This window comes from Phaseolus vulgaris, chromosome 8, assembly GCF_051622355.1.
Source record: "Phaseolus vulgaris cultivar YP4 chromosome 8, ASM5162235v1, whole genome shotgun sequence".
NCBI lineage: Eukaryota > Viridiplantae > Streptophyta > Magnoliopsida > Fabales > Fabaceae > Phaseolus > Phaseolus vulgaris.
Window position 1 is genome coordinate 45,244,100 of NC_143505.1, and position 144,179 is coordinate 45,388,278.

Below are 144,179 nucleotides of genomic sequence, written 5' to 3' on the forward strand. Positions count from 1 at the left end.
GGACCTGAACCAAATATAGATATAAATTGTTCCTCCACAGAAAATATAGGTGAATGTTTGATTAAAAAAGAAGAAGAAGAGGAAACTCACAAAGAAGAAGATTCTCTTATGACACCCCTTGCAAGCATAGTTGAGAATGAATCCTTAAAGGGGGATTGCAATACTTTGAACTCTTCTTTTCAATTATATAATGTTCATTCTTCTTCACAAAAATCTCAAAAACAACACCTTGTGATGTTGTTGCCTAGCTTGGGCAATAAACAACACAAAGTGAATAAAAATATTTTTGAAAAAGGTCTTATGTTTTTCTTTCAACTTTGTACTAAAACACGAAGATCAAAAGTTTCGAAAAATTCATGAGGTACAAACTCAAAATAACAATAACAATACTCCTTGGATCTATTATTACAACCTATCAGGTAAGGGGTACATTAACCTTCAACCAAACGACCTATTTCATCTTCAAACACACCATTTTGCATGTTTGTATCACCTGATCGAGGTAATTCTTCTTGCTATTCAATTTCTTCTTATCCTACATTGTTTTCCCCATTACTTGTGGTGTTTCATTTACCTATTTTAGTAAATAAGAACCACAATAAAGGTCCCATACAAACTACCTTGTTTGTTTTAGGTTTGCATATCCATCAACCTTTACACTTTTGCATTCTACTTGTTTGTTGTTTTTGTCAGGTGGGTTAATGAACCAGGAGGATCTTAAAGTCATTCATTTCACATAAGGTGACACTTTCAACCAGGCCTAAGGACAGATCCTTTTGAAGAGAGGGAGCTTGATGGAGGACCATCCAAGCCACCATACACAAGAATAAAAGACAAATGAACTGTCTGTATCAATAATAGAATAAACTTATATAGGATTTGTATTTTAATTTTCCTTAGAGTATTTTATAGATTAAACAAAGATAGTCTAAAAACCCTAACTTGTCATACAAGTAAGGGTTTCTAAAGCACCTTAGAAGAGTACACACAACCTTCTTAAGCCACCAGACTCACCATAGTTAAGTCTACTTAACTAGAGTTATGGTAGCTTAAGGAGAGGGCTACCTTCATCTATAAATATCGTAAATCTCAATCCAGTGCGTTCTCCTCACATTAATTCTGCTGCCAATCCACTCCTTCCATCAACCAAGAACTTAGATTGCATCAAGAAGTTTTAGGATCTAAATAAGAAGTTCTTCTTTGTAAAGGAGAGTTATTATTGGTTTAAAGGCTTCATAAAAGTCATCCAATTGCACTACTATAGTCACAACGAGAGAACCTCTTCCACACATGATGTAATTCTTTTTTAAAACACTTGTCTTTAAAAAATCTAAAAAATAACACTCTATTTTGTCATTGTATAGCACAAGACAATGGTTAAAACAAAGTGAAGAAAAACATGGTTTTGAAATAAAGGCCTATAATATTAATTTTTTTTACAAAACTCATAATACGTCCTATTTCTTTATCCTTTTTAGAAATATTTGTCTCATCATAAAAAACTCATTCAAATTTTATTTGTTCGTTGTTTTATGTAGATAAATCATTGATCCTACTCAATTTCATTAAGGAAGTCACCTTAATTCGAGATGCATGGAGAGTGAAACAGAGCCCACAACACAGCCACATGGCTAAGAAACAGGTGGAGGAGCATTGAAGCTTATAAACATGCAAAATCAAAGAATGGAGCAATGTGAGACTTGCATTACATAGAATTACGAAAATTAATGTGTAGTTGAACTTTGCACAATTAATCTCATACATCGCCTAAACATTATATATTAGGAGCTCCTCTAGCAAAAAAATAAAAGTCTACTCCCCTTGTAACTCACTTTGAATTTGAGAATGAGAACTCTTACGCATTTTACTAATTGTTTTATTCCTTCAAAGTCTTTATAAATGAGAATATTTTTCTTGGTTTTCAGACCAAGTGATCTTCTTGGGAGAGTACCCATTGATTTTCAATATGCTATACTCAAAGATGCTTCCATAAGAAAGTGTCCTCTTTTTAACTCATTTTTTTTCTTCTATTTCTTAAAGTATTACTTTATTACTTTTGTTTATTACTTAAATAAGAGAGTCATTTGCATGTACATTTTCTTATAGTGCTAGGTCAATTTCATTGAAAGTGTCCTCCTCGTTGGATCAACTTACTAGGCCTACAAAACACTAAGTTCTTACTTCCTTAATAATTTGCCCCAAAAAAATGCAATTTAGGAATGTCTTAACTTTATATATAAAAAAGAATAATAGAGTTCAACCCTCTACAAGTTACCAAAGGTAATTTCACCAGAATCTGAAACTAATATATATACATCTTCACCTTCCAAAACTGCCGCCTCCATATGAATTGCTCTGGTTTTCAAGCAGCTCTCAATTTGGCTTTAATCAGCAAAGTTAGTGTGTTGACCAACTAAGTATTTTAGTTGTTTTATAAACGGTGTTAAATTATAAAAATAATGAGTCCAAAAATAATATTTTTAAATTAAATAATAATACAAATTTAATAAATTTAAAAAATAGGATATTTTGATTTCAGTAATTAAAATTAACATAATTATTTGTGAGAGAGAAAAAGGGAACGTAGTCATACAGTAGATTCCAAAAGTAATGCCCATTACATAGCTCAACACTTAAGATCAGACAGCAAAACAGGGAAAAAGTAGCACCATGAATGAAATGATCAAATCAGAGAAAAGAAAAGAAAAAAGAAAGCAAAAAGGACAATTAAAAATAATGGGAGGAACGTCGTGAAGAATAGGAAGAGTTTAATAGGAGTCCCATTCGATATAAACAACAATGCAAATAGAAGTATACAAACGTAACAGTGATATTCTATCTTCTTGGAAAATGAATACAACTTCACTAATGTGTTGTATTATTGTGGTCCATTCATTTGGTCAAGAAAATTCAATTAATTTATTAATTGATTCTTTTAAGCTTCTTCAAAAGTTCTTCTTTTCTTTTAATATCTATTAACTATTCTTGTCCCTTTTCAGTGACACAAAAGAAACCCTACAACAAATCTTTGGGGTCTCTATGCTTGCAACTAGAAGAGTTTCCAGGGATATAGTGGACAAGTAAAAGAAGTAATCCAATTTTAATAAAAATAAAAACTAGAAAAAATAAAATTGTAGGAGTAACTGCAAATATGGGTTAATTCATTAACTGAATTTGAATCAATTCAAACTGAAAAACTCGTATTGATTATTATAAATGGATATCCTAAGAAATTTGGTTAGGATCTCAAATTCTGATTTTGAGTGCTTTTGAATTATCTGAGACATAATATCTTTTATATTTTATATCTTTATATTTTTTATCTTTTATATTTTATATATTTCATTAACCTTTTAGAGATTAGAATTCTAGTCTAGTCGATTTAATTTAATCTAGTGTTAAATAGTGTTAAATGTGTTTTTGGTCTTTGTATTTTTACGTAAAATTTTTAAACTGTAAACATTCTAAGTATATTTTTTAATGTAACTATTAGAATGAATCCTTACCATTGTTTTTAAAGTCTATATATTTTATTATGTAATTTCCAATATTTTCTTACTATAAATATCTGAATATTTAAACTTTAAATTAAAAATTAAAATTAAAATTTAGAATAGAAAAGAAAATCAATTTCACGTAAAATTACACATAAAAAAATATATTTAACTTTTTTTTATTATTTACTCAGTCGACAAACTTTTTACTTCACTAGAGAATTTCTATTTTTTAATATTTAATAGTAAATATGAGATCCAATTGGTGACCATCCAGTCATAATCAAATTGGTTTAGGATTTAGGTTTGATTCATGTTAAAGTATGAAAATCCAATCCCAATCAAACTGATTAAAGTTAAACCTGGTTTGGATAAAAATATTCCATAACAATCGGAAAAGACTTGTATCCGTCCAAAAAAAGTGGACACAAAAACGTTCAAAATGTCTAATTTTTGGACAATTTCTTTTAACTATAGACCTATAATTAATAAATAAATAAAAAATCTATTTCAGGGCATTGATTATGAAGTGAACACACGAAAATAATGGTTACACATTATTAAAAGGTTGAACAAAGACATTTCACGTTTGATTGATTCACTAAGCAAGGATACTAGTTATAAAGGGAAATGAGAAATAGAAATATAGCATGCACATTAATTATATATATATGTTCGTGCTGGTTGACTCGCTTCGCCGGTTGACTCGAACGGCAGCATTTGGCCCTTTTATCTCTGTCTGAGAATCGTACTTTCTCGATCAAAACTCTCACCTGCAAAAGACAAAGGGGCGTCTTGACGGCCGTTTGCACTCCGACGTTGAAGTCAGTATAAGGGCAAAGAAACACCAAGAGTGTATATTAGCTTCAATCTTAGAAACTGTGTACCTTGCTAGGGTTCTTGACACCCTTTATATAGGTTGAAACTAGGGTTTACCTTTGTGTTTTACCCTTGTCTAGGGTTCCTTGGGGAACGTCCTTGCGCCGCTATTTAAATAATCTTAGCGTATCTAGCACATAGAACTTCTCTTAACTGGAGTGCAACGACTAACAGAGTGACCGCTTGGGTACCAACTTCTGCACCCAATCTCTATCGTCATCTGCCTTGTGGGTGCCCTAAGCCTTGTGGGTGCCCTAACCCTAATGGGCCTTAGCGCCTCCCAGGATTATTCTCTCGTGTCGCGTCTGCATGCGTTATACACACCACGTGCATGGATCCTTTGTGACTTAGGTTTCCCACATATCTCATGTCTTAACTGTTTACTTGGCATAACTCTAGGACCCACATTTCGTGGCCCACTACATCGTTCAGTGCACCAATGTCCTATGTCGATTTCTAACATCGGGGTCTATGATTCCAATCCAAAGATTAACCAATCTCCTGGTAGGTGCGTTTGGAGCCCACCTTACGTGGCCCTTTTCATTACTAGACACTGGAGTGCGATGTTTGAAGTTAGTTAATGGATCGATAACCGAGAACTGGTCGGGACTATATATATATATGTTTAACATAATGTGAAAACAATATATATTGTGGTGGAATCCCTTTTTATGAATGTTTTTGACCAATATGCATCATTGGTCCTTATCTATTCCTAATGTAATAAAAATAACTTATCAAACATTAAAGTATGGATAAGTTTAGAAAAAGACAAGAAAATAAAATGAATTAATTTTTTATTTAAAAGTTAACGTACATAAATTATTTTTAGATTGTAGAAAATATAATTTATTTTATCTTTTTAACTTTTTGGACATAACTTTAGTATAAAAAATCTATTGGTCTAATTTTGACTAATCAAATCGTGAAAGAGACCTATGTCCACGTAAGCAAATGTGCATGCATGCCTTTCTACTTTGAAAATGGTCAACAAGCTGACGATGCTAGTTATAGATATTAGTTTCATGAGTTGGAGTCTTTTCATAGATATTATTGTTACCTTTATTTTTATTATTCTTTTAGACTCACGGACTTTTGTTTTAAAGTGCCTAATTCACGATATAAAAAAAAAAAAAGTGATGGAGTAGTAATATCTGTGATCATTGGCTTTTTATGACATATATCAAATTAAATATATGCTACAATTTATGTACCTCGTATAAGTATACGTTTCATGATGGCTAAATTATGTTTTGATCTTTCTACCATGGTTAAACTAAAATCGAAATCTCATTTATTTGTTTGAACATAATCATCAAATCTTTTTGCCAGTTATTTTTTCAACATGAAATCCTCAATTCCATATTGATTTTCTACTTTAACATATAGGATTGAGACCGATCTGGTCAAGAAATAAATTGAAAGCGTTAGAAAATTAAAAAAAAAAATAGAAAAATTTAAGACATTTTATTGTATAAGTTAGAGTTTCAAATATAAAATGAATTATTATTTACTAGTAGACAAAAACTGTAACGACAATTGGTCTTTTTTCTTCTGTCAACTTTTGTACAAATAGAATATATACATGGTCCCACTTTTTGTTTTACATCTTCCAATTTTACTTTATTTAAGACACTCAAATAAATGGAAATATATTGTAGATTAATGAACTCACTGGAAAGAGTAATAATAAAACAATGAAAGTATAATTAATTTGTTTTCTAATTAAAAAAATTCAAGCACTAATCATTAATCACTAACTATTAAGCACTAACTACAGAGTTAGGCTTATTTAATGATATCATCTAATTTGAGTTGGATAATCTAACATTGTTTAGACCATCTAACATGGGTTATATAATCTAACATGTGGAGTATAGTTGGTGGTTAGTTTATTTAGACTATCTAACCCATGTTAATTTTTAACCCATAATTGTCTAACCCATATTAATTTTTAACCCATAACTGTCTAACTCATATTAATTTTTAACCCATAACTGTCTAACCCATGTTAGACAGTCTAATCATGGGTCTGGAGTTTTACTGTAAGTGTCCAAAATTTGTTCAGGTAATCCTTCAACGACTCTCCCTCCCTTTATCTCACGTTGAAAAGGTCATACAACATTGGAGGCTTGACCTGATTGACAAAGAACTGTTCTTTAAACAGTTTGGAGAACGGCTCAAAAGAGGTGATGTGGCCATCGGGATCATATTTAGGATCATAGGGATCATGATAAAAGAAGTAATAGAACAAGTAATAATAACGCATGAAATGGAATAACTTAACTTAATAAATGAATAAGAAATATTGTATTGGAAAAAACTGAAAGAAGATTGTAAAAGACTTACGAAAACCATAAAGACAGCTGCTCAAAAACAAGTTATTTCATAAAAGTTTCACACAAGCTTCAGATAGTACTCACAACTCAACTCTGCCCTTCTTATCTGGAAGGGCTTCCTTATATAGACACACTATATTATATACAACAACGAGTGCTACATACATACGCGCGCACACACACACACACACACATATATATATATGTGTGTGTGTGTGTGTGTGTGTGTTCATATCGGCTGACCTGGTCGGTCGACTTCAATCCCAAGTTCTGGCTCTGTCTATCTCTGGCGGAATTTGTGCTTCCCTTTGGATGCTGGAATGCGGCTCTGCTGAGACAGAGGGGACCTTACCTGTTGATTGCACTTCGACGATCAAGTCAGTACTGGCTTATAGAAACAAGAAGTAACTAGTTTTAATCTTAGAAACAACGTACCTTTACCTCGGATCTTAAGTCCCTTTTGTAGCCTACCTCTTGCGGCAACTTTCCATCACGAGAGTCTCTCAAAACTGAAAGCCTGCGTAATTAAAGATATTTTGTTTTAGGGCACATTCTCTTAGCGCTGCTACTGAACATAATCTCTCCTTTTTCGAGTGCATTAAATCTTAACAGAATAACCACCAAGGTACCAACTCATGTACCAACATCAAGGGTCTAATTTGTTTCACGTAGGGACCTTCGGCGAGGCGCTACGTACCACACATGCAACCTACCCCTCGTGCCCTAGCACACATGGGCTTAGGTTTGGAGCAAGCGTCTTGCTCGAGCTAGACCCATACGCACTAAGCGTACCCTTAGGTCCATTACTACCCTTTGTTGACCGCCTGAGCCTTGCGCAAAGGGGGTTACGTTAAGTATAGAGAAAAGAGTTAACACATACCTTGAGTCCAACCACATGGCCCATCAGTTTGGCCTTGAAGCCGAGCTGACCTAACTGAGGCAAATGCTGAGCTCTGATCAGCGACCACTGAGCTTTGAGCGCTCTGGCCAGTACAATAAGTAAGTAAGCAGTTTCAGTCTTAGAAAGTGTACCTCTACCAGGGATCTCAACTCCCTTTTATAAACTGCTTTTTTAGGTTACGTTATCTCGAGTGAAAGTGGGCTTGATGGGAAAGCATTATGTTACGTTGTTACACAATCTTAGTGTAACAACCGCAAAGAATCTTCCTCCTTGGAGTGCACAATCTTAACAGCATGGTCACCAGAGTACCAACTCATGTACCAGCATTATGGGGCCCATCTGTCACTGTAGGCGCCCTAGTCCTTTACGTATCGTGCATGCAGCCTTCCCCTGAAACCCTAGCGCTCTTGGGCCTTGGCATCTTCAGGGGATATTTGCTTGTGCTAGACCCAAATGTACTATACACACCACATGCACCTTCTTGATGACTAGGCCTTTCATATAAACGGGTTTCAACACACGCATCTTAGGGGGTCTACTTACATGGCCCATTATCTCGACTAGACAACCGAGCCGACCTGCTCCACACATATGTCGATGCCGATGTTCGATGTCGATGTTTGGTCCAGTACACAAGCCCCCCAGGCTCGAGCTGGAACTTGTTCCAATTAAGAGACTAACTGCTCGCCTATGGCGACCTACGTGTCTAGTAAGTGACAGGATGTGCACAATGCTTCGAAGTGACGTTTCACCACACTCCCTCACCAGCGTACACGTGGCCAGATCAATGGTTGGGAAGCGTTGCCGCTTGCGCTTCCCTTTATATGTTAACCCTTCAAATTTTACGCTCCCTTCACTGTTTCATTCCCTCAAACGCCCTGCTTTCTTCTCCCCAAACACCTCGTCTCCTCTCGATAATCATTCCAAGGTACTTTTTTACCCCATAACTGTCTTTGGCCTATCATTTCGATGCTCTTAATCTACTTAACTGCGTTGGGACTATTTATCTTCCTCGCACCTACGATCGTTGTTCTTTGTTTTTCTTCTTGCTTGCTTCGTTTTTCCAAAGCGCATGCATTTCTTCTTCTGAGTATTGCATTTTTTTTTCTTCTATGTTTTAGATTTTCCTCTGTAAGATGGATCAACTAACCCCGAACTACAAAACCCTATACCTATGGGCTTCTAGTGACCTGTTAGGGAAGACCTCAAATTTTACAACCCATGCGAGTATAGTGTTCTATAGGAAGAGCGAACACCCCAAAAAGCACTATCTTTTTGGCAAAGAGCACGGCAGGTTCGTCAAAGTTGTGCCTTGCTGGGTGGGTGAACCGGTCTGTTGTGATGAGTCGTCGGACTCAGAGGGATCGTTCGGCTTCATTTACTCTACCATCTTTAAAAACTTCTCCTTCGCCTACCCTTCGTCAGTTTTAAGAAAGCCCATCTCACAGAGATTAATGTCGCCCCTGCCTAGCTACACCCAAATAGTTGGGCGTTTGTTCGAGCATTCTCCATTTTATGTCACCACTTTGGCCATCTGCCATCAGTGGACGTATTCCTCTATTTTTTCGAAGCCAAAAGTCTAGGTCGAAAGTTGTGGGTGAGCTTCAACGGGGTTTCTGGGAGAGTCTTGTTAACCCTCTTCTAGTAATCATACAAAGGCTTCAAGAGTAAGTTCTTCAAGATTCGCTGGAGAGCTAATGATCCAAATCTTTTGGATGAGTTCCCTCTGTATTGAACACAGAAACCTAGGCTCAAAAAACCCATATGCCTTGAAGACTTACCCCCACGAGAACGAGAGGTGTGTGACTTCCTCTCCAACTTCCAAGTAGTGTTTAACACTGCTAAGCTGATTACACACGAGTACAACCCTTCGTGCTTGAAGGCGTACATTAGTATCCCCCTTCCCCTTACTCCTATTAGCACTATCTTGCATGTGTGTGTTTGCTGAATTCTTATATGCTTTTCCTTCTCATGCAGGCCTGGTGTTGGACGCTCAGAAAAGGAAAACCTTGTTGCTTTGGCTATGTAGAAGAAAACCGCTCTAACTCCTTCTGCCAAAGAAGAAGCTAAAAGCGGTGGCTGAAGTTGCCCCTTCTGAGGACGAAGAGACCTGCACAAGTCTTGTCTTCAAGAGGAAGCGAAAAGCTGACGCTGCTACCCTTGTGCCTTCAAACTCGGATGACCGAGCTCCCTCTTACCGGGAATGTCCCCCAGCGCCTACTCTCCTCACGACATCGTGGTGCAAAAGGGCAGAGGTGAAAGTGCTTCAGAGGGAGACCAGTGAGACTCTTCTTATGACCTATCTTCCTTCCTACAACAGATGTTGTGCTCTACCAGAGTTAAAGGGAGGTGAGAGAATTTGGAGGAGGATCCCCTGGTGGAGCACATGTCGAGGCAACAAGGGGAAGCCCTAGTTGAGACCAGTCTTCTCCTTTCCAATATGCGAAAGGCAAAGGAACTGGCAAACCAAGAAGTCCTCCAGACCACTGAGCTCAAACGCCAAATCACTAGACTTACCCTGGAGGTGGAGGAGTGATAAGTGTTTAATTTCAGTAATATTTCATATTAAAATATAGGCACTTATGAGGATTTATTGCTAATATACATATAAAATAATCCCTAATTTATTAATTTATACCTTTTTACATTTTTATGAGCTTTATTTGAATAAGAGCATTTTATTCCTAAATTTGGTGTTAATTGCAGATTTCTAAGGAGGATTGAAGATTTGGAGTAAAGGAGAATAATTTGAGCTAAAAAGAGAAAGTTGGAAGGAACCAGAATGAAAAAAGATGCAAAGAAAGATTGAGCCTTTTTTATGTTTTATCATTTAGCCCATTAACGCGACACAGGAAGCAACCTAACCCTAGAAAACTAGGATAAATAGAGGGCTAGAGGCTCAACCCTAGGGTGCCAGATTGAGGAAAATACCATAGAGTGAATTGTAACCCAATTGGGAGAATGGAAGGTGCTAGAAGTATACGTGGCTAATTCTACCATTTGGGATTGGGAGTAATTTGCTCAAACTCTTATGTATTGAGGTGATATCTTATATATTAATATTTAGTTCTTGATTGATTATTGGTATTGTTGTTTTACTTTTAACTTTCCGTGACAAATTGAGAATCCTAAATCTGACCGAGAGGTATTTTTAGGGTTTGGACCTAAACAACAATACTTAACATATTTGAGTGCTAGGAATAGACTTGAAATGTTAATTTCTATTAACGTCTGAGCTTCATTCTAAGTTGTTCTTATAATTATGCGAGGGATTAATAGTTAGGGAACATTCTTAAGGATTTTATATGCGAGGAATCGATATAAATGATTTTTATACGGGCATCAATTTCAATCAAAGAACTTAATACTGACATGCTAATCAAAATACATGAGAGTGAGAGAGATGAAACCTAATCCCTATTTTTCCAACTTGAAGCAACCAACTCTTTGTCTGTTTTCTTATTGATCGTCGCCAACACAACCACTTTCAATACACTTTTAATTGTTTTGTTTTATATTTAGCGATTATTGTACTTGATAATTCAATGTTCCTTGTTGGATCGATATTCGTCCTTAGGGACAATTATTACTTCTGACAAACGCGGTGCACTTGCCGTAAAAAGTCATCAAGGAGCTTCGAAGGACTCACCAAGAGACCAAGGCTCTCTTGTTTGGGAAATTCCAAGAGGCCTTGGGATTATATGCCAGGAATAACTACCTTCGCACTGAGGTGGAGAAGCTGAAAGGGGAGCTGGCCAGCAGAGACGAGGAGATGGCTAAGCAAAAAGAGGAGTTGTCCAAAAGGATGAACTCTTTTAACAGACCAAGGATGAGTTTACAAGCGATGTCGCCGACTCTTATGCGGCGGGCTTCGAGGATGTCATAACTCAGGTTGCCTGTGTGCATCCTGAGGTAAACAGGCTTAAACAAAACTATTGTAGATGGGCAGTTAGTGGATGTGGAATAGGGGTGTTGAACTTCCCTGCTATTGCCCTTATTTTTTAACTTAACGAACAATTGTTATTCTCTACATGTATATATGTATGAACGTTTTTCTTTCTCCAAGCTTACCCCTCTATGTATGACTTCGGCTAACTTGTATGTCTTGAAATGATTTTGACAACTAATAGCACGCCATTGATCACCCATACCTAAGTAACACGATCCTCCATGAGCCTTACTTTTCCCAAAGAGGGAGATTTTGCTTCTACTATTGGAATCTCAAAAGGGGAAGACTTAACTTCTACTCTTGGTATTTTACCAAGGGGGGAGGCTTACTAGGAATCCTTCATGTTCCCGACCTTGATGTATTCACCCAAGGGGAAGGTTCGCTAGAAACCATGCTTGTTCCCGATCTTGGCGTATTTACCCAAGGGGGAGGTTCACTAGGAACCCTGTTGTTCCCGACCTTGGCGTATTTACCCAAGGGGGAGGTTCACTAGGAACCCTATTTCACAATATATCGCTAGCATATTTTTCAAATAACTTTGTATTGGGTGACCTCATTAAAAAACCCCAATAGGGGAAAAAGAGTGTCCCATTGAACATTCAAACTATGTACAATACTATGATTAACTGAAATAAAATTTGAGATTGGCCTCATTCCATGTTCGGTGAATAATCCCGCCTTCCAAGGTCTCGAGTTTATACGCTCTGTTCCCGAGCACCTCTATCACGCGGAATGGACCAATCCACTTGGGCGACAACTTGTTCTCCAACTGGTAGGGGTGAGCCTTTCGCATTACCAAGTCGACGACTTGGAACTGCCGAGGTTTCAACTTGGACTTGTGCTTATACTCCACCTTTCTCTTCAAGGCCTCGGCCTTGATGCGCGCTTCCTCCCTGACCTCGCCGAGCAGGTCTAAGTTTACCTTCCTTTCCTCATTAGACTCCTCGGCCACGAAGTTCTGGAATCGAGGTGAACTCTCTTGGATCTCGACAGGAATCATGACATTCGACCCATTCACCTTGGTAGTGGTATGGTAAGCCCACACAATTCTAGGGACCTCGTTTGCCCAAGTTCCCTTGGCTTTCTCCAACCTTCTCTTTTGGCCCCTGAGCAAGACTCGGTTGGAAAATTCGACCTGTCCATTCGTTTGGGGGTGTTCAACTGATGCAAACACCTGCTTGATGCCGAGCTTCGTGCACAATTTGCCTTGCTGCTAACTTGCGAATTGTGTGTCATTGTCAGGCATTAAATGTTTTGGGATTCCAAAATGACAAACAATGTTCTTCCACATAAAGTGTTGAACCTTGTGAGTTGTGATCTGTGAAATAGGCTCAGCCTCTACCCACTTGGTGAAGTACTCGATGGCGACCACCAAGTACTTTATTTGATGAACTGCTAGAGGAAACGAACCCAAGATGTCAATCCCCCAGGTGTGAAAAGGCCATGCGCTTTGGATCGACCGCAATTCTTCCAGGGGCGCATGATGCCAATTGGCGTGTTGTTGGCACTGCTTGTATCGCTGCGTGTACCTCATGCAGTCCTCCCTCATGGTTGGCCAGTAGTACCTTGCTCGAACAGCCTTTGACGAGAGAGCTCGCCCGTCGATGTGACTCCCACAAATACCTTCATGGAGTTCAGCCATGATACATGGCAACTGCTCACCACTCACACAGGACAGGATAGGGTGAGTGTAGCCATGCCTGAATAAATTTCTGTCGACCATAGTATACCTACCTGCGTTTTTCTTGACAACCTTGGCTTCCGCTAGCTCCAGTGGGAGTAGACCATTAGCCAAGTAATGCCTATAGGGTGTCATCCAGGTTTCACCTTCGTCGACTAGGAAAACGTGCATTGACTCTCCCACTGACAAGTCGTATGCGATTACCCTAGGTACCCTCAACGTTTCATGGGTCAACGATCAGTGACCTCTTCTTTCTCCTTCCAAGACACTTACCTGTTGGACCTCTTTCGTGCGGCCTATGGTAATTTTGGGCGTCTTTAAGGTTTCTTGAATAACTTTCCTCTGTCTACACCCCCTGCCTGAGCTGGCGAGCTTTGCTAGCAAGTCAGTTTAGGCATTTTGTTCCCTGGGGATACCAACTCGAACACAACAAAAGCCTCTCTTAAGAGCCTCGCATACTCTAGGTATGCAGCCATCTAGGGGTTGTTGGCCTGGTACTCGCCCGTAACCTGTCGAGTTATCAGTAGTGAGTCATTCTTCACTAACAAACTTTGAGCACCCATTTCCTTGGCTAGCAACATTCCTGCCACCAAGGCTTCATATTCAGCTTGGTTGTTACTATCCTTGAAGACAAATCGTAGAGCCTTTTCGATCAGTAGCCCATTTGGCCTTCCAAGATGATGCTAACCTGCCCTACTGGTTAGAGGACCCGTCCACGGAGAGGACCCACTAGAAATCTACCTCTTCTTGATGTACGGTCGCCGAGGAGAGTTCTACGACGAAGTCAGCATAAACTTGACCCTTGATAAGTCCTCTCGGCTCATACTGCACATCGAACTCGGACAACTCGACCGCCCATTGCACCATACGCCCCGCCACGTCAGGCTTCTGTAAGACCTTACGAATGGGAAGGTCGGTCATCACGATCACAATGAAACTCAGGAAGTAGTGGCAGAGCCTTCGTGCTGCAAATACTACTGCTAAAGTCGCCTTTTCAATGGCCTGATAGCGCACCTCAAACCCTTGCAGTACTTTGCTGACAAAGTATATAGGTCTCTGGACACGGTCTTGCTCCTGGACAATGACCGAACTGATCGTTCGGTCTGTGATGGCGAAATACAAGCGAAGGGGGGGGGGGGGGTACCTGGCAACGACTTGCACAACATCGAAGGGTTGGCCAGGTACTCTTTCAGCTTGAGAAACGATTCTTCACACTCGTTTGTTCACACAAACCTATTGTTCCTCTTCAAACACTGGAAATAGGGATGTCTCCTATCTCTTCCTGCTGATACAAACCGGGACAGGGCGGCCATTCATCCTTTCAACTGTTGAACCTCCTTCACCGAGGTCGGACTCCTCATAGCTATAATCGCCGCACACTTCTTGGGGTTTGCCTCTATCCCCCGCTCGATGAGGAGGAACCCTAAGAACTGTCCTGCCTTTAGCCCGAATACGCACTTTTCGGGGTTTAATTTCAACTTATACTTGACTATTGTAGTGAATAACTCCTCTAGGTCGGCGATGTGTTGGTCCTTCTCCTGGAAGGTGACGACCATATCGTCCACATACACCTGCACATTTCGTCCTATCATAGGGGAAAGCACCTTGTCCATCAACCTCTGATAAGTCACGCCAACGTTCTTGCGCCCAAAGGGTGTCACCTTATAGAAATAGCTGAAGAGCTCTATCATGAATGTTGTTTTGCATTAGTCTCTAGAATGCATCCGGATCTGGTTATATTTGGAGAAGGCATCTTGAAAACTGAGGAGTCTGCAGCCTGACGCGTTATCCACTAGGGCGTCGATGCTAAGCAACAGATATGAGTCCTTCGGGCAAACTTTGTTCAGATCTGTGAAGTCGACACACATCCTCCACTTTCCGTTGTTCTTCTTGACCAACACCACGTTTGCTAGTCACTCAGGGTAGTGGATCTCCCTTATGTAGCCAGCATTCAGCAGCTTTTGGGTCTCTTGCTTGATGACTAGGCGTCTTTCGTCATTAAACTTCTTCTACCTCTGGCGGATGGGTCGGACCTTTGGATCCATGGTGAGACGATGACACAAGAAATCAAGGTCAATGTCAGACATGTCTGAGGTAGACCACGCGAAGGTGTCCAGATGTCGTGCTATCACTTCGGCGATCTGGTCCTGTGTTTCCTGGCCTAGAGACTTGCCAAGTTTGAAATTCTTTCCCTCGATCTCCCTTTCCAACACCTCACCTGCAGGCTCGAGTCGCCTCTCCCGGGCCATCTCAGCTCGGGCGACCCCTTCTCCCCTTTGAGGCTGGCTGGTGACCGAGTAGACCCCTCTCTTCGTCTTTAGGCTATTCTCATAGCACTTTTTTGTCGCCTTCTGGTCGGACATAATGGTAATCACTCCTCTCTCGATGGAAGGCAGCTTCATCTTCATATCCCTATTCTATTTAGGGCAGGTCTGCCTAAAAGGATGTTGTAAGCTGAAGAAGCGTTGACGGCGAGGTACCTTATATTGACGATACGAGATTTGGTGCCGTCTGTGAAAGTCGTCCTTAGCTCCACATGCCCTCTCACTTCCACCTGGTCTCAAACAAAACCGTATAGGCAGCCGTCGTAAGGTCTCAGCTGGTTAGGCGACAGCTGCAACTTGTTGAAGGTTGCCCAACAACATTATATCTGCCGAGCTCCCTTAGTCGATAAGGACTCAGTGCACCCTTCTCCCTACTGTCACCACTGAGATCACCATCGGGTCATTATCATGTGAGACCACATCTTGTAAATCGGCCTTTGTGAAGTAAAGATTGGGCTCAGGTGACTGGTTAGGTTCCCGTGCCTCTACTGCCATCACCTCTTTAAGGTACTTCTTTCGCTGGGAGGCGGTACATCCTCCTCCCGAAAAATCCCTAGAGAGCGTGTTGACCTTGCCATGGACTAGTACCTTGTGCCCTTGATTCCCTGTTGGAGCTACTGCTGTTGGGGCTTCCTGATTTTCCTCCAGGTATTCCTTACCAACTCATTCAATTGGTGTCCGAGCGCCAAGCAATTATGCAAGTCGTGCCCAAAGGCTTGGTGGAACTCGCACCAAGTGTTCTTGCTCGGCCCCAACCGTCCACCAATCTTTGGGGGTGGCTTTAGCTTGTCAGCCACGTCGGGGATAGCGATCGGCTCTTTGAAGTTCACTTTGAACTTGTGCCTAGTGGGCACACCTTCCCTCGCCCGTGCCCTGGTCTAATTCCTTTTCCGCTCATAGGGTGCCTGCCTGGCCGGGGATTTCTTCTCCGTCGTAGCCTCATGTACCCTCATGGGTTGAGGCCAGTCGTTTCCCTGAGGTCTTGTTGGTCCAACGCTTCCGTGTTTTTCCATCACCTCTTCCTTTGCGCTGATGTGGGCCACAGCTCGGCGACAGATCTCACTAAACATCTTTGGACGACACCTTATCAAGGAATCGCTGAAGGATCTTGATAGCATTCCTCTCCTAAAGGCGTGCACCATCATGGCTTCGTCCTTGGTGTGCAGCTTTACCACTAGTGCCCCGAACCAATTCAGGAAGTCTTTCAAGGGCTCTCCCTGGTATTGCTTCACATCAAAGAGGTCGAAAGAGATAGGGGGTGGAGCCCGGTTGACAATGAACTGTTTCCTGAACAATGTTGAGAACTAATCAAATGAAGTGATGTGTTCATCAGGGAGACTGATGAACCAATCCAATGTTGTTCCTGAGAATGTTCCCATAAACAATTTGCAGTGCATAGCGTTAGTTCCTCCCAAGATCATCATCTGAGTGTGGAAGGTCGTGATGTGGGCCTCCGGGTCTTCGATACCTGTGAAGGTGATTTTTTGAGTCATGAAATTAGTGGGTATCACGACATTCATGATCGCATGGAAGAATGGCATGGGGCGAGCCCAACTGTTATGGGCGGGGTTTGCTCCCCTGTTGTAAGCTCCCCCATGCGTTGCAGTTCTCTGCGTAGTTCCTCATTGGCCTTGTGCAATTCTTCGATGTCTGTTCATGATGCGTCCAAATCGACCTGGAATCGATGTCTGTTTGCTCAACCTGAACCTCATCCAGAATCATGTCTTGATCAAGCTTGGACACCGCCACCGTTTGCTGAAGAGCGCAGATAATCTCCATGAGTTGTTGAATTGTGATGTTGTCGCCTTCCTCAGGTGCATATGTACCTTGTCTTGTATTTCTCATGTTGCCATATAGCTCTAATCACAACTGTGGATGAGACCTAGTTTTATTGGGTCCCACGGTGGGCGCCAAATGTTCTTGCTAGTTGACCTAGTCGCCGGTTGGCTTCAAAGGCAAGCGGTGGCTCCTCCTATTTCTGGTGAATTTTGTGCTTCCCTTGGATGTTGAAAGCAACTCCGTTGAAACAGAGGGGGTTTTATCTGTTGATTGTACTCTGACGATCAAGTCAGTTCAGGGCTTATAGAAACAATAAGTAAGTAAGCAGTTTCAGTCTTAGAAACCGTGTACCTTTACCATGGATCTCAACTCCCTTTTATAGATTGCTTTTAGGTTACCTCATTGTAACAACCCCTCTCTCACGAGAACCCTATCTCGAGTGAAAGTGGGCTTGATGGGAAAGCATTCTGTTACGTTGTTACACAATCTTCGTGTAACAACCGCAAAGAATCTTCCTCCTTGGAGTGCACAATCTTAACAGCATGGTCACCAAGGTACCAACTCATGTACCAGCATTATGGGGCCCATCTGTCACTGTAGGCGCCCTAGTCCTTTACGTATCGTGCATGCAACCTTCCCCTAAAACCCTAGTGCTCTTGGGCCTTGGCGTCTTCAGGGGATATTTATTTGTGCTAGACCCAAATGTATTATACACACCACATACACCTTCTTGTTGACTAGGCATTTCATATATACGGGTTTCAACACACGCATCTTAGGGGCCCACTTACGTCGCCCATTATCTCGACCAGAACACCAAACCGACCTGCTCCACACAGATGTCGATACTGATGTCTGGTCCAATATATATATATATATATATATATATATATATATATATATATATATATATATATATATATATATATATATATATATATATATATATATATATATATATATATATATATATATATATATATATATATATATATATATATATATATATACCATAATCATTATAGAAATGCTCCTATTCCACGTCAGCTATACAAAATTATGTTTAAAAAATGACGTAAAATGATTTTTTTTACTTCTCGTATCTATGTGATCAAAACAAATACCTAAGTTGATCAAAATAATCATCATTAAAAGATAATTTGTACTAATGATTCTATAAAAGCTAATCTAAACTTTTTTTATTATAAAAGATTAAATTAAATTAAAATTTATATTTTATATCAATCTCCTAGAATCGCTCAGATAAGGAACAAAGTGGCCTCCTATAAATCCATTACTAAAAGTTGCTTTGGATGCATCTTTAATCTCTTTGATTTGGATTAAGTTTTATTAGTTCCTTAAATTTTTTAGAATCAATTAATTTGGATTAATTTTTGCATGCATCTATAGTTTTTTTTTTTTCTCTAGCTTACTGGATGGAGGCAGAGGGGGTGTCAACTTCATCATTTGAGTTTTTTGACTTAGTTTGATAGGGAGACAAAAATTGATAATAATTGTTCTCAAATTTTTTTTATAAGGGTTGAAATATTTTTTTATTATATTTATTATTAGCTGATAAAAAACTAATTTTTATAATTAAAATATAAAAAAAATTGTGGTCCTTCATTATTATTTTTAGTAAAAATAAAAAATTTTCTAATTTTCCACTCAAACTTTTCATAAAATAAATAGATTAAATAGTCTTTTATTCAGTAATCAAAACATCAAGATAAAACAAATTTTAATATCTTCTCTCTTCAAACCCTAACAGACATATTTTGAATTCCCTCAAATTCCATTGAGAGTGTTTAACTTCAATAAAAAAAATTATCAAAATTTCCCTATATTTTTAAAATTATCACATGTCCCAATTCTAATATAAACCCCCAAATATTGGAATAGAAAAATAATACATTACGAGGTTTAAGTAAGTAAAGTAGATTAAAAATGAAAATTGGTTAATTTCAAACTCAGAAAAACTTAAAGTAAATTAAAAAAAAAAAACAGTTGAGGGACCCGCTTAATCCAAACTAAAAGGAACAAAAGAACACAATTATTCCCTAAAAGTTTGCACGCATCAGCGTATGAAATCAAAGTGAACATAATGAATATAATCCAAGTGGAAGTGGAGTGACCAATTATGAAAAAAGAAAAAGTGCGTAAAACAAACTACTTCAATATGGCATAACCTTTATTTGACCGTTGAACATATCCCTAACTTAAGAAAGGTTCAATAATTACAATAAAGCAAGCACACGTACATTTTTTTATATAAAAAAAAACAAGAACAAATCAATCAATCATTCATGTGGATGATGAAAATAAACAACCCTAGCTAGGATTTGGACCCATGATTAACTAATGGAACTCAATTTGCCTAGAACTCATGACTAATGTATCTCTGACGTCGCTCACAGTCCTTTCAAGAGACAATTCAAGAGACAAACACTCCCTTAATTCTAGGGCTATGTGCCCTATGTCAGGCCTGTGAATTGGAACTTGAGGGAGACATGACATGGCTATCCCTATAAATTTCCATGCTGAAGCACCATTGTACTTTCCATGTAACCTTGGATCAACTATTTCATGGATATTTCCTGTTCTCAGTTTATTGTTAACCCAAGGAAGTATGTAACTCAGATTTTCTGGAGTTCCTCTTAGTGCTGGTTGACCAGTGATTAATTCTAGTAGGATTATCCCGAAACTATAAACATCACTCTTTTTGTTCAGAGTCCCTGAGCAATAAAATCTGTAAAGGTACAACATGATTTTATATCACATTTTAGTCATAAATGTATTCATAAAGATATTTATTTATGCAGTCGATTAATAAAAATTATCTTGGAAATAACTTTTAAAGTGTTAATGATAAAGCTTAACGATTTTATTATATTCATCATGAATTGTGATTATTAAAATGTTATACGTTGAGAAGAGGACTTAATTTTTAGATGTTTATATTTAGATGACACTTTATTTTAGGATTGAGATTTTAGGAATTTATGGTAATTATTTTAGAAAAAATTCCGCAAAACACTAACTTAATTAATTACTTAAGTAAGTGGGAAGGTATATTTACAAGATAAAAATAAAAATGTCTGAAATTGTATAATGACATGTATACAAAATGAAAAAAAAATAAAAAAATAAACTAGGAGCCATGGATACAAAATTTGCTTGCCCATGCAATAAATACAGCAACAATCAAATTTTTTCCGTTCTTATAAATTAATGACATTTAAATCTTACTGGTTAAATTTAGCTTATAGTTTTTCTCATTCTTTTTTTATCTCGTTTGATAGTGTTGGATTATTACTCGGAAAAGTCCCGGAGATTTTGATACTAATGAGTCATAAAAATTTATAATAAAATACCAATTTAACTCAAACATTAAAGTAATGAGTTTGTTAAATTTTTTTATATTATTTAAGTTGTTTATTCCTGTTAAATATAGATCACAAAATTACACTTAAAATTTAATAAACTTAAATCATTTTGTATATAATAAATAACATAAATAGTCACTTCAATATAACAAATGACAAGTATTTACATATTTTGTTTTTGGTATAATAAAAAAATTACAATTTAAGTACAACTTTTAATTATATTAATTTTGTTTGCACTCTTGTTAATGTTAATATAATTAAGCATGTATTTGGTCTTTGGTAATAGTCACATTTTTTAAATAAAAATTTAATATTAATATGAAATTAACCTTTCAGAAGAGTCTTTTACCTTTTTTTTTCATTTTTTTAAAATCCTATCTTATCTAATATCTGTACTCATCCAAACCAATCTTATCTAAGCTATAGAATGTTTATACTCTAGTTAACATTTTACTAACCATTGCCACTTATTATACCTTATTATATACACTTGCCATTTTCAGATTGATCATTATTAGAGCTTCAATTCCACCACAAAAACACTGAAGAATTGAATGCTACTTACTCAGGATCAAGGTAACCTGGTGTGCCTGCTGGGTAAGTAGTGACATAAGTGTCACTGTCATTGGCAAAAGTTTTAGACACTCCAAAATCAGAAATCTTGGCACGCATATTTTCGTCTAGTAAGATGTTGGATGTTTTTAAATCTCTGTGAATTACTGGTGGCTTACATCCATTATGCAAATAGTCCAACCCTGTAATTCCAATTATCAGTCACATACTTGTTCACCACAATAGTTCTATTGGAAATAAGAAAGGAAAATAATTTTGAACATCCATGAAATTAGAGTTACCATTTGCTGCATCCATAGCAATTTTAAGTCTTTGCGTCCATTCCAAAAAACTTGGGTTCTTATCTGCATAAGAAGCTAATATATTCAGAAAAGTCTTACGAGAAAGATCATGTATATATCTTGCAAGAAAATTGTCATCGGAAGCATATTATCATCATATTCAGCATAGATCACTGGCAAAGCTTATAAGGGGCCACGGTAGCCTCAGCACCCAACTCTATGGCCAGATCCTTCACTTCCGAAACTTTTTCTCTAAGAATAGAGTTAGAAAGTCAGTGTTGTTTGTAATTAAGAAACCGTTGTAGGAATGCTACAAAAGGACACTGCTAGGGATGCAACAAAAGGTTCTTCTTAGATGACAACGTTTTTACGTATGCTTGTTGATTCTATTCGTTATCTTTTGAATATACTATTATAAGCTATTATAGTTTTTCTTACCAGGAAGCAGAGTTTTTGCTTTCAAATGTGAGCATAATCAGAAAACTCCAAACATGCAATAGTATAAATTAATCACTGATAAGATGTATTGATTGTCTCTGTTATCTTGTCACTATTAGAGAAGTGAAAGGAACTAGTGACCTTTCTCAAGAAAAATTAGAAACATAAGTTATGATTCATTTCTCATAATAAGTTTGTTTTCACCAACTTTAAATGCACATGCCAATATGGAGTGAAGTGGAAACCTGATAATTTTTGTAGGAGGTTCCCTTCTGGTAGATATTCATAGATAAGTGCTCTAGTGTCACCTTCATCACAGTATCCCACAAGAGAAACCACGTTTCTGTGATGAACATGCATCAATAGTTTTGCCTGCATTTCCAAGTTTAGAAATAAAATATGTTGGTATTATGACTGAATGAAAAATACATTGTCTTAAGAATAAAAAACAACAAAGTTGATTGATGCATCTAATTACCTCTGATTGAAATTCCTTATACCCTTGTGCTGATGGTGAAGAAAGTATCTTCACAGCAACTCTTTTCTCACACTCTAAAGTACCTAGGTAAACCTTACCAAATCCACCTTTCCCAATAATTGTTGTGAAATTATTAGTGATTCTAACAATCTCTGAGTAAGAAAATACTTGATTTGTTGATTTCAGTAGCTCATCTTTGGCAGAAATTGAAGAAATCACTGGACCAACGTAAATAACAACAATCATTTTCCACATCATATATACATATATGTTTGAAAAATGTGGCTTCAGTTCTAACTATAATCGGTATCCCTAATGCAAATAAGAAAAGAATCTCTTGGAAAATTAAATTTGATTATACTAGATGGAAATCATCAAGGAAAAGATCATCGAATCCTTAAGCGAACAATTAAATACTTCCAACCATTTATCCATGGTCTTTTAAATTTTCAAAAACAAGTTCGGCCTTGGGAAAAGAGCAGTATATGAAATTTATACAGTTAGCAAAATGCAGGTAACTCTCTATGAGTTATGTGTGGAGTGTGTCTGTGAAAATAAAGCTTGTATAGATATGCAATTGATGGAAAATTATAATACAGTGTAGAAGTTATGCTGGTGGTGATCATCTTAGTACTAATTCCATGAGTCAGTACCATAAGGTTGTTGTACAGATTTAATAGTGCACAGTGACATACTCTATGGTTATATTGGTTATTAATTTGATGGAATATAGTAGATTTGATTCTCCATTCACCATTACTTGTACAATAATAAGCACACACAAATATGACAACTATAGCTAATAATTCACATGGATGGTCAGAAATTAACTTAGAGTGCAAACTACTAATGAATTGATCTCTGATTTACGAATTCATTAACAATGGAACTTCCAAAACTGTGGTAATGATTGCAAAGATTAATACAATGCAAATATTTAAAAATGATAATATATTTGAATATAAAAATGAGCTTGGGTAAAGATATGGAGCATTATAAAACTTATTCTATAGATTACCTTTTCCCTTTTTTCTAAGTCTCCAGATCACCATAACTACGGTAGATATTGTGAGGACCAAAACAACAAATGCTGTCATAGATGCAACTAATGGAATGATAAACTTGTGGCTTCTCTTGCATGACCCTGTCTGATAGAGACAGAGATTTCCATCCAAACTGCATTGTATGCATGTGTCAATTATCATAAGATTGAGAAGAATTGTGATATGGAATTATATAATCATGAAGACTATTAGTACTTTTTAAATAGAATAAAGGCTACAGAAGAAAGAGTGGCAAATTCTAAAATTCTCATAATTTTGGTATTGGTAGTTGCAGCTTATTGTTTCTGAATACTATTCACTTAATAAAGGGTTTTTTACAAAAATGAAGGAATAGAGGGTGAAAAACAAGGATTACGAAGGAGTTAGAAAAGATTTATTTGCGTCTTTAGAAATGTTTATTTTATTAAAGAAAGTTATGTGTAGCTATAGGCTAGGAGCAAACCTCAATTGCAAAGAGTTGTTAGAGGACTTTGCCTTTAGACTCTCAGGAACTGAACCTGTGAGCATATTCCTTGACAAGTTACTGCAAAGATGATATGATATGATGTGTTAAATATTTTGAAAATTGTGTGAGATTGAAAATTTAATGTAGCAATGCACAACTTACAGGAACTGCAATTGTGGCAGTTTTCCAAAAGATTCTGGCACCTCCCCTGTCAATTCATTGTTTGACAAATCCCTGCAACATAATAGTTATTTGTTTTGGTTCCTTTATGTTGCAACAGCAGAGTGCTCAGGTATTAATATTGGAAACAGATTTCTGCTAAAATTATAACAAGAAAAACTTACAAAGTCTCCAAACATGTGAGGTTGGAGAAGGAGGAATCTATTTCTCCTGACAACTTGCTTGAGCTCAAGTTTCTGCTTGAATTTTGTGAAGAATTTTGCCATTAAAAAGAATAAAAGTGGAGATATGAAGTATTGCATTCATCAAAATTATTTAATGTTTATCAATGAATTTGTTCCACATTTCCCAGATAAGTAAAATAGAGTATATAAATATGTATACTCACCTTAAAAAAAAAATTAAGGTTGAGTTGAGTTGGACTTAAGTCCAATTTCCTTATAATTTCTTGGTATGTCATATTTAGATTAGATTATGACCAAAATCCAGTACATAGCAAATTAACAGATAAAATTTCTACAAAGCAGCCTTGGATATTATGAGAATATCCATACTTACAATGAAATGATTCTTGGAGTGTTCCCATTGCTGCATTTCACACCTTCCCATGTAAAATTCTTTGGTCCACAGGGGTCTCCTTGCCAATTCATTTTATTGATCATATAAACATCTTTGATGTGCCAGATAGCATCAACTGTTGTTAATATCCAGTATTAACCAGAATATCATGTAAAGATTGAGATTATGAACTTTAGAAGTAAGCTAATTTTCAATAGGTCAGCATATAATGAATGAGATTTTATATGCTACCTGCTAATTTGAGGATCCAAATTATGTGAGTTTTGAGCAATATAGAATTAAAAGGTAACAATTGAAGAAAGATTAAATTAAAGAAACCTACCATCTTCTTGTTGTGTGGAAGAATCTGACTGTGGTACTACTCTGTAAATCTCAAGAGCATTAAGCATTGCAGGTAACTCATAATCAGTGTCGGCTTCAATCAATATCTTCCGAAGACCCATCCCGTGTTTTATAGGCAGAATAATGCTATGGGGCTTCCAGTATGAAAGAGTAAGAATTTGTTTCACATTATTATCATCAAAATCATTAATAACAATATTCAATCTTCGTTTTTGTTTATTTGTCCGATCCTTGAAGTCAAAAAAATGAAGATAAACGTAATATTCAGAATCCATGGCATAATTGAGTGTGAATTCCAAGGACTTTGCCTCCACTGCAGAACTCAAAACTTCTGCTGGCAGTTTGTAAGGATCAACAAGTTTATCCAAATCAATAGCTGATGAGGTTTTCAATGAATTCTTGGTATAACTGTTTGGAACTTCCCATGACCTTCCATATATATCATCTGTGTACCTAACTTAAACACAAATTATTCCAACAAACAATATTGGTTAGTTTTCACATACTGATAGTGTCTCATTGCAGTGAAAACAAAGTACATTGCAATTGAAACTAAAACAATGGCATAATTTCATTTGAGTACGAGGTAGATTATGCTAGCGTTTTTTTTGTTTAATTCATAAAATTATATTGGCTTGTCATGAAATTTTAAATATTATGGTAAATGGTTTTCTCGAATTAACTCAGTTAGTTAAACTGTGAGCATTTTCATTCACTATAACTTTCTCTGTCCTTTTCTCAGTAAGGCTTTATTATAATAAGTATACGCATATGATAGACATTGCAATAACATTTCATATTTAGAAATTTTAGAAAAATAATAAATTTGATGAAAAAAAAGTATTAAAAATAGTTATTAAGAAGATCATTCACTTGGGTTCAATTTATTTCTAACTTCTTTCCGTACCACAACAAAGATTCAAACACTTCATTTATTGTTATTAAATTGTTTTCAATTGCTTATTTTTCAAGAAAATTTGCCACTAGCGTAAGTCAAAAATCAATATAAATGGAAAAAAATTAACACTAAGTTGTGATTACCATTGGCTTTATGTTGGTAAGAAAATCTACTCTCCCGTACTATAAGTTATGATGTCTCGAAGCTATGATATCATCGCCAATTCCAAATAGGGACACTCCTAGCATCGGCTAAACTCATACTCAATTAGACGATGTATATTGTGTATTAATTAATTATTTGAAAATTTTAATTATTTATTAATAAATAGTGTCAATCAAATATATTTTCAATATTAATTTAATTTGCATTGATTTGGCCGATGATAATGAGAGTGATTTAAAAAAAAGTTTCTCGTACAACACTTCTATCTTCAACAAAATACGACACAAAAAAATAGAAAAAAATTACAATAGACAAAGGAGATGAGTGTGGATGAATGAGATGAGAAGAAAGATGTGGATGAAGGAGATGTGCGTAGATAGATGATATAAATGTGCATGAATGAGATGATTGGGGATGAAGAAGATGTGCGTAGATAGATGATATAAATGTGTATGAATGAGATGAATGGGGATCAAGGAGATGAGTGTGGATCAATGTGAAGGAGAAAAGTGTGGGGTGAAGGGAGATGAGTGTTGACAAAAATTTTATAGAAACCGAAAGAAGAAAATTGGGAGTGAGGAGATTTGTCACCTATAACTTTGGGTCTTTTGGTGAAAATAATAAGTATCAATTAGTTGTCACATGAACACACGAATTCATAACATATAAATTAACTTTGGTTAAGCCGATGCTAACATAAATACATATTAAAGATGACCATAAATGTAATAGTATCCTCTTCATTGACCCTAACACGTTTTTAAAAAATAAAAAAATAAAATATATTTAATATTATTAGATTAAGCCAGATCTAATATTGTTTTAACATATTTATAATTATTAAAAATATTTAATATTATTAGAGTTGTAAACTCTAATATTTTTTAATATTAAAATATATTTAATATTATTAGAGTATCACTACAAGAAAATCATCAAATAGAAATCAATTTTTAGAGACCAAAATAATTAGTTGCAATAGTAACTAAAATAGAGACCATTTTAGAAACTAAAAAAAAATGGTTTCTAAATTAGTTTCTATTACTATTAAATAGTTTATAAATTGGTATCTAATTAGCTACGAAGGTTTTAACTACCAATTATTTATATTCTATTGGATACCTTGGTTGCTAATTAGATACCAATTTAGAAATCTTTAACAATAATAGAAACTAATTTAGAAACCAAAAATTTATTTAGTTCTTAAAATGATATTTAATTTAGTCACTATAACAACTAATTATTTTTTGTCTCTAAAATTGATTTCTATTTCATGATTTTCTTGTAGTGTATCTAAACCCGAATTTTATATCTTTCTCTTAAAATATTTGTATATATTATTAAAATTTATAATAATTTTATGAATCATATATTATTGAAAAAATTATAAGTATTTTTTGTTCACCTTAAAGTCACTTTAACTAATTCTAGTAATATTCTAAATTGGTTGATATTAAATTTTAGAAGCTATATACCTGTTTGCATCTAGTGAAAGCCTAATTATCATCCGTGCAGTCTTGGCCCATCTATGACAGCAAGGTAGAGGTTTGGGTGTGCTTTGTAAGGTTACGTATAGGTGTTAGTTTAATCTTTTTTTGGAATCGTAAACTAGTTGGCACACTTGTTTTTGGAATTTGTAAAAAGATTGAGACACGTGTTCCATTAATTCAATTCTTTTTTTTAAATAAAATTTAAATAAAAAGGTTAAAATTTTATTTAAAAGTTAAAATTAGTTTACGTGTGAACTGATTTATAGAATTTATTTTTCTAAAAAAATTCTAAATTTTTATTATTAATTTGAGCCTAGGTTAATTTTAGTTTAATAAAAAAATAATTCAATTTTTATTTATTCTTTCTTTTAAAAACAATTTATTGAAAGACTTACTCAAAAGAGGTAGAAAACGCACTTAACATCATCATGATCTATCACATAATGAATTTCTTGAACTCACTAGCTAGCTAGAATAGATTTATCACAGTAAACAAAACATATAGTTTAAGCCAAGTCACCTGATAAAGTTATCTTCAGAGGCACCAAGGTTAAGTCGTGTGAGGAGATCTAGTGTCAACAAAGTGGAAGAACTTTGATAAATGGAATTGTCCAATGGCCATAGCTCCAACAATGAAATGAAGGGCACCCCTTGATCGGTGTTCACGAGGCATAAATCGATTGTTTCTGTTGAGGCAAAATGAACAGCTTCGATTCGAATTACCTCAGCCTCAGTAGAGTTTATTGTCTTGAAGAAATTGACTCCAAGATGCAAATCAAAAACTGGTGCTTCATTTTTGTTGTCGTAGTTGCCATATGCAAAGTGAGCCCTGATTATGTATTTCTTATTCTTTCCCTGTTTGGGTGTCAAGGTATAGCAATTTCTCTTCCCATAGGGGAAACTTCTCAGAGTGTTCAACTGCTTATGTATTTGACTTACATTCATGTTGCAAATTGAGAATGTATTATAGATTTCACCAAATTGGATATCATCTGCTTGATACTGTAAGTTGGTTGTTTTGTCAGTGTAGCCCTCGTTTACCCCACAGTCAATGCTTATAACACCTGCAAAATATGAATACATCAAAGAAAGTTGTTAAGAGTAATGTTAAGCTCACATGATAAGGCTCAGTTTTTATTATATACTTGTTATTATCATCTAATACTTGGTAAAACATTGCTTTTTATATTCCTTCTGCAGTTGTAGAATTACATAGTCAAGGAAGAGTCTATGGGATTTAAGACTAATTTAATTGAAAAGTTAGTTTAAGATTGATCTTTGTTGGGGAGGTTTTACTGCTCCAATAGTGATGCTAAGCTTTACAATCTGTTTTGGCAATAGAAATTTTATTTACTTTAGGACTATAACATGTGTCTAACGAGTCCTTTTTAATAAGATTGAAACATTTTTTAAATGTTTCAATTAATTATTATTTTTTTTGATAAAAAGAAGTTGATATGATTTTATTTAGTGATTACATGTAAACTTCTTGAGATTTGAGCGAATTTATAAAGGTTTGTATTATATATTAAGGGTGATAAGGTAAAAGGTTAAGCTGGAATAAATGAATTAAAATAATATAAGCATGTTGATTAATTAGTTTAATAAACTTAAATTTAGCAGTAAGTTATTTTGACTTGATTTGTATATTGATTTAAATCTAAGATGGATTTTTAAACGGTTGAATTAGAAAATTATAAAAAGGTGGAGAAGTAATGTTTGGTGCAGATTCATACCTGAATAATCAATGGCAAGGTTCCTGTAAGTGAGTTGAGTGTTCTGAGCAAGTATATTAAAGAATGATGAAGCACAAATTGCTAAAACTAGGGTCCATTGCAATTCTCTGTCCATAGTACTAATAAAAAAGAGAGAGTAAGTTCATATATGAACCCTTTTGTGTACAAAAACCAGACTCTTTTAGAAGGAAGAGTAGTTCTTATCGAAAGCCAGAACTTGAGTATAAACTATAAATACTACAAACAATATTTTTTTTTCTTTTTTTTAAGACGACGATGGCTAATTAAAGAGGTAGGTAGGGAAACTAAATAACATCCCCGAAAGAGATGGTAGGCCATATTAATTTATTAAGATGCTATCTCATAGTCTTCTGAGCTGTATTTTTTTAATAATTGTATAATTATTTTTTATAAGAGACAAAGTAAAAAAGTAGTTTATAAATATTTTTTTCTCTTATATATGGTTGATTATTAATTCTGATTTTATTACTCTTAAACTATTCTACCGTTATTATTGCATTAATGGTCAGCTTACATGTCCATTAGTATTACTATTTTATAGCTTCCAGTAATTGTAATTTTATTATATATATTATTGAGTAAATCAAAATATTTGAGATCAGTTCAACAGTTTTGCAATTTTGTGCAATTACGTTGAATCAATTGCTATAATCTTTTGCCTTATGTTATTTCCTTCAATTAGTACTTGCAACTGGTATCAAGAGCTAGTCTGTTATCATGAACTCTACCTAATTATCAGTCCCTATCCTTGATGGAAAAAATTACAATCGGTGGTGTGTGCAAATGAGAGTTTTGTTTGATTATCATGAGTTATGGGATGTCGTTGAGAGTGGAGTGTCTGCATTAGCTGCTAATGCTACTGAGGCGCAACGAGTAGCGCATCGTGATCAAAAGAAGAATGACAATAAGGCTTTCTATCTCATTTATCAAGGGATGAATGACGAGACGTTTGAGCAGATAGAAGGAGCAACAACTGCCAGTGAGGCTTGGACAATTTTATCAACCAATTATAAAGGTGATGACAAGATGAACTGCGTCTTCAAACCCTAAGACGCCAATATGAACTGCTACAGATGGAAATCACAGAGACTATTGATGTCTATATAAATAAATTTCTTGCCTTAACAAATCAGATAAAGACCAATGGTGAAACACATTCGGAGAAGGCAAAGGTGGAGAAGATTTTGAGATCTTTAACTCCCAGATTTGAACATGTTGTTGCCGCAATTGAAGAGGCCAATGACATTTCAAAAATGGCAGTAAGGTTATTGTCTGGTTCCCTACGAGCGCATGAGCAGCGTATGAATGACAATAAGATTGAAAAACCAATTGAATAGGCTTTACATGCACAAGCCCCAATTGGTAGCTCCTATCATAAACATGGTACTTGTTGTAGTAAAGGTCGTGGTGGCCAGAATCATGGAGGCGCTGAGCAAAACAACACTGGTTCCAATCACAATCCAAGTTCAAATAACTCTTGGCGCGGGGAACGTGGTCGCGGAGGACGAGGAGGCATTTATAATAAATCAAATATTGAGTGTTATAATTGTCATAAACGCGACCATTATGCAAATGACTGCATATCAAAAGATAGTAATCACGAACAAGATAAAGAGGATCATGCAGTACTAATGACAGCCACATCAAATGAACTCCAAACAATCAGACTTGGTATTTGGATACAGGTTGCACGAATCATATGTGTGTTCAGAAGGAGTTGTTTGTAGATTTGGATGACTCATTTCGCACAAAAGTGAAATTCGGTGATGACAGGTTTGTTCCGGTGACCGGAAAATGGCGAATTCTTATCACATTGAAGAATGGTGATCACAGGTACATCTATGATGTTTTCTATGTACCTGATATGAAAAGTAATATGTTGAGTATGGGACAGCTGACCGAAAAGGGTTATGTGATGCACGTAGTTAAAAATCAATTCTCAATTTTTGATAAAAAATGTAGTTTGATTCTTAAAACCTTTTTATCAAAAAACCGCATGTTTCCAGTAGATATTCATATGGGTGATTTCAAGTGCTTGAATGCAATAGTGAATAATGAATCATGGTTGTGACATTTACGCTTTGGACACTTAAATTTTCAGAGTTTGGAAAATCTCTCTAAACGAAATTTAGTGAATGGTTTACCCCATATTCATCACTTTGATCAATTGTGTGAGGCTTGCATTTTTTGAAAGAATCACAAGATACCATTTGTTAAGGAGCTTTGGCGTGCAAAATTTCCTTTGGATCTTGTTCACACAAATGTTTGTGGGTCGATGAACATATCATCAGTTAGAGGTAATAAGTATTTTTTAACCTTTATTGATGATTTTTCAAGGAAAACCTGGATTTATCTATTGAAAAGCAAGGATGAGGTATTCCACTACTTTAAAATATTTAAAGCATTTGTTGAAAGAGAGAGTGACAGACTAGTTAAGATGGTGCATAGTGATGGAGGGGGTGAGTACAAGTCTAATGAGTTCAAGAGGCACTGTGAAGAACTTGGGTTGCAGCATAACATAATTTGTCCCTACACGCCTCAACACAACAGAGTTGTCGAGAGAAACAATAGAACAAACACGGATATGGCGAGGAGCATGCTTAAAGTGAAAGGTATGCCAAATTATTTTTGGGTTGAGGCCGTAACATGTGCAGTATATTTGATAAACAGATCACCCACTCAGAGTTTTCCTAACACAACTCCGATTGAGGCATGAAGCGGATTCAAACCCAATGTGCAACACTTGAAGGTATTTGAGTCAATTACTTATGCTCATGTCCCCAAGGCAGCAAGATCGAAGTTGGATGATAAGGCAGAGAAAACCATTTTCATTGGATATAAGCATGGGGATACAAACTGTACAATCCAATGGCAAAGAAGGTGATTATCAATCGTGATGTTACATTTGTCGAAGATGAGGAATGACAATGGAATGCAGCAGCTGAAATGGATTCGAAAAACGATATATTTACGTTTTGAACGATGATGTGGAAGATGGAGTCACTCTTGAAGCACCTGCAGTTCAACCTGAAGGTGTAATTCAATCTGAAGTTGCAACTCCAATTGCAACTATGATGGAACAACCAAGAAGGCAACAACGACAACCTGTACAGTTTTAAGATTGTGAAGTAAATCTTGATGATGAAGTTGATGACAATGGAGATTTGGTTCACTTTGCTTTTCTTGTAGATTCAGAACCCGTGAGACTTGCATATGGCGATTGAGAAAAACAATATCATGACTCAAATTGATTTTAATCTAGATGTTCCAATTAAGATTTATGTTGACAATGTTTCTGCAATTAATCTTGCATAGAATCTGGTTTTTCATCAAAGAAGTAAACACATTGATATTTGATATCACTTCCTGCGAGACCAAATTGGGAAGAACATGATCAAATTAGAATACTGTAGATCAGAAGGTCAAATTGCAGATATTTTCACTAAGCCTTTGAAGATCGATGCTTTCATCAAGTTAAGAGATATGTTGGGCATGAAGGTTGTTCCAAATCAGAATTAAGGGAGGAAGTTGATTATTAATTCTGATTTTATTATTATTAATTCTGATTTTATTACCCTTAAACTATTCTACCATTATTATTGCATTAATGGTAAGTTTACAGACCTATTAGTATTCCTATTTTATAGCTTCTAGTAATTGTAATTTTATTATATATATTATTTAGTAAATCAAAATATTTAAGATCAATTCAGCAGTTTTGTAATTTTGTACAATTACGTTCAATCAGTTGCTACAACTTTGTGCCTCCTGTTATTTTTTTCAATTAGTTCCTAAATCTATTGTTGTCTTTATGAAACTATGTACACTCTTGAATACTTTTCTTTTAATCGTTTTTAGTTATTGTAATACTTCATGATGACTGCTTTATTATGATTTTGTTAACTTTCATTCTTCTTGTTTTAAAGTTTTAAAAGACACACACTTTATACTAATAACATACTAATACTATCTTATTTGTTATTATTACATTTTGGGTATGAAATAACAAGATATTTAAGAATTTAATCTTATATAAACCAAACTCTAACATTAATTAAGAAATTATAAATAAATGTTATGAAAATATGATATTTAATGTTATAACTGTGATGGTAGTATGATTTATATAATATTAGTGGCATTTGAAAGCAAAATAAAAAACTATATATTGCAAGAGAGAAAATATTCTCATTATGACTAATCAAATCAACCATCTTTTTTTCTTCACCAATCATTATGAGCATAACTGCTGTAAACTGACTTATACAAACACTAGGACCCAAAATTTTAGTTTTGTGGTAGCCATTTGTTCATGACAATTTGACTCAATCTTTGGTTTGAAACTTTCAATATCATACTACCGTACTCTTTTAAAACTTTCATTAATATAGATTATATCGTATAAGGGGTTTTCTTCTTTACTCTTAAAAAAAATATTCTTTTCTTTAGAGTGTACTTTGAAGAGAGGAATATTAGATTGTTATTTTTTATTTACAACTAGTTCTAATTATCTGTGTGATTTATTATTATTATTTATTCATATCCATTGTTATTTATTAGGGAACTACACATACTTTGTAATGTAAAGATGTTTCTTGAGTTGTTTATATATTTTGTTTTCGTATATTTCACATTTTATACACTTAATTTTTCGGTTATTTTTTTTCTCAAATGATAAGAAACAATTTTATTGTTTAAAATTGTTTAAAGAATATAATATAATTAATCTGTTTTAATGATAAAAATGCGATTAAGAAAAAAAAAAGCTCTTAGTTATCTACTTATACGATATTGTCTTTAAATCCTTAAATAGTGTCCATGAAAATATATAGAAGAAAAACTGTTTCTGTGAAGTATAAATTAAAACAATAAAAGATTAATTAAAATGTCCATATCTTTAATAAAATAAACGGATATAACTTTAAAGATACTTCATATCAAGACAGTGATATAATTAATTATTCATGACATATCATGGTAGCAAAGAAAGAAAAAGTCATATGAAGACTTGAGTTGACAAGTATCATCTAATAAATGGCCAACATGGCCAACAGAGAGATAATGAAACAAAATGAGTTATAAGATTTTGTCAAATTTGTAAGAATGGTAATTTGTACTTTTTATTAATGCCAAGTAATTTAAGTGAAGTTATGAGTTTGGTTTTGTTGACTTGAATGTTCTTGTTGTTTATAGTAAAGGGTTGGACACTCCTGAAGTGTTTCTCTTAATTTTATTTCATTCTTTACTTATAATTTTTTTTTAATAAAAAAAAATATACAATGTTTTACTAAATTAACCAAACTAACCACAAAAGTGGCACTTATGTAGTACAAACACTGACACTGACACAGACACTAATACGATACGGACACGGATGCGGAAATACGTAAAATTTCTAAAATGTAGGATACAGGGACACAAATATATATATTATATAATTATAAATTATATAAATTGACAATAAAGATTTATGTGCACAAGTATGTTCCAGATTATTTTTTAAAGCAGATAAATGTTTTTCTTGACTGGTTCACAAGGATTTGTTTCTTATTTTTATAATCATAATAACAATTTATACAATAAAATTTAAATTTTTGAAAATTAATGTATTTTTCCTTTTTAAAATTGTGTTAGAACCGTACTAGAATTGTCAGAAATCTAACAAATACTTTTTGAATTGAACACTTCACGGATACGTGTTTTACAGGTGTCATACGAGTGTCGGTGTCTTATAAATATCGGACACCGATATATCATTTAAGAGGAGTGTCCGAGTTTAATAGGTGACAACAGTATAATTCATAAAATCAACACATGCAAATAATATAATTTTACAGTATTGCCGCACGAAGCAATAAATAGTTGGGAGGTAAGATTTTGTTAATTGACTTTAAATTTATTATATTTTTAGAGATTTTACTCTATTTTCTTTTTATCGTAAAGAATAAAATGAAAAAAAGAAAATAGTTCAAGAATACCTATAGGCTTAGAGTTCTTTTTCATTCCTTCCTCACTTTTACCAAAACAAAATTCAGCACAATATAAACCAATACAACACCAAGAACTGCACAAGCAGCAATGATGCCATGACAGAACAGACAAACCAGAATGACAACCTTACAAACCTAGCCCCCATCCAAATTATTCTAACCATAGCATCAACCCCCTTACTATTGTTTCATTTTGCTAGATCATCTGCAACTTGTTATAGCTACAGCTAAACCAAAAAATAAAAAACAAAAAACATACAGAATTGTCACAAACTTTGCACGCATAGTTGTGATAAAAGCTGCTGGAAAATGTCACACCATTAACTCATAAGAATGGAGGATCTGAGTAGATGGTGATGAGAATATTGCATTGAGTCTGGCGCACCACACAAAGCGAAACCAATGAATGTTTGAGTGTGCATATGAAGACAGATCCTACACCTGAGCCCCCTCTACCAATTCTGCTTTTCTGTTTCTTACCGTATAACCAAATTGGTGCATATAGCTAAGATATTAGCTGCTGAAAGCTGTCACAGCAGTAACACATAAGAATGGAGAACCTAAGCAGATGATGATGGAAACACTGCATTCTTTTTCATTTTGTTACACCTACCCCCTAGAGTCCTCCTATAACACCAGCTAAACTTTCAACCAGAGAAAAGCATGTAACCACACCTGCACAAACAAACTTGCGTTCCCAGAATCATCATCATCGCATAATTTGTAGCCTTTTCTCCACATACAAATCAGGATAGTTGTTGATGAAGGGGAATTTGGTTTAGGCACACCCCATCCCACACATTATCTATTACTGAAATTTGCTTGAGACAAGCTTTCGTACTAGTTTTTTTTTTCATCAAACTTAGAATCAGAAAATAAGTAGTTAGAATTGGTTAAAAATTGTAGTTAAATTGTAAAAGTTAACACTAATTAACTATAGCATCAGTTTTTAAAGGTAGACGTTGATAATGTTACTTAAGCTTACACTAAAATTATAAAGCTAATGTATTTATGAACCATTATTATTTTCTTTAGAATAATAGATACCAAAAGAATGTAAGATTAGGAGAAAATATAGCATTGCATTTAAGATTATAATCATTATATATTGTAAACAACAAAAAGATAGATACACTACATGAGTATAAGTTGATTCAGCTAATAAATATAAGATTCAAGGTTATGAATAACAAGTCATTTAACAATATGATAACAAACCCAATAACATATTTAACAATCAGATTAGAATGAAATAAAATCCACATTCATATCCACACACATGTATATGAAGAACGCCCTCAATCCATAGTTCTTTTGAACATGAAACAATTAAGATCATCATAATGGCCAATGGTATGAAGAACCCGAAGTGGTTAGAAGAGAGGCAAAGGATAACTTTAGAATAGGTTGAAAGGAACTTTTCGTTGGGGGTGTTAGACTATGAGGTGTAGAGAACGATTTTTTTTTCTTAACCTCAACTTTGACAATGGAGGAGGTAAAGGAAGGAGTTTGACATTGTGAAGGGTCCAAAAGTATTGAACGTGATAGATTCAATTTTAATTTCATAAAAAGCAATTGGGAAACATTAAAGGGAGATATTATGTTTGTTGTATCATGTTTTCAAAATTTAGGGATTATTCCTAGAGGTTGTAATGAATCATTCATCGCTCTAGTACCAAAGATATATACGTGAACCCACTAAGTTAGGTCATTATAGACCTATATCTTTGGCAGGGGAAATTTACAAGATCATATTCAAGGTGTTATCATGTAGAATAAAGAAAGTGTTGCCCTTATTTTGTTGATGAATGTCAATCAGCCTTCTTAAAGGGAAGGGGGTTGTTAGACACAGTCTTGGTAGCTAATGAAGTGGTTGAAGATATTATAAGGTTGAGGAAAAGGGGGATTTTTATCAAGGTTGATTATGAAAAGGCATATGACTCTGTTAGATGAGAATTTTTGTATCATATGTTGAATAGATAAGGGTTCAATGAAAAATGGATCTGTTGGATTAAAGGTTGTGTGGAATCTACATCGATTTTTGTGTTGGTTAATGGAAGTCTTACGTCAGAGTTTAAGTCATCTAGGGGGTTAAGACAAGGGGAACCACTGGCTCCGTTTCTCTTCCTTATTGTTGTAGAGGGTTTAAATGGGTTAGTGAGGCAAGCTATTAAGGAAAATGTACTACAAGGACTTAAAATATGATGACTAGATGTTGAAACTTGTATACTACATTTTGCAAATGATACACTCCTTATGTGTGATGCTACCTTTCAAAATGTATTTACTATTAAAGTTATACTCAAATGTCATGAGCTTGCTTTAGGGATTAAGATTAACTTTCATAAATCACAGACAACTACCATAGGGGTCGACAAGAGGTTGTCGACTACCTTTGCTAATACATTGAACTGCAACCAAATGGGTATTCCTTTCAAATACTTAGGCTTACAAGTGGGTGGAAATCTTAGGAGAAAACTTTTCTGGTTGCCAGTGTTGGAGAAAATAAGATCAAAATTAAATGTTTGGAAAGAGAGACATTTGTCTATGGCAGGGAGAATATGTCTCATAAAGGTGGTGTTTACTGCTCTCCCTCGTTCTTCAAAGCCCCTAAGTTTGTGTGCCAAACAATTACAAGTATTCGTAGAAGATTCTTATGGAATTGGGGGAGAGAAAACAAAACTATAGCATGGGTAAGTTGGGAAAATTTATTCAAGACTAGGGAAGAAGGGAGTTTGGATATTAAAATTGTATAAATCTTTAATATTTCACTTTTAGCAAAATGGAAGTGGTGTTTGGGATAGAGTCTGGTTAGCAATGGAATTAAGTTGGAGAAGGAATAGGTTTGAGTGGTAATATATGCAATAAACATATGTTTTAGAGGTTTAAAATAATATAGAAATGCATAGGGAGGCAGGTGACACAAGGGTGTGGGTAGTAGATGAGTCGAGTTTGTTTTTGATCTTGCAGGTGACTTGATCGTTGAAGGTCTCGCCACGTCAAACTTCGTCTTCCGCAAATACGTTCCAATTAGTCCGAGCGAACCTGCGAAAACACTACAAACGGCGCCTCTAGCGGCCGATTGCACTCTGACGCTCAAGTCAGTCAAACAAGACCACCAAAGAATCGTGTACTCTGAATCTCAGTGAGACTCGTGCACTCTGTGATTCTCTCTCTCCTCTCTGTGCGAAAACTAGTCACTTGTCAGTATGAAAACGTACCCTCGTAATGAGCGTGGAATGCCTTTATATACCCTGCCGCGCGCCCAAGTTATTCGTGTACGAAGTAACTTAGCGTGTTTCATTCATTGGGCGTCTTAGGCAGCCTCAGCGTGAGTACCAGGTGCGACTCGGACAAGCGCGCATACTAGGCATCACCTAACGCGTGAACGATCACCCCTGTTTTGCCCCATGCACGTTATGGGCTAAGAGAGCACCAATCACCGACCGACTGCTAGCTCCCTTAGACCACTCTCATGCATGGTACTGCAAAGCGCCTAACCTCTCTGATCTCTGATACTCTGCCACACAAGACTCGTATGCAACGCTATTGCCGGGAATCTCTTCTCATTCCTAGCTTAACTGCGTGTGATACGACGACCGATCGCCCTTTGATCACCGATCTCCGCCTGATCATTGATCACCCTCCCAGGTGACCCTCTTCAAGGCACATCAGCTTCCCCGGCTCACATGGCCCACTAAGAACGGCCCACGTGGCCATCAGTCGTTGACGTCACCCTAGACCGATGACTGACCGGATCAGTTTTCAATCAAAACAGCTTATGAGTTGCTTTGTAATACCTTGTGGTCCATCAAAGCGGTCCCTAGAGCCTTGATCCTAGCATGGAGGACTCTCTTGAGTAAAATAGCCACCAGAGAACTTAATTAGAAGAGGGGTTGCTTTAAGTTCAACTTTATGCCCTCTTTGTCAAGCAGACACTACAAGAAAATAACAATATAATCACTGAATTTGGCAACCGAAATACAATCATTGTAAATTGCGACTAAAATAGCCACAGAATGTTCTCAATATCAAATATGCGACTGAAATAACAACTAAATAAAGTGTTAATGATGTTAGTTAGTTTTGCAACTGAAACTGTGACCGATAATGAAATTAACAACAAATTCAGTCACTAAATCAATGGATGTTTTGAATAAATTAAAAATAGTTAAATTGACGATCGAATTAGTGACCAAATTTGTTTATTTTTCAGCGACCACATTTATTTTGGTCGCTAAATGGAAGTTTTAATTTTTGACACCGAATTAGCAACCAAATCTATTTATCTTTCAACAACCACTTTTTTTTGTCACTAAATAGAATTGTTAATATTTGTCACTGAATTAGAGACCAAATTAATATTTATATATTTTTTTAATTAATTGTTCACATATAAAAATATACAATAATAATTATATTTTAAACATATAATTATATTTTAAATATATAATTATAATTATAATTGAATTATATAATTAATATTAAACAAAGAATTATATTCCCCCTTTTCTCTTTTGGTTTTTCCAGCTTCTCTGATTTTACTCTTCTTCAAGTTTTCATTTCTCGCATTGTTAGGTTTTAGATTACTGTTTGGTAATAAATCTTAACCTATTTTGATAAGTTCTCAGAAATACACATAGTCATTGGAGGAGGAGGAGGAGGAGGAGTAGACGACGACATTAGAGGAGGAGGAAGTGACGATAGTGGTTTAGGAGGTGGTGGTGGCATTGGAGGGGAGCGGGTGATGGACTTTGTCGTGGTGCTAGTGGAGGCATTGAAGGAGGAGCACGTGGCGGTGTAGGAGTAGAAGTTGGTGCGAGCGGGGGAGGTGGGTTTTGCGGTGGTTGTGGAGCTAGAGGATGAGGGTTTGGAGGTGGAAGTGGAGGTGAAGTTGGAGGATTAGGAGACAACGAATTTGGTGGTGGCGGTGGCATTGGTGTTAGTGGTGGTTTTGGTGGTGGTAATGATGTTGGATTTGGTGATGGAGTAGGTGGTGGCCACTGAGGCACTACTTGGATTCGGGTGACTATTGTTCTCCTGAAAAGAAAAGTAGAGAAAGTTTTTGTTTGTATCTATAAAATATTGCTTAAAGGAAGACAAAGAAAGTTGAAAAATTACAACTTTTGTTTCTTCAATCCAATGCCATGAGTAGCCATGAATAGGAGAGAAAGTTAGAATTAGTATGTGATTTTACATTTTTGCCCTTACTTTTTCAATGACATTGAATAATGTCATAAAAAAGGCAGGGAAATGTATGTGGTGGAGGGAAGTTAATAATAATATTTTTTAGGTTGAGTGAGGATGAAGTTAATAATAATACACCTCTTTCAAAACATTTATAATTCACAAAAAATCAATCAAATTATATTTTCAACAATTTTTAAATATAAGGGAAAATATGTAAACTTACAATTTTATAAATTAAAAAAATACAATTTCAATCACATCCATCACATCACTCACAAACTTTTATAAACTTTTCACTTTATTTACCTTAATCCAAACACTCTACCTTTTTTCACACTTTCCCTTAAAATTATCTTAAATCCACTCTCTCAATTTTCCTCCCTAATCCAAACAATGCATAAATGCAAGGTAAGAGTGTTAATTCAGTTTTATGTTGACGAAAAACAATAAGAGAGAAAGAAAAAGGAAAATTTTGAAATGGAGTTGAAGCTATAACTACCGTAAAATGTGTGATTAAATAGCTTCATAAGAAGAATGTCAGTCAAAATTATTCATAGTCAAATTATCAATATTCAATTTTAAAGTGAACACTCTTTGAGCTGAGGTTTGCTTTCTATATGAGAATACATACATATTTGGCTGCTTCCACATGACTAGTATAGTTTTTATTTATTTTTATAATACTAATACTTCAAGCATTGCTGTAGGAAGCTCGTAAGCGTTTTGATAAATCCCCCCTTGTATATATGATGGTCATCATTTTCTTAATAAGGTTACAGTGTTGTGAACTCTGCATCCATAGATTTTGTGTAAAATGTGCTTTAAGTCCCTTAAGTTTTGGTCAAAACTAGTTTTAGACCCAAACATTAAAATCTGATGGTTTTGGTCCTTATATTTTCTAAAATTTGGAATATTTGGTCCCGAAATCCTCAGTATCTCAGGAAAAAAAAGGGACTAAAACCGTTTATTTGAAAATGGAAGGACTAAAACCAAATCTTGATGGATCTTAAATACATTTTACCATAATCTTTTTTTCTGCTACATGTTTATCTCTGTGATATATATATAATATACTAAATAAGAAACATAATTGCTTCTCTTTTTAACTGATCCAGGAGTATGATAATATATAAATATAATTCATTTTTCACAATTCACAAAATATTTGTATTGTCTAGGGGTTTTCTAATAAATGGCCATCATGGATTTATACTTTTAAATTCTTTTTTACTTGTTGAAATTTTATGTTGATGGTCAATTTCCATTTTCCTTTGCATCATTTATGTATGTAGTCGGTGGTCGCCAAAGTTATACAAGGTCAATAGAATTGCCGCTCGATGAAACGGCGATCTCAATGCGTGCGTAGTCGGAGGATGTCGAAGTGATGCAAAGGCTAACATGATCGTCGGTCAGTGGCCGTCGAAGTTATGCAAAGATTATCGCCGGTCGAGGAAGTGGCGTGCTCTTTATGGGCGTAGTCGGTGGTCGCCGAAGGCAATGTGCATGGGTAACTCGTCGCGTGGCGAGGTGAATGTAGAGGGCATCAGTTGTGGGCGTCTCGAGTTGTATGTTGCTTAAGGTAACCTGTTGGCAGTTTTTTGGGTATGATTGTCTCACTTTAAGGTTGCTCTGCCACAACCATAAAGGAGAGTCTTTTGTGTGGATGATGTAGGAAGTCCACTTCTGGGCTACTGTATATGGGTTGGGTACCCCTGAAGTATCCCCTTAATTTTATTTATTCATTGCTTATAAAAAAAATCTTAATTATTATACCAATTAAAATATAAAAACTTCAACATTTGATTATTGAGAGAGTAAGCGTTCATATTTTAATTGGTATAATAATTAAATGATATAATGGAAATTAACCTTGCAGTTTCATATTAGAAAGTTGTCAAATTTTTCTTAACTCAGATAGCCATTATCTCAAGTGTTATCTTTTAGTTATTTTTCATTTCATAGAATCTTGAAGTGCTTACATTTTTTTTTTTTGCACAATCAATTGCTCACATTTTTCTACAATGACATCAAATTTGGTACAGAAATCTATTAATGAGGAATAAATTAGTATACTTAAAATTTTATTATAATATTTTTTTCATTTATTTTTAAAAAATTGAAAATTAACTTTAAATATTACCGAATCAAGTGAAAGACTAAGACTTGACTTGTAATATGGTCAAATATGAAACAATTGATATTTTGACAATTTAATGTTATCATTTTTGATTTACTTGTAGTTTGGATTACTTTGACATTATCAACTTTGTTCTCTCAATGAATGACTAAAGTGATATTTTAATTATAAATTTGTTTATATTTTTCAATTATTAATATTTATCAAGTTTAATTATATTATGAAATTAGTTTATGTTATGATTTAATTATATTATGAAATTTAATTGTGTACTAAAATTTAATTATAATATGAAATTAAATTATAAAACAGAATTGAATAAAATATTAAAAATTATAAAAATAAAATTAAATATTTAATACTCGAATTACTATAGTCGTAATGACTATTATAAACGTCTTACTATACCATATTAAGTGATATTTAAAAACGTCGTTATTTACACTGAAATTGATTTACCTAGTTTCAAAATTATGACATTTATAACTGATATAAATTATACACTTAAAACTCTTAAAACCACCACTTTATACAATGTATTATATGGCGTGTGCTACGATGATTCACAGTAGACACACGTATATTGTGGCAGTTATAAACACCACGTTATACGAAAATAACCGTCACCACAACATTTTTTTGTAGTGAATGAACTTAGTAATGAACTAATATCAAGTAGAGATACTCAATAATGTGAAAAGGTAAAAGTCACCAACGCATATACTTAGAAATACATAAGAAACTTTTATCAAACCGTCTATGTGCACTAGAACATTTGATCACTTCGCATACAACAACAAAACTTGAATGATTTTGGAAAAATTAAGCAAGATTTCAACGTGACAATTGACATGCAAGGATTAGAAACAAAAGACAACACCTAAATGCACTCATACACTGAATTAAACACAAAAAAGAACAAGAAACACATGGAATTAAGAGAAAACAATAAGAACAACCACTATTTACAGGTTTGTATGCAGAAGGTCTTTGATTAATTTTGAATGAATTTAGACCGTAAGAAAAACTCAAGATTAACTGATTAATTGGAAGGCAACACATATTAGACAGTGAAACATGCAAGAGTTATGAAAAATAGTCAATCAAATGGAAGAAAACAACAAGAACACTCAAAACATTGATGAAAAATGGAGGTTGTGCAGTGGAAAAAGCAACAAGGTGTTTGATGAATGACTCAATGAAAATAAACAGTGGATTTGTTGTTTTAATCGGTGGAAATGATTTGTAAACGGTGCAAAATGATTATAAACAATGGAAATCAAAGAAAACTTGAAGAACATGTAAGAACAAAGGAGAAAATCGAGAAATACTCAAGCTAAAACAAAAAAAAAACAATTGAAAAAAAGACTTAGTTGGATGAAGACTTTCCATTGGATCTTGATGAGCTCTTATCCACCTATTAAAATCCAAGGAGATGGATTGGAAAATTTATGGAGTGGCAGCGAAATGATTGAATGTTTGCATCGAGTTTGAGAGTGAATTGGTGAGGTTTGAGAGTGATTTAGGTGTTAGGAGGTAGAAAGAGATGAGGCCAACTTTCTAGGGTTTTTACTAGGCCTAGAAGGTTGTCTTGAAAAGGAGGATTAGGGAAAAAATAAGCTTCAATTCTGAATACTTCTCAATTGCATTGGTTGCTCATAATATTGCTAAAAATATGATATACACCCAAAGAGTGGCTTCAACCGTGTTATATTTGAACAAGTAAAATACCCAACTTTTTTTTCTATTCTCTCTCCTATTTTCAACGTGAAAAATGAATGGATCATGGAAGGGGAACATCTTTCTTCTTTTCAAATTTTCCTCCTGATTTCATGGAGGCAGACATGTGGAAGGTTTTTCAGCGATGGGGAAGGGTAAGCGATATTTTTATTTCTAGGAGGTTAAATATAAAAAGGCAAAGGTTCAGGTTTGTTAGATTCATGGGCGTTCAGAATGTTAGAGAGTTAGAGAAAAGTTTAAGTTCGGTTTGGATCGAGACGCGGAAAGTGATTGTTAATAGACCAAAGTACAATAAAACTGTCGAAACAAGTAAGGAATGGAATGTCAAGCAAAAAGCGAAGGCAAAGGTGGAGGAAAAGGTAGGTAAAAAAGTATGACAGGTAAAATCTACAAACCTTTCATATGCACAGGCGGCTGCGAGTGGCAATAGAGCGCAACCAGTTAAGAAGGCAAGTTTAAATGTTATTCATTTAACGACATAGCAAACACCCAAAGAGTGGCTTAAACAATGTTATATTGGAAGAGTATCAGACTTACGTAAGGTTGGAGACTTGAATGAAAGTTTTATTTTAGGTGGCTACAACTTTATAAAGATTAAATATTTGGATGGATTTCATGTGCTCCTTTTGGGTGAGTATGAATTGAAGGTTAAAGAAGTTGTTGAGGAGAAAAAAGAATGGTTTGATGATCTATTTGATACCATTGTTCCATGGGAAGACCAATTTGTAGTTGTCGATAAATTGGTGTGGGTTCGGTGCAGGGGCTTACCACTAATATTATGGAATGTGGATTGTTTTGGAAAAAATGCTGCTTTGCTGGGAAATTTGGTTGAGGTGGATAAAGCCACTCAGGAGTTGGAAGAGCTTGAATATGTCAGGTTTATGATTAGAGTCCATGTGGGTTGCGAAGTAAAGTTGTCATCTTATTTCAAGATAAACAGAATTTTGTATCAAGTGTCTTTGGTGGAAGAGTGCACGGTCTCAAAGCACCATCTTTATCAAGGCCATTGGGATGGAAAATCTGTTGAACAATTCTCTTATATCGAATCTCAAGCGTCTTTCGTCTCTGGGGAATGTGGGATTGATGATGGTGAATATGTGTATTCTTGTGGTCGTGAAGAGCTTGGTGGGAGCATCGTTGGGTGGTGCTCATAGCAACGGTAGGACGGCGGTGTTGGTGGGTGCACTGCTAGGATGTGCTCACGGTATGGTAGGGCGGGTTCATCTCTAGTGGCGTCTCGGTGTAAGCACAAGGAAGATGAAAAGACAGTATTAAATGCAGTAATTGTATTTGTGGTTGTAATCCTAATTGGAATGGGGTTTTCATGCCTACTCCAATGACTATTTTTGCAGCGGAGCAGTCTGCACGTCTTGGGCATGGGTTGGCCAAATTTGAGGGCATTTTTGGGATTTTTTGGAAACTAACAGGGGTGTTGGTAGCAAATTCTTTTCCGCACCTCCTGCAACCAAGCCCGCTAGGCCCACCTCTGGGCAAGGTTTCCTAACTGAAGGGGCGCCTCCTCTACAGTGCATCGTGACTGTGACGACGGAGTGCGGCGTCGACGGCGAGAACAACAACCTGCACTGTCCAGAGGTGATTGGTGCGGTGGTGGCTGGCCCTCTTCGTGCGACAGTGATCGCTCGTGTTGGCAACGACAGTGGGAGTTGCGCCACAGGCGCAGCGGTGGCTGGCTGATGCAAACCAAGCCAACAAGGAGATGACCAAGGATGCACACTATGAGAAGTCATCTCAACAATCAAGTGAAGACCTCACCAAGGATTTAACAGACCTCGCCAGAGGAAGAAATGGACACAAACCAGAGCATCTAATGTTCTTCCTGTTGGTCTTCTTTAAGAAAACAAGTTGTAAATAATTTGGGCTCGCTTTAGGGGTCCAAATAGCAAAGATAGGCTAGAATAAGGTGTCTTTAGCATAATAGGGGGTGTATGTATCATTTTAGCTTGTTCCTAGCCTTTTAGGAAGACAATTTGACCTGGTTTCTAAAAGGACAAGCCTAGGATGCGGGTTTGACTTAGTCAAACCCTAAGACTGCCCATTATTTCCATTTTCCCATCATACCCCTCTTGCTTGTTTTCCAAGGCTCTTTCACCTATAAATAAGAGGCCTACCCATTTTATTTGATAAGTTGAATTTGAATGAAGTAAAGAAACTCTGCACAAATTATGTGAACTCTTAGTAAGGCTTATGTCCTCTTAGGTTTGAGGTCTTATCTTGAGTGATTTTGGAAGCTCTCAGGTGGCAGTCAACACACTCATCTTGGAGCAAAACCACCCTCCAAGTGGCATGACATTTCTCACCCACCACCATAAGTTTTTTCATTCCATTTTCTCCATTCCATTTTATGTTTTTGTCTCTTAGTTCTCTTATTTGTTGTTCTTGGGTTTCACTCATAATCATGAGTATGGTGCACCATTTGGGAGGCATGTCCACCATTGATGTTTACCTTGTGCCCATTTCAATTCCGCAATTGCATCTCATCCTCACTATATCTTGTTTTTCATCTTTGCCTTTGTGAAGTGAACCTTCACACTTACTTAACCACTTGGTTAAGTTCGTGTCCAATGGGAATCTTCCTTAGGTCCTCACCATAAATTGCTAAAATCTCAACCTTAAGTAAAAGTGTCACCATAATTGAAAACATCTAAAAAACAATTCACATCAAGTGGTATTCAGAGCTTTGGTTTTTGAGCTTATTTTGTTTAGAGTTTATTGGCACTTTACTTCCTTGCATCTTTAATTCCTTGTCTTTACATTCAAGTACCTTTAAATTCTTGTCTTTATATTCTTGCAATTTAATTTTCAGCCCTTTATTTTTCTTGCAATTTCATTCGGCCATTTTACTTTTCCATAACTTTGTTTTGCTTTTAGATTGTTATTTTGTATCTTATTGTGTTCATGCCTTTTGCTTTGAGTCATATGTTCATTAGTTTTCTAAGAGTCTTTACTTTGATTCTATTTACTTTCCTTTTAATTTTGAAAGTTTAAGAAGTAATTAGAAACTTGTTTTAGTAGAAGTAGATTTAAGTTCCAAACAAAAGATTTCAAGTGATCAATTATTTTGAATCCCAATTTTTTTTTGAAAATTGGAGCTATTGGAAAATATGCATGATCAAAACTATGGACATTTCATTTCCATAATTCAAAAACTAGTATAAAAAAAAAGTGTGAAGCATAAATTTGGGGTTCCATTTTCTTAAAGAAAAAGATTTCAAAATTTTGGGTTCATCTTGATTGGCAAATTGATTTTAGCTTTTCTTGATTGTCTTTTGTATTTCTTCCTTAAGTTTTTTTTTTGCGGTTTCCATTAAGATCAAGTGTTTAAGGCTTTGACCTTTTTCATTTGATAGTTTTCAACCTCGAGAAAGACCTTTGTGAGATGATAAAATTCTTTTTTAGTGTTTTGAGTGTGCTCCTCTTGATTTTCTTTTCACCAAATGTGACGCAAACTTGATAGTGTATTTTCTAACTTATATTTCACTAATTGTTTGTTCACTTGTGAATTATGGCTCATGTTTCTTCAGGGGAGTCATCAAAACCCCAATCTCCCCAAAAGGCATTCCTTATGGGTGAGTTGGCGGGGCAAAAAGGTCCCTAACACAAAAGGATGAAGAAATGAGACAAATGGAGGAGAGACTCGAAAGGCTTGAATCGGTTCATGGAAGACAACCAAGGACATGGGAGCATAGAAGAGCTACAAGGAGTTTCACTCAATATGGTAGCCATGAGGAAGAAGAAGATTGGAGGTTGAACCACTTTGAGGAGAGGCACCAACATCCACACCATGCTCCGAAAATTTCTTTTCCTTATGTAAAAATTCCTAGTTTTAGTGGGGAAGGTGATCCCAACATTTACCTAGGATGGGAGGCTAAAGTTGAACAAATTTTTATGAGGTCCAAGAAGACCAAAAAGTCAAGTTAGCCTCCTTAGAATTTTTAGACTATGTCATGCAGTGGTGGCACAAAACTGTAATGGACATTGGACTTAACAAGAGGCCAGCCGTGGGTTTGTTTTTTGTGTATTGTGTGGACTAAAGACTGGTTGTTAGAACTCGATCAGGGTAGCAGGGATTTTTTTTGGTATGGGCTGCCATGCATTTCTTTAAAGGTTTAGTTTGGAGATATTTTGAGCATGATTGGTTAGGTGTTGAGCATGTTGGCTTTTGCCACTTTGTTTATAAGGGTTGGGACTCCTGAAGTGTCTGTATAAGGGTTGGGACACCCCTGAAGTGTCTCATTTTATTTTATTTATTCTTTCCTGAGCAAAAAAAATAATACTTCATTCAATTAATGCAAATTTGAATACATTGTGTGAGTTTCAACTATTTATGGGTGAAGAGGATGGAGGTAGTTTCCTCCTTAATTCTAGTTAAGCAAGCTTAACTATGGTGAGCTTTATGGCTTAAGAAGGTACCGTGTAGGTCCTGTTAAGATGCTCTAGAGATCCTTGCTTGTATGAGAAGTGAGAGTTTCTAGAATGTCTTTGATTTATTACAAAATACTCTTAAAACTAGTTAAAAATACAAGTCCTTAGCATGACTATTTCCTATTTTTATAGACAATTATTCTGTCTTTATTCTTGTATATAGTGGCTTGAATGGTCTTCCATCACTAGGCCTCATCCCTCTCTTACTAGGCCAATAAAAGGACTCAACCGTTAGTGGGCTTACATGTACAGTGACTGAACCACTTCTTCCTACAACTCCATATGTTCTTGTGCCACCTTCATAAGTTTCTGTATTCCAAAAATGCCCTTCTGTAAAAAGTTAAAGTGTAGTTTATGTTTCGGATTACATAAACTAAAAGTCTTTTTCCAAATTCATTATTAGCTTCTGGATTATGTAATCCAAATTTTTTTTTCATATTCATAATTAGCTTCTAGATTACATAATTTAAAAGTTTTTTTATATATACAAGATTAACTTATGGATTATGTAATCTGAAATGTATCATAATTCACAGGTTAGTCTAATGAGAGAAGACTTATAGATTATGTATAACAAAATGTCATTTTTTTGAAAATATATTTTATATTATATAATTCGAAAATTATTTTTATATTCAAAATTAACTTCGTAATATATTTTTTAAAATTAATTCAGGATTTCATAAATTCAGAATGAGTGAGAAACCAATGCAAAGAGGGGAGGTAATGTCTCTCTCTTCCATATTGGTGCTTCTCTGGGCCATCTGGGCACTATCACGGTCACCAAGCGTGCAGGCCTCCTTAAAAAAATACATCTCTGAGCACCGTACTTATGGTATTGGTATCTCGCACCGGTGCGCCCAAAAATCTCAGTGAAAATCATTGACGCCCAAAAGTCTATAAATTATTTTTTTTTAAATTGATTTTTAATGAATAATTTTCTAATAACAACTGTTTACTATATATATAATTTGAAAGCGAAAATTACAAATTAAAAATAAAATTTAATGTATATCCTTACCAAAAACTAGTTACAATAATATTACAAAGAAAAACATTGTTTATAGAAATAAATCAATTTATGTTGAGGTAATTTAGGTGGGAGAAATTCTACCTAGGATATGGACCTATATCAGATTCATTGAAATCAATGAGCATAGAATCCATGAGGAATGAATGTATGTTGTTGTTGGTGACAGTCCTTTGAAGGGATAGTTCCAAAGACAAACAATCCTTGAGTTCTGAGGTTATGTGGCTTATGTCAGGCCTTTGAATGGCAACATCAGGAAGGCAAGACATGGCTATATCCAAAAATTTCCAAGCTGAAGCAACATTGTAATTTCCTTCTAATCTTGGATCAACTATTGCTTGGATATCTCCAGCTTCAAGTTTGGGTTTAACCCAAGAATGTATGTGACTAGGTTTCTCAGGAGTTCCTCTTATTGCTGCTTGACCTGTAATTAGCTCTAACAAAATTACCCCAAAACTGTACACATCACTTCTTTTATTAAGAGTCCCAGAGGAGTGATACCTAAAGATATCAACAAGTTAAACACAAGGTTTCAGTTTCAATCACAGTGATTACCATGAATAAACTAATAATAAACAAGAAAAATCAACACATAACCACAATCATCTATTTTTTTTTCTTTCAATTTCTACAACATTTTCTCCATTTTGAGTTAACTGTTTTAAAAAGTGGTAAAAGCTAATTGTTTACATATTTCAAGGAAAACAATTCAACTAAATACAAAGACTAAAATAAAATAAGTATGTTTCGACAAAAAATTTCTATAAGAACTTTTACACTTTAAATTAACTTTTATATAACTTAAAATTAGTTTATATATAAGTTAAAAATATTTTTTTTACAGTATTTATTCAAGACTTTATGCATAAACTATAATTTATGAAGATTTTAAGTATTTAGAGAAAATTTTATTGAAAAGTATCCAAATAGGACAAAAATCAAAGAAAAGTAACATATGAAGCCAAAATTATGTATACAATCCTTAGAATTATTAAGAACTAAATTTTGTTATACTTACTCAGGATCAATGTAACCTGGTGTGCCACCTAGATAATTAGTTAAGACACGAGTGTCACTATCATTTGCAAAAGTTCTAGACAATCCAAAGTCTGAAATCTTGGCATGCATGTTTTCATCTACTAGGATGTTGGAACCTTTCAAATCTCTATGAATAATAGGTGGCTTACATCCATTATGCAGATAATCCAATCCTGTGCAATTGTAATTGGTATAACTGTAACTGGTTGTTGCAAGAAAATAAATAACTTCAAGAGAATGAACGTTTAGGAAGTTAATTGGTTTTGTTCATTTACCACTTGCTGCATCTAAGGCAATTTGAACTCTCTCTTTCCATCCCAAGACACTTGAGCTTTTATCTACAAAATAAGCTTTACTGCTATCAATATATACATAAACTGTTTTTAATTTATAGAGAGATTTATTTTTATTATCTTTTAATAAAAATGTGCGTGCAAAAATTAATTCGAACAAACATATAAAGTTATAATTATAAGTAAAAAAATAACAAAGTTACAATTACAAATATTATTCAAACATAGTTCCTAGATTTATGACTCCTTCGTAATATAGAATAATATAAAATGTATGTCCTGTACATTTTATTATACTTAAATATGTTTTTAATCTTTTAAGTATGTTAAGAGTTTTCTTTTTACTTTTTACCCCTAAAATTATTTTTATTTTTTATTTTATTTATAAAATGATTTGACAATTAAGTGATTTTTAAAATATTTTTTAGATTTTTCTTTTGATCTTTAAAATGATGTTAACTTTTTATTGCTAAAAGCTTTTATTATACTCTTTTTTTCATTTGATAGTAACGTTATAAAGTTAACATGGCAATTTTATCTATAAAGTATGAAAAGGTTTGTTAGTGAAAAAAAGAAAAATCCAAACTTCATTTTACAGGAGGACAAATGCTTAACCTCTTTTTTAAATAGATGTTGGTAAAATGGGTTGGTTTATTTGAGTTTTTTTTTTTTTATAGTAAACCATTTTTCTTTCTGACAACTTCAAAACTATCGATTAAGAGAATGATGAAATTAAGTCTTATTGAAGAGATTCTAAAGTTTTTTTTTTCTTTACCTTTATAAAAATTGTATAAAGTAGTTAGGAAGTAAATAGAAAAGAAAGTATAGTGTAAAATAGTAAAATAGGGGTGCAAATAAATGACATAAGAGTTTATATGTCCTCTCCTCAATGGAGGTATGTCACTTGTCACTCTCTGAATGGAGAGGATTTCCACCAATAAGGTGGTGACACTTGTCATACTCTCATTTGAGAGGTTTTGATTTCTTCTATAAATGAGTCTTTTATACATTATTTTTAACTTTGATTTGAGAAACAAAATCTTGTCCAATTTGTTAAACACTTTTACTTTTTAAAGTTCTCTTTAGAGTTGTTTTCTTCCTAGACAGTTTTCTAAACTTCTCCTAGTAGGTCTAATCTCATACTAGAAACTAAAGGTTAACATAATAACCTCACTTAAATTTACTGTCATAATTTTCATCTCTTCTAAAATTTCTATAATTCTTCAAACTTTCGCTATCATTATTGAAGAAATTCAAATAATAAACAATAAAGAAGATTTAGAAATGAAAATGCAAGTTTTAATGGAATGAAACTTTCTTTGTTTTTAAATGTGATTGAAAATTTGAAAACTAGAAATAATTAAATAATTACAAGATAGGTTTTGATGAGAATTATTAAACTGCACAAGTGAAAGTAAACAGTGATCAAATTATGATCAATTCTCCTTAGTTAACTACTTGCATTGCATCTTAGTCATTTGCATGCGATTCTATTTGTTTGAGAGCAAAATGGAAAGGTCTTATCATGTTAATTAACATGTTATGATAAAGAAAATATAATTTAACAAACCTGACAATTGTTCTTGGAGATTTCCCTTTGAAAGATATTCGTAAATAAGTGCTTTAGCATCTTCTTCATCACAATACCCCACAAGAGAAACCACATTTCTATGATGAACAAGCGTTAGAAATTTTGCCTGCATTTTAGAAATGTTTAATATCTTGACTTAATGAAAAATATTTGTTCTGCAAATTCAAGAAAAAAAAAAGAAAAATAACTATAATCAATTGTTGCATCTAACCTCTGATTTAAACTCCTTATAACCTTGATTTGATGACAGAGAGAGTTTCTTCACGGCAACTCTTTCACCACTTTGCAAAGTTCCAAGGTAAACTTCACCAAATCCACCTTTTCCAATCATTGTTTCGAAACCATTGGTAATATTGTGAAGCTCTGAGTAAGAAAATGTTTGATTTTTTAATTTTAGTTGCTCTTTTTTTGAAGTCGAAGATATCCCTGAAACAATGTAAAAAAAAATCACATATATACCATTTATAGTGCATAATATATAGGAGCAAAGTGAAATACAAAAAAATTCCTAAAACTGGAATTACATAACATTAAAAAAAGGTATTTGAATCCTTCAACAAAAGTATCATTGTTTGAGTCACTTGCAAAGGATTAAAAGTCTAGTTAAAAATATAATAAGGTGCTTTTGTGATCCTTCATTAAGAATTTCAAATTAAAACAAATTGCAATAATAAGACTAGTAATTTGAAATTATATAGCAAAATGTGTTGTGAAGAAAGCTTGCGTAAAAAAGATAGACTACAGAAGATATATGTTGTTGCTGATGTATATATTTAATAGTTACATTCTTTTAAAAGACAAAAGTTCTTAGGTTTGCACAAATAATTAAAAGAATTAATAAAAAATTAAGAATAAAAAAGTTTAATTTAATTTAAGAGTTTAATTTTCATACATCTAATAAAATTTCATAAAAAGTATTCCTTTTAAGTTAGTTTTTTTACAATTAATAAAAAAATTACTCTCTAACAATTTTTGATTGAATGACACAATAAAAAAAACCACATTGCCAAGTTGACATAAGGTCTATTCACAGAAAAAATATCAACAAAGAATTTAGAAAAAAAAATGTAATTAACTTATCTACAAGTTAAAATTGACTTAAATATAAATTAATTTGTGAAAGTTTTGATATAACCTTTTCACAAATTCATACTTAAAACGTGAAAATTTAAAACTACGTTGATTGTGAAGATTATTGTCAAATGGAAAGTAAACAACGGACACCAATTTTTCTTTATCATGTATTTAAATAACGGAAGAGAGAAAACATAGATGTGACATTTTTATCTATCAAGAATAAAAATAGATATTAATAAAATGTTTTTTATAGAACTTATTTTATATTTTTATTAATATGGATTTGATTTGATCTCTATGTTTTTATTTCATTTTTAATAAAAATATATTCTTTTATGTGGTGACATATAGTTGTTAAATTCAGGAAATGTCACTAATATATACTTCAAAATGATGTATAACATGAATTTTATAAAAACATCATATGAAATTATGAGTATACCTCCATTTTTTCTGAGTGATCTCCGAATCGCCATAACTATGCCCACTATTATTATAGACACAACAATTGATGCTATGATAGTTGCAACTAATGCAACAATATTCTTCTTCTTCTTGCATGAGCCTATCTGACAGATACCAATGTTCCCATCCAAACTGGAACAGTGTATGCAAGCGTCAGTTATCATGCAATATATAAAAAACGAAGAAATAATTTTAATTCAATCAGACTATATAAGTTTTTCTTAACATTTTAACTCCTAATTTTTAATTTATAAGCTTTCAATTTATTTATAAATTTTCACTTAATTTTAGAGTTAGTTTTACAAGACACGCCATCAATCAATTTATGAAGAATTATTATTAACTGTCACACATTTATGCAGATATATGTTTATCTATGAGGGCCTTTTTCTTTCTTTTTATGCCTATTATTTTTTGCAGCACAAGCCAATTTTGTATACTTATGTGAAGTAGTAGTAGCTATATCGCTTGGTGTAGGTGGTTCTGTTAACCATGGAGAGGGGGATGTGATAATTAGTTAGAATTGTCAGGAAGAGGGAGCTAGGAATGTAAAGCTATGATGTTCGTAAGTTCTACACTACAAGAAAATCATGAAATAGAAACTAATTTTTAGAGACCAAAATAATTAGTTACAATAGTAACTAAATTATAGACCATTTTAGAAACTAAATAAAAAATTGGTTTCTAAATTAGTTTATGTAAGGATCGAGAAAAATAGTCTTATAGTAGAAATGGTAAAATTAAAATGACACCTGAATATTTTATTATTAAAGTGAAAAAGCTATATAAATAGAAAATTAGTTATTCTGGTTTCATTTTAAAATAAGCAGAATCTCTCTATAAGTTTTCTTTTCCTTTTCTCTCCCTTCTCTCTAAGATTCTGACCTCCTCGCTCATCTGTTTGACGATCGGAGTCCACCATTAGACTCCTAGCAGCGAGATCTATAAGACTGCCCGATCAGAATCTTTCATAGAGTAAGTTCGTTTTTGTTCCCTTTTTCCTTTCCTCTCCCTTCTCTCTAAGATTTTGACTTGCTCGCTCATCAGTTTAATGATCAGAGTCTGCCATTGGACTCCTCGCAGTGAACTCTACAAGATTGACCGATCAAAATCTTAGATAGAGTAAGTTCATTCTTGGCTCATTTTCCTTTGAGTTAGATTTGCCATCAGGACTTTGTGGTGCACGTTAGACTATCCTTTAGGCTTTTGGTAGATTTGGAGCTCTTAGTGAGCATTGACTAAAGTTCAGGTAAGGGAAGCTAGTCTTATTTTTTTCAATAGAACCCTAAGTTAGAAGATCTTGATATGAGGGTGACGTGGTCACCAATTCCAATATTTACTTACAGGATTGTCTCTTTTGAAATGTAAAATAATATATTGACTGGAATGGTTGATTTTGAATCTTTTATATTTATTTTAAGGTGAATAATTTGTTGAAAGTATTTGTGATTGAAAATTGAAAGTGTTTGAATGATAATATAAATGAGTTGATCTGTTCTTTTTTTAATATTTTATTGAATTACTTATGTGAGATGTTTGATGAGAAGTGGTTGTTTGATTTTAGATGATGATTGATTTAAAGAGCATATATTTGGAATTAATTATGTGTTTAAGTAAAGATTGAGATATATTTGGATTGTTTAGAAAGTTTAAATATGATGTGATTGAGTGGTGCATTGATATGTTAAATGATGTATGTAATGAGGGTAAATTGTGATCAAGACATGGTATTTTCAGGAAAGGAAATATCGTGTTGAGATTGTTATTAGGGTGTATTGATTTGTGAGTGTCCTGTGAATGAGATGATCTTGACTCTACTGATATAATGGAATCACATAGATGAAGTTGTTCAGTTGTTGAGAGTCGAAGGAGGTCCATTTGGCTGAGTCTGAGGTTTGAAAGAACTTATCAGAGCATATCAAATGGATTTACCCTGTCATATGAAGATGATGAGATGATGAGATATTGAGATAATTATGCGCATGGCTGTGTGGGTTTCACAGCAGTAGTATGACAGGTACAGGTCTTTGGATGTTAATTTCAATACACGAGTCTTCCGGAAGTAGAGTCAAGTGTCTAAGTATGTGAGTAAGTAGAAATCTGACAGGAGTAATGTGGATGATGATCGTGATAGACACTTGATGGTTATGTGAAATGTTTGAGAAATTGTATGAGAATTTATGAATTTTGTGTATCAACTTGAAATTTAAATTATATAGAAAATTTTGTTATAGTTAGCTTACCCTGTTATTTGTTTATGTTTGTTTCTTTATTTGTGATGATCGTGTTGTACACGAGAGCAGATGAGATTGCAGGTAATAGAGCTCCTAAGTGAGCAGCTGAAGGATGTGATAATTTTAATTTGAATGTTCTGTTTGTTTTTAAAACTTTTGATGTATATATTAAAATCCCTATGAGGGATATTTTTTTTAGATAAAATTATGAGATAGTTATATATATTCATATGTTAAGTAGATAGTATTGTTTTATTTTATTTTATTATATATGGGTAAAAATGAGGGATGTTACAGTTTCTATTATTATTAAATAATTTCTAAATTGGTATCTCATTAGCAACCAAGGTTTTAACTACCAATTATTTAGTTTCTAAATTTGGTTTCTAAAAACTTTGTTGCTAATTAGATACCAATTTAAAAACTATTTAACAATAATAGAAACTAATTTAGAAACCATTTTTTTTTAGTTTCTAGAATGGTCTCTAATTTAGTTACTATTGCAACTAATTATTTTGGTCTCTAAAAATTGGTTTCTATTTCATGATTTTTTTTGTTGTGCTATAATGGGTCAGTGTTGTTTTGTATTTTTTGAAAGCTTGGAAAGTATGCTTCAAAAGCCTAAGTCTATATATGGTAGGGGCTTCTTGATAAGTGTCTCACTTTTAATTCATTTATTTTTTTTCTTATAAAAAAAAATGTCACATTAATATATTACTAGGAAATTATTGAATAAAGACCAATTTTAGACACAAAAATAATTAGTTGTTATATTGACGAACTTATATACTATATTAGATACTAAAAAAATTTATTGGTATTTAGATTAATTTCTATTATTGATAAATGGTTTCTAAATTAATATCTAATTAGCTACTAAGATTTTAACAATACGAAATATATTTAGATTCAAAAGTTGGTAGCTAAAACTTTGGTACTTAATTACATACCAATTTATAAAATATTTATTAATAATAGATAGAAACTAATTTATATATCAATAATTTTTTTTTCTAAAATAGTATCTAATTTAGTCAATATAATAATTAATTATTTTTGTTTATAAAAATGATTTCTAATTAATGATTTTCTTGTAGTGATATACGAATGTTAATTTATTATTTTATTTTGGGTATCCTTTGATGATAAGCTTTTGACTAAAATTGAATGGGATTGAAATTTAAAAAAATTATTAAAAAATGTTAAATGTGATTGAAATGGATATTTAAATTCGGGATCAATTATTTTGATTGTAATTTATAGAATTAAAATTTACTTTTTTTTATATTTTCATTCATTTGTAAAATATCTGAAAATAAGAACTTTTGTATTTGGGTATAATAAGTCCAAATAAAACCTAGGGGGTGTAAACAATAGAAAGCAAGTAAGAAAGAAACATTTTGAAGATATAAAGTCCATCTATGTAGTCTATGATTATTTTAGTTAAGACAAGAGAAAGGCAAGGAAGAAATGAACTAAGCATGGAGTATGTGACACAAGCATGAAAATTGTGTCACAACTAGATTTGACTTAAAATTGAATTTATCTCCCTTTTACTTTAATAATTTATGTCAAGGGTGAAAAGAATGGAAGTTTCATAGTTAGATCTACATATTCCACCTTGTACATGTGACTCACAATAAATCATTTTTTTTTAAGATTTTGGAAACTAAAGGTTTTAACATCAACTTTGCACTGTTAGCCGAGATTTTTTTTATCATATGATTGGCATGCTTGGTTTTAGTGGTAAATGGATTGGTTGGGTTAGAGCATGGAATATGCATCTATATCCTTCTTGGTGAATGGTAGCCTAACCCAAGAAATTAAACCTGGAAAAGGATTGAGATAAGAGGAACTTATAGCATCTTTCCTATTTCTTATCATAGTAGAAGGTTTAACACGAAAGATAATGCAAGCTACTCTACAAAATATATTCCATGGGATAAAGGTGGGAAAAAAATAATGTTGAGGTTGATTTATTACAATTTTTTTATGATACTTTATTTCTATGCCAAACTAGTTATCAAAACATCATGGCTATCAAGAGTATTCTGAGAGGGTTTGAACTTGCTTTAGGCTTAAGAGTTAATTTCAATAAAAGAAATATAAGGGCAATTGGTATTAGTGAGACTCTATGTAGAGAAATAACAGCTTGGATTAAATGGGAGGATTTGTGTAAGTCTAAGGATAATGTGTGCCTCATGCATGTACTGTTGTGTTTGAGTTAAGTTCTAGATCAGACAAGTTCTTTGGTCATATTATCATTTTTATTATACTTATTATTATTAATATAATTTATACATATTATTATTATTAATAACTATATTAATAATGATAATAATAATATAAATTATATTCATATTATTAATATTATATTCATATTATTAATATTTATTAATATTATTCATATTATTAACATTATTAATATTATTATTAATAATATATTCATATTATTAATATTATATTCATATTATTAATATTGTTAATATTATTAATAATAATAAGTATAATAAAAATTATAATAATATTAAAGAATTTGTTTGGGGTATTAGTTAAATTTACTTTGGTCACTGAAGGAACCTGGTTTTGAATCTCATTCACTTTAAATTTTATTGATCCGTATGTAATAATTCATATATAATTCACGTTTTTTTTTAGTAAGTAATGGGGTTGGAGGGGAGCAAGCCATGGGGAGTTCACAGTGAGGTTGGCAGAGCATTCAGCAAAATTCTATAAGGGGTAGAATTAACTAATACCATGTGTGTTTTGCCTTCTCCAAGAGGAAACCGTAACACATCTCTTACTTGGTTGTACAAATCTTCACCATTTCTCGAACATATGTGACTCTTGGGTAGGAATTCCATCTATTCACCGTAAGAATGTAATGACATCACTTCTATCTCCTTTAGTTAAATGATAGACAAAATAATAGGAAGAGAGTTTGGATAGCATTGGTATGGGTGATTTAGAATCATAGGAATAATATTATCTTTAGGCAGGGGAGGGTAGATATAGAAGAATTGTCTATGTTAAATGCTTGAGTATGGTTAACACATAAGATTCCCTTTGCTTGCTTCTCCAACTCTGATTGGGCTCAGTGCCCAAAGGTATGCCTAAAATCTCTGTGAGTCTTTTTTTGTGTTCTAAAGGAACCATATGCATTCCTGTTTTTTTATGGTTCTTGTTGGTTTACTGCAACACCCTGCTATACCTATCTTTGGTAATAATTATTACTCTGATCTGTTTCGGTGGAGGGTATGCAATTGTCGGTCTTGTAAGCTCATATCCCTATTTTTATGATGGGGTAGTAGTTATTGAGAAATTTGTCCTATACTGTACAAATCTAATTTAAGCCCAATGAATTTGGGAGTTTCTTTTTTGCAGTTGCAAGATTTGTTATGTGACTTCCCTTCCTTTAGTCGTGTAGTAGGGTTTGTATGCTACTTTTGGCTAGTTTAACTTTTTTTTTTTCCTATGTCTTTGTGGGTTTTAGGAGAAAGTTTAAATAGCTTGTCTATCTCTTATACAATGTATAAGGGTTGAAGTACCTTAAAAGAGAAATCAACTTTACATTTTGTATAGAGATTAATATTGAACATAATGATAACTAAAGATAATCTGTAATAGAAGAATTGAAAAGGGAAAATTTTACGTGTGATGTATGGGTTAATGAAAGAATTAAGATTTTGTTTTTGGTTGTAAAGTTACAAAGTGAGTATGAAACATTACTTGTGGATTTAGGTACTTGATTTAGGTTATAAGGGTCAATTTGTAAAAAAAAATATTTACTTGTTTACGTAAATAAATAGCATGTTTATGGAAATAATTTTGGTTTGGTTGTACATACAGGAACATATTTTTAATTCTAATAATACAAATACTCACTTTAATCTCTTAAAATAAAATTGTATTATTTTGTTCTCTTGATATAGAAGTGTGTCATACGTGAAAACTACTTTTCATTCTATTTTATGATTGATGCTTAACATTTTTCACATACATTATAAAATAAAACTCCCTTACTAATTTTAGTAAATGTATTTAAGTATTTTAAGACAACACTGTATATTATAAGATAGCAAATATATGGATGGTTTAATGTTTCGCTGAAAATGGAAAAAATAAACTAATATGTAAAATATCAATTGATTTAGAATGGATAAAATATCCTATTTATCGAGTTCTATATATATATATATATACTACAAATTACATATTTTCATAAAGATAGAAAAAATTAGAGACGATCTTGTTTTAAAAAATCAGCATTATTTTATTTATATGAACTAAAATAATCTAATTTTGTTGATTGAGTAGTTTGTGAATCGTTATAAACCTCTTAACGTCTAGTTACAATGTAGATATAGGTTAGGAACAAACCTCAATTGCAAAGAATTACTTTCTGACTTCGCTATGAGAGCATCAGGAATGGAACCTGTGAGACTATTCCTCGACAAATTACTGCAAAAAGATATGGGCAAAATTTCTTCACATCAATTTCAGAAGAAAAAAAATGAGTTACTTTCAATTAAAATTATCTTATAATAAATTAGTTTGTAAAATTCCTTTCATATACTTTTTTTAAATTTATATATATATATATATAAAATAATTTTGATTTATAAAAATATGTATTTTAGTTTTTTTTCTTAATTTTTTTTATAAACAAGTTTGTCAACACGTATAAACATGGAAAACTTTTTGTAAGTTTTGTCAATGATCAATTATAACAACTTACAGTATCTTCAACTGTGATAACTTGGCAAAGAATTCTGGCACCTCTCCCACCAGTTGATTGTTTGACAGATCCCTGCAAACATACAGAAGCAATTATTGTTTTGGTTTTATAACTTAACCTCCATGAATATAATTGATATTTAACTTAATAAAAGGAACTTACAAAATCTCTAAATTTGCAAGGTTGGAGAATGATATATCTATGCCGCCTGATAATTTACTTGAGCTCAAGTTTCTGCTCAAATTTCATTATATATATATATATGTTTGTCATTGTAAACCCAAATAAAAATAAATAGAAAGAGGAAAATGAAACATATTAGATTCAACAATAAGAAAATCATGTCAGTAGCAAAAGAAAAAGTAAGCATAGGAGGTTTAAAGAATTTAGATAGTGTAATAAAGATTTTCTTAATCACTTATAAAAAAATAAAAATAAAAATAAAGAGAAGAGATAAATTTCTCCTATATAAATTAAAATTAGTCTTTGATTACGTAAAACATATTTTTACAGATTAAAATAAAGTTTTAGAGAAATTAAAATCCAAGAGTTTGTAACGCTTAAAATTGTATTATTTTTTATAATACTTATAGAGGAGCTTCTTGAAAACAAAATCTTAATCACTTTATATTTCCTATGAACTTGTAAAGCTATACATTTTGCCACTAATGCATTGTTATGAAAATACTACTTACAATGAGATTATTCTTGGAGGATTCATAGCATTGCAAATTAGACCATCCCATGTAAAATTTGTTGGTTTGCAGGGGTCTCCTTGCCAATTGATTCTCGAGATCTTATAGACATCTTTGATGCGTTTGATCGCATCAACTGATATTAATTTTCAACAATAATCAAGATTTTAGGATTAAGATAATAAAATTTATAGTAAAATAAAAATTTCAAATGTAGAAAAAAACTTAGTGAAGAAGGAAATTGGGTGTATTCTCTCTCAAGTTTGCATAAATAGTTTAACAAGAGATACCAAATGAGGAAATTAATATTTTCTTGGATTATTTATGAGATATAGGTAATTTGCTAAAAAAGGGATGGAAGTGTGTTATTAGTGAAGTAGAAGAAAGCATAAATTATTTGTTTTATTTTATGAATGCAAAGTGGGGAGGAGTGTGTGGGATATGTGTGCATAGTGGATAAGGATACAATGTTGCTTATCTAATGTAATTTTCTACTCTACAACTCAATTAAAAGTGTAACAAGGTATGTGGATGGTGTGGGAGACAACGATATGTGGTATTTGAAGTCAGAGAAATTAAATCATATCTAGAAATAATATTGTAGATGAAGAGGAAACATTTATTAGAACACTAGAAAAAATATGGGTGTGGATCAAGCATCGTACATCAAAGACATGTTTCTAAACTAATTTTTAAATTGAGCTACCAACTATTTTAAATTCTAAAGTTCATAACTACTAATTAAATATTAATTTCAAAATTATTTTTATTAATAATAAAAATTATTTTAAATACTAATAATATTTTTAGTTTTTAAAATAATATTTAATTTAATTAATATAGTGATTAATTGTTTTTATTTAATAATTTTTTTGTGTAAATATTTAATTACTAATATGAAGTACTATGGCCTTAGGCATATTTTTTTTGTGTTGGTTAAAATGTTGTATGTGTTCTTTGCATTTGATTTAACCTATAGGTTTTATGCTTGTACCTGTTTTATATATTTTCTGTGGTTGAAAAAAAAAACAATATATATATATATATTTATATATTAGCATTAATTAATTGTTTTTAATAAGTAAAAACGAAACTTAAAATAGAAAATGAAAGAAAGTTACCATCATCTTGGTGAGTGGCTGAAACAGACTGAGGAATCACTCTATAAATCTCATAAGCATTAAGCATGGGAGGTAAGTGAGAGTCAGGGGTGGCTTTGATGAAAATATTGTTAATGCCCATGCCTACTTTAACAGTCAGTGGTAGGGTAAGGAGCTGATTGTACGAAAGGCTAATTTTTCTTGTGACATTATCATCAACACCTTCTCCAAACCCATTGATAATAACATTCATTATCCTTTTCTCACTACTGTCCACTCTTTCCTCAAAGTCAAAAAAGTGAAGATATACTTTATATTCGAAACTCGTGTCATTGTAATTCCTCCATATATTCACCGAATCAGACAACCTCAATGCACTCACTGCACTGTTCAATACTTCTGTGGGCAACTTGTAAGGATTATTCACTGTATCCAAATCAATACCTAATGTTGTTTTCATTTGCTTCTCATTTCGTGTTAATGCTCTTGCAAGCCAAGACCTACCATAGTTGTCATCCATATACCTATAATTAAACAAAAAGTGGTGATATGTTTAACACCACATCAAAAAAAACATACACTTCACATACCAATAAAATAATAATTTAATTATATTTAATTTGTTTTTTTAATTTTAAATATTATTATATCATTATAATATAGTGTGAAAGTATATGTTTTTACTATTGTAATGTACATAATTCTTTTCCTTAAACAAATACTATTGACCAAGAAGCATTATTTAGATAATAGCAATAAATGAGGTTTGCTTGTTGTCAAATGAGTAATAACGTTAATGAAGTAACTATTAAACTTTATTTATTTCTCGATTTTTGTAGTTTATTAAAGTATTTTCTTATACATGAATCTTTATATTCAAAGCATTTATCGCTTAAATATTTTTTAATCTAATAAAATAAAGCAGTTTCAATTTGGTGTCCTAAGATTCTTTTTAATTTTAAAATTATATTTACACTAAAAAAACTATTAAATAAAAAATTAAGTTTAAAAATAGAAAATAAGTAGTTATTATATTAATTATCTTAAATATTATTTTAAAAATTAAAAAAATTATTAATATATAAATATTTAATTATCTATTTACTGTAGTAAAGTTCTTTAGAAAAACGAACAGAATTTGATGACATATTTACGAAAGAAAAGAAATATGTATGAGATTAAGCAAAGTGACCTGAGCAATTGATCGTCTGCAGACGAGACACCAAGTGTGACTCTGGTGAGGAGATCTAGCGTCTGGAAATTCAACAAATCTTGATAAACAGAAGCAGTTCCCAGAGGCCACAACTCCAACAGTGAAATGAAAGGTACTCCTTGCTCAGTGTTCACCAGGCACAAATCAATGGTGTCCGTTAAGGTGAAATAAATAGCCTCAACTCGACGAGTGGTATTAGCCACAGTGAAACGTATGAAGGTGAAGTTAGTGACATCAATGTACAAATCAAACGTTGGAGGCTTACTTTTGTTGTCGTAGTTTCCATATGCAAAGTAACCTCTCACGATGTATCTCTTGTTCTTTCCCTGTCTGGGTTTCAAGCTATAGCAATTTCTCTTCCCTTCTGGGAAGCTTCTCAGTGACATAAGCTGCTTATTAATTTGAGGTTGGTTTTGAAAGGAGTTATCGGATATGCTGTGAATTTCACCAAATTCGTTATCATCATCTTCGTACGGTATGCGGGTCGTGTCAATGTACCCCTCTTTTACCCCACAATCAATGCTTATCACATCTACATTTATCAACTAGTCAGTTGTGTAGCTATCACAATTACAAATTGATATTTTTTAATATAAAATTATCAAAAGTAAGATTTTTCTATTACATAATTTTCCTACAATGTGAACTTATGCTTCACTTTTATTATTAGTTAACAAAATTAAAGTCTTACTTCCTAAATATATTTTAGCTTTAAATAAAACAAATTAATATAATGAGGCTTTAACTCCTATTTTGTATGAGATCCTTTTTCATCATCATTACTTTTCAAGTTTGACGATCAAGAAACTATATATTCTCTAGGTTGAATCCGATTGTTATTCATCAACTATTCATAAATCAACACAAACTTAATAAAAACAACCTATGGCCACTAGAAAGCCAAATATGAAAATCTTTAAATATATCTTGTGTTATACATTTTTTATCAGCATCTAGTGTTATACATGGAATAAGATTCTATAATCTTTTCCCAAAAAATAAAGATAAAAGTAGAAAGAAAAAAAAAATAAAAAAAAATAAATAAATATATATATATATATATATATATATATATATATATATATATATATATATATATATATATTGGAATATTCAAGACTAGGAAGGGAGCAAATAAATTTCAATATAATATTTAAAAAAAAGAGTGAAATAACTACTTTAGGGGGAAAAAACAGAAATTTTGAAATAAAAAAATGATATTTAAGAGTGATTCACCCATAAACCTATCTATTTCTGAGTATCTTAAAATCTATAGTATTTACAAAAATTATTTGCATCTTCACCTAGTCGCAGGTGATCTCATTATTGGATAGTAGTGTTATTAATCCTTGTTTCAACCACAAATCCTAAATTATAACATCTTTCATAATTAATTTCAAAATATGACGTTCTTTTAGAATGAATTTCAATTTGACATGTATATTCTAAATCTAAATCTTGATATTGTATTTCCACCAGAAATAATCTGGTTGGAAACTAGAACAGGAAGAAGGATTCATCTAAATATAATAAAACAGTCATTAATTACATGTATTTAACACAACTATTAGTTAAACCGAAACAGTTTTGTATTCGTTAATTCATGTGTAAACTGTTGATCATTTCTCTTTCTTTTATAAATATAATAAATTTTAAATAACATATACTGATGTTATGAAAGCAAAAAAAATAGCTCTTATTAAAAAATAAAAATTCATGAAGAATTATATATAAGTTTTATTGATATGTAAACGTTGAGAATAAACATAGAAAGTATATGAGTACCCGAATAATCAACACTGGCAAGCTTTCTATGAGGAGCTTCATCTGCAGCATGAATAATGGTGGATGAAGCACATACTGCTACAACCACAATCCACTGCAACGCTCTCTCCATGTTTCACACCTTCACACAAAGAAAATAAAACAATAATGGGAAGAAAAGATAGGTTGAAATCAACTATTTGCAGAAACCATGATCAGTGTAGAAGGAAGAAAAATGGTAGTTCTGATTTAAAGCTAAATGAGAAACCAATGAGAAAGGAGTTAAGACAGTTGAATGGTATCAGTAAGGTCGTTTTCATTTATAGTACGTGTAGAAAATTATTAAAAATAATAAAAGGAAAAATAACCTTTATATGATTTTTAATTATAATTAGTGTTTAAATTACACAGAAAAGGAAAATAATAATAACATACGTGTTACATTTACAGAAAGGACAAAATTTATCTACAATATTTTATGTACAGGTAGTACTGTTCTTTAATTAAATTTAGAATTTTACTTTAAAAATCATATTTTATTATATGAGACATTGAAAAGATAAAGCTCTAAATTTCATCAAGAAAACAGTTCATAAATTCAGTATATAAATTATATTTTTAAAGGTTCGAGGAAGACTCCTTCAAGTCTTAGCCTTGGTCTGAAACAGCTCACAGACAGGAATTACACGGATGCATGACTTGACTTTGTCCATGTTTTTATTATTATTTAATTATAGGTTAAATACGCGCTTTTCATCTATCTACTTTTACGTAAATTTGTTTTTTTTCCTTAGATTAAACTTTAGATTTTGTAGTAGTTTTCGTAAGAAAATTATTAGAGTGATTTATATGACAAATAGTATGACATGAACTAAAGACCTGAAGAAAGGAAAACTATTTTAGCTGAACTGAGTAGGATTAGATTTAAAAAAGAGGTTTTAGCAATGAAAAAAACTAGGATTAATTAGTTAAGACTGAGAGATTCGGATACAAAGTTTTTCTATTTAATGACTAAGTGGAGAAGGTTACTTAGTGGTTTTAATGGCAGGATAAATGTTCAGTGGTGTGAGAGCCGATTATTGTTAAAAAGAGTATGAAAGAATTTTTGAGGGATAAGTTTAGAGTTGAACAACAGGTATCTCAGATTAGATAATGTGTCTTTTAACACTATTTCTTGTGAGGATAATGGCTTGCTAGTGGGCAGAATAATAGAGGAAGAGATCAAAGAGGTGGTTTGAAATTGTGATAGTAGTAAGAGTCCAGGGCCGGACGGGTTTAATTTCAGTTTCTTAAAATTTTGTTGGGAGGAGTTAAAAGGTGATATACTAGGTGCTGTAAAAAAAAATTAGGATGGAGGGAGGTGGCCAAAGGGGATGAATGCTTCATTTATTACTTTAGTTCTAAAGTGCGAGAATCCACAACAACTAAATGAGTTCATACCTATTTTCTTAGTTGGATGTATGTGTTGAGTTTATTAGTGTCTAAGTTTAAGAGGGGGTGAATTAGACTTATAAAATTTTCGCAAAGAATACAATTTAAGGAATCCTGACAGAAAAATAACAGATTAATTTAAGGAAAAACATATTTATTTTCTAATTTCAAGAACCAGTTAAAAACAAGATACACTTGTAATAGTTTTGTTGAAGAAAGGTGAAGAAATTAAGATCAAGAAGCAACTTTTCAAATAACCTTTTGAAGACAGTTTCAAAAAGATAGAATCTTGAACAAGATTGCTTATTTGAATCTTAACACATGTATTATTCAAACAAAGGTTTAAGACACTATGAATATTGAGAAAGAATAAATCCTTGTTAGAATCTTGAAAAACCAGAATATGGTTTAACCCAGCAACAGATAAAAAAAAACATATTCAATTTTAAAACAACAGATTGATTTTGTCACAGTTATCCAAATTTCAAATTTTAAGATGTAGAGATTATGAGAAGAGAGAAGCACACACAAATTTATATTGGTTCACTCAATATGAGCTACATCCAGTCCCACCTTACACTAAGATGAAATTCACTAGAACCATAACAATCTTTACAAAGATTACAAATGAACAAGTTCTTGAACCCTACAAGAACCACAAGCTGAAAAAACTCTATTCCAGCATCTCTACTTCATGAAACACTACCAAAAAGCCTATTCTAATACACTTCTACAACGTAAGAAGATATGGCAATAAAGCACCTGGATTGCAGATACAAAAGTTCTACACAGAACCCTCACAGCTTCAGCAAAAGGCACCAACACAAGAGCACTTGAAGTTTTATTTAAGAAAACCTTTCAAAAACTAAAACTCACTTTTGAATCTTAATGAGAACACTTGAAAACAACATCCAAATCGTGATTTCAAGGGAGATTTTGACCTGAAATCAACATTCCTTTTTATAGGTTTAAGATCCAAACTGATTTTCAAAAAATAGTTAAGCACTGTTATAAAAATAACATATTGAAGTTCAAAAGAACAAATTTTTTTTGTAAATACTCTTGGAGGTAACATAACCACTTTCAAATCAGTTCATAACGGTAACAGCAAACAAAACTAACTTTTGAGTTAAAACGAAATTTTTGAAAAAACTTAACAGATTTGCACCAGTACAAAAAGAATAAATTGTTTCGTAAAACAACAAGTTAAAATTTGTGCAGTAAATCAGTTCTTGTAAAGCTTGAAATAGATTTTTGAAAATACTTTTTAGGAACCCCTTATGCTTGAGCTTATTATTGTGGCTATGAGATATAAGGTAGTTTCATAGTGCAAAAGGCTATTTAACAACTTCTAACCTACAAAGGGCCATGAATTACGATGTACATGAACCTTCAAGCAGATTTTCTTCATCAAACACTTCCTTATATAAGTTAAGTAGAATCTTCAACTATCTTCAACAATCTCCCCCTGTTTGATGGAGACAAATCCCCATTGCATTGAAGGAAGACTTATGGTTAACTCTATAGCTTCTGCACTTGGACAAAAACATACCAAGGCTTGCACAAAATTCTACACCTACATAAAAAATAACAGAACATAACATACAGAACATTTGTAATACCTACACCTGAACTTCTTCTACCCCTTTGTTTCATCAAACAGGGTTGGTGCACACAAAAAGAGACAAGCAAGTACTAATCATACAAGCATAATTGTTCAGAGAAAGTTTTAAAGTGCCTAAGCACATTACAATCCAAAATTAAACTAGTGCAGAACAATTAAAACCATAATCTAGAAACAAACAATTTGTCAAGCAAATGAAGGGAAAAAACTATCATTTCTCCCTATAATAGAGCTCTGCAAGCTGCTCTTGAACGTCTTCAATTTGATGATCTAGGTTCTAAAACCTAGCTGTGTCATCTCAAAATATGCCCTCTGGTCAGTAGAAAGAGTGTCCATGCGATGGAGAACTTGCCTTTCAAAGTTGGATAAGGGTTCACCGCGATACTCAGGTTCATGGTATGCAACAAGTGCATTCATGTCATTTGCAGCAAACTACTGTTGCATGGAAGGGGATCGTGAATGCATAATGTGAGGTGATGAATTATGCATCTCATAACAAGATGCCTCAACAACTTCCACTGTCTCATCTTCTGCATGTGGAGCATCATGATCTTCATCTTCATGGCCACAGTTTGATTCTTTATGTTCCATTCTTGGAACAACATTCCTCTTATATACCCATGCGTTTTCCTCCTTCTGAAAACCCATCTTGGTGAGAGTGGTATTGTCTATCTAAGTCGCAACTTTGATAGTTTCATTTCTCTCATTGGTGGTGTCAACCTCAAAATAATCAATTAGTTTGGAGACAAAAATAACATATGGAAATTTATAATCTGCGAGCCTTTTGGATTTCAACATGTGTTCTACCATGATGAAGAACAACATGGTTACTACCTTAGGGTGTGAGTTGCCAGGTTATGATGTAAGTCAGGATACAAGGGGTTAAATTCAGATTACCTACAAGAAACTGATTCACAGGATGAGCTGGATTCCTTACACAGCTTCTGTAGAACTAGATTTTGTTAAATTCCTGAATTCCAGATGTGTTTCCTTTGCTCACCTTTAGTCTTGAATATTTTGTCCCAGTTATATTATACCAAACTTCATTTATAATGGTCATCTTGACCCCTTTCACATATGATACAAGATTTCTCCCATCTACAGTATGATTAATATAGAAAATCTTTACCAAATCTGGATATATATTTCTAGTCATTTCCAGAAAATGTTTTAGCCTTTGATGTTTAAGGACAACTCTTGGTTCTTCCAAATTTTCACCTTTCAGCCAAGAAAATTCCAATACCTTTGGAACATTGATTTTTTTCCTGCTTATCTCGTGCATGAAGGTTGTCATGTCTTCAATATCTCCAACAAACCAGTTTTCAAGTATACCATGGTTACTGCTGGGTTGCTCTCGTGCTCTTCTCTTTTTGTGTGAGGAGGATGCCATTTTGATGCTGCTTTAATTGCACAAAATGAAGAGAAAAGAAAAAGAGTTAGAGATTGTATTAGAGAAAGGACCAATATAAAAGAGTTAGGACTAAGGGGAGGCATTGACCAAGGTCAAACCCTAGGTCACCCCTCATTCATACCTTTTAAGCACTTGCTTCATCTTGTTTTCCAAGGCACCCATTCCTATAAATAGGGTGCCTTACTCCATGTATTCACATATTGAAATTTGAAATATAAAAGAAACTCTTCACAAATTGTGAGTGAGACTTGTGGGAGTGAGAACTCTACAAGTGGCAGCCCTCATCACTCATCTTGGAGAATCCCTACCCTCCAAGTGGCATGTTCATTCCATTTCCATCTTCATAAGCTTTCTATCCTTCATCTTTTCTTTCATTTCCATTACACCATGTTCCTTTCTGTTTTTGTTCTTGTCTTTCTTCCATTTTCTATTTGGTCATCTTCCTTTTAATTGCTTCCTTTTATGCTCTTTCATTTCCGCAAAACATCGTCATGTTCACCATATCTTGTGTTTTCCTTTTTGTTGGGTCTATTAGTGTCTAAGTTCAAGAGGGGAGGGGTGAATTGAGCTTATAAAATTTTCGCAAGAACAAACAATTTTCAGTATATCAGAGGCAAAAGAACAGATTGTTTTTAAATGAAACAGATTGATTCTTCAGAGCAATCTAGCACAATTTGAATTTGTTCAAATTAAAATTTTAATCAACAGAGAGTTATAACAGAATCAAATTGGTTAGATTTTATGAGTATGAAGAATAAAGCTATGCCAAGAAATCAACCAAGTTCATTCAACACAAGGTTTTAATGAGTAGATTATTTGTTCACAAACCAATTAAGACTTCGTATACAACTACCTTGTTTGTGATTAGAGACCTTTAACAGATCAGGAAGAACAGTTTCTATTAAACCCAGAATTAACAGATTCAATTGCAAACGAACAGATTTAGTTCTTGACAGAATTAAGCAAAACCAGAAATGAGTGCAGGGATGAGAAGAAAAGGCACGCAAGTTTTTATACTGGTTCACTCATACAGAGCTACATCTAGTTTCACCTTACTCCAAGGTGGAATCCACTAAAAACAGTATCAATCACTTACAACCACAACAGTTCTTGAACACTACAAGAACAATACAACCAATGCTGAAAAACCCTATTTCAGCACACCTTGCACTCCAAGAAACCCTATCAAGGAGTGACTAACACTTACACCTTTACAAACCAGAATAAAGGAAAGATAACACCTGAAAAGAAGATGCAAGAACTCAAAACCAATAGTTCAATTTGCTGCAGAACTGCACCAGCACCTTCACCAAGATCAAAGGTTTCCTAGAACAAGCACACTTGAAAATCCCTTTGGAAAACCTTTCAAAAATCCTTTTCAATCCTTCTTCTCACATAGAAAGTGTTTGATCTATGTCAAAAACATAATTGCTCAGCATCCTTTCATGTGAGAGAGGCTTTTCTTTATATAGAAAACAGTTTCTAACTTCTTTTCAAAAAACAGTTGAAAAGCGGTTATGAAAACAACAGATTCAGTTTTGAACTTAACATATTTATTTTGTGAAAATTGCCAACTCAGCTAACTGTCTGGGTTGTACCTTTGGTGCCCTAACTAACTTTCAAAAATCCTTTCAGCAGACCAAAGAATAAACCTGTTCTTTTATAGAGAAACAGATTTATTTTTGTGCAGTATCCTGATTTTTGAAGAAACCTCTAGAAAGCTTTTGGAAAAACTTTTAATCACTTCATGTGCTTATTCTAGGCTTGGTTAGGCATCTAGGATAGATCATGTAGCAAAAGGAAACCTTACACATATACAAGCCTACATACAAGATCATCTAAACCTATTACAAACTTCAAAACAAACTAGCTATTTTCTATATCAAACACACACTAAAACTAGGTAGAGAAGAGGCTTCATCCATCTTCAACAGTTTTTTCCTTTGGAAGTGAACCTTCACACTTACTTAACCACTTGGTTAAGTTCGTGTTCAGTGCGGATCTTCCCTAGGTCTCACCTTATAATTGCTAAAACTCAAATCATAAATAAAGTGTCACCATTAAAAGGGACAAATGGAAAATCAACTCACATCATGTGGTATTTAGAGCATGGTTATTTTGAGCTTATTTGTTTTGAGTTGATTTCAGCACTTTAATTTCTAGAAACTTTAAATTCTTGCTTTTACTTTCAAACAATTTCAATTTAGCCTTTACTTTCTTGTCATTTACATTTCACAATCTTTATTCATTACCACTTTAAATTCCACTTTTGAATTGTTATTTTGTGTCAATTTTTTTTCTGACCTCTTTTTTCTTGAATCATATGTTCTTAGTGTTTCTAGGAATCTTTCTTTCCTTCTACTTATTTTGCTTTTAATTGTGAAGGTATAAAAGTAACTAGAAATTTGTTTGAGTAGAAGTTGATTTAGTTCCAAACATAGATTTCAAGTGTTCATTTAATTTGAATCTCAAACTTTTTTTGCGGAAATTGGAAGTGAATGAAAATATGCATGCCAAGATTATGGACATCTTAAATCCATAAACAAAAAAAAAAAGATAAAAAAAAAGTTTGTGCAATTCCACTTTTTTTTTCAAGTTCAACTTTACTAAAAAGAGGATTCATTTTATTTGGCAAATTGATTTCATAATTGTGGAATTTTATCATTTTGCTTTTACAATTTCTAAGAAGAGTAAAACTTCATAGTTAAAAGTTAAGTAAGTGTCTTTGAGTCTTCTTTTGTGCTTTTCTTGCTTGTCTTTTTGAAAAATTTGTCATTATCTCATTTCAACTTGGTTTAGCTTTCTTGATTTTAAGCTTTTGTTGCTTGTCATTCAAAATTCTTTAGTTTTGTTGTGGGATCTTTTGGGAGTAAGTGTAAGGGCTTTGTCCTTTTTCATTTGAAGAGTTTGCAACCCAAGATAGACCTTTGTTTGAGAGATAAGTTCTTTCTTGAGTGCTCTGCTTATTTCTCCTCTTTTCTACACAAACGAGTGATACAAGTGTGGAGAGGATTATTAATCTTTTTCACTAATTGTTGTTTCTTTTTATGCAAAAATTATGGCTCACTTATCTTCAGGGGAATCATCCAAGCCACAATCTCCCCGAAAATCTTTTCTTTTGGGAGAGCATTGATGATTTTTTACAGCAAGTGCACCGTGTTTGTTAGATTTAATAATTGTCCCTAAGGACGGATATCGATCTCACAAGGAACAGTGAATTATCAAGTATAATATTTGCTAAATATAAAAAAAAAAACAATAAAAAAGTGTTGAATTGAGTGTGTTAGCAATGATCAATAAGAAAACAAAAAAAGAATTAGTTGCTTCAATTCGAAAAATAGGGATTAAGTTTCATCTCTCTCATTCTCATGTATTTTGATTAGCATGTCAATATTAGGTTCTTTGATTGAAATTGATGCCCGTAGAAAATTCATTTATATCGATCTCTCAAATATAAAATTCTTAAGAATGTTTCCTAAATATCGATCTCTCGCATACTTATAAAAAAACTTAGAAATCACAATCAGACGTTAATGGCAATTAACATTTGAAGTCTATCTCTAGCACTCAAATATGTTAAGTATTGATGTTTAGGTCTGAACCCTAAAAATACCTCTCAGTCAGATTTAAGATTCTCAATTTGTCACAGAAAGTTAAAAGTAAAACAACAATACCAATAATCAATCAAGAACTGAATATTAATATATAAGATATCACCTCAATACATAAGAGTTTGTGCAGATTACTCCCAATCCCAAAGGATAGAATTAACCACGCATACTTCTAGCACCTTCCATTCTCCCAATTGGGTTACAATTCACTCAATGGTGTTTTCCTCTCAATCTAGCACTATAGGGTTGAGCATCTAACATCCTATTTATACTAATTTTCCAGGGTTAGGTTGTTTCATGTGTCGCGCTAATGGACTAAGTGATAAAACATAAAAAAGGCCTAATCTTTCTTTGCATTCTGGGACCTTCCAGCTTTCTCTTTTTAGCTCAAATTATTCTCCTTTACTCCAAATCTTCAATCCTCCCTAGAAATTTGCAATTAACACCAAATTTGGGAATAAAATGCTCTTATTCAAATAAAGTTCATAAAAAATGTAAAAAGGTATAAATTCATAAATTAAGTATTATTTTATATGTAAATTAGCAATAAATGCTCATAAGTGCCTATATTTTAATATGAAATATTACTAAAATTAGGCACTTATCACTCTCCCCATCTTAGAATCTTGCTTGTCCTCAAGTAAAGTAAATGAATATATTTGAATTTAAATATCAAACAACTTAATTCATTAAACAACAGATCAAATTAAAAACTTATGATGCTTCCAAATTCAAATATAGAAAAATATAGACACAGTCAACTTCCAGGATCAAATCAAAACAAATAAATATCAATTCATCAAGGAATATCTTCTCATATGCTCCTGGGTAAGTGTTTCTCTCTAGTTTCACTGAATCATAACAAATCACAGTTGCTTTTCATTTCATTTTCAAATCACAAACATATTAGAAACATGAATCTTGAGGTCTTTTCCAGGGTTGTAATGAGGTTGGGTTTCTAAAAAATATTGGTTTTTCTTAGATAATAAAATGCACATATTAAAGAAGAAGAACATACCTACAATGCAATTTATAGAGAACATATATGTTATCTAATCATCGCTTTCTTTCAAGATCACACTTTTCCTCATTTTTCTTTCTACTTTTTTATGATTTCGAACAATTTCTTTTTGTTTTTTTTTCAATCAGTAGGAATATATTTTTCCTATTTTCAACTTTTTGAATTTTCAACAACTAGAACCAACCATTCCCTTTTCTATATGTATTGCTTATATGTTATCCTTCTTTAAACTTGCTAAAGGGTAAGAAAAATATATCATTAAAGGTTAAGGTGCAATATTAACAAAAAAATTATTAGCCCAAAGGGATATATAAAAAAAAATGGAATTCTAATAAGATAAAGGTTGACTCTTTGGCCTTGGGTTCCTAATTATCACAAACAAATGCCTCAATCATCTTCATGTTCTGTTATGATGTAACAAAAATAAAAATTAAGCAACCACAACTGTCAATTCATCAGTAAAACTCTCAAAACTGTTTAAGGTTCACACACTCACTTGGTTTAATTGGTCTCATTCCTTTTTGTCTTGTCATTATCTGTCCTAATCAATCATCCTGATAAATTTTCATGTATCATAATTTTAACTACATTTGAATAGGGATTCAATCATATTTTCTTTTCTAACCTGTGTCTAATTCATCTCACTATTTAATATTTGAACATAAATTCTTTTTTCCACAATTCAAAATTAATATTCTAGTTCTTTTTTATTTGAAAATAAACTAGAAAATAAACAAATTAAAACTGAAATTTATTCAAGATAATTCAAAACCTAAAACTAACAAAAACAACAAATTTATTCAGAATACAAAATAAGCAAAACAAACTAAAAAAAAAAGAGCAAATAAACAAAAAACAAAATAACTGAATAATAAAAAAAAAAAAACTAAATAGAAAATAAAATTCAAATAACTGAAAAAGAAAAGAGAATTAGAAAGAAAAAATCATATTTTTGCTCAATCCTCTAGTCTTGCTTCATTTAATGGATCTGCCCCCTTGAATAATAGAACCTGTCCCCAGGTCATAACCTGTAAAATGATTAGGAGGCATACATGATTATTTTTTTTTGAAAAATTAAATAAACAAAGGTAACAATATAAAACTAAAATGTGGACTGGGTTGCCTCCCAGTAAGCGCTCGTTTAACGTCATATAGTTTAACGCCTGTTTATTTAAAGGTCATCTAAAAGGATTATCGTAGTGAGGTTTTCCTGTTCATTACCCAAGTAAGGCTTTACCCTTTGACCATTTACTATCCATCGTTCATGTGATTCTGGATCTTCTAATTTTATTGCTCCATAAGGCTTCACTTCTTTCACCACATAAGATCCTGACTATTTAGATTTTAACTTTCTAGGAAAGAGTCTTAATCTAGAATTAAATAACAACACAAATTGACCAGGATGAAAATTTCTTTCCACAATCCTCTTGTCATGATTTTTTGTGTGCGTTCTTTATAAAGCTTTGAAGAACTATATGCATTTAACCTCATCTCTTCAAGTTCCTGGATTTGAAGTTTTCTCTTTTCCCCCGCTGCTTTAGCATCTAAATTTAATGTTTTTAATGCCCAATATGCTTTATGCTCTAATTCCACCAGAAGATGACAAGTTTTCCCGTAAATAAGATGAAATGGGGAAAGGCCAGTAGGCGTTTTAAATGTTGTTCTATACGCTCACAGATCTTCATCAAGTTTGATTGACCAATCTTTCCTTGATGCAGCCACTGTTTTCTCTAATATTTTCTTGATTTCTCTGTTAGAAACTTCTACCTGCCCATTCGTTTATGGGTGGTAGGCAGATGTTACTTTATAACTAACCCCATAATGCTCTAACACTTTCTTCAACTGGGTATTACAAAAATGAGATCCATCGTCACTTATTAATACTCTTGGAGTGCCAAATCTGCAAAAAATATTCCTTTTAAGAAATTTAATGACTGTCTTGGAATCTGCATCTTGTGCTGGCACCCATCTAGATGTTAGAAAAGATGGCTTTAAACTAGAGGGTGGTGAATTGTTTAAAGGGGTTTTCGCAAACTTTTCAAAACTTAAAATGAATTTATTAAAGAAACCAATTGTTTCAGCAATTCAGTTACCCAAAACAGCAAGCAAAAGCTGTAGTACCAGAAAAACAATCAATTGTTTCGTAGAAACAATCGGTTGTTTATACCAGCAAAACAACAAATAAACTGAATTTAAAGAGTTAGAGATAGAGAGATTGTACACAGTTGTTTATATTGGTTCACTCCAAACTAGAGCTACATCCAGTCTTCTCAGAAACCCTGAGGATATCCACTAAGCAATCACCACTTGATCACTTACACAACAACCAAGAGAATGACCTTGAACACCTCAAGAAACACACTCTCTTTGGCCAACACTAAGATTGTTGATCTTGAACACCTCAAGAACACACAACCAATCTCATCAAACACAGAAACGAATTGTTCAACAGATTACAAAGATTACACTTGTTACAGATGAATATCTGAAATCAATACAAGTAGAATCCTATCCCAGCACCTTGATCAATCACAAAACTCTTAAGCAATGTCAGCACTTTGAAAAACTCTTAGAAAAACTTTTTTCAAAAAATTCTTAATTCTCTCAATTGTTTTTCTGAATATATTCAAAGATATAGTTTATTATCAAATCTTAACAAACTCTTAAATTGCATTAAAAGATTGGTCAAAGCATTTAATGACTGGAGCGTATACAGTTAAAGCATTTAAAGCTTAGTCAAAGAAAACAGTTTTTCTGTTAAGGTCCCAAAACAAACAATCGGTTGTTTCCTAGAATCAATCGGTTGTTTTGGTACTTAACAGTTTCAACCATTCAAAAACAGTTTTCAATCTTTCTCAAAACACCTAAGTATAAACAATCGGTTTTTTCGACAAAACAATCGGTTGTTTCAACTTAGTTTGAAAAACATTTTACTTTCATAAAGATTGAGATGTTAATTGCTTGAGATTTAATACAAGGGTGGATTACAACATATAAACTACCCCAAAACAAAGCTTAAACCAGCACAACAACACCAAGCAAAGTAGAGGCTTCAACATCCTTCAAAGGATTTGGATTCTTCAAAACATTGAACACCACTTGGTTCAACAATCTCCCCCTATTTGATGAAGACAAATCACTGATGCTTGTGTTGTACCTGATTAAATCTGAAGCAATTCCTGCAATAGAACTTTGAGCAATACATTGGACTTCTGATATTCTGTTAGCATACAGATAAACAGTTTAAAACTTAAAACATATCTAATATCAGAAACATATTACATATTCCAAACAGTTTTATCAACTTTAAAACAGAAACTTAAAACAAACTCGAAACACAACATATATCTCCCCCTATTTGTCTTCACAAATAGACAAAGATAAGAGATAAAACAAGATATTGTTTTCATTACATCAGAATAAAATAGCAACAGCAGAAGGAAAGAAATTTTAAAACCAGAAAAGAACAGCCAAAAACAATCGATTGTTTCGATGACCAATCGGTTGTTTGTCCTTCATTCTACTGAAGATCAATGATTTGATTATGGACAGCTTCAATCTGTTCATCCAGAGTCATAAACCTTGCATCCATGTTGTCAAACCTGGTGTCAATCCTTTGGAAATTACTAACACAGAGATCATAGAGGCTCCTTTGATTTTCAGCAAAGCTATCAAGCCTATCCATCATTTGTCTTTCAAAAGATGACATGGTTGGCATTCTTTCTCCTTGATGTCTATCAGCAGCACTAGGTCTTGCCTCTTGAAAATCTTCAGTTGGATCTTCATGTTGAACATCCATGTCAGCAGGTTCATCTTGTTCAAGATGAGCAACACCACTAGATGAGGCACCATGATCACCATCCTTATCCATTTTCCACCAACTTTTGTAAAGCCCATCTTGCTGAGTGATCCATTGTTCAACTCTTGAGTTGACTTGACCAGCTCAGAAGTTTCATCTTCAAGATTAACTTCAAAATAGAGTAGAAACTTAGATATTAAAACAGCATAGGGATAATGATAATCACCTAACCTCATGGCTTTTTGCATGTGTTCTTTGATTATATGAATCCAATTGATCTTGACTTTCTTGGTGATGCAGAAGATATAAACCAGATCTTCTTCAGTTAGCACAGAGTGGTTACTCCCCCTTGGAGTTAGAATCCAAGTTACAATGAGAGCAAGCAACCTCTCATCATGCTTCAAACCTCCAACCGAGCATGTACTAACTTGAACATGTTGATTCTTCAAGCAGCTTTTGTAGAACTGGATTTTATTAAAATCCTCCACCACACCAAGATTTCCCTTGTTGATTCTCAGACCTGAGAACTTAAGTCCAGCAACAGCAGCCCAAACTTCATGAGTTATCTCCATTTCCACACCTTTCACATGAGAAACTAGATTGTTTCCCTCAAACTTCAAGTTGGTGTAGAATACCCTCACCAAATCTGGATAGATGTTACCCTTCATCTCTAGGAACTTTCTGAGAGATTGATCCTTGAGCAGCCAATCAAAGCATACAACCTTAGGGTTGTTTATCTTCTTGATACTTGTCTCATATCTATACTTCTCAATGAGATCATTGTCTTTAGAAAACCAGCCTTCTAGCCTTCCTCCAGACCTTACAGCTCTGGTTTTGACTCTCTTGGAGGTGGGAGGGGTTGATTCCATGACAGCAGAGATGAAAACAAAGGTTCACAGATTTTTGTAAGAGATGGTGCAAGAGATATTGCAAGAGATGTTGCAATTGGTTGTTCTTGTGGAAGAAATCTGCACTGGATTTTATAGTAGTAAGAGAATCAATTTGAATTTAATTTCATTCAAAGAGTACCTGATTTTCAGAGAGAGAGGACTTGACTCTGTTCTGCACAGAAAATGTCAGAAAAAACTGAAAATCACATGGTCTTCACATGTGATCTTTGACTAGTCATTAAGGCTCTTGAATTTCCAAGATTTTGGAATATATTCCTTTATGACTGTTGTAACTTCTTTCTGAACATGATCAGCTTTCAACACAGATCTTTTGACCAAAATTCTCTCTTTTAAATTGATCTGCAACGGATAGAAATTCAAAAAAGCAATTAAATCAATTTCCTCACAGTGCTGTCAGACCCAAAACAATCGGTTGTTTTTCTGCAGCAGCTAAATCTTGATTTTTGAAATTTTAACCATGAGCATAAGCAGTTTAAATCAGATGACATTGATTAAAAGAAAATTAATCACAAGAAAGAACTTTGAAACAGAGATTGAGAACAAATAAAGGAAAGTCTTATCCTTGTGTTGATTCTTCAATGAGCCAATTGCTTGTTGATCAAGAAAACTCCTTTTCACTGTTTTGATCTTTTGCATAGCATTGATTCAGCTTCAATGACTATCTTTTTCTTCAACAGCTTGATCAGATGGCTCAGTTCTTCTTTTTCTCTTTATATTTCCTGCATAAACGATTTCAAGTAGCAAGATTTGGTCCCCTTACAAATTTGGGTCCATTTGACTTTACTTTGTTGTTAGAAACATCACATCCCTTAGGAATCCATTTCATAAAACCTTTAGGAACATAATATTTTCTAATTTTACAGAATCTAACAGAGTAGCCTTTCTTCATGCAGTAAAAGCATGTAAAAACCGGTTGTTTCGTCTTAACAATCAGTTGTTTTTCTGATTTTAAAAAACTTTTTGAAAACCAATCTTGCTTGTTCTGTGGATTGAAGCCTGAACCAGCCTTTCCAAAAACACAGTTTTGAGATGCCAAGACATTCTCAAAGTTTGATTTCCCCTTTGAAAGCTTGTCCACAGTTTCAACAAGATAGTGAACCTTTTTCTCAAGATTTTCACAATTTTTGCAAATGAGAGTATCACACTTGCAAGAGGCATTTTTGAAATGATTTTCCAATTCTTCAAAATCATTTTTTGCTTTTCTTAGATCTTCTTCAAGTGATTTAACTTTCTTTTCAAGCCCACTGTTAAGATCTTTCAATCGGTTGTTTGAAAGAACCAATCTATTAGCTTCATCATGTGTTTCTTGAAAAGCTTCAAGCAATTCACTATAATTTTGTTCATTTAATGAAGCACATGAACTTACCTCACTTGAACTGCAAGAATCATCATCATCCTCAGCTACCAAACATATGTTTGCCTTTTCATCTTCACTTGATGAAGAACTTGATGATGACACCTCATTTTCATCCCAAGCTATGTAGGCTCCTTTTGTCTTGCCTTTCTTCTCCTTGTAGCTTGTCTTTTTTCTCTTTGCTCTTGTTAGGACAATCTGCCATTATGTGACCTTGCTCACCACAACCAAAACAAGTATAGTTATTTGAATTAAATTCATTGGGTTTCTTGTTTCCATACATATCCTTGTTCTTGTCTTTGTTGCGGTTTCTCTTTAGGAATTTGCTGAATTTTCTTGACAGCAAACTAAGATTTTCCTCATCATTATCATTACTTGAATCTTGCTTTCCCTTATGCTTGGATGCTTTCAAGGCTATGCTCCTTGTGTGCTTATCTTCACTCTCTTGAACATTGAGTCTATTCATCTCTAGCTCATGTTCCCTAAGCTTTCCAAACAAAGAAGCAACACTTAATGATGTTAGATCTTTAGATTCGGAAATAGCAGTTACCTTTGGTTGCCATGCTTTATCAAGACATTTCAAGATCTTGATGTTCAGCTCTTCTTTGTCAAACGTCTTGTCTAGGCTCATAAGGTGATTGATGATGTCTGTAAACCTTTTCTGCACCTCAGCTATTGTTTCACCTTTAAGCATTCTAAACATCTCATACTCTTGGATGAGAGCATGCTTTCTAGCTCTTTTCACCTCATTTAATCCTTCATGAGTGACTTCCAAAGTGTCCCACATTTCTTTTGATGATTTGCATTGTGAGACCCTGAAAAACTCATCAGAATTTAAAGCAGAGGTTATAATATTTTTGGCAATGCAATCGAATTTGGCCTTTTTGCTTTCTGCATCAGTCCATTGAGACCATGGCTTCTTAATGACAGAACCATCTTTTTCAAACTTTGGGATAAAAGGACCATTTTCAATTGCTTCCCAAATTCCTTTGTCAAGAGATTCCATAAATATTTTCATTCTAATTTTCTAAAACAGGTAATTCAAACCACAAAACAAAGGTGGTCTGTTTATTGAGGCACCTTCCCCAAACGGTAGTCTATCAGCCATTTTAAAAAGATTTTTTTTTTTAGATCAACTTGAATGACTTTCAAGAACCAAGCTCTTGATGCCAATTGTTAGAAAAGATGGCTTTAAACTAGAGGGGAGTGAATTGTTTAAAGGGGTTTTCGCAAACTTTTCAAAACTTAGAATGAATTTATTTCAGAAACCAATTGATTCAGCAATTCAGTTAGCCAAAACAGCAAGCAAAAGTTGTAGTATTAGAAAAACAATCGGTTGTTTATACCAGTAAACAACAAATAAACTGAATTTAAAGAGTTAGAGATAGAGAGATTGTACACAGTTGTTTATACTGGTTCACTCCAAACTAGAGCTACATCCGGTCTTCTCAGAAACCCTGAGGATATCCACTAAGCATTCACCACTTGATCACTTACACAACAACCAAGAGAATGACCTTGAACACCTCAAGAAACACACTCTCCTTGGCCAACACTAAGATTGCTGATCTTGAACACATCAAGAACACACAGCCAATCTCAGCAAACACAGAAACAAATTGTTCAACAGATTACAAAGATTACACTTGTTACAGATGAATATATGAAATCAATACAAGTAGAATCCTATCCCAGCACCTTGATCAATCACAAAACTCTTAAGCAATGTCAGCACCTTGAAAAACTCTTAGAAAAACTTTTTCAAAAAATTCTTAATTCTCTCAACTGTTTTTCTGAATATATTCAAAGATATAGTTTATTATCAAATCTTAACAAACTCTTAAATTGCATTAAAAGATTGGTCAAAGCATTTAATGACTGGAGCGTATACAGTTAAAGCATTTAAAGCTCAGTCAAAGAAAACAGTTTTTCTGTTATGGTCCCAAAACAAACAATCGGTTGTTTCCTCGAATCAATCGGTTGTTTTGGTACTTAACAGTTTCAACCATTCAAAAACAGTTTTCAATCTTTCTCAAAACACCTAAGTATAAACAATCGGTTGTTTTAACTTAGTTTGAAAAACATTTTACTTTCATAAAGATTGAGATGCTAATTGCTTGAGATTTAATACAAGGGTGGATTACAACATATAAACTACCCCAGAACAAAGCTTAAACCAGCACAGCAACACCAAGTAAAGTAGAGGCTTCAACATCCTTCAAAACATTGAACACCACTTGGCTCAACACTAGAAACATACTTAACTGCCACTAGTATATATTCATTTGAAAAAGAAGATGGCAAAGGCCCTATAAAATCAATGCCCCAACAATCAAAGACCTCAATTTCTTGAATATTTTGTAATGGCATCTCATGTCTTCTAGAAATGCTTCCTCTCCTTTGACACCTGTCACATCTTTGTACTAATGCATGTGTATCTTTAAACAAGAAGGCCAGAAAAAACTTGATTGAAGAATTTTTGCAGTTGTCTTTTCCCCATTAAAATGTCCTCCATATGCTGAATTATGGCATTGCCACATAATTTTCTTGGCTTCATCTGAAGAAACACATCTTCTCAGCAAATTATCTACACCAATTTTAAACAAATGAGGATCATCCCACACATAATGATTGACATCCTTAAAAAAATTTCTTTTTGATGCCAATCCAAATTCTCCCGGATTGTTCTAATAGCTTTAAAATTGGCCATGTCTGCAAACCATGGCCTCTCTTTGGTTATCAGTAGCTTCTCATCTGGAAATTCAGCAAGAACCTCTGACTCCAATGTGGTTACCTCATCATTTGCTAGTCTTAATAAATGATCTGCTACATTATTCTCACATCCTTTCTTGCCTTTGATCTCCAAATCAAATTCCTGCAACAAAAGTATCCATCGTATAAGTCTTGGCTTAGAATCTGCTTTATTCAATAAATATTTTATTGCAGCATGATCAATGAAAACAATGACTTTAGAACCTATCAAATAAGATTGAAATATCTCAAGTGCAAACACTATAGCTACTAATTCCTTTTCTGTTGTGGTGTAATTACTTTGAGTTTCATTCAAAACTTTACTCGCATAGTGTATTACTTGAAAAATTCTTTCTTTCCTTTGTCCTAAAACTACTCCTATTGCATAATCACTAGCATCACACATTATCTCAAAATTAAGTTTCCAATCAGGAACAATTATTATAGGTGCAGAAATGAGTTTTTCTTTCAATATATTAAAAGCAGTTAAATAATTATCATCAAATTTAAAAGGAGTATCCTTATTGAGAAGGTTGCATAGGGGCTTTGAAATCTTGGAGAAATCTTTAATAAATCTTCTGTAAAATCCAGCATGCCCTAGAAAACTTCTAATTCCTTTGATGTTGATTGGTGGAGGTAACTTCTGAATGACTTCAACTTTTGCTTTATCTACCTCCAGCCCTTTATGAGATATTTTATGGCCTAAGACAATTCCTTCAGTGACCATGAAATGACATTTCTCCCAATTTAGCACAAGATTTTTCTCCACACATCGCTTCAATACGAGATCAAGATTAGCTAAACAATCATCAAAAGAAGATCCAAACACAGAAAAGTAATCCATAAAAACTTCAATGCATTTCTCAATCATATCTGCAAAAATAGCAAACATACACCTTTGGAAAGTTGCTGGTGCATTACATAAACCAAATGGCATTTTTCAATAAGCAAAAACGTCAAATGGGCAAGTAAATGTTGTTTTTCTCTTGATCTTCTGGATTAACCACGATTTGATTATATCCTGAATAACCATCCAAAAAACAATAATATGCTTTACCTGCCAATCTTTCCAACATTTGATCTATAAAAGGTAATGGATAATGATCTTTCTGCGTAGCTTGATTCAGTTTCCTATAATCAATGCACATCCTCCATCCTGTAACAGTTCTTGTAGGAATTAATTCATTTTTTCGTTATAAATAACTGTCATACCTCCTTTCTTAGGTACCACTTGTACTGGACTAACCCACGCACTGTCTGAAATGGTATAAATCATTCCTGCTTCTAAAAGCTTTTGTACCTGCTTCCTAACAACCTCCTGCATGGAAGGATTTAAGCGCCTTGATGGTTGAGCCACAGGTTTGAAATCTTACTCCATGTGAATTTTATGCATGCAATATGATGGGCTTATACCTTTCAAGTCAGCAAATGTCCATCCTATAGCTTCTTTATTTGCCTTCAGCACTTTTATCAACTTTTGTTCTTCCTCTTTGGATAAATGAGTGCTTATGATAACTGGCTTCTCCCCATTTTCTTCAAGAAAAACATATTTCAAATGAGTTGGCAACTGTTTCAACTCTATTTTCTGAGGGGTGTTGGCTTTGTTCAGTTCTAATTCATCAAAAATCTCTTGTTGAACTTCTTTTGCGTTTCCCAGCTCTAACAAACATTCCTTGACTTCCTTCTCCTCCCAATCCTCGCAATTTTCATTATCATTTAGGACTGCTTTCATCAATGAATCATCTATAAATATTTCTCTGTGATTTTCCAAATACAGTTCATCCTGTGCATCTATCCTAAAACAATCCTTCTGATCAATCGGATGTTTCATTGCTTCAAATACATCAAAGCTAACTTCTTCATCCTGCACTCGAACCTTCAACTTTCCTTCATCCACATCAATCATAATTTTCGTAGTCTTCATAAATGGGCGTCCAAGAATAAGAAGTACTTCAACATCTTCCTCTATGTCCATGATCACAAAATCAACTGGGAAGTAAAATTTGTCTACCTTCACCGAAAGATCTTCTACTATCCATGTGGATATTTTATTGATTTGTCAGCTAATTGCAATGTCATCCTTGTAGGTAGAATTTCAACATCCCCGATTTTCTTTAACATGGATAGTGGCATCAGATTTATGCTTGCCCCAAGATCTAGTAATGCTTTGGCCACTGTAAAATTTCCTATTGTGACTGGCAAAGTAAAACTCCCAGGATCTTTAGATTTTTGTGGCAATGATATTTTAATAATGGCACTACATCCTGGTTCTAGCTCCACAATTCCTTGTTCTTTTAATCTTCTCTTCTTGGTCAACAAATCCTTCATAAATCTGGCATAAGTAGGCATTTGTTCCAAAGCTTCGGTGAGCAGAATACTTATCTCTAGATGTTTTAGAATTTCACAGAATCTGATAAATTGTCCTTCTATATTCTTTCTGGCGGGAGCATGTGGATAAGGTAAATCTACAATTGGAACACTTCTTTTTTTCATTCTCTTTTTCTTTCTTTTTTCTTTTCTTCTTGTACCCTCTCATTTTTTTTCTTTCTCTTCTCCCTCTTCACTCTTGTTTTTTTCTTCCTCTTCTTTTTTCTATTCCCTCTCAATTTTTCTTTCCTTACTTTTTCTCTCTTCCTCACTCTCTATGTCTCTCTCCTTACTTCGTATATTATCACCAATCCCCTTTCCTACAACTACTCCAACTTCTAGTAGTGATTGAAATACATTTCTCCCCGAGTTCCCTCAACTCTTGTGTAAGTTGCTTAATTTGTGTCTCCAGATTCTTAACGTTCTTTTGCACGGCCAACATGGTGTGTGTAGATTTTTCTGTAAAATCTTCCATTTTGCTCATTCTCTCTTGGGACACGGGATCTAATAGTTGGAGTTGTTGAAAAGTGCTTTGCTTTCCTTGATCTTCCATGTAAATTACTTTTTCTTCAGAAGAAATATTTTGGTAAGCACATTGCTCACTGGAATGCTCACCTCCACACAGTTCGCACCTTAATTCTTGATTCTGACTTTGAATAACATGTAATTGTTGAGGCAATTTTGCCATTTGTGTGCTTAACTGCTCAATCTGTTGTGTCAAAATTTGATTTTGAGCCAATAATGTATCTTCCCTCCATCCTTTCTTCTGAGTACTTCGTCCATCATACTGGTCTTGAGAATCCGCTAATGCCAATGCATTAATAATCCTCGTTGCTTGTTTTGCATCAAAAGTCATCATTGTGCCACCAGCTGTGGCATCTAAGAGCATCTTCATATCAGATTTGAGACCATTAATGAATATGCTCAGTTGAGCAATGTCTTCAAACCCATGATTTGGGTATTTTCTCAATATCATCTTGAATCTTTCCCATGTCTCACAAAAAGACTCATCTGTTCCTTGTCTGAACATAGATATTTCAGACTTAACTTTAATGTAGTGAGAGATTGGAAAAAATCTTTGTAGAAATTTTTCCTCTACATCCTTCCAATTAGTGAAGCTTTGAATTGGAAGTGATCTAAGCCAATCCTTAGTCTTTCCTGCCAATGAAAAAGGAAGCAAGCGCATACAAACATTATCAACATCATCTGATTCAAAGCCCATTACTCCCACCAATTCATAAAATGTATTCAAATGTGAATATGGATCGTCATGTTCCATTGCTATGAATTGATGGGCATTGATAAAAGTGAGAAAATCGGGATCTATTTCCAAGACCTTGGCGGTAGCAGGTATTGCAATACTAGAAAAATGCCCTGACCCTTGGTACATGACATAATCTCCGAGTGTATTCCTTGCTTGTTCTTCTGCCCTGTTGCTTTCCTAAAATATTAGTGAAAAAAAATATAGAGCATATTTATTTATTTTTATTTTTTTAAAAAATAAACAGGAATTTAAATTGCTAACTAAAATAAAACCAATAACTGCCTAAACTACAAATTAAAACTTAAAAATAAAATTAAACAAACAAAAAAAACACTAAAATGACACTAAGAAAATAAAACAAAAATATTCAGAATAAAATAAAAAAAAACTAAAAACAGAATAAAAAAAACAATAAAACAAGAAATAACGTACTTAAAAATAACAAATAAATACTAAAAATAAAAAACAAAATAAAACTAAAACTAAAACAAATAAAACAGAAAATTATTATCTCGTAAACAACTAACTAACTTCTTTTAAAGATACTACGTAAAGTAACGTAAAAATAAAAAACTAATAATGATAAATAATTAAAACAAATAAATAAAAACTACCTACACCTAAATAAAATTACGTAACTAAACCTAAAAGGAACTAAAATAAAATATAATAAAATAAAAACTAAATCAAAAGAAAAATAAAAATATGAAAATAAATAGAAACAAATAAAATCAAAACAAGAATTAAAATAATAACAGCAAATCAGAAAATTAAATAAAATCAGATAAAATAAAAACAAATCTATTTAAAACAAAATTAAAACAAATTAAAACAATTAAAATATTCACAATATTTAGTAAACTATACTCAACAAATTAAACTTGTTCACCAGCCATGTCAAATGATGACTTTTTACAGTAAGTGCACCGCGTTTGTTAGAAGTAATAATTATCCCTAAGGACGAAGATCGATCCCACAAGGAAGAGTGAATGATCAAGTACAATATTCACTAAATATAACAACAAAACAATAAAAAGAGTGTTGAATTGAGTGTGTTGGCAATGATCAATAAGAAAACAAACAAAGAATTAGTTGCTTCAATTGAAAAAATAGGAATTAGATTTCATCTGTATCACTCTCATGTATTTTGATTAGCATGTCAATATTAGGTTCTTTGATTGAAATTGATGCTTGTAGAAAATTCATTTATATCGATCTCCCGTATATAAAATTCTTAAGAATGTTTCTTAAATATCGATCACTCGCATACTTATAAAAACAACTTAGAAATCACAATCAAACGTTAATGGAAATTAACAATTCAAGTCTATCTCTAGCACTCAATTATATGTTAAGTATTGATGTTTAGGTCTGAACCCTAAAAATACCTCTTAGTCAGATTTAAGATTCTCAATTTGTCACGGAAAGTTAAAAGTAAAACAACAATACCAATAATCAATCAAGAACTGAATATTAATATATAAGATATCACCTCAAAGCATAAGAGTTTGTGCAGATTACTCTCAATCCCAAAAGGGTAGAATTAGCCACGCATACTTCTAGCACCTTCCATTCTCCCAATTGGGTTATAATTCACTCAATGGTATTTTTCTCTCAATCTGACACCATAAGGTTGAGCCTCTAGCATCCTATTTATACTAATTTCTAATTTTCTAGAGTTAGGTTGCTTCATGTGTCGCGCTAATGGGCTAAGTGATAAAACATAAAAAAAGGCCAAATCTTTCTTTGCATTCTGGGACCTTCCAGCTTTCTCTCTTTAGCTCAAATTATTCTCCTTTACTCCAAATCTTCAATCTTCCCTAGAAATCTGCAATTAACACCAAATTTGGGAATACAATGCTCTTATTCAAATAAAGCTCATAAAAAATGTAAAAAGGTATAAATTCATAAATTAAGAATTATTTTATATGTAAATTAGCAATAAATTCTCATAAGTGCCTATATTTTAATATGAAATATTCTTGAAATTATGCACTTATCAAGCTTGCAGAAGCTAAGAGGTCATTGGCCCAAAAGGATGAAGAGATGCGACATTTAGTGGAAAGATTACAAAGGCTTGAAGAGGCTCAAGAGAGGCAACCTAGAGGAATGAGATGGGACCAAAAGAGAACCTCTAGAAGTTATACAATATATGCGAGCCAAGAAGAAGATCAAGATTGGAGAATGCACCACTTTGAAGAAAGGTGCCACCAACACCAACCATCCAAGCCCTCTTTCCCTTTTATTAAATTGCCCATTTTTTAGTGAGAAAAGTGATCCCAATTTGTGTCTGGATTGGGAAGCTAAAGTAGAACAAACTTTCAATGTGTATGAGGTTCAAGAAGACCAAAAAGTTAGGTTAGCTTCCCTAGAATTTTTAGATTATGTCATGCAGTGGTGACATCAAACTGTAATGGAAATTGAGTTAAACAAGAGGTCAGTTGTGGTCTCTTGGGATGATTTAAAATTATGCATGCGCGCACAGTTTGTTCCTCCTCATTATAGGAAGGAACTCTTGTTGAAGCTCCAACGACTTCAACAAGGACCTAGTGTTAGAATATATGGTCTTAAACGAGAGGGGGGTGAATTGTTTAAGAGAGGTTTTTTAAAACTTTTTCAGGTTTAACAAAATTCTTCGTGTGAATCTAAAACATGAATCAAGTTTGCCAAGAATTTAAGCAATAAAACAGCAAAGCAATAAAAAAACAATCAGTTGTTTCTTCGAAACAATTGGTTGTTTATATCAGCAAAGCTTAAAACATAAATTAAATGAGTTCAGAGTAAGAGAGAGATACACCAATAGTTTATACTGGTTCACTCTTAAGCCAAGAGCTACATCCAATCCCTATAATACCACTGGTAATCCACTAAGCAATCAAACCAGATTACAAAACACAAACCACCAATGTAATGACCTTGAACCCTTCAAGAAACACACTACCTTTGGCAAAACACACCAAGAGTATTGATCTTGACCACCTCAAGAACACACAACACTCCTTGGCAACACAATACCAAAAATACAGTAGGTTTAGAAAGGATTACTCTTGTTCACAGTACAAACTGAAATCAATACAATATCAATCCTATTCCACTCTCTTTGAAAACCCAAAGCTTTGATGTGAATGTTCAAATCTTAGAATCAAATTTTTCACAACTGAAAAACTCAAAACTGTTTCTCTCACTTTGTTTGAAAACATAAACAAACCATTTATATTTTCCAAGGATTGGTCAAAGCAATTAATAAAGGAGCGTATTCAGTTGAAAAACATTTAAAGCAGATTCACCATTCAAAACTGAATTCTGATAGGATTTTCAAAGAAACAATCGGTTGAAACCACGAAACAACTGATTGTTTGGTTTGACAGTTAAGTCAACCAAACTAAAACAGTTTTCAACCTTTTCAAAAACTCCTAAGAGTAAAACAACCGGTTGATTCGACAAAACAACAGGTTGTTTTTCACTTAGTTGGAAAACACTTGATTTTAAAAAGGTTTTAAATCACATCAGTTTTAGATTCAACAAAGGAGTGGATCACATTCTATTCTACCCAGATCCCACCCAGAAACAACAGCAACACCAGCCTTTCATCAAACACCTTGGATTTGGATTCTTCAAAGCACTTGATCACTCCTGATCAACACCTAGGAGTGTAGATGAGTATTATGAAGATCTAGAAACTACTTTGACTAAAATAGATATGCATGATAATGAGAAGTCAAAGATAGCTAGGTTTATAAGTGGCCTAAGAAGAGAAATCCAAGATGTCACTACAAGAAAATCATGAAATAGAAATCAATTTTAGAGACAAAAAATAATTAGTTGCTATAGTGACTAAATTAGAGATATTTTAGAAACTAAAAAAAAAAATTGGTTTCTAAATTAGTTTCTATTATTGTTAAATAGTTTCTAAATTAGTATCTAATTAGCTACCAATGTTTTAACTACCAATTATTTAGATTCTAAATTTGGTAGCAAAAACATTGGTTGCTAATTAGATACCAATTTAGAAACCATTTAACAATAATAGAAACTAATTTAGAAACCAATTTTTTTTTTTAGTTTCTAAAATGGTCTCTAATTTAGTCATTATAACAACTAATTATTATTTGTCTCTAAAATTGGTTTCTATTTCATGATTTTCTTGTAGTGTGTTGTAGAGTTATATGAATATTCCTCTTTGGAAAAATTGGTTCATCTAGCCATCAAGGTAGAATCACAACTTTTAAAGAAAACCCATTTCAAAAACACTCATAGTGATGGCTTCTACAAATCATCATGGAAGGACAAAAATAAAACTTCTTCAAAAACTTTTCCTTCCAATTTTGTAAAAGAAACAACTTTCAATCCTAGACTTTCTAAACCCTCAACCTCTACACCTAAGTCACCCACCAAAACCTCAAACAAAAAATGTTTTAAATGCTTAGGTTTTGGGCACATAACTACCAATTGTCCTTCTAAGGGAAACATGATGGTAAAGGGGTTGTTGTGAGTAACCATAGCTCTCAAAGGTATTGCAATGTTTGAAAAGTGTCGTGGTCCCTGTTGCATAGCGTAATCACCAAGTGTTCTTCTGGGTGGCAATTGTCTTTCCTCAACCATGTTGCTTCTTCTTGAATTGGTTTAATGAAAGGGGTAGACATGGTTGAAGATTCTTCAATAGATTTTCGCTTTTCTTTTATTTTCTTAATCCTATTCCTCCAAGCTATCTATTCAATTTCTAAATCCACATTTGATCTCTAGAAACCTATACTCTTAAAATCATATATCATAGACTAACTCATGCACGGATTAGCAAAAAAAAAAATATTTTAAAATTATAAAATAACTATTTTTTTAAAAAAAAAGAGTAAAGAAAAAATGACTAATTTTTAAAAATAAACGAAAAAAATGAAATAAAGAAAAAATAACTAACTTTTAAAAATAAAAGAAAAAAAAAACAATCCCCAATACTTGGTGAGTTAAACTTTAAAATCTTAAACAAAAATTATTCTCTTATTTTAACCTAATTTGTCTAAAAAAAACAGATATTGAACCAACAAGGAACCATTTTCTTAACATTTTAATGTGTAAAACTCACAAGAGATTAAAATATGTGCAATAAATTGATTCAAGAGATATGAACATTGTTTCAATCAAATGTGCTTGTAATTTAAATAAAAAGCAGAACATATGATTATGAGAAGTTGATTGATAGAATTTGGATTGAAGTTAATCGTTCTCACTTGTTTGTATTTTGGTAAATAAAAATATACAACATTCTTACTTAATTGATATTGATGGAACAAAAAGAATCATTCACATTGCTTCCTCCAATATGAAATTATTAAGATCATGTTCTAAACATTGATTTCTCAACTATTTAACAAAAGTTTTTATCATTAAGAAAATATGCTATAAAACATTTGATATATTATAATTTATTCCTAGTATTAAAACACATAAAGTATTTTCATTTAAGTCAGATCATCAGAAATACTCAGTTAATTCCAAATATCTAAATCAAGAATAAAATTCAAGTTTTAAGCATAAAATGAAAATAACAATATCAAATAAGAGCAAAATGTTATAGATAAATATCACCTCAATATATAATAAAAGTTTGAAACGATTACATTCAATCCCAAAGTAAAGGAATTGGCCACTCATGGTGGCCATTACATGCCTAAAGCAAAAAAAAAGAGATCCAAATCATTTCTCCTTGACGGTTGCTTCCTAAGGTTTCCTCTCTCTTTCTCTCTGCCTTATGCCGTTATTTAACCTAATTGGGCTTAAACTATTTGACATCTTTATTCATAATATATCTCTTTGCTTCATCTCTCCTTAAATTCCTTAAAATAACACAAAATTGGGAATAAATAATTCTATTAATCTCATAACTCCAAAATATATCATTAAATTATAACTTTTCAAATTAGGACTGAGTCATAACTTAATCAAAAATTAAAATCAATAAATGTTTAACTTTTTGCATGAAAAATCACTAAATAATGACACTTATCAAAAGGCTCTTATGCAGGTTGCTTGAGGGGACTGGACGTAGCCCTTGTTGTTGGATGAATTAGTATAAATCTTTGTCTACTTCTCTCTTCGTACTCGTGTTTAGTCATTGATTGTAATTGGTGATACTCCGTGAACTAAATTTATGCTAAATTCAACCTCCCCTTTTGGATCCAATTGAACATTCACACATGAATTATACTGGTTCATATCAAATTGATCCTACATGCATTTTTAATTGGACAATCTTTGAACAACTGATTTCCACTATCTTTATTAGTTTTTACAATAATATACATATGTGAATGACATACAAGATAGGAAGATAACAAATCAACTCCTGAACATAATTAAGAGAAAATAGTTCAACCCTTGGATCACACCAAGAGGAAACAACACACAAATCTTGAAATCCCTTCAAAATAATAATTCAACACTTGCAAACTTAAAAGGAAAAAAGTGGGGATCAACCCACGAATTCATAAATCAAAAGAATGAAAAGATGATACCAAAATTTAAAGTATTCCCAAAGATTTTTCACAACTCTAACACAGCTTTTTTTGAAATCTTTGAAAAAGAATGATGAATAAATTCTTCAAAAGATTTTTAATGCACTCTTGAAATAGATTGGAAATCACTTGGATGAATTACCCAAATTTTGTATTTAATACATGTTTAAAAAGTTCTTAAGCTGATAGGGAAATATTGAATTTAAAATTCACTTTATTACAAATAATCGATTATGTTGAGTATAGTTGATTATTTGGATAGGAAAAGTGTTGCGGTGAAACATTGCAACTATTTTAACCAATTGTGTTATCATTTAATCGGTTAATTTGTTGTTGATCACTTATGGAGAAATCTCATTAACATATTCGATTAACCCTTTTTCTAAGTTATTTAGGAATAACCAAGTATATTAAGTAGTTAATCACTTTTTCTAGTCATTATTAAGCAAGTTTACAATGGAAGACAAAATAGTCAATTATTATTTTTGTTAGTTGATTAATCCAAAGAGAGTATGACACACCAATTTTTGTCGTACAGTGTTTTAATAAGTTATTTTGTTCTTAGTGAATCTAGAAATATTGAAAGAACAAATTAAACGATTATTTAAACATTTAATTGATTAAACCATAACTGAAATCTTTTTGGGAAAACATTTTAACCTTTTCTGAAAAGAGACTATGTATTAAACTATGTACATTTGTGAATTATCTTATCCCAAACTCACATACACATACAATGAAAGCTTTAACAAACAATACATCTTCAACACCATTTTTATCAACATCATCTTAAAAATCAATTTCACTTGCTTTTATAAGAAGTTTGACTTGATTCCAACCTTCAAGTCCAACAATAGGTCTAGGAGACATGGAGCAGATATAGTGGAGCTTCTCTTACCACTATCAAGGGAAGAATTAGAATTGAAGATTAAGTACTCCATTAGAGATCTTTTAGTCTTTTTGGTAATAATATGGGGTGCAAATTGTAATTAAGGGTGCGGGAAACAAAAGCCGATAATTTGTATGTATATTATCTTAAATGGGCCTTAATTTTTACACACAGTAACCATCCTACAAAACCCATGAATTAAACAAGAGGTTTGCAAATTGCTAATTTTTTCTATCAATTAAAATATAATAACTCAACATATCCAAATATTAAAAAAAAAAATTAAAATTCAGCCAACATTTAAATATAAAATAAAAAAATTATTTAAAATTATATTTCATAATAAAATATAAAACATCATATATTTTTTATTAATAATGTTTGATCTATTAATGAAATTAGTTCTTCCAATTTTTCACTCTTGAACTATTTGTCCATTTTATTACATATTTTAAATAAAAATAATTAAAATATATTAATTCCTTAATTTAATTAACACTTTAAAACAATTCATATAATTTACTTAAGTTAACCCGTTTGTTACGGATCAAACTAAGCTAAAAAAAGAGTGAAAAGTTTGTATTAGTACCCACAACAATTATAAGGGTAATATGTAAGCTTAAATCCAAATAATATTTAAGGAAGCTTATAGGTTAGATGAAAATTTATTATAACAGATGAGATACTGTATATAAGGATTAATTACATGTTATCAAACTCCTTATTAAGGGATCATTAATCACTAACCAAAAAAATTATGAGCATTGGTTGAATAATAAATTATGACAGATAAAATAAAAAATCCAATAATACATAATGTAACAGATTTAGCTGATGATGCTTTATTAAAAAAAAATCATAGTCCTGTTTTAATTAGCCTCTTCAATTGTGCATATCAGCATATCTATGTAAAATTGAAATGTCACACCACATTTCCCTTTGCAGGGGCACCCCTAATAATGATACATGAGAAGTATCAACAAATAAAAAAACTATACAACATAGAATTCATCCTAGACTATCCAAAAGTTGAGTAAAAATATTGTGATGTGAAGTCTCAAATGAAAGCAAGATCTATATGAGTTTCTTCTTCCTAAAAAAGCGCTTCAGATACCACACTTGTAATAAAGAAACCAAAATGCAAATACTAAGAGACATGATGCTATACCAAGCCACTCTGCCATTTGTTCTTTCACTCACTTCTCTCATCCTTGCTTCCCTGCAACAAAGTTCAAGATAAATAATTTCTGAAACGAACTAATCATCAAGCATAATGGTAGCAGATAGCAGTTATTTTGAAGGGCTAAACACACGAGAGTCATTTCTTGTTAGCACTAACAACAGGCCCTTTAGTTAATTGCAATTGATTCATATATTTAGTGGTTGAATTGAAACTTTAAGGAGCTCAACTTTATAACTACAAAGAAGAGGCTAACTTTGTAAATGCCACACATTAACAATGGGAAACTAAGAATTAATGAACCCTGGTAATCAAATATAAAATCAAACATAAAATGTAAGGGGAAAACATATTTACTTGTCCTTCATATAAACCAGATAACCGTGGATGGCTTCTACTGCTCCTTCAAGTTTCCTGAGCTCGAGTTCAACACCCTTGAACCAATGCAGAAAAAACACAAACATGTATCAATTCCATTCATATATAGAATAAATAACCTGCACTGGGAAATAAAACTTCTTTTATACTATTATTGAACCACAAACTATTATGTATAACAAATTTGTTATAAAAAAATTAATTATGCTTTTGGTCTTAATAGTTTTGACAACTTTTCCTTATAGTTTAATAGTCTAAAACATCACATTTTGGTCCTTATAGTTACATTTCTTTTACCCCTTTGGTTCTCACCATCAAATTTTGACTAAGACCATTTGAAGAAACATGAATGAAATTAAGAAAACTCCAAAAGCATGCTCAGGCACCTTGTGCTCACACGTAGGGACGTAGTGGTTTTTTTTTATCAGCAATAGGCACGTAGTAGTTGACTTTACCCCTGTGTTCATAAGTTGTTAAGAGAGTAACATGTTTTCTCTTGGAGGAAGAGTGAATTGAAGTCTCGCATTATATAAAATGGACAAGTTGAGTAACATATAAGTTACAAAGAAACCCAAAAACCTATAGTCTTATGGTTTTTGGTTGAAGATGATATCAAATTATCTTGTGTTGTTGGTTCGTAGCCCATTAGTGAAGATTTTCCTTTTTTTTTTCTCAACTGAAAACTCGTGGTTGATAAATGTTTCCACTCATGGGTTAAAGATGATGTCAAAACTTATTGAGTGAAGACAGAGCTGTGACACAACTTGATGGCAAAGACCAAAATGTAAAGCATATTGCAACTACTTGTATTTAAATGAAATGTCTATACTATAGAAAGGAAAAGATGTAGCAATTCTAGGAACAAAGGGTAATTGAATCTTATAATAAATATCATATGTTATTTTAACAATAGTTTTTAATCAAGTGACAGCATAAAAACTTTTACACTAATGGTGCATATTAACATGACTGAAATTCATTGGTTTACCTCGATCTTTTCTTTCTTTGCAACAGACTCCCAATCTTTGGCAGCAATTCCAGTTTTCCATTCAAGGCTCAAAGTTGCTTCTTCTTTATGTTTACTAACCATCCAAAAGCATGCCTCGTAGTTCCCACTCTCCTCTGCTGTAAATGCGAATTGCCCTTGTGTAGCATTTTCATTATGGTGAAGGATATTCCCATAAGGAGATGTAACCTGGGAAAATACACATATCAAATTGAAACAAATCATCAACATGAATCCCTTAAAATTATACTCACACTCACAACTTAACCCCATATGCTTATTTCACAATCACACATTAGAAGAGAAAAAAGGAGGTCTCAATTCTCAAATCTGCAAAGGGGACTTGGACAGAAACTAGTCAGCTGAGAAATTGTTTAATTTCAGAGTAGTCAGAGGTCAGGAAAATTAAAGCAAACATCCCTTATTCATCATTGACCTTGGTTCATTTGATTGAAACCCTGTTAGTGAAAAACTTATTAGATACTTACATACCTCTAATCAATCTTTTTAAGTTAACATACTATCTGAGTTTTTCAATTTACGGTAATCTCTCACCACTATGACTGCCTTAACGCAAAAAATTAAGCAGATTTCTCTGTAAGCAACGTCTAATTTCCATTTTATAAATTGTGAAAACACTTATCACCCAACAATCAAATTGATCAACATGAATCAACAAGTGGAAGGTTCAAGTGGCTATGGATTCAATCCTCTTGACCAAGGTCTCAAATTCGTATCTTATGGATGAAAATAATGTGATTATAGATGCTCAATGAAGTTCTCTGTAGATATTAGCCATGCAGAAAGCCATTTGATACTTTGTACCAAAAACATGATTACATAAATAAAACTTACCTACATGAATTTGCAGAAGGAATCAAACAACAGAAAAAGTAGCCAACAATGCAAGTCTAAATCAATCAACCAGATGGATCAAGAACATATATTAATTTGTCCTGGGTTGGGAAGATTAATAAGCATACCTTGACAGAAACTGTGTTGAGCTGGGGACCCTCTTCAGTGACAACATAGTAATCCGCTAAAACAACTATGTCTTTTTGGATTTCCTCGGACATGCACTTAGTTCCCGTACTGGGGATTGTAAACCACACTGCCTCTGCAAGTGGGAGCATACAAAAGTGTGTGGTTAAGCATAAGAGCAACACCACCATAGACACTCCAGTTCCAAGGTCCATTATGATCCGAGCCATTAGCCAAAGTTGACCTTTGGAATCAGACAATGCCCCAGATCTTGTGCAATTGAGTGTTGTGTTGTTTTTGAGTGAGGAAAAGTTAAATGGGTAGGTTTGGAAGTTAAGTTTGCGTTGGTCAAAAGGAACAAGTTGAGTGTGTGATTTTGGTGTTGATGACGCATTTGAAGCTTACATGGATTTGTATTGACCAATCATGTTCCTTGAGGAAAGTCCATGTAAGGAAATGTGCCACCTAAACAAGGTCCTTTTCACATCAAGGCTGCCAATTCTGGTAAGAATCAAAATAATTTTCTTGCTTACTCTTTCATTGCTAAATGAATAGAGTTGAAGGAATAAAAGAACAAATGGATGAAAAAAAATTATTTTTCAGAAAACTATATGAGGTTTTGTTTAGATGGAGATTTTAAAATTTTTAAGTACTTTAATTGAATAAAAAATTAATATTTTTTTTACTTTAAAAAATCTTGCGTTTGGATAAATCGATTGAAATTCTTTATTTCCAAAATGTTTTGTTTTGATAATATCTAAATTACTTCCCTTTTTAATTTTACGTTTGATTAAAGCAATTAATTCTTTTTCACTTATAAAATATTTTTTGGAAATATTATTTAAATATAGTAATTATTATTTTCATAATTATATATATATTTCCCTAGTTACATTTTAAAAATATAAATTCAAAATTAAAGCATAAAATATATATTGTTCCACAAGAAAGAAAAATAGTAACAACAAAAATTCAAGAACTGGCTACTTTGACATCAGTAATTTTAAAGCTAAAAAAAACTGGATGTTAACATATCATTTGAGACATGTGCTAATCATTTGCAGAAATCTAAGAACAGTTATTCCACAAAAGGGAAAAGAAATCATAAGACATGACTTTTCAGGTTTTTGTTCCAAACAGGAATAAAAAATTGTACAAAGATATAGTGTTTGCAAACTTGACATAGAACCTTTTTCAGAATGGGATGCTTTTCCCAAAAAAATCTTTATGTTGATAGTTCTTTGCATACATAGAATAAATATGATTCAAGATCTACCATGAAATGTTAAAAAAAAATACATATCTCTATTGTCTATCCAAGAATTAATTTATCAAATAAAGATATGCATGCAAGATGACAAAATATTTGTGCCTAGTGAGTTTTGGTGCATATAAAATCATGATTTATACTTCGTTGTGAAGCACTTAAACAAAATCAAATGATATTGTTGGACTTTACTCTAATACATATTTGACTTACAATTTTTTTAACTATAATCACTAGTACAAAAAAACTAAAAGACGACTAAGAATAATGACAGTTCAAAAAAACCCGTCGTAGCAAAATGTGTGGTGGCATTTTTGTAATTTTTTTTAATTTTCAGTGAGAAATAACGACGGTTATTGCTATAATTGTCGTTAAAAATTAAGTTAAGCACAAATAACCACGGTTGGTACACTAAATCGTCGTTAATAATTAAACTGGGCATAAATAACAACGGTTCAATAATCGTCGTTATAAAACTGAAAAATAGATCAATACCCCCACAGCCCGCGCTCAAACTCACTTTTTTCTCCCTCGCACTCTTCTTCTCCATTGAGCATCACTTGCAACTCCATTTTCGTCATCACCGTGCCTCTAGCTTTCCTCTCTCCCTGCAAACCCGACGAGCTTCCACCCCACACCTCCAAGCTCCCCAACCCATGCGCCACCAGCGTCTTCTTCTCTCCTTCGTGCATCTTCATCTCTTCTCACTAGTGGTCGCCGCATCTCTCCTCCGTGAGCGCCAACCCTTCACGGCGGTAGCGGCAACAACGACAACAACAGTGACAGCAGCTGCAGCGACAACAACGTAGCACCAGCAGCACCTAAACCCTAAATCACTATTGAAGGTTAGTTAGTATTTTTTTTAATTTTTATACTTAATTTTATAATAAATATTTGCATGATATGTGTTGATTATTTAGTTGATTAGTTAGTAATTTAGGGTAGTGTAGTTTACGGTATGTATCATCACTAAAAAGAAAGAAAGCAAGGCTCATTTGAATTGTAAATTGAGGCAATATTGTAAAATTCATTAAAAATAGGTATAAAGTGATTTTTGATCCATTATTTTTTTAGGAACTTCATTTAGTGTATATTTGATGGAGAAGTCCTTACAACAAAGAAAATAATGATAGATTTTGAGTTGCCAACAATTAGTATGAGAAAAGTTCAAACGGCCATAACTTTTGACTGAGAAGTCAGATGGAGACGGGTAAAAATGAAAGTTGTTTGAAACGAGGCAACGAATTAAGCGGCCAATTTCCAAGGGGGATTGGGGTCCACCAAAATTCCAAAAATCCATCGTTTACGATTATTTTTTTATTTTTAAGTATTATTTAGGTATTTTTCAGGTATTTTGAGGTTTTAGTTCTCATACTCACACTTGTCAGAAAATTCTGAATTTTTTCATGATGTTTCCTAGTATAATTTAGATATTTATCAAGCTATTATGATTAAGATTATATTACATTCACAAATTTATTACTCATACATTACATTACATAATGTTATGTGTGTGTTTTAACATGAAATCTTATTATTTCAGTGCTTATTTTGGATATAACATCTTGAGTGGGAGCAAAAGTGCAAGTGCAAATGTAAAAAAAAGCTCACTTGGATGCACCTTAAGGTATATAACACTTTAGAATGACATTCATATAGTTATAAAACTTTATGTACACTTTCTTATTTAAGTTATGATATTAGGTGCATGATTGTTCTGAAAATTTGATATTTTATGTAGAATTAAAGTGAATATATAATAAAAAAACATTTTTTTTAAAAAATACACTTATAACGACGGTTCCCATTGGAATCGTCTTAAAAGCCCTTCATAAGCACTTATAACGACGGTTCTAGGCTAGAATCGTCATTATAAGTGTTTTTTTTATTTGCTACAATGTTAGCTTTTGCAGATGTCGTTAATGTGGGTTTATAACGACGAAATTGTAGTTATAAACAACTCATTTATAACGACACTCGTAATAATAACAGTTTGGGAACCATTTGTATATGGTCTTTTTAACCATTGTTAATGAGCTAATTTATACTAGTGAACCAATTTAACATATAACATTTTAACAAGAAATTTAGTATATTTTCTTACGTGAAAAAAATGTAATTGTATTGAATATTATGAAAGAGAAGATAAAATGTTATCTTTAAAATAAAATTTATGATTAAAAGTATTAAATATAAAATATAATTAAAACATTAAAAGACTATATTTAAAATTTATATATGTTAGAATATATGGCCTTAAACGAGAGGGGGATGAATTGTTTAAGAGGGATTTTCGCAAACTTTGAAGGTATAATGAAAATCAATGCTGAATTGCAGAGAAAAGAATCAAGGAAACAAATACCCAAAACTGTTTTAAGATGATATCAGAAAAACAATCGATTGTTTTGTTGAAACAATCGGTTGTTTTTATCAGCAGTTTATAAAAACAACTTAAAACCAGAATTTAAAGAGTTAAGGGTAAGAGATAAGCACACAAGCAATTTATATTGGTTCACTCTTACACCAAGAGCTACATCCAGTCCCCAGAAACCACTGGGTATTCCACTATGCAATCAAAACCAGATTACAAACACCACACACCAAAGTAGTGACCTTGAACCCCTCAAGAAACACACTACCTTTGGCAAACCACACCAAGAATGTTGATCTTGAACACCTCAAGAACACACAACATTCTTTGGCAACACAACTACAAAAATACAGTAATCAAGGAAGAAGGGAATAGAATACACCTAGGTATTACAAAGCTTAAAGTTCAGAATTACAACCCAATCCTATTCCACACACTTAAGAATGATCCAAAGCTCTTTCAAATCTTGGAAAAACTGTTTTGATAAAGTATTTTTGTTACTTTAAGATTAGGAGCGTAAACCCACCTTTATATAGACCCACCAAGTGGTCAAAAGCATTTAATAAAGAAGTCAAGTTAGTTAGGATCATTTAAAACATATTAAAACTGCTTAACAGAATTCTATTAAGGTATGCAGGAAAACAATCGATTGTTTTGGTTTGACAGCAAAGTCAACCAAGTTTTTCAAAAACAGCTAAGGTAAATAAAACAACCTGTTGTTTTGAAAAACAACCTGTTGAATTTTTTACAACTTTTTAGAAAACACATCTTTTCAAAAGGTTAAAGATTCAAATGAACTTGGATCAACTTAAGGAGTGAATTAACAAGTTTCAAACAACTAGACAACACACACACACCCCCAGCAGTAAGCAAGGTCTTCAAGCTTTCCTCTTGGATTTGGAGACATCAAAGCATCTTGTTCAACAATCTCCCTTTATTTGATGAAGACAAATCCCTGATTTGTTTGTGTTGTTGTTTTTGAACTTGAAAGGTCCTGCAAAACAGAATTTGTGCATATACAAAGCAGACATACCAGCAGGATACGAAGGCACACAAAACCAGTTTTCTGCATAAGCCTTTGAGCAGAAAAACCAGTCAAATAACCATAAAAACCAGTGCCAAAATGAGACTTGTGTGCAACAGAACTTATGGTGAATAAGAGCATGGAAACAACAGAATTTAAACCATGATAAAACCAGATAACACCATAGTGTAGCAGCAGCAACATAACACATAAAACCACACCATTCTCCCCCTATTTGTCTTCTCAAATAGAATGAAAGAAGGGATAAAATCAGGATTAAGAAAAACCAGAATACCAGTATGTGTAGCAGCACCATTGTAGCAACAAACCTGTGATACCATATCAAAATTGTAGCAAAATCTATGGTGTATTAGAGCTATGACAGCAGCAGAATCAAAGTACCATAGACTCCAAGAAATTTCAGCAAGGAGACCACAATTTCTCCCCCTATCTTTTCTTCATCCAGCAATTCAAGTTGGTCAAATGATTGCTCAAGAGGCGGATTTGGTAGAAATATTATTTCTTGTGTTAAGAGCAAACCTTCCAGATAATCCAAAGATACATTCACAAATATTCATCAACCCCATGATCACAAATGTGGTTGCCATTCATAAAAAGCTTTGAATTTCAAGAAAAACAAAGAATATATCTCTTTATGATCTAATTCAGAGGCAAAAAGAATGCATATTTGACTCATAATGAGTTATGAAAGAAAATAAACAGTTGTAATCATGCATAAGAAATCATAACAGCTTTATTCAAATGTTCCAGAGGTAAAACAATCGATTGTTTCGTGAAAACAATCGGTTGTTTTTCTGAGACAGCAAAAAAATGTTATTTTTCAAAGCAAATCATCTTTCAAAGTGATGGGAAATGCATAATGAAATACATTCATACCTTTGCATTACCTTAAGCATGTTTAGAATCTCATTTGGTCTTATGAAGCCAAAAGCATAGGATGAACATATACAACTTACTTTACATAGGTCATGAATTTTGACTTGTCAAGAATTTTAGTAAGGTGTATGCTCTTGAACCAGAAGCATCACTTTGATCATTCTTCATCATATCACTTGTACTTGAAAGGTCCTGTAACACAAAATTGATGCATATACAAAGCAAGTATAGCAACAAGATAACAAGACACACACAAACCAGTTTTCTGCATATACAACATTAGTAGAAAAACCAGAAAAATTGAAGTAATCAAGTGCTTTCAAGTGCAGAGAAGTAACAACATAATTCATCAGTTTTAAAGCTATCTTATACAACCAAAGCAAGCATAAACTTCTCCCCCTATTTGATCTACAAATAGACAATGAGAAGGGTTGTACAAAGCAGAAATCAAAATGATAAAGGAGTAGTCCAGCAATACAAACAATTTTGGCATTTCAAGAATATAACATGTCATTGAGCTTTCAAGAAAACAAGTGGATATAATCTTTTATTATCATACTCTGAGGCACACTCAATGTGTATTTGTCCAAAAGAAAGATTTGAAAAAGAGGAATGATTTAATCATGCATAAGCAAACTTGTCAGCATTATACAAAGGTGTCAGAGGAAAAACAATCGGTTGTTTCAAAAAAGCAATCGGTTGTTTTACTGTGACAGCAAAAAGAACATTTTTCACAACAAAAAATTACCTTTTAATTTGAAGAAAAAGCAGTATGCAATTTGTTCATACCTTTGCACAGAGAACCCCAAAAGATTCACCCAAAAAGAAGACTTTGAGATGTTCATATGATCATAAGGCATACTTACATAAATTGAGAAATGAAAACACACATACTCTCTTTATTCTTGAAGTTTCTCTTTTAAGCACCCACTATGCATGTGCCAAGATGTCTCTTGACTTTCAAAGAACCTTGCAAGAAATATACAATTGAAAGTGTAGGTACAAAGATTGACTTTACTCTTGTCACTTTTCCCTTTGACAGTCATTCTTCAAGCCCAAAGATGATTCTTGGCTGCCAAGGATACCTACAAGAGAGGATTAAGAAGCAAGATTTGGTCCCCTTATGAATTTGTGTCCTATGATGTTAGTAGGAGTCTTAAGAACCTTAGAAACCTTAGGAACCAATTTCAAAATACCTTTAGGAACAGAAAACCTTCTTACTCTGCAGAATCTAATAGTGTGGCCCCTTTTCATGCAGTAATGACAAATTTCAACCGGTTGTTTCGATAAAACAACAGGTTGTTTTTCAAAGAAACTTGAAGAGGGTTTTGAAACAAATTTGTTCTTGCTGTTTGGATTAAACCCCAACCCAACCTTGCTAAAAACACATTTTTGAGAAGCAAGAACAGTTTTAAGATTGGATTGGCCTTTGGAAAACTTGTCCATGGTTTTTAAAAGATAGTGAACCTTCTTTTGAAGAGATTTACAATTTTCACAAAAGCTTGAATCAACACACTTACAAGAAGAGTTTTGGTAAATCATTTCCAAATTTTCAAAATCAGTTTTTGAATTGTTCAACTCTTCTTCCAAGATCTTGACTCTATTTTCCAATGAGTTGTTTAAACCTTTCAATCGTTTATTTAAAAGGGCCAACCTATTAGCTTCTTCATGAGTCTCATTAAAAGCCTCAAGAAGTTGGCTATACTTTTCAACATTAATGGAAGAGCTTGAACTTACACTGCTTGTGTCACTTTCTTGTTTTGTCATTAGACATAAATTTGCTTCTTCTTCGTCAATGGAAGAGGAGCTTGATGAGTCACCATTGTAAGCTCTTCTTGATTTTCCTTTCTTCCCATGCTTCTTGATGTTTTTCCTCTCTTTGTTGGGACATTCAGTTTTAATATGACCATGTTCACCACATCCAAAGCATGTATAATTGTTAGTGTTAAACTCAGTAGGTTTCTTGTTATCATACCTGTTGGATGAGTCACTTTTGTTGTTTCTCTTCTTTAGGAACTTGCTGAATTTCTTAAACAGCAACCTAAATGTTTCCTCTTCACTCTCATCACTTGAGTATTGACAGTTTTTGTTCCCAGCAGCTTGACTTGACCTAGATTCTTCTTTTGTCATAAGACAAACCTTCTTTCTGGATTCTGGAGAAAAAGATTCATCATAAGATTCTTCTTTGTCCATCAAGACACTCCTTGGATACTTGTGATACTCTTCAAGGGTATTCCACATTTCTTTGGAAGAACTACATTCTGAAACCTTGAGAAATTCATTAGAATCAAGTGCAGATACAATGATGTTCATAGCTACACAATCAAGATGTTCTCTTTCAGAAGAAACATTTTCAGATATAGGCATGAGATAGCTATTTGTAATAACATTCGAGATTTTTCAATCTATAGATTCAACAAAGAATTTCATTCTAACCATCCATAATTGATAATTCAATCTACAAAACAGAGGTGGCCTGTTAATTGAGGCACCCTCCCCAAAAGGTAGTTTTTCAGCCATAGAAAAAAGATTTAGGATCGAAAACTTGAATAACTTTCAAGAACTTAGATCTTGATGCCAATTGTTAGAATACATGGCCTTAAACGAGAGGGGGGTGAATTGTTTAAGAGGGATTTTCGCAAACTTTGAAGGTATAATGAAAATCAATGTTGAATTGCAGAGAAAAGAATCAAGGAAACAAATACCCAAAACTGTTTTAAGATGATATCAGAAAAACAATCGATTGTTTTGTTGAAACAATCAGTTGTTTTTAACAACAGTTTATAAAAACAACTTAAAAACAAAATTTAAAGAGTTAAGGGTAAGAGATAAGCACACAAGCAATTTATACTGGTTCACTCTTACACCAAGAGCTACATCCAGTCCCCAGAAACCACTGGGTATTCCACTATGCAATCTAAACCAGATTACAAACACCACACACCAAAGTAGTGACCTTGAACCCCTCAAGAAACACACTACCTTTGGCAAACCACACCAAGAATATTGATCTTGAACACCTCAAGAACACACAACATTCCTTGGCAACACAACTACAGAAATACAGTAATCAAGGAAGAAGGGAATAGAATACACCTGGGTATTACAAAGCTTAAAGTTCAGAATTACAACCCAATCCTATTCCACACACTTAAGAATGATCCAAAGCTCTTTCAAATCTTGGAAAAACTGTTTTGATAAAGTATTTTTTTTACTTTAAGATTAGGAGCGTAAAACCACCTTTATATAGACCCACCAAGTGGTCAAAAGCATTTAATAAAGAAGTCAAGTTAGTTAGGATCATTTAAAACATATTAAAACTGCTTAACAGAATTCTATTAAGGTATGCATGAAAACAATCGGTTGTTTTGTCTAAACAATCGATTGTTTTGGTTTGACAGCAAAGTCAATCAAGTTTTTCAAAAACAGCTAAGTTAAAACAACCTGTTGTTTTGAAAAACAACCTGTTGAATTTTTTACAGCTTTTTAGAAAACACATCTTTTCAAAAGGTTAAAGATTCAAATGAACTTGGATCAACTTAAGGAGTGAATTAACAAGTTTCAAACAACTAGACAACACACACACCCAGCAGCAAGCAAGGTCTTCAAGCTTTCCTCTTGGATTTGGAGACATCAAAGCATCTTGTTCAACAATATACAATTTAATTAAATAATTACAAAAAGTTTAGTGGTCATGACCTACTTTATTAATGAATTCAATAATATGTAAAAATTTCTTAATTTTGTACCAGTTGGTACTAGACGAACCAGTCCACTCGGTATCGGTGACCGGCCGGCCGTGTTAAAACACATTTTAAAGCACTTAATAAATGACAATAATGACAATAATGACAGTTGTGGGAATTCTTTTTTATGCATAATCATGTCTCACTTAATGCGAGTGATATCTCCAACAAATCAGTTCAGCACTGATTAACTTAAAGATATTAAAGATATTCTCCACATATATATACAAATATACCAATATATCTCCCTATAAATCAGGGATCACGCAACACATCAGTTAACAATTGATATTCGACCCATCACAACAAGGATCTATGACTGAACATTATAAATATACCCTTGACAGAGGTGTAAGGTACGCTTTAATCAATGTTACAAATACACACTTTTTACATAGAGTACTTACTTATCGTCGGAGTACATTTTTCAGGACAACCTCGACCGAGCGTCAGCAATCAAAGGAGGAGACTCAAAGGAAGGAATGAGGAGGCAACCACCACTTCAACAATTGTACAACTAGTTTCAGGTACTATCTAGGCTCACTTTGCCTATACAGGTACATATTCCATCTTCCACTATTTTTCTCCTCTCTTCTTCTAATTTACTCTTCAACTCTTCACTATTGATATAATATATCAATATCTAGATTGTCTATGATAATTCAAACATGAATTTATGTTAAGCATTTTAGTTTATATCAATTTAGTATTCTCTTTACTTACACTTAAAATCTTTTATCGATCATACTTCACTCAACATACATGTGTTAAGTTTGTATATCTCCCTCTTTGCTTCCTATTTGAGTTTAGTGTAATAGAAAAATAGGATGGAAATTTCATTGTATTTCATAATTATGCATAATCACAAAGCAAAGGCACCTTATTGACCTTCAAGCCAAAGTCTTTAAGATGTTGTTTGATCCAAAGGATTTGAGCACAACATCTACCAGCAGCTATGTACTCAACTTTTGTAGTTGAGAGGGCACACAAGCTTGTTTCTTGCTATGCCAAGATATGAGGCTTGAACCAAAAAGATGACATGTACCAGTTGTGCTCTTTCTATCCAGCTTGCACCCTTCAAAATGAGAATCAGAATATCCAACTAGATTTATAGAAGAGTGAGAGGGATACCATAAACCAACATTGGTTGTGCCTTTGAGATATTTCAGAATTCATTTGGCAGCCTTGAAATGAGATTCTTTTGGATTTGATTGAAATCTAGCACATAGGCAAACATCAAACATGGTGTCTGGCCTGCTAGCAATGAGATAGAGCAAAGAACCAATCAATCCTCTGAATTTAGTTTGACCTACTGTTGTTCAAGCCAAGTCAGCATCCATATAACAACTTGTAGACATTAGTGTGAATGCCTCTTTATAGTTTTCCATCTCAAACATCTTGAGAATCTCCTTACAGTACTTGGTTTGGCTTAGGAAGATGCCATCCTTTTATTGCTTGACCTGCAGCCCTAGCTCTCTCATCATAGACATTTCAAACTCCCCCTGCATAGCTGCCATAAATTCCTCACATAGACAATCATTAGTAGCACTAAATATGATATGATCAACATAAATTTGAACCAAGATGATGGCTGATTTTGACTTTTTAATAAAAAAAAGTCTTATCAATTTTGCCTCTCTCATAGCCATGAGACAAGAGAAAATTGCTAAGTCTCTCATACCACTATCTTGGGGCTTGCTTGACATACAAGGCCTTTTTCAACTTGTACACATGATTAGGATGTTGATGATCTTCAAAATCGAGTGGTTGTGAGACATAAACCTCTTCATTAATGAATCCATTGAGAAATGCTCTCTTTACATCCATCTGAAACAATTTGAAACCACTCATACAAGCAAAAGCAAGTAGTAGTCTCCCAACTTCCAATCTGGCCACTAGTGCAAAGGTTTCATCATATGCAATGTCTTCCTCTTGATTGCAACCTTTAGCAACCAACCTAGCATTGTTTCTTGTTATCACACCAGCTTCATCCATTTATTTCTGAACACCCACTTGGTTCCAATGACATTCATGCAATCAGTCTTAGGAACAAGATGTTAGAATGAAAGGCTTTAAACAAGAGGCGGGGTGAATTGTTTAATGAAAGATTTTCGAAAATACTGGACAAGAATGAAGATTAATGCAAAATCATAGAATAAGCAATCAAATAAGCCAAGAAACAAAACTGTTTTAAATTGATTCCAGAAAATCAATCGGTTGTTTATGCGAATCAACCGATTGTTTTTATCAGCACTTTACAAAAACACAGATCAAACAGTTTTAAAGCAGTGAGGGACAGAGAGATTCACACACACAATGTTTATATCGGTTCACTCTTAACATGAGCTACATCCAGTCCCCCAAAAACCCCTGGGTATTCCATTAGGTAATCAACCACAGATTACACAACACAAACACCAAAGATGTGATCTTGAACCCTTCAAGAACACTCACCCTCTTTGAAACACAAACGCTATAGGTCAGAACACCCTCTGACTGTAGACACCAATACCTTTCAAGTACAAATATGCAATGAAATACAAGTAAGAACAGGAAATATCACACCTAATACAAAAGGATTACAGCAGTTCCTATTCCACTCTTAACCAAAGCAATCTTGCAATCTTCGAAAACTTTTAATTTTTTTGGTAATATGATCTCTCTTACATTTTATAGATATGAACACTAGTTATATAGCCTCACAAATAGTCATTTTAGACTTTCAATCAGGGGCCAAAAAAGATTTGAATCATGAAAAACATATTTAACAGACTTAATCAATTTTGTTATGATTTTTAAAAAATAATCGATTGAAAGATCGATTCAACCGATTGAATTGGCCTTGACTGTGAGGTTAGCCAATTTCAGCTTTTTCAAATCCTTTTCAAAACCACCAAATGTAAAACAACCGATTGAAACAATAAGTCAACAGGTTGTTTTTCACTACTTTGAAAAACATTTTTCTTTTGAAAGAACTTGATTGATTCAGTTTTGGATCAAGCTAAGAGTGAATTGACAAATTCTAATCTAACCAAAACCCATGCCCACGAGCAGCAACCTAGTCTTCAAGCAATCTTTATGGATTTGGAGACATCAAAACTTTGATTTCAATAATTTCCCCCTATTTGATGAAGACAAATCCCTAGTTTGCTTGGGATGTTTTATTTGAATTTGACAATACCTACAAAACACAAAATGTGCATGTACTAGAGGTAATAATTTCCAGATATCATTAGCACCACATAACTAGTTTTCACTTAGTGATTCCCATAAGGAAAATCAGCAAAATTAGTGTGAAAACTAGTGAAAGCAAGGTGCAAATCAAAGTATATGCAACAGTTTGCAAATAAGAATAAAGAAGCATATAAACCAACTTTTAAAGCAGAATATAAGCCACATTACAAACCATAAACTTCTCCCCCTATTTTTCTTCACAAATAGACTCAAATGAGGGATAAAAACAGCATTAAAAAGAGAGAAAACAAATTGTTTAGATGATAAACCCGAAATAGAAGAAAGCTTAAAATTTTCTTCAATCTTCTTGGCCATATTGCAGCTCAAATAGTTGATTCTGCACAACTTCAATTTTCTCATTCAGGCTTTGAAACTTTGCCACACAGAACTCATGATGAGTTCTTTGATCATGTTCAAATTTGTCCAACCTATTCACCACAAGCCTTTCAAATGGAGACATGGATGTGATTCGTTCTTCCATGTTCACATCACTTGACCAGCTTCAAGGGCATCAACAAGTTCATATCCAGTAGCAGCAACTTCCCTTTCATTCTTTTCTCCAATGTGAGCTTCACTTGATGAGCCAGGTTGGTCACCATCTTTGCTCACCCATCTTTCACTAATTTTGGTGAATTCCATTTTGCTTAGGGATCCATTATTGATTTCACTTGAGGTTTTGACAATTTCAGATTGCTCTTCTTCCAAATGCACTTCAAAATAGTGCAAAAATTTAGTAATTAAGATAGCATAAGGGTAATGGTAGTCACTTAACCTTATATACTTTTGCATATGCTCCTTGATGATGTGAATCCAGTTAACTTTCACTTTGTTCATAATACAATAGATGAGCACAAGGTCCTCTTATGTTAGCATTGAATGATTGTTGCCTTTTGGGGTTAGCATCCATGAGATAATGAAGGCAATGAGCCTTTCATTCAGTTTCCATCCACCCACAAAGAAGTTTCTTACTCTTGATTGAGGATTCTTTAAGCAGCTCATGTAAAACTGCATCTTGTTGAATTCTTCAACAACACCTATATTTCATTTATTGATCCACAACCCATCATGTTTTAAACCAGTAATTGCAGTCCAGACTTCATGAGTGATGTCCATGTCCACCCCTTTCACATGTGAACAAATATTGTCACTAATGATTTGGAAATTGGTGTAGAAGACTCTTATCAAATCTGGATAGATGTTCCCAAACATTTCAAGGAACCTTTTCAGCATTTGTTCCTTCAGAAGACTCTTCACTTCCATGAGTTTCTGTTCCTTCAACCAGTTGAAAGTGACAAGTTCTGGATTGTTGATCATCTTCCTATTTGTTTCATGGAGATACTTCTCAATTTTCTCATCCTCTCCCGATAACCATCCTTTAAGCGCCCACCCCTCTTTATTCCACGTGTTTTCATCCTTTTAGAGGAAGGAGGTGTGGAATCCATGGAGGAAGAAGGAGATAACAGAAGTAGAGAGAGGAAGACAACATATTTGATATGAAGGCAAAAGAGTAATCAATGAGTTGATTCTGTGAAGAAAAAACAATTGCGCAAATATGGTTATATAGCAGTAAAAGTAGTTACATAGTTTGGCTTTTAGTGGGTTGATTTCATCAGAAAGAAGAATTTGTTCAGAGAATAACTGACCCACGTCAGCCATTGACCAAAATTCACATGACCAACACATGGAGAATTAACTAGTCATAAAAGCTCTTAAATTTCCAATAGTTATAGAATATATTCCCTCTAAGATCAAAAATAACTTCCAATCAGGTTATTTTCAAAGCAATAATAAATGCAACTTTGACCCAATACTGTTTGGAATTAAGAGAAATAATTGTACCAAAGGAAAAGGTATCAAAACTGCTTTAAAACAAACTGACAGAGAGAAAACAATCGGTTGTTTCATAAAAACTATCGGTTTTTTTCTGCACCTGAAAAAATCTTTCCAAATTAAAAAAAAAATGGCAATGTTAAACAAACATTTTGATGATTTCTTAAAACATAAAGTAGAGATATATTTCACAACAGATGTGCACAAGAGAAACAATTCAATCAATGTCTCATCAAATCATAATGAATCAAGTACACATAGTGAGAAATAAGAGTTTCAATATTTAAGTGTTTAACTCTTATGACAGTAGTATTATACATCACAAAATGTATTAGGTGTTTAGCTTTCTTGCTATCTGACTCCGTCCATTAAGACCAATGTTTTTCAACACACATCATCTTTTTTCTGTTTTTGGAATAAAATGACAATTTTCAATAGCATCCCATATCCCTTTATATGTTTATTCTACAAAAAAAATCATTCTAAATTTCCAAAATTCATAGTTTACACCACATTACAGAGGTTGTCTATTTATAGAAGCACCCTCCCCAAAGGGTAGTTTATCATCCATATAAAAAAAATTTGAATCAAAACCTTGAGTAACTTTCAAGCACCTAGCTCTTGATACCAATTGTTAGAATTAAAGACTTTAAACAAGAGGGGGTGAATTTTTTAATGAAAGATTTTCGAAAATACTGGACAAGAATGAAGATTAATGCAGAATCACAAAATAAGCAATCAGTCCAGAAAATCAATCGGTTGTTTATGCGAATCAACCGATTGTTTTTATCAGCACTTTACAAAAACACAGATCAAACAGTTTTAAAGCAGTGAGGGACAGAGAGATTCACACACACAATGTTTATATCGGTTCACTCTTAACCTGAGCTACATCCAGTCCCCCAAAAACCCCTGGGTATTCCATTAGGTAATCAACCACAGATTACACAACACAAACACCAAAGATGTGATCTTGAACCCTTCAAGAACACTCACCCTCTTTGAAACACAAACGCTATAGGTCAGAACACCCTCTGACTGTAGATACTAGTACCTTTCAAGTTTAATAAATATGAATTGAAATACAAGTAAGAACAAGAAAGATCACACCTAATACAAAAGGATTACAACAGTTCCTATTCCACTCTTAACCAAAGCAAAGCAATCTTGCAATCTTGGAAAATTTTTAATCTTTTTGGTAATATGATCTCTCTTACATTTTAGAGATATGAGCACTAGTTATATAGCCTAAAAAATAGTCGTTTTTGACTTTTAATCAGGGGCCAAAATCGATTTGAATCATGAAAGCAGATTTAACAGACTTAAACAATTTTGTTAAGATTTTTAAAAAACAATCAATTGAAAGCTCGATTCAACCGATTGAATTGGTTCTAACTTTGAGGTCAGCCAATTTCATCTTTTTCAAATCCTTTTCAAAACCACCAGTTGTAAAACAACCGATTTAAACGATAAATCAACAAGTTGTATTTCACTACTTTGAAAAACACATCTCTTTTGAAAGAACTTGATTGATTCATTTTTGGATGAAGCAAAGAGTGGATTGAAAAATTCTAATCTACCTAGAACCCATGCCCACAAGCAACAACCTAGTATTCAAGCAATTTTCATGGATTTGGAGACATCAAAGCTTTGATTTCAATAATAAGTAGCATGGATGATAAAGAATAAATCATGGTGTGATAATTTAATTAATTTAATCAAAATCTTTAAGTGAGAGAATGGGACAAAAGTCCCTCATTAGGGAAAATTACTTATGTACTTACCTTCCTTATTAAAAAAGAAGCACACTATTTTTTTAGTAAGACACACCTAAAGCATTTGCTTATTCTTTTCTACTACTTTAGTGCTTAAGAAAAAAAAATATGAAAGGAAAAATAGTTTTTCCTTTAAGGCTCTTCCAGTACTTATCTTTTCCTATTTCGAGGAGATGGTGATATTGTTTTCTCCTTAGATTTAAGGAGATGGGTATTGTAATTTTCTTTCCTTTAATAAAATTATCATAGTTTTAGTTCTTATGTTATTACTCTTTGGTACCCCACAAACTAGGGAGCAAATGTTAATAAGACCCAACTCTGTAAGTTTTTCTCTAACAATGTGACAGTCTGTTTCAATGTTTTTAGTTTGCTCATGAAACACAAGATTGACTTCTATTTTCCTTGCTACATCATTGTCACAATATAGAAGGAAGATTGCTACCTTCCTTTTATAAACTGTTGACAAAAACAACCGGTCGAATCGTATAAACAACCGGTTAATTTTTTGGAAATCAACTAAAACAGTTTTGTAACTTGAGCATTTTCATTCCTTTGGCTTTGATTCTTCATTGGCTTTCTCCATACCTTCAAAGTTTGCAAAAAACGTTAAAAAACAATTCACCCCCCCTCCTCCGTCTTGTTTTAGGCCTACAATTCTAACAAGTAAGAATTTAGAAAAAAAAGTTATAAAAGATATTATAGCTCACTGGATTTGTTCCAGAGACAATTTTGGTGCAATGTTGAAAATGGCTAAGCCAAGCTGGCATATGCTGAGCAAACTTGGCTTACATGGAGCGGATACGATATATGTTGAGCATATTTGGCTTGCGCTAAGTGGAACTATGCAAAAAAAACTTATTAAAACAGATATAATTGAGATTAGGGAAAGAGAGAATCACACAAACAAATTTATACTGGTTCACTCTTACACCAAGAGCTACATCCAGTCACCATAAACAACTAGTATTCCACTATGTAATCAACCACAGATTACAAACCACACACACCAAAGAAGTGATCTTGAACCCCTCAAGACACACACTTCCTTTGGCAATACAACACACCACAGATCAGAACAACCTCTAACTCTGTGAAACATAATTCTTTACATAAATACAGATCAAGAAAGAATAAGGAAAGATCACACCTGATACAGATTGAATTACAAAAAATTACACAACAGTCTTATTCCACTCTTAGACAAGTTCAATCAAAGCTTGATGTATATCTTGGATAAAACTGATTTCAAAAGATTAATCTGATATCATTACTCCCAGGAGCGTGAAACCAACTATTTAAACTCCAAAAGGCAGTTAAAAAGTTAAAAACATTTAATGAAGGAGCCAAAGCATTTTGAATCAATTAAAACATATTTACGAAACTTAACAAATTCTGTTAAGGATTTTAAAAAACAATTGGTTGAATTGTCGAAACAACTGATTGAATTGGCTTGACAGCAAAGTCAACCAATTTCAAGCTTTGTCAAAACCTGTTTCAAAAACACTAAGTGTTAAACAACCGATTGAAACGATAAAACAACTGGTTGTTTTTCCACTTCTTTGTAAAACTTTTTTTTGAAAAGGATTTGATTTAAACCAACTTTGAATCCTAACTAAGAGTGGAATTACAAATTCAAACTACTCAGAACTTACACACACAAGTTACAACCAGCCTTCAAGCAATCCATATAGATTTGGAGACATCAAAGCACTTGTTCAACATTACTTAGCAAACATTTTAAAGTTTACTTAAAATGCACAGCCCCAAACAACTTTTTAATATATATATATATATATATATATATATATTCCCAATATTTGAACTATATTATAATATTATCGTAATTAAATTTCCTTAATTTATGAATTCAAACCTAACATCAAGATTTTAGAAGGATAAGTTTCTATCACAATAAGTGTTAAATTGGTGCAAAATAGTTAATACTGCTAAACAACCTAAACATATATATAACAAAAGAAGACCAACAGATGCCAAAACACAATAATCCAACTAAAGAATTAAGCCAGTTTCTTTTCCCGCATGATTCACAACTTTGTAGACCATCAAAGAAAAACCTTGTAACCTATATCAATCCCAACAACCTCATGTGAGTGATACTAACAAATGATTATTAATGGTGAAATTTATAATCCAATACCTTTCTCTAGCAATTTGTAACGAAACCATAACAACAATCATTATCATCTTTTTCCTATGGATGTTGAAAGCAACAAAGGTTCGACCTACTTCCAAGTGATTCAAGGTTAATGTACTTTATGTGTTTTTAAATCCCAATAAAAGATAAAAACTCATCCTTTAGATATATAATCTGAGAAGTTCTAGATTTAACGGTTGTTACTATCATTCATTACTCGTGTATTTTGTTACAAATAAAAAGATTAGATGGAGTCTTCAAATTTTGTTATAAACTAATTTAAATAACATATTCAACAAAATAAGTTCCTAAAACATCACCATAACTAGATTATAAGACCACAAAACATGATATCAGAATAGAGAGATCTTCGTCGTTAGTAGATATCAGATTTTTGGATTGTTTAAAACACATGTATAGAGAGTAAGTAAAATATTGTAATGGAACCAACAAATTGTTGGTATATAAACGCTATAATGGAGATTTAAAACTAAAATATGTATTGTTTATTAGACTGATCTCTTGAACATATTCAATCTTTTGTATTGACAAGGTTATTGATTTTTTGTGGGGACGAGGGCAAAAGGTATTGTAATATGGTATAAATGTGTGTAGCTCAAAGTTTTGTTGTAAGAATTGTGGTAGGTATAAGCTTTCGTACATACTTGATGCAAGGTTTTTTGGTATGATAGGCTTAAGTACATAGAGTATCGTATTTATTAATATATAGTAAGGTTATGGGCTCGAGTACTCAAAATGGGTTGTTTCTTTTCGCATCTCCATAACTTATCATGACACCTCATAGGTCAGGCAAAGACCTTTTTGTTTATAAAAATTACATTTCGGATTCTACAATTTGAAAATATGTATTTTTTTCTATTTACACCTTCTGAATTTTACAATCCAACAGGTATTTCTAGATCTGAAAATACCTTTCAAATTATACAATCTAAAATATATATTTTTTCTTAAAAAAGTACATTTCGAATTACGAAATCTGAAAGATATTCCTGAATCTGAAAATTTTGTGATATGGAAATATCTTTCGAATTCTATAACCTTTAATGTATTTTATAAAGGAACTCATTTTAGATTATAGAATCTAAACCAAATTCTATAATTTAGAATTTTTCCGAATCACCCATTCTGAAATGAAAATCATTAATAAAAAGATAGTATTTTTAGTATTTTAAGAAGTATGAGTTACAATAATAAATTATGGAGTGCAAGAAGAAATAGCCCTCAAAATTATCAATGTAATTTTATTATTTTTATAAAAATAATGAATACTGAGGTGAAATAACCAAAATATTCTTAGTAATTATCTGGAATTAAAATATTTTCAGGTTTTGTTTTCTAGAATTTATTTTTTTAATGTAGTTTTTGGATTTTGAAATTGTTTTTTTAAACAAGATTTTAGTTTTTCAATTTTATTTTGTATTTTTTCTTTTTCAAAATCTATATTTTAATTTTTAATTTTAAAATAAAGAGCAATTTTAGAATTTCAAAAGCTGATTGAGTGAAGACCTAAAATAATTGAGTGCAGGAATCAAATGTGAAAAAAGAAAATTTGTATTGGATTTCCGAAATGGTAACTTAAGGGTATAAGTTCAAAAAGTTATTTTTGTTCTCAATATTTTAGTTAAAATTCCTAAAACTAATCTTCTTTAAATTCTGGAAAGGTCGCTTTAAGGATCTATTTATAAGTTCAAACATCTATCTTTAGTTTTTTTTTTTTTTTGGAAATAATAAGTTTTACAGGACAAAATATTACTTAATCATAGACTTTGACCTTTAAGTTAGCTACCTAAGAATTTTGCATATTGGTCAGTTACTCTTGATCCTTTCTTAAATATAAGATTTATGCGAAAGGTCCTTTGAACCTTAACTTAGGATCTAATAGTCCAAATATTTGATGTCTGGTGTGGATGTGATCCATGATATATCTGATGAGTGGAAAGGTTAATGAGTAATAACTAAGGTCTCAAATAGGATGGAAAAATGAAGAGTGCTAACTGTATGTAAAACACACAAATGATGAATATTCTATTTCTAATGTGACCAAAACATGTAGGATAGCTTTTGTGTACATTGAGTGAGCATTGAGTTAAACGATTACTTGATTGTAAGGTAATACAAATCCACCAAAGTGTATCAGTGGAACTGAGTTGACTTGCTTTGTCCCGTGTCAATGGCTACTCCATGCTTTCACTGTGGCAGTCTCGCTTTCTCACTCTTCCATCTAATACTCCTATTCTCCTCGCTCCTCCTCACCGCAACGGCAACCCAAAGTCACGAACAACAGCAACAAGAAGACACTCCCATCACCCGCTTCCAGCGCTACCTCCGCATCAACACGGCCCACCCCACCCCTGACTACTACTCCGCAGTCTCCTTCCTCAAAGCCCAGGCCCATTCCTTGGGCCTCACCTCCAACACCATCGAGTTCACCCCAGGAAAGCCCCTCCTCCTCCTCACCTGGCCCGGCTCAAACCCCTCCCTCCCCTCCCTCCTACTCAACTCCCACCTCGACTCCGTCCCCGCCGAGCCCGCCAAATGGCTCCACCCTCCCTTCTCTGCCCACCGCACCTCCGACGGCAACGTCTTCGCCCGCGGCGCCCAGGACGACAAATGCATCGCCATCCAGTACCTCGAGGCCATCCGCAACCTCAAGGCCCACGCCTTCTCCCCTCTCCGCTCCGTCCACATTTCCCTCGTCCCCGACGAAGAGATAGGCGGCTTGGACGGCTTCGCGAAGTTCATCGAGTCCGATGACTTCCTCCGCCTCAACGTTGGCTTCGCGCTCGACGAGGGGCAGGCCTCGCCCGGCGACGAATTTAGGGTTTTCTACGCGGATAGGGTTCCGTGGAACGTGAAGATCCGGGCCAAGGGAGCGCCCGGGCACGGGGCGAGGATGTACGATGGAAGTGCGATGGAGAATCTGATGGAGAGTTTGGAGGTTGTGAGTAGGTTCAGGGAGAGCCAGTTTGACGTGGTTAAGGCTGGGAAAGCGCTGAACGCCGAGGTTGTGTCGGTGAATACGGTTTATGTTAAGGCTGGTGTTCCTTCTGATGATGTGAGTTTGGGATTGCTTGGTCTGGCTTGGTTTTGATTTGATTGAACGTGGTTTTGGAATTACTGATGTTTTTTTGTGCAGGGGTTTGCGATGAATGTGCAACCTTCGGAGGCGGAGGCTGGTTTTGATCTTAGGCTGACGCCGACGACGGACCCGGACGAGATGAGGAGGAGAATTGCACTGGAATGGGCGCCTGCTGTTAGGAATATGTCCTATGAGGTGAGATTTTTTATGAAAAAAAAAATCTTATTTACCTTTTGGATATTTGCCTGATTGGGATGTAAGCTGGAAAATGAAACTGGGTTGATTGTTTAAACGTGGTGAAGAAAATTGGCTTTTAATTCGAAATAGGAGATGCGTTGATTCACTAGGATTGGACTAATGAGTCATTATCCTTATTACCAAAGTAGGCTGCAAGGCAAAGATCCTGATTTTCCTGTAAGATATTTGGTGCCAGTTAAGTTTAATATATTTTTAAGAGCAATGCTTCTGTTAGTTTCAGGTATCAACTAGTTTGTTTGTTATTTAGTTGCTTCTAACTGAACGACAATCCACCATCTTAGTTCCTTCTACATTTGTGATTTCGGAAAAGTGGGAAAGATCTGTTGATTATCATTCAAACGGGAAAACAGACACATCATGGCCAGTTTGTATGTTGTCATTGGCTGTAGTTTTTGTTCTAGTAGGAATTTAGATCCCTTGCTTGTGTACTGCTGCCTTGTTCTGGCATGAATTTGGATTTCCCTTGCTTGGGTACTAAGACATAGTTCTGGTGCTGTAATCTTGTATTGTTGCATCATGCAGAAGATGAAAACATTTGCTATGTATTTAAGGCTTGTTTACCTTTGATTTTTATTTTGTGTTGTTACTTTTTAGTTACTTTCAGTTTTCATTTTCAATCTATTTCCTGTTCTCAAAGATTTTCATATGAAAATTGGAAACATTTTTTTGTTTTCTCTACTTTCTGCACAAATCTTTGCAAACAATATGATAATTTTGTAATTGAAAATTGAAAACAGGAAATGAAGTAAAAGTAAACAGACTCATTCTATTCCTGTTGGCTGCAATATAGCTCTTCATTTGATGTCTAGGGTTTATAACTAGGTCCGTCAAATAACTTTATAAAGGATTTCTGGAGTCTCCAATATGATCCGTTATCTGATATCGATAACACTGGTCAAAAGGATGTATAGAGATACTTAGCAGTATAGCATGACTGTTTATCATTGGTAGCTAATCTTCAAAATACTGGCTAATCACTCCCTAGGTAGGGCTAAATAAAAGTTTGAAGGGTTTGTATACAAGCATTTTTTTTTATGCTTGTATTAAAGATTTAACTCTTTTATGACGTTTATTAGTGTAATAATCCTTTTCTGTTGGAAGTTAAGAAACAATAGGCTCTGAAGTCTGAACATTATTATGTGTTTTATTGAATTTGTGTCGGTTGGAAGTAAGGAACTGCCGTTGGGATTGGGGGATCTGCTGGTTGGGCTAAACCCATGAAAAAAGACATAGTACTGCATTAATGTATTTATGTATTCTTTTAAGACTTTTGCATACCAAATTAATATATATATATATATATATACATATATATGTGTGTGTGTTTCAATCTTGCTTCTAGATGCACCTTGATGAAATTTGATGATTGGTTCAGATTTGGGTGGAAAGGAAGAAAGTTATACATGTGTTTGATGCTGTGATACAAAACGCTAATCAAATACTTCTGTTTCTACTAACTAGCTAGCATAACATCAATAATAATACTAATATTCTAACCCCCTCCCCTAAATTGTAGTTCACTTAGCATCAACCTTCTTACCAAGTTTTAGTAAGTGTTAAGAAGTACGTTTTAAGCCTAACTCAACCTCATAAAACCGGCTCATAGGGATGAGGATTGCACCCACATATATACAATGAAAGGCTCTAATCTCTAGTCGATGTGGGATCTCCAACACACCCCCCTCACGCCGAGACTGCCAACTCGTGCGTGAGACTATATATTATGGGTGGTCTGATAGCGGCCCGATAGCGGGTGGCAGGATAGGCCCAACAAATACTCGCTAGGATAGGCTCGAAATGGCTCTGATACCATGTTGAATAGTCTTCAGAATTGTGTCTTTGGTTGTCCTGCTTTTGTCCATGTTCATAGTCCTTATCGGGGTAAGTTAGATCCTCGCGCCATCAAATGTGTCTTCATCGGTTATGCCCCCAACAAAAAGGGGTACAAATGTTATCATCCTCAAAGTCGTAAAGTTTATATTTCCAAAGATGTCACCTTCCATGAAACAGAGTCTTTCTTTCCTAGTTCTCAGCTTCAGGGGGAGAGTATTCAAGAAGCTGAGGACCTTGAGTTGCCACCTTTTCCTTTGTTGCAGGATTTCGTTCTTAGGGAGGATGACAAAGACCCTGCACCAACATCATTACCAGAGAAGAATAATGACGACAAATATTTTGGAAAACAATATCAGCGAAGGCAACAAGAACCCGTCTTAGTCGAACAGCAACTTCAATTGTCTGAACCGGAGGTAAGAACTCTTACCAGTGAGACTCTTGAGGACACCTTAAATACTGCTTTTGAACCTAACCTAAATGATTTACCTATTGCCTTGAGAAAAGAAAAAAGATCTTGTGCCAAATATCCTATATCCCAATTTGTGTCTACAGAAAAACTTTCTATGCAGCACCAGAGTTTTCTTTTAGCTATTGATTCTATCAAAATCCCTACATCGGTACAAGAAGCCTTAAAAGATGAGAACTGGATTCGAGCCATGAATGAAGAAATGAGCGCGTTAGAAAGGAATGAGACTTGGGAGATTGTAAAGACACCAAAAGATAAGAAAGCAGTGGGTTGTAGGTGGATATACACAGTTAAGTATAAGTCTGATGGCACACTGGATCGGTATAAAGCAAGGTTGGTTGTAAAAGGGTACACTCAAACCTATGGGATCGATTATGAGGAGACTTTTGCTCCAGTGGCAAAAATGAATACCGTCAGGATTATTCTCTCCCTGGCAGCACACTTTGGTTGGGCAATGCATCAATTTGATGTTAAAAATGCCTTCTTGCATGGAAGCTTGGAGGAAGAAGTGTACATGGAGATTCCACCTGGTTATGGTATTATTAATGAAGGGAATAAGGCGTGCAGACTTAAGAAGGCCCTATATGGTCTTAAACAATCACCTCGTGCTTGGTTTGGAAGGTTTACTCAAGCTATGGTATCTTTGGGATACCGACAAAGCCAAGGTGACCATACTCTGTTTATAAAACATTCTCAGAATGGTAAACTCACTATACTTTTGGTTTATGTAGATGATATGATTATTACAGGTGATGATGAGATTGAAAAACAAAATTTTAGGGAGAGACTAGCTGCTCAATTTGAAATGAAGGATCTTGGGAAGCTGAAGTACTTCCTTGGGATAGAGGTTGCTTACTCGAGACAGGGCATCTTTATTTCTCAAAGGAAATACATCCTTGATCTTCTCAAAGAGATTGGTAAGTTGGGTTGTAAGCCCACTGGAGTGCCAATAGAGCAAAATCATAGGATTGAGAATGATGAGGAAAACCCAAAAGTGGAGAAGACACAATATCAAAGACTTGTGGGAAAACTCATTTATCTTTCACACACTAGGCCAGATATAGCCTATGCAGTTAGTGTGGTTAGTCAATTTATGCATGATCCAAGAGAAAGACACTTGCAGGCGGTAGATAAAATTATTCAGTACTTAAAAGCCTCTCCAGGAAAAGGATTGCTATTCAAAAAGGGGGAAAACTTATCCATGAAAGTATATACTGATGCTGACTATGCAAGATCGATTGTTGATAGGAGATCCACCACAGGCTACTGCATGTTCTTGGGTGGAAATCTGGTGACATGGAGGAGCAAGAAGCAAAATGTAGTTGCAAGATCAAGTGCAGAGGCAGAATTTAGAGCCATGGCTCAAGGGGTGTGTGAACTCTTATGGATGAAGATCATACTTGATGACCTAAAAATAAAATATGAAGCTCCTATGGGTTTGGCGTGTGATAAAAGTCCGCTATCAGTATTGCACACAATCCGGTTCAACATGATCAAACAAAGCACATAGAGATAGACCGACACTTTATTAAAGAGAAGTCGGATGATGGTCTTATAGCCACTGAGTACATCCCTTCAAGACTCCAATTGGCAGAAATGTTTACTAAGGGACTTCCCACAAAACAATTTGAAGATCTTACTTGCAAGTTGGGAATAATAGATATACATTCACCAACTTGAGGGGGAGTGTTGCATAATCAGGAGAATTATGTTATAATTAAGTGCATATTCCATTTTATATTTATTAAGATAGATTTGTTAGTGATTTGATTTGTACAGCTTTAAACACCCATTATTTCTTGCTTTCATTACCTATTATTTCTTTCCTTAATTAGGTTGTAAAACAGTCTATAAATAGAGACTATAATCACATTTGTAAGATATCTCAGAAATATATTTCATCTATTTTTTCTATTTTTTTCCACTGTTAGAATGCATCTTAGAATATTGGTAGGATACTAAGGCATAAGACTCAAGTCTCATATTGGAAGTAAGCTACGTTTCTGTTTGTATAATAGAATTTTTTTTAATTTCAAATTTGTGCCTATATGTAATGGCCATCCCACTATAGCATTTTTGGGACTGGTTGGCTGCTAAATGTCACCAAGGTTATCAAACTCCAGAGTTTACATAAACTTGTGGGTGCTTGGTAAACTCGTAAGGGTTTTACTTCAAATGAAAACATAATAATTTATTCAAATAACATAGTAATTCAATATTTCAATAACATAATTAAGCATAATAGTTAAAAAAATATAAGTCTCCAATACTAAAATAACTACATTTAGTAGTGAATAGCAATTATACAAGTTCAAAGTACCTCAAATAAATAAGTTCATACAATGATACAAGTATTACAGAACATAAATTGTTAAAGTCATAGAAATTAAATAATTAGAAATGGACAAATGTTAAGTTTCTATGCCCAATCCTCTAATGACATCATCCTCTCCATCATCATCATCTTCATCACAATGTCAGCACCTGATCTATAACTATGAAGGGGACCAAGGACAGATCTATTATTCTATAGACTTTGGGGGCAGTTGCTCCCACAAAGTTTTAAATTTCTCTTACCCTAATATCATAATATGTATGTATATAGTTAGAAATGATTTCCATGTTTTTATGTACTTAAAAATGTCTATCAAATGAGTATTGCCCCCTTAAAGTTATATAAGTGAATATTGCCCCCAACTCTTAAATTTTCTGGATCCCCCGTCGTTGAAGGGGATCAAAACATATTCCCCCACTATTGTCCATAGTTGACATGGATATCTCTTTGGCATACCTAGGAAGGAACATGCAGTAGCACATACATTCTAATTTGGTTGTAACTGAATGCAACAAGAACCTTGTTATGTTTTTCATCAGTGTAATTATTTAGAATCTTTGTTTTCTCCAAATCTTCTAATCCTTATAAATTCTACATAAATATTGTGGTGAGAGGAAATTTTCTGAGGTGACAGTAGAGATGTAAATTTCTATCCTTAAAAAGTATAATTAAGAAAACCTTCTGTCATGAATGGAAATGAGCAGAGGGCAAATGAGGAAAAACAAAAAGTTGCACATGTGGATAGCGAGGTAGTGGACCAGGTGGCAAAAGATTCGTGTGATGTGGGAAGGAGGGTGAGTGAGAGAATCAAAATAACAAATTCACGTTTCAAGGACTACATTTGGAGAGGAAAATAGTACATAGTCCTTTACGGTTATGGGAGAGATGTAGATGAATTTATTCTCTTTCTTCTTTCCCTTTGAGGCTGGTTCGTATTCTGTTACTAGTTTTTTCTGTAACACTATCTCTATGATAGTTTTCTTTTCCTTGTAAGAAATCCCAGGCAAGTTTATAATACATTTTATCTTTTGTTATCTTAAGGAGTTAGTGTTGATTTACACCCTTCCTCGTTAGAAAATGGCTCCTCCCTTTGTTATCTGAGGGCATTAGGTGGGTGTGACGGATGCTATACTTAATTCAGTTCACTATCTTGAATATATAATCGCTTAGTATTGATTGCTATGCATTAATTTCAACCTGTACTAATAAGTAGTTAGAGTTAAAAATATATAAAACTCAAGAGAGAAAGTAACAGTGCCAAAACACTTTCATTAGTCATAAAATTGCCAAATAATTTCATAATATAAATATATATTTTTTCAATTTCAATTCTTGATTTTTTACAGCTATTATATATGAAGGAGTGAGCCTTGAGAAAAAAATCTAAGGCTCAAAAATTGGCTTCTCGTGTGTGATTACTGAACGGAAGGTTTCATTGGTTCATTTACTTAAATTCACTCCTTTTTTATGCATCTCTTGGGTAAAAAAAGTAAGATAATACATGTACTAAAAGATGGATATTAGTGGTTAGTTAAGAACTGTGTTATGCATACGAAAGGGTCACAAGAAACTGCTACCAGAAAAATCTTAAGCTAACAAGCAAGTCAACACAATATCCTTGAAGATTCTTTAATTTGATGGAAAAGGGCTATTGTAGATATGAAAGATTTGGAGTTTTTGTGCCAATGGAATTTCATTCAATGTATGAAATCCTCATTTTCTGTGATGATTTTTGCCGTAGAGGTCTTCCAGGCTACAAGGATCCCTCATACGATAGGGTCAAGACAAGACCACTAACTTTACATGATGAATGGAAACAAAGTATAGACAAGGGGCCTTGTTTCTATTAGATATATGGTATCCTGAGGTAGAGTTTATATTTTCATATGGATGTATCAACTATAAAACTCAATTATAAGAACCATGTGAGAGTTCCATCATAAAAGCTAGCTATAATAGTTGGAGAGTCCAAGGCTTTATAAATCCCACTCCCATACTTCTAATGTAGGATTGAAGTCCCATATAGCGATTGCGTCCTATCGTCCCACCTCATGGTTGCAGCCTAAGTTGGCTATGTGCTAACTCTTTGACTAGTCTCGAATGAGCATTGCACTGTTGGCATCGCTTGTTTACAATTAACACGCATTGTGCAAAACTCATAGCAATTGATAAAAATGTTAGAAGAACCACACTGCAAGAGCTAGCCACAGTAGTCTGATAATCCAACGCCTTGATAATCTCATGCTTTATCACAAAAGCTAGGTATTATAGTTGGAGAGTCCAAGGCCTAGCAAATGGATTCTAACACTTTGCCCCTAATAAATGTTCTTGTAATAAACTGTCCATGAACTTATGTTCTTATATACTGAATACTTTTCTATAGTAGAAAAACAGTTACAATAGAATAATATTTGTCAAAGCCATTGAAAAGGTGAGCCCGCATAAATAAAAAATGAGCTTCAAGTTGTTCCAGAACACTGCAAATTGCAATGTTTCTGGGAATACTATACAACAAGTACCAAAACGCATACTTAGGTGTCTCAACTTTAGAATTGTTGTCATCACGTTACCTCTCTGTCCTACTATAGGATTTCTTGCTTTAGCCACTCTAGTGCCATTTGGCATTGAATGATGAACACCATGAATAATAGTACAAGAGCTTGTAAGCTTTTTCTTTATGCTACGTGGTCTTATTCTATTCCTTTATATTGCCACTTGTTGCTCGGTTGTTGAAACATAAAACCATTGTCGCCATTAATTTCTTGACTGTTATTTATTTTTATCTTGTTTTTTGTGCAACCAAATTTGGAAGATTATTGAGAAAGGACCGATCAGAGACTACATGGGACGCCCCTTAATGACTGCAACTAATGATTCCAATCCATGGTGGTCCGTTTTCAAGCAAGCTATCACATCTGTTAAGGAGAAACTTTCGAGTCCTGAAATTCTTGGATCCACAACTGATGCACGATTCCTCAGACAGAAAGGAATTCCTGTACTCGGTTTCTCCCCAATGAAAAATACTCCCATCTTGCTTCATGATCACAACGAGGTTTAAATCATTATTTTAATTCTTCGTTGTTCTGCATTTCTCATTTCATTCCCCATGAACTGTGCTACTCTAGTATATTTTTTAACTCCCGTCTCTGTTATTTGCAGCACTTAAAAGATACTGTATTCCTGAAGGGAATACAGGTGTACGAGTCTCTTATAAGTTCCTTGAGTACATTTACCGAAGCTTCACATTCCGCCAGTTGATTATGGAGGGAACTTAGTTTCTTAACTCAATAGGAAAACCATGTCTAGCCTTTGTAAGGATGATCTGAGCCATTGGATACCTCCCTCCCCCGAATAATAAGTGGTGTAAAAACATTGATATCTGATATCTTCCAAAAGGAAAAAAAAAATGTTCTGTTGGTTCAATTCACTCATGGTGGGGACTGGGGATGGTACATATTTATTATTGTACTTGTATGAATTGTAATGACAACGAAGATTTTTCTATTAAGTTTATTTAATATAGATGTTAAATCATATATGATTGTGTATCATGGGCCAACGACAGAACCTAACTAACTACATCTGTCCATAAGTTTCATCCTTTGATGGTATGTAAAATCTTCATAAGTAATGCATTTTGCTACGGCGATAAATGCGTAAAGTTTATGGTTAAAGATAGTAGTGTTCATGACCCTTTTTGTTCCATTAATCTAATTTGGTTCAAATTGACTTTTGTAAGGGTTTAGTTTAAGAAATTAGATTTTGCGAACAAGTTTGAATTATACTTTCACTCTTCCTAATTTGATTCAATGTTACATTTTATAAAAATAAATTTCTTAAATAGTTATGTATAAATAATATAAATTTCTAATTTAAAAAAATAGCAAGCGTTTATTTTAGTTTGATATAAGTTTGGCATTTAAATTGTATTTACGGAGTTGCTAGCAAACATAAGTTTTTTTTTAGCAAAGAAAAAGCGGAGCATCAAGAGGGATGTTATAATAATCCTTATACAATATCTAAACACTTAGTAAAAATACCAAACCAGACATATTATTCTAACATAAATATAAAATAATGACTTATTAATTACTAGCATCCTCTTGTTTTACTCTGATGTCAAATGGGTTCTGCATACAAGTGCTTTTGAGCTCTAGACTTATCTCATCAATTGCAAGTAAATAGTAATTTTCATGTTTTTTAAAAAGCTCATTTTGATGATTTGAGAGACTGGAAGTTGGTTATTTTAGACCAGTTCTTAAAAACTCAGTTGTTCATAACATCCTTAAAAGTTTAAACTAGTCCTCATAGAATTAATCTCTCATGTGTATCAAATCCAATCTCTCATGGTGACTCATTTCTCACTCTAGGTTAAGGATATATTTTCCGCTTCTAATCCTCTCTTTCATCCCAAAAACCAGCATCCTTAATGTTAAACAATTTCAAGACATTGTCTACAAGTTCAAAAACAATTGTAGGTTGCACTGTTGCAGTGCATGGACTTACCCCAGTCCCCACCACCATCTCAACTAAATTCTCAATACATCTTATATTCTTGAATCCAATTGAACAACCTTAAATTTAATTAAATCGTATCTTTCCCATCAAATTCGTTACCCTATTTTGATTTTATTGTGTTCAATCACTATCTGTTTAACTGAAAGTGGAACCTAAGCTCAAATACTGATAACAACGATAGTTCACTAGAAAAATGTCAAAAGATGAAATGGTACTTGTCTGTGCATGCTTTTTTTGTTGTTGCTAAAACAGCATCTATGATGGTTGTTCGAATTAAATCATGTCTTTGCATCATCTTGTCTTTTCATCCTTGTATATCTATACTCACTATCATTTGAAGACAAGTGAAAGAGATGAGATTATGGAAAAGCAAGAAACTAAAAGAGAAAGTCATTATTATTTATTTACAGATCTATGACAAAAATTACAAATCCATTTTAAAGCTAACTTGTTAAGGTCGTGTAGTTTGAGGGGGGGAAAACTTCTGTATTCATTTTTAATGGCAAAAATGCAATTTCGTAACAAAAATAAGTTTTAACTGTTCTCTGATTTATTTTTTGTTTCACTATTTTCTGCCATAAGATGATGATGATGATACAATTTCAAAACAAACAAAAGAAATGGATTGTGTGGTGTAGTACGAAGTAGCATAGGAAGGTGACTTAATGGTAGTGGATGAAGATTGAAGATGAAGTTGGTGTTGGTGACCCCACAAGACACATATTATTGCGTGATATAAAAAACAGCTATCAAACACTGGATATCACTATGGATATTGTTGTTGATTTGACACTACCCACTGCTACTGCATTTTTTTCTTGGAAGTTTCACTCTATATCCTTTTCCTGTACCAATACAGGAATTTGATATTTAATATTTTAAGTGTTATTACGTTGACAATTAGAAAATTAATCAAATCACATTATAAATTGGTATACATTTTGAAGATTTAGATGTTAAAATAATATTTTGAAAAGTTTTGAGAATATATTTGATGAATTGAAGACCCTCCTCCCCACATGGATTTTGGGTGTTCATTCCCCTGAGCCAACAACCTTCCAAATAAAAAATGATTGAGTGTACTTTCCCCCATACCTCATATTGCCCCATCACAATCTGAATATCTTCACAACTGTTACACCATATCATTTGTTTAGTTTATAAGAATGAGATGACACAAGAGAGTTTCCAATTAACCCTCAACTCCCAAATGCATGCATGGCTCTTAGGTGAGGTCACTTCTAGGCAATGAATGTATGCATGCTATCCAATCCATTTCACCCCACAATTTATTTGCTTGTCGTTTTTCTAGGGTTTCTGAGTACGGAAGGTCTCTCGGTCGGTACGGGCCAGTTAGGAAAGAGAAAGTGCACTGTGCCATAAAACTTTTCTTTCTTTTTTTTCATTATCAAAATGCCACCATCTTGCATTAACATTCATGGTCAAGGAGTTCGGCAGCATAATATAGCCCACGACGTGAAGGAAAGAAGCACACAAAATCAACTTTAGGTTTGCTTTCAGCGTCCACAATCTTTTGTTTGGTGCTTGAATTTGTGAGTGTGTCGATTTAAGGTTTGGAATGTGATGGGAGATTAACTATTTGTTGCCTTTTTAGCATTGTAGCTTTTGTCGTGTGATCGGTTTTCAAACACGAGGAATCAGGGAATGTATTGCCTTTTGTTGGAAGGAAATTGACCAGTTTTAGACTTTATGGAGAGTTCAAAAGAATGATTAAGGACCTTTAATTTCACTCACTATCATCAAATTAAAAGATAAATGTTCCATCGGAAGTTAAAAGTGGGTTATTTTCGCCTAAACGTTTTCACCTTATTACACCAATCATTGATAAAACAAAAATATAAATTAACAAAAACAAAAGTGGGTTTCTTTTAATTTCAATTGGAAATCTTTAACTCTCATGTTATAGAAATCTTTAGGTTTAGCTTGATCACACTATTAGATATCTTACCTCAATATTTGTTAATTAAGGTATTTTTCGATCTTGATTATTGCATAAGCTATTTGAACATCTTTCACTTGATTTCAGTTCAGACGTATATATTTTGACTCAATCTTAATTATTGTATTAGGGAATCTTTTGATTAACATTGTCAAAATATTGTTTTTACTCTATATAGTGATATACCTTTAGTTTGACCTCAATTGAAGAATCTTTCGGTAAGTCCTTTGTTAGACTTGATAAACTGATTAAGATCCAACTCTCTCTAAACTTTCATGTATAACAAATGCTAATGGTTTAAAAGTATGGTCGATGCATGATACTAAGATTAATTATATTTTAAATTTTTACAAATATGATAATGTTAGTTTTTAATAATCTCTAAGAATAAGTTCTTCTTTTAGTTAATCGTTTATGGAAACAAGAATGTTATCAATACAAAATTTTTATTATATTTATGAAATGTGCCAAATTGGGTTTTCTCCTTCTAAAAAAATAAGTAACAAAGATTCCAATTATTTTTAAACAACTAAAAACGAACATAATCTTCCACGTTTTAAAGTTTGAAGATTTCAAGTCTAACCAATGTTAGTCTAATAAAGAATTTTCACCTTGACGATGTTGAGAAGTCACATGCATGGTAGGTAGCCATTGAAGAAAGGCAAATTCCATAAGGTCCAGCTAAGTCCAGAAATGGCTAAATCCTAATGAAGTTTCCTCATAACTTTCATCAAACGTAGATTTTTCTCACTTTATTAGGAACATACATTATGGATTTAATTAATCAGAAATATCATAAACTAAATGAGTGTGGGAAGAATGAATACGTGAGAATTGATTATTATATGGCATGTCAAAAACCGTACCCTAGATGCCTCCAAATTAAAAAAATATTTGTACGTGAATTTCCTTTTCTAGTTGAAGTTTAAAATTATTACTTGAAATTTGATAATATTGTGTGTTCCACAAAAGCGCGTCACAAGTGATGAAGGAACCGGAGAAGAAGGAAAATGGTTCGTACGGATTTGACGACACTATTTCTTCACACGTGCACTGTCATCTGAGACTGCTAGCTGTTAATGTGCTCTCTTACATTTAAAATAATGGTTCTTTTTTTGTTTCAACCCATAAGATGCTCTATGTATCAAAACATAAATTAATTTTAAGGTATGATAATTTTGTTCATCAAATGTATAATATGGATAATTTAGGGTCCTCAAATTTAAATGTATAATTATTAAACAAAAATTAATTTTAAAAATAAAAATAAATAATTATTATATTAATTAATTTAGATATTATTTTATAAATTAAAATATTATTAATATCTAAAATAATTTTCATCAAAAATAAAAAATTTAAAATTAATTTTTAAATTGATATTTAATATTAAAAAATTTAGTTACCAACTACTTTATATAAATTAGTTTTCACTATATTAATTAATTTAAAATTTAAAATAATTATTAGCAAATTAATATTAAATACTAATTTAAAAATTAATTTTATAAATTTTTATTAATAATAAAAACTACTTTAAATATATAAAAAAATTAAAACTTATAAAATAGTGTTCAATTTAATTATTATAGTAATTAATTACTTTTTTATTTTTAAAATTAGTTTTTATAATGATATTTTTTAAATAAAAAATAAATTTATAGTACTGTGGACACTACTAAATAAATATTTTTTTTTTAATTTTTTGTAACAGTCAATAGTTTATAAGTTAAAGTGTGTGATTAGCATCGAGTGACAATGATTTGTTGTGGATTTTGTAATGAAAAAACTCTCTTCTAAAAGTTTTAAAGCAAATTTTATTAAACAATTAATTTAATCAATAATATTTTAGTGGATCTTGTTCTAATAAGGTTGAGTTTTTTCTAGAAAAACTTATTTTGCTTTTTCTTCCGGTTTTTACAATTTTCAGGTGCGGTGATATTCGATTGGTTTTTCCTTTCGTCGAGATGAGTGAGGAACCTCCAAAGGCACTCTGACAATCAAGTTAGTCCGAGTATAATGTGTAGGTAAAGTTGAGAGAGAAAGATTACCTTTTGTGCTGGGTCTCCTCTGATATTTATGCCTTTTGGATTGGTTTATTTAAGTTATCATGGGTCTGCTCGTGGATCCAAAAGAGGGGTCAATCATGCCTTAATCATGATTTACAACTAAATTGGCTTAATTACGACTAATTTTAAGTTTACGGGATATGTTTGGATTAAGAGAGTCATTTGACCTTCTCGACTATCTGGTAGTACATTTGTCTCCCCAGTTCGAGTGGAGCGATTTGAGTGTCATGTAGAGTTTGTGTAAAAGAAAAATTGCTTTATCTTTAGCTAGATGCTCATATCGGGTCATATGCCCCCCAAGCCCTAGTAGATGAACTTTATGCAAGACCTTACATGGCTGATAAGTCGGGTAGCTGCTACTCTGTGTGACTGGCACTTCCGCATGACTGTTATGCCATGTGATTGCTCATGTGCCCTCGAAGCCGAGTAGGGAAGTTCATTGTTACGTTCGAGGTGCGTGGATGTGACATGCTGTCAGGATGCGTAGAGTCGCATGATCTGGACCGTTGACGTCGAGTTGATCCAATGGTGCAAATTAAGAGTGACAGTTCGTATTTGCCCATTCCTCCACCTATAAATAAGAGTGGTGGTGGGTTCCATCTTTCATGCGTTAACCGTGAATTTGCTTAGAGAATCTGAGAGCCGAGAGTGTTTGCCTTATAATCTGTGTGTACTAGTTGAAGAGTCTTTGGAGGTAACCATGTCTTCCCTTTCTGTCACCACTTTATTTTCATTTGTGTGTCAGGGAGTTTGAGTAGGGGAAGGTCGATGGTCGTAGATATTAGTTCTAGTGATACTAAGAGCACTGAAAAGTCCTCTCGATTGGCCAATCTTGTAGGTAGGGATGATTTAGGGCTTGTAGCATCTTCTTCTTCTTCCTTGAGTTGGGCTGCACTCTAGGCCTTTCGGTTGCTTTGTGATTGTTGAGCCTTAAGGCCACCCCTAGGTCTTTCTTGCATTATTTCAGTATGAGGCCGGGAGACCAGATAAGTTGGATAAGTTGGGTATCTTTAGTTAGCCAATCGAAAAACAACCTCCTTTCTCCTTTTACCACATCTTATAAGAACTTCAATGGGAGTTTCTTCAAGGTCGTGATTGAGGAGGAAGGCCACCAATATTTTTATGATGGCGAGACTCCCAGGTTTCCCTTTTATTGGACAAAGGATCTGACACGCTTTCATATGTGGTCGAGGTCCCTGATGACTGAGGACGATCTGGAAGTGTTGTCTGTTTTGGACGGGCTTCCCCGCAAGATCCCAACTCGACCTCTTGTTTGTGCCTACTTGTCCCCTCAAAAAATCATTGATTTTGATGGTATGTTATTCTACTCGTCTTAGCGTATTTCTAATATGATGACATTTTTGTCGTGTGCAAGAATAATGGCAAGCATGGCACCGGAAGGTGGTAATAAGGATTAGTTCCGAGAGCTTCTCATGAGGAGGCAAGCTCAGAGAGCCGAGAGAGGTGTTAGATCTTCCACACATGTTGTGGAAGCTGCCATTCTAATAATTGTGGTGCCAGCAACAGAGAGCACTTGTCCTCTCATCAATCCAAAGAAGAGAACAAAAGAAGACCATAGAAAGGATCATGGTCGCTCTTTTCGGTGTCACAGAGAGTGTTCCACTTCAGGCAAGTCCCCTAAGAAAGGTCACGGAACCAGAGGGTCGAGCTCAACTAACCTTGATTTCTTAGGTCACGATCTCTGAGTGGCTAAGGGGGTGACAATTACACTCAACCCCTACGAGCAAGACGCCTACTTGTTGGCTCGGCCTTCCCAAGTCCACGATGCGTTCATGGAGTTATGCTTGTGCACCCTAGTTCTCCGCAAGCGCATGGCTTCCGACCTGATGAAGTGAGACAAGAGTGTGACTAAATTGGATAGCTTGCGCTCTCAGTTAGAGGATTTGGCTGTCAACCTCCAATCGACCTTGAACGAGAATAGTGGTCTCTTGGCTAGGAATCAATACCTAGAAGCCAAGATAAGCCACTGGAAAAACTTGTGTGTTGAGGCTGAGAGGGTGGGGAAAGAGCTCACCATGAAGGCAGATGAGAATATCTGAGGGCTCAAGGAAAGTTTTTCGGACATGACCCTCTCGAACTACCTGTCCAAGGAGAAGATTAAGAAGTTAGTGAAGGACTTGGAGGTTGTCGAAGACAATGTATTAGATCAACATGAGCTCGACTTCCAAAAGGCTCTTCAGCAAGCAGGGTTCTTCTACAACATTCCTTTGGACAAGGGAAAGTTCGATGTCGTCAAAGACTTCTACCAAGGCCAACTTATACCTATTGAGGATATTCCGAATGCCCGAGAAGTCGTGTCGGCTCCTCCAGGGACTCCCGGCACCGAGAGGATAGATGTTCATCCCTAGGCTTTCTTTGTTTCTCTTTTTGACTGGACACACATGTTTAACCTTTTTGTAAACGTGTGCCATATTTTGTGTAAATTGGCAGCCTGTCTGCCTTTAATGGAATGTACTTAACTTCTCATGAAACTGTTTCCTTTTCGCTTTACATGTTTTCACTCGCTTACGCTTTCTTCCTTTAATCAGCTCTCGGTAGGGATTCACTTAGGTGAATTCTTCCTTTGCCGAGAGGATTCTTTAACGCACTCTCGACACAAATTTACTTAGGTGAATTCTGCCTTGACCGAGAGGTTTCTTTAAAATGCTCTCGGTAGGGATTCACTTAGGTGAATTCTTCCTTCGCTAGAGGTTCCTTTAACGCGTTCTCGACAAGGATTCACTTAGATGAATTTTACCTTGGCCGAGAGGTTTCTTTAATGTTCTCTCGGCAAGGATTCACTTGGGTGAATTCTTCATTCATCGAGAGGTTCCTTTAATGCGCTCTCAGTAGGGATTCACTTGGGTGAGTTCTTGCTTCACCGAGAGGTTCCTTTAACGCACTCTCGGCAGGGATTCACTTGGGTGAAATCTTCCTTCGTCGAGAATTTCCTTTAATACGCTCTCGGCAGGGATTCACTTTGGTGAATTCTTCATTCGCCAAGAGGTTCCTTTAACGCACTCTCGGCAGGGATTTACTTAGGTGAATTCTACCTTGGTCGAGAGGTTTCTTTAACGTGATGTCAGCAAGGATTCACTTGGGTGAATTCTTCCTTTGTCGAGAGGATTTTTTAACATGCTCTCGGCAAGGATTCACTTAAGTGAATTCTACCTTGGTCGAGAGGTTTCTTTAATGTGCTCTCGGTAGGATTCTTTAACGCGTTCTCGGCAGAGTTTCAGTTAGGTGAATTCTACCTTGGCCGAGAGGTTTCTTTGTCGTGTTGTCGGTAGTGATTCAATTATATAGATGACAAGTTTGCTTTCATTCATATGATGTCTCGTTAAAACCTACTTCAACCAAAACTCTTTTTTGGGGAAAAAGACTGGTAGTAGGAAAAGGTACATCTACAATACATATTAGCTAAAGTACATTTTCAAGCGGCTTGCATTTTAGGTCCTTGACACTTCTCCACCATCTAACTGCTGCAAATGGTAGGATCCATTGTGTAGGTTTTCTTTGACTTTAAATGGTCCCTCCCAATTCGAACTGAACTTACCCTTTGCTGAAGTCTTGCGAGCTTCTCCTCTCATCCTCCATACGAGATCACCTTCGTGGAATGACCTTGGTTTGGTTTTATAGTTGTATCTCTTGGACTCCCTCTGTTTACATGCTTATTCCCAGGGTTGTCAAACTCGCGAGTCTACGTAGACTCGTGGGAGCTCCGTAGACTCGACTCGTAGACTCGTAAGAGTCTACTCTCATTAAAAAAATAATAATAATAGTTTCCTAGAGCATTTTTACTTCTATTAGAAGATGCAGATCTATTAACCTCACTTGAATTTGATCCACTCCCTCCCACACATTCCTTAAAAAATATACTGCTCCTTTAAATTCAATTTATGCCAAAAAAAACAAATGTGCAGCAAGCCCAATTAAAAAAACAGACTTACAGCAGCCCAATAAAAAAACACATAATCCCTTCTCTACCCTAATTTCACTCCACCCATCTCCAACCTTAAATGATAAGCAGTAACCTGCAACCACCGCGACGCCACCACCTGCAACCCATGACCACCGCGACGCCACCACCTGCAACCCGTGACCACCGCGACGCCACCACTGCAACCCGCGACCACTTGTAACCCGCGACCACTACACGCTCCGCTTGATTTACCGTCACACTCCACAGAAGAACTCGACAAACGACACCGTTTTGGGGTTTAAAAAAATCCAGTTGGACTCGCCAACTCGGACCAGAGTCGCGAGTCCACTGCGATTTCACCGAGTCTGCGCCGAGTCCACCGAGTTTACCCATAAAACGAGTTTACTAAGGAGTTAACTCGGTAAGGCAAAGTGGGCACGTAAACTCGGACGAGTCAACGAGTTGACTCGCGAGTTTGATAACCATGCTTATTCCCATATATTTGCCTTATTGCGCAATTGTTGAAGCAAATTCAGCCTGGTCTTCAGGCATTCGTCATTCAGCTTGAGGTTTTCGAGTTCACGCCAGATTGTCGGCTCCCCGACCTCAACTGGTAGTGTGGCATCCGTTCCGTATGTGAGGTTGTACGGGCTTTCCCCTATAACCGAGTGTGGGGTGCACTTATAGGCCTAGAGGACTTTGAGAAGCTCTTCTGTCCACCTTCCTTTCGCGCTGCCTGACCTCTTCTTTAACTCGGTCAGAATGACCTTGTTTGTGGACTCACCCTGTCCGTTAGTTTGTGGGTGTTCCACTGAACTCGTTTTGTGCTGAATGCCAAGACTGTTATAGAACTCATAAAGCTTTCAGTCCGTAAATTGTTTCCCATCGTCAGTTATAATAGTGTGTGGAATGCCGAATCAACATACTATATCCTTCCAAACAAATTTTTTTACTTGTTGAGCAGTGATTTTTGCTAGAGGTTCTGCCTCAATCTACTTTGTGAAATAATCCACTTCTACCAACAAGAATCTTCTTTGCCCTATTTTTGGTGCAAAATGGTTGATTATATTCATCCCTTATAAGGCAAGCAACCATGAAGAATTGATATTTTTCAAGTCATGAGGGTGGAGGTGTAGGAGGGACCACGCTCTTGGCAATTCTGGCATCGTTTAACAAAATCAGCACAATCGGCTCCCAGGGTGGGCCAATAATAGCTTGCTCTAAGTACTCTCGTCACCATTGTTCGCGCTCCCGAGTGTAGGTCGCATGCACCATGGTGTAGCTCCTTTAAGATGTATTCGACCTCGGCTTTAGATACACATTTAAGCAGCGGAGTTGAGAAACCTCTTTTATACAAGTCATCACCCACTAAGACAAATCGAGAGGCCTTCTTCGCAATTGTAAGGTCGCGACATTCCTTCCCAGCCTTCCGATCTTCCAGCACACCCTTGATCTCATAAATACAATCTACTTCCTGTCGTCATGCATTCTTCGATTCCAACTGATAGAGTAAATAAAGTTTGTTGTATGACAGTGTCGTGTCGGCCTTTCTGTTTACTACTGGCCAATTTTGACAAGATGTCAGCTCGAGAAATATCTTCTCACTTTATGTGATGTATGGTGAAACTTTCACATCCTACCATGATGCTGACCACTCGGTGATAATACTTCAGGAGCAAAGGATCTTTCACTTGATACTCCCCGCTTATATGACTAACTGTTAATTGTGAGTCTGTCTTACATTCAACTTTTTAGGCTCCCATGTCTTTAGCCAGTAACAACCCAGCTATGAGAGCTTCATACTCAGCTTGGTTGTTTGACGCTTTGAAACCAAAGTGTAAAGATTATTCTATCTGGAGACTTCTCGGCTCTTTGAGAACAACTTCTGCTCCTCCTTCGCCTTTATTGGAAGACCCATCAACATTAGGGATTGCAAAGCAGGGTAGGCCATGCAAGCTGGCCTGCGGCCTGCTAGTAAAAAACATAGGGCAATGGCAAGGCAAGTTGCACTAAAAGAAATAAGTTTTCCTTTTCCATTTATATTCATTCATTCCAATGATGCAACTATGTTTATTGTAGTAGTGTTTATGTTTAATGTTTTTGAATTAGCTATTTTTATTGTTTTTAAAATTGAAGAATATTGATATTTTATTTTTTATCTTAATTGAATTATTCATGTTTGACTATGTTTGAAATGGAAGAAAACATATTGATGTTTGATAGTAGTAAATATAGGTTCAATTTGACAAGTTTTCAATAGCAAAAAGTAAAAATCATTGTCTCTGAACTTCTAAAAAAAAAAACGAATGCGGGCTGACACTTATGCGGGGCGGGGTAGGGAATCCAACCCACATTCATTACACAAGGCGGGTCAAGTGTGGGGCGAGCTGACTTGCTTTGCCATCCCTAATCAACGTATAAAATCTATGATGCTTCTGACTCCAAGTTGTCTTGCAGCTCCGAGGTAAAGTCGACTAAACACTGCAACTTGATAGGCCCTCTCGATTCATACTTAATTCTGAACTCTGATAACTCTACCGGCCACGAGTAAAAACATATCGGGCCATCGATTTGTAGATGGTTGTAAAGATCAACCTAGGTTATTTATATAGAACTGCTCAAGCAGGATCTCTTTGAAACTTGGATTCCGAGCTTGGGAGCCTTGTGTACTACTCAACCCAACATGGATATTAACCACTTTTAGTTGACCATATATTTCCCTAGTAACCACTTTATTGCATTTATAACCACACTAACGTGACCGCAAAGCTCGGCACAAATACTTGTAACAAAAGTGGTTACTAGTACATGTCATGGTCCTCTCAAACTTATAAATACAACTATAGGAAGTATTTCTCACTAACTTATTACTTGATATTCACTTGTTACTCAGAGATTATTATACTCTTATTGACTTGAGCTCTAGAAAGTTTCCTGCAGGTAGACTTCTACTCGGTACTGGTGATAAAGCTCGACCATCATCCAAGGAGAAAATTGGTCTTCATCAATTACTTGGATTCAACATCTCGAAAATCCGGTAAGAATAATTACCAGTTACATAGATCCTATTTAAAATCCAAACTATTTCAAACTTTAGATAGTGAAACAAATTTTACAAAATAAATAATAAAAAATAAATATTTTGTAGAAGAATCAATAGTTATTGAAAGTTTATAATTACATTTTCATCAACTCTCAATTCCCCAAATTAAAGAATTTGGTTTCTTTCCAATCCATTTTGAAATCCAAACGATTTCAAATTTGTGATAGAAAGCATATTTTTTAAAAGATATTAATAAAAATATTTTTTTAGAGGATTAAACAATTATTACAAAGCCTAAAGTTATATTTTTACTAATTATCAATTTGGTTTTTGAACTAACTTTTTTCCTTTGTGTAGAATTTTTTCCCTGATAAGTAGGATAAAGGAGAACCTTTGATGATTATGACAAGATAGCAGAACTCAGGATGATCACAGATCGAAGCTTCAGACCATATTACTAAGGTGGAGGAGGAAACTGTTTTAGGTATAGTGAGACAACAAAGTTTTGGACTCGATACTTTTGTTATTCCTGTGTACATTTCCCTACTAGACACATTTGACTTCTCTCAATGTTAAACATTTCAGTGATACAACTATGGGTCATATAAGTTTATATTTTCATTTATTTTTTTGATATTATAATAATTACATTTAACTTATAATTCATTTTGTTAGGTACATGGACAAATTTAGTGTGGAGCAAGGTAAATCAAACATATATGGATTTGTTGAGGCTCAATCCATCCAAAAAGTCGGGAACATGAAGTTCTAATCCAACCGTACTTGATAAGTGACTCAAAGAGACATATATACTTGACTCCATGCATTGAAGGGTTAGTTTTTTAACTTGTTTTGTTAATTATATAACTAGTTTGTTTGTCATTCAATGTAGATCCCATTAGCACCTACTTGTAATTATACTTAGGGATTGCACAATGGTGTGGTTTTGTTCGTTTCAACGAAAATCCAATGATGAAATGAAAAACTTATTACAATGGTAACTTTAATGTTTTTTTATTATATTTTAAAAATATAACTTGACTAATATATGTGTTTACTATAAGTAGAATTATGGTTGGAACAAATATTTTTAAGTGGAAGAAGTAGAATAACACTACAAGAAAATCATGAAATAGAAATCAGTTTTTAGAAACTAAAAATAATTAGTACATATAGTGACTAAATTAGAGACCATTTTAGAGACTAAAAAAATTCTGGTTTCTAAATTAGTTTCTATTATTGTTAAATGGTTTCTAAATTGGTATCTAATTAGCAACTAAGGTTTTTGCTACTAATTATTTAGATTCTAAATTTGTAACCAAGGTGTCTAATTATTTAGATTATTTTCAAGCAAATTTTTAGTATCTAATTTAGCCATTATAATCTCATATTACTTATTTAACATATATGTTAATAGACATTTTATTTTGCTAACATTAAAATATGGTTTATGAATAATAATTACAGCAAATTTGATTATATGCTAGTAATTGTCTACATATTTGATAATATTTATATGTAATTATCTATTGATAAATATGCATTTAATTATTATGAATAAATTTATATTTAATTACATACAGATTTTTAAAATTCATAAATGACTACTATCTATTTTATCTATAGATTGTTTTAGTTGATATGTAGGTAACTTTATTTTATCTACATATTTTTTGCATTATTTATGAATTTTTATAATAAATAATAAGAATGGTTTTTAAAATGATAATAATTAAAAATGGATATTTTTAAATACATAGTGAAATTATAAAAAAATTAAAAATAATTTTGTTAAATGATTATTGAGGATAGATATTTACAGGGTTATTAATATTATTATTATTACCAATTTATTAAATATATTTTATAAACTAAATTTCTAATCGATAATAAAAAACATAAAGTTTTTTTTCATATTTTAATATATATGTTTATATATATACACACACACAAACTATATTTTTTAATATTTAGTTTTAATTAGTAATGTACTTTTAATATTACATATTCAAATAAAAATTCATACTTTTAAAAATATATTATATTTATTAAATTTAATGAATACTACATATATGTAACAAATAATAATTAGTAATATTATTATATATAAAATATAATATTTAATTAAAAAATTTAAATTTATATAAATAAGAATATATATTTTTAAGTATGTTAACATCATTTGTTATCACATTGAAAAATAATATGAAAACAAAAAAGACTAAATTCATTTAAAAAGAACTAAAAAAATTTCAAAAATAGACTTAACAACTGTATTTGAAGAATTAAAAAAATAAAAAATAAAATGACAACAAAAGAACATTTTTTAATATGTAAAATTATTCATTCATTTATGTATGAGTAAAATTATTAAGAAATAAATAACTTTAGTTGTGAAAAAAGGTTTAAAGATTACAACTATTTTCACTGTAAAACGATAGTTTCATAATTTTATGTCCAATAAATAAAAAGACGACTATTTAGCCACATTTTAAATACGGATTTATAAGAACAGTTATGGTAAAGAAAAAATAAGATGGCTGAACAAAGTAAAAAACTATGGTAAGAAGAACTTGGTTTAGCAAACTTTTACTAACAAAATAAAATATTAGCAAAAATAAAGTCATTTAGAACTAATAAAATAAAAAAAGTTAGAATAAATTATTAAATTGAATAAAAAATTATGACAAAAATGAAAAGATGAAGATTTCAATTTTGCCCATTACTAATCAAACTCAAAATAACAGAAATAACTTTAAACACAACCTTTATTGTCTTTTTATTGGTCAAAGCCAAAATGGATTGGAGTTGTTTGGTTTCTTGATGCTGTTTGGTAGACAGTGGACTATTTGTCTGTGGTATCATCATCATCATCCTTTTTCTTGGTAGGGCTTTACAGGTGTTCTCTTTTCTCCATGAACGTGTGAATTTGACCACAATCCAACTTACTAAAGCCTCCTACATATCTCCACAAAATGAACCTTTTTTTTCTTCTTTCTCAATAACATCAATCCATCCACATAATAAAATATTACAATTTGCTTTTCTTTATAACAACTTCTAATATCCACAATTCTAAGAGTATATTTTTAGTCATCAAAAAATTATTATTTTTTATCATTGTAACTTTCCACACATCTAACACACGCACCTAACACTTAGAAATGCATGAATTAGAAGTGAAGGGAGAATATGTATTATACATGTTAAAAACTTAAGATATAATAATTTGAAAATCTTTCTCTTTATACATATATACTTATATAATATCTTATTTATTTCTTCCCTACTTTCAACTTACTTTCAATTCTTTTTATACAATTATATAATAAACTGATATATCTTGATATATCTTAGTTTATAATATAAATTAAAAATAACTATTTCAACATTTTGTTAGATATTTTAATTCAATTAGAGATAAAATTAATTCATAGTGAATGTAAATATAATCTTATAAACTGATTTTGTAAGATTAAATTAAATTTAAAGTTCACTTCTTAAGATGATATATATATAATCATGTAAAATCTATCATAATAAAAATTTATATTCATTTGATATATAATATAACTTATTATTGATCCTATCAAACTATCCATGATTATTTAATCTCACACATAAATTGATGAATATCAACGTGAAACATTAATTAAATATAAAATAAATTCATAATATATAAGTTAGATAACTTAAAATCAAATTCTTAAACACTTATAAGTATTT

The 144,179-nt window shown here is 33.4% G+C and overlaps 4 protein-coding genes and 1 pseudogene across 6 annotated transcripts; 2 read left to right on the forward strand and 3 right to left on the reverse strand.

The window, feature by feature from the left end:
- Window positions 1–19,506: 19,506 nt before the first annotated feature.
- On the reverse strand, window positions 19,507–29,609 carry LOC137826473 (putative LRR receptor-like serine/threonine-protein kinase At1g05700). Its single transcript, XM_068632447.2, has 13 exons — window positions 29,405–29,609; window positions 28,189–28,732; window positions 25,096–25,568; window positions 24,753–24,888; window positions 24,359–24,430; window positions 24,177–24,248; window positions 24,012–24,092; window positions 23,524–23,681; window positions 22,506–22,723; window positions 22,273–22,399; window positions 21,590–21,652; window positions 21,301–21,490; window positions 19,507–20,095 (listed from the first exon to the last, which is right to left on the reverse strand). Exons 1-13 carry the CDS (start codon window positions 29,517–29,519, stop codon window positions 19,705–19,707), a joined length of 2,640 nt encoding a protein of 879 aa, XP_068488548.2. The 5' UTR covers window positions 29,520–29,609; the 3' UTR covers window positions 19,507–19,704.
- A 20,253-nt stretch (window positions 29,610–49,862) lies between these two features.
- On the reverse strand, window positions 49,863–66,427 carry LOC137826001 (putative leucine-rich repeat receptor-like serine/threonine-protein kinase At2g04300). 3 transcript variants are annotated; one of them, XM_090294498.1, is made up of 13 exons: window positions 66,185–66,427; window positions 64,379–64,931; window positions 63,208–63,710; window positions 62,087–62,222; window positions 61,554–61,625; window positions 61,392–61,463; window positions 61,034–61,114; window positions 54,397–54,551; window positions 53,089–53,303; window positions 52,857–52,983; window positions 51,269–51,331; window positions 50,974–51,166; window positions 49,863–50,456 (listed from the first exon to the last, which is right to left on the reverse strand). In XM_090294498.1, the coding sequence occupies exons 1-13, from the start codon at window positions 66,294–66,296 to the stop codon at window positions 50,036–50,038; spliced, it is 2,703 nt and encodes a 900-aa protein (XP_090150624.1). In that variant the 5' UTR covers window positions 66,297–66,427; the 3' UTR covers window positions 49,863–50,035. The 3 variants fall into 3 exon arrangements, with proteins under 3 accessions (XP_090150624.1, XP_090150626.1, XP_090150625.1); XM_090294499.1 differs by having other exon boundaries at window positions 50,257–50,456; window positions 51,143–51,166; window positions 66,185–66,411; XM_090294500.1 differs by lacking the exons at window positions 63,208–63,710; window positions 66,185–66,427 and having other exon boundaries at window positions 64,379–64,510.
- Window positions 66,428–87,387: 20,960 nt separating this feature from the next.
- Window positions 87,388–87,494, forward strand: LOC137827364 (small nucleolar RNA R71; annotated as a pseudogene).
- Window positions 87,495–95,919: 8,425 nt separating this feature from the next.
- Window positions 95,920–99,013, reverse strand: LOC137826051 (transmembrane emp24 domain-containing protein p24delta4). The gene is made up of 4 exons (XM_068631893.2): window positions 98,653–99,013; window positions 97,652–97,858; window positions 96,643–96,719; window positions 95,920–96,324 (listed from the first exon to the last, which is right to left on the reverse strand). The coding sequence occupies exons 1-4, from the start codon at window positions 98,878–98,880 to the stop codon at window positions 96,180–96,182; spliced, it is 657 nt and encodes a 218-aa protein (XP_068487994.1). The 5' UTR covers window positions 98,881–99,013; the 3' UTR covers window positions 95,920–96,179.
- Window positions 99,014–118,840: 19,827 nt separating this feature from the next.
- On the forward strand, window positions 118,841–128,477 carry LOC137823672 (uncharacterized). Its single transcript, XM_068628896.2, has 4 exons — window positions 118,841–120,025; window positions 120,107–120,244; window positions 127,754–127,993; window positions 128,101–128,477. Exons 1-4 carry the CDS (start codon window positions 119,141–119,143, stop codon window positions 128,197–128,199), a joined length of 1,362 nt encoding a protein of 453 aa, XP_068484997.2. The 5' UTR covers window positions 118,841–119,140; the 3' UTR covers window positions 128,200–128,477.
- The last annotated feature ends 15,702 nt before the right edge of the window (window positions 128,478–144,179 follow it).

What these genes read in the sequence shown, in the direction of transcription:
- LOC137826473 (XM_068632447.2), bottom strand. Translation starts at nt 29,519, where the DNA reads ATGGACAGAGAATTGCAATGGACCCTAGTTTTAGCAATTTGTGCTTCA. An exon ending in ACTCCAAGAATCATTTCATT is followed by an intron (nt 24,431 to 24,752) that starts GTAAGTATGGAT and finishes AAATTCAAGCAG; the next exon opens with AAACTTGAGCTCAAGCAAGT. An exon ending in ATAAGGAATTTCAATCAGAG is followed by an intron (nt 22,400 to 22,505) that starts GTAATTAGATGC and finishes TTGGAAATGCAG; the next exon opens with GCAAAACTATTGATGCATGT.
- LOC137826001 (XM_090294498.1), bottom strand. Translation starts at nt 66,296, where the DNA reads ATGGAGAGAGCGTTGCAGTGGATTGTGGTTGTAGCAGTATGTGCTTCA. An exon ending in GCAGACGATCAATTGCTCAG is followed by an intron (nt 63,711 to 64,378) that starts GTCACTTTGCTT and finishes GTTTAATTATAG; the next exon opens with GTATATGGATGACAACTATG. An exon ending in AGCCACTCACCAAGATGATG is followed by an intron (nt 62,223 to 63,207) that starts GTAACTTTCTTT and finishes AATTAATATCAG; the next exon opens with TTGATGCGATCAAACGCATC.
- LOC137826051 (XM_068631893.2), bottom strand. Translation starts at nt 98,880, where the DNA reads ATGGCTCGGATCATAATGGACCTTGGAACTGGAGTGTCTATGGTGGTG. An exon ending in TCAACACAGTTTCTGTCAAG is followed by an intron (nt 97,859 to 98,652) that starts GTATGCTTATTA and finishes GTATTTTCCCAG; the next exon opens with GTTACATCTCCTTATGGGAA. An exon ending in CAAAGAAAGAAAAGATCGAG is followed by an intron (nt 96,720 to 97,651) that starts GTAAACCAATGA and finishes CATTGGTTCAAG; the next exon opens with GGTGTTGAACTCGAGCTCAG.
- LOC137823672 (XM_068628896.2), top strand. Translation starts at nt 119,141, where the DNA reads ATGGCTACTCCATGCTTTCACTGTGGCAGTCTCGCTTTCTCACTCTTC. An exon ending in CTGGTGTTCCTTCTGATGAT is followed by an intron (nt 120,026 to 120,106) that starts GTGAGTTTGGGA and finishes TTTTTTGTGCAG; the next exon opens with GGGTTTGCGATGAATGTGCA. An exon ending in TGCTTCATGATCACAACGAG is followed by an intron (nt 127,994 to 128,100) that starts GTTTAAATCATT and finishes TGTTATTTGCAG; the next exon opens with CACTTAAAAGATACTGTATT.